Raw genomic sequence first — 144179 nt, forward strand, 5'->3', positions numbered from 1 at the left:
TTCTAATGAAATGGCCACTTGAATCCAAGCTGGTAACTGCTTTAGCACTACTGTACAGAAACGCCACACTACAGGACCATGCAAGGCCTTCACCTACCATGAACACATCCTGCTGCCTGTCCACAGCTACAGCATATGCTCCAAAAAGCCCCAAATAGATCTGGTGCTTCTTGGAGCCCAGTACCGACTATGAAGCTTCAAAGCTTTTCCTCTCACAGAAAATTTTACTGGGGAAAAAAAAAAAAAAACTCAAGTCTAGCTATGATCCAATTCTCTCACAAGAAGATGAGGACTACCTGAATAGAATCAACCCCTACAGAAAGAGAGTAAAACATATTTGAGACAGAATTTAGTCATAGGCACTGATATCAAGAAAAATGCCACTGATAAAATAGTTAAGAAGAAAAGCTCATCAGGTAATGAAGGAAATCATGTGAAACTCTTTTCTAAATCCAAGCCAGTGGTCATTTCTGTGGCATCTTACAGTCATGTGTCCTCATATGACCATCCCAGGACTGTGCCATTTGATTCAGGTACATCTGGATACTCTCTAGCACACACAACAGATGCCCTCAACAGTTCGAGGAGACACCGGCGCTGCTCAGAGCCCAACATTCATGACCAACACTGCAAACTGAGCCATCTTGGGGAGATATATTCAAAGAAACAACATAAAACCAGCCATGAAGCCGATCACTTGGACAGAGAAGATGACTATCTCAAACGGCACAAGTCTTTGCTAATGGAGGGGCAAAAGCTCATCAATCAGAGTTTGGTCATGGGCATCGAGGTGGGCAAGAGTAGTGCCATAAACCAAAACACTGAGAAATTTTTACCCTCAAGCTTAAAAACTTGCCCAAGCACTAGCTCCTCCAGTTTGTCCTCCCCAGGCACTTCCCCATCTGGCTCATCAGTGAGCTCCCAAGACAGTGCTTTTTCCCAGATTTCTGAACACTTTGTGTTTACGCCCCCTGATACTTCCTCACCAATCGATTGCACTTTTCAGGCTCAACGAAAACAGGAGGAACTTTCTTCTGACCTTAGCAGTTCCAGCCTCATTTCTGGAATGCCTGGTCCTTCATCTGGACAGACCAGCAACCACTTGGTTCATACAGATAAAGATACTGTAGAGTGTCCCTCACACTCTGTAACTCTTCACCCCATCACATGGTTGAGAAACAGCATGGCCAGTCTAAGGAAATGGTCTCTCAGAAAGAAACCAAGGGCATATTGACCAGAGGAAAAGAAAATAGGTTCTCTAAAAAGACTCACATAGCAGTCTCCACATTCTTCTGGTGTTCCAGAAGCCAAGTTACTGCAAGAGAAAAAGGAAGATATGCCCTTACTGGCAGCTGAAGGACTTGAAGCTGTGCAAGAAGCTCAGTGCAGTAGCTGTTATCCTAGCCAGGACTCAGAGAAACACTTTTGCTCCGCACTCAACCTAGTGGCAGACAGCCTGAAGCTTTGTATGCAGTCATACGAAGAGAGAGTCGTAGGAAGTGCTCTTCGGACGCTCTGCCTTGTGTGAAATCCTCACCCTGCCTTAGACTGAGTAATGTGTCCAGCTCAGACTCAGGGCCTATGGTCGTTTGTGATGTTGGGAACAAACATGCAACTAAAGACAGTTAACCACAATAAGAATCCAATGCCTACAAGAATAGAAATCAAGCTACTTGTGGACATAAAGACAGTAATTAGTATGACCCCATTGTACAAAATACCTAGGATGGATAGCATAAAGATAATCATCGCTAATACATAGGACGACAAAAGAATTCTCATTATAGAGGCCATTTGGCAAAAAGTTTAGACTAACACTTTCTTCTGAGATAGACTTTTTCAAAGCTACTTTTTGCTTTTGGAATTAGGTTTATATAATTCTCTATAAGAGCAGTCAAGGGAGTTAGGTGTTGAATTCATATATTCACTTTTGGCCATTGAAAACAATGACTAAAGAGTTTTTCTCTCTTTTTACTGTTCTAGTGAATCATATAAACCTAATTCTGGAAAGAAATAAAAAAAAGCAGCTTTAGAAAAGCCCATTCCAGAGGAAAAGGCCAGTTTTAGTCTAAACTTTTTGCCAAATGGTCTCCATAAAGAGAATGTTTTTGTTGTCCTAAGTGTTAGTGATGATTATCTTTATGCTATCCTTTCCAGGCATTTTATACAACAAGGTCATAACAATTACTGTCTTTATGTCCATGATTAGCTCAGTTTCTGTTCTTGTAGACGTCGAATTCTTATTGTGGTTAAATGTCTTTGGTTGAATGTTTGTCCCCAACATCACAAACTACCATAGGCCCACAAACTAGTTTATTCAAAATTATTTTTCTGAGCCACCATGAAACTTCATGTCAAATGTTATTTCCCTGTTGTTCTAAAGGTTGCATTCTTCAGTTAGAGAGAAAAAAATGTTTTCTGTAAGATCTAAGAAGTCCTTTCAGTATTAGCTATAGGTGCTACCTACCTCTAGGGTACATGGCCGTGTTTGCCCTAAGCATTACAACTAGCTTGTAGAACTCTGAGTCCAAAGAACTCCTTCATGATATTAACCATCTCAGTCACAGATGTGAAGTAGACTTTCTCTTATAACCAACCACTCCTGTATTTTGATTCCTAAGTTTCCATATGCATCTTTTGCAGTATAATATACAAAGGCCAGGGATTCCCCTTACCCTTAAGGCAATACTACTGTCAGCACTGAAAGATGTGAATGAAGCTCTAGTGATTTGGAGTGTCTTTCCGGAAGAAATTTCTTCTCTACTTAACAAAATAACATTCTAGCCTTTTTTTCCACATTAATGAGTCAAAAATCACCAAAAAAAAAAAAAAGGAAAAAAAAGAAAAAAAACACCCAACCAATTTGAAGCACAGAAGAAAATGGATGTTGCAGTTCTGAAATAACCATTCCAGTGTTCTGTGTTCCCTTAGATACTCCTGTAATACTTAATGTGAATAATTTGTTAATATTGCTGTGAAGTATTACACGATATTATTTGAACACAGAGTACATGTCACTTTATTATACTCTGTTAATCTATATTAGATTGATGCTTTATCTAAAAAGCTTTGAGTCTGTATAATATGTCCTGACAAATTTTACCACCATATGTTATGTAATACATGTGTATTTTTGTACTTGCAGAAACTGCTGCTAACTTTTAAATTGTTTGGTTATCAAGGCACTGATAATAAATATATATAAAATCACCCTGTCTATGAAATAAAATACCACCCTCCAGAGTTAACAGTCTCATTGGAGCAATATTTCCCTTTGTAGAATTGTTTCGGTTAATGATCTCAGTGTCTGCTTAACATTTGAAATTAAATAAAATGTAATTAATGTACAATTGGAACTTGGAGTGTGTAGTCATAGGCCACAGTCTATCTTTCTAGAAAAAGTTTTTTGCTTTTATGTTTTTCTCATCTTACTATTTACCAAACAAGCCATGCCGTAGATACAGTCATCATTTTTTTAGGTATTATTTTTATTGTGCTTGTATATTCTCCTATCAAAAGAACCATCAACTAAGTTTAATTGATTCTATGACATTTCCTTACCTAAATTTGAACCATTCTGACTAGAGTACCCTGTTGACTTCAGATATATACCCAGACATCAATACTTCTCAGGTCATATAAACTTATTAAATATTACTGGTTTTTCTTGAATATTGCATCTTTGCCTACTCAGAGTTCATTGAGGTTCACTCAATGTATGTTTAACCACTATTTCAAAGAGATTCAAAAATATATACCACCTTAGTATGGAAAAATTGTTTTCATTGAGCAATGAAAACCACAACCTCAGTATTAGAAAGATCATTGATTGGATTGGGCAGTATACACATACACTGATGTAAATTTCTCTATATATTTTACAGAAATACGGAGATCATTTTAATTTTTAAAAAAGTTATGAATAAAAATATTGGATTCAAGAAATTATCTAACAGTGTGGTTTTTTGTTTTGTTTTGTTTTGTTTTACTTTACATGATATGACAGTGAATTGAAAAGATCTAGTGTTTCCTAGGGCTAATGGTATATTTGTTTGTTGAAAAGAATCTCTAAGAATATTATGTATCTTTATCCAAATTATGGTGGTAAGCTTTGGACTTAGCTTTTCCTACTGGTCATGTTTTACTGACTTGAGAGGAAGTATTTGTAAACTGCTTATTTCAATACAGAGAAAAAAGCATTAATAAAGTTTACTGAAGTGTTAACTTTCTTTAATATCTCTTTTGATTATGAGGATATCTTATAAGCTAAATTTTCTGCTGAAAAAAAGAATATTATTGAGTTCTGTACTGTTTGCCCCAATCATGAGTCAGACTCTGTTTCAGAGTCATTTGTGAGTATAAATCCTTCATTTGTATTTGTTTGTTTTGTTTCATTTTTAATGTAATGAATTTCTTGAGCTTCTGTTCTGCATAATGTCATCAGATGAGTGATAAAATTGGCAGAAGGCTCTGGGGTAGAGTTTGGAAAATTTCATTTTGAAAACCCAAGGAAATACAGTAGATATTGGATATATATTGTCCCTTAATTTGTATGGTGTGTTTTCTGATCGTGCTGGGCCACCAGAGCGCACCTGCCTCTTTTAGATAGTTCACTGTTTTTCTAAGCTATTTCATTTGTTAAGGCAAAGCAAATGTTTTGTGGAGTTTGATTTTTCATGGTAACATGCGTTAAGAATTTGGCACACATTAAGATTTAAATGCTTGTCCTTTTCATCTAGGTTGATTTTACATTACAATAGCTTAGGTTTAATTTTCAAACTTCTCCTTACAGTCTCTTGATCTGCTATGAGGAGTGAATAGATTGGCTAAAAACCTGTATTTGTGAGGTAGGCCTATTATATTGGTCAAATAAAATGGATGCTGTAAAGAAATATTCCTTGTCTGCCGGGTCACAGGGCCTTTGATATGTATGGCCTAAAATTCAAGAGAAAAACAGTTTATATCTTTGCCCAAGCATTGGAATGACTGAGAAACAGAGAATCATGAAAACACATGAGCACAGAGAAGCTTATTGCTTAAAGGCACAGGAAATGAATAGAGGGGGAGGAAAGCCAATAATGAGCTAATTCAAGCAAGAAACAAAATCACAAGGAGGTCAGTGCAATTCGAAAAGATAGCTCAGAGGAGATGGAGGTGTTACAATGATATAAATGCTACTCAGGCAGTTTAATTTTTATTGTCAGGTACTGTTCTAGACGCAGAGATACAAGGTGAAAAAAGACAGATCATTTCTGTCTTCAGGGACTTTGAACAACTCAGGGAAAAAATGGACAGTATAAAGGAAAGGGAACAGTAACGTTTATTGGGCACTTATTATTGCCTGCATGCACTGAGGATCAATACATTACATATGTATTTTTACACTAAATGACACAACAGCCCTACACAGTGGATACATTCAGCTAGAACCACATGTGACCCCAGCCTCTTTTTTTAACCCTTTCACCTTAAAATAGGAATTATAATAACACTTCCTCCATGATAAAGCAGACGCAAGTTATATATACGGAAATTGAATCCACACCTAACAAGTTACTGTGTCTCCGCTAGGTATCTCCAATTTTAGAAAATCATTCAGTATCAGAAAAAAATTCAGAAAGCTATAATAATTGTAAAAATAATTGGGCTGAAAATTTTGTCCAGACAGAATGGTACAGACTTGTGTCTCCCTGCTACTCCCCACTAAGTATAACAATACAATTAAGTATAATCATAAATCCTCAAAGTAATGTAAATGACAAGAAGAAGAATGCTAAGAAGTGATAAAAAGTAAGGCAAATTGATTCAGAATCCCAGGACTGGAGAAACAACACAGTAGCAAAGCATTTTACTTCTCACCCTATAGAAGGTGACCTGCGCCTGACCTTTCACAACCTAGCAACAGAAGGACACTCATTCCTACCCAGTGCATTTTGAATCCCTCTGACACTGTTGGGATAAGCTAGTTACCACCAGCAAGAGGGATAGATGAGTGCCCCTCTAACAAGTGGACAAGAGGAGAATTGTTCTTTCCTGCTAGGCCTGAGATTCCCATCCCCCACTGGGAGATAGTCAAGTGACCAAGCAATAAAAGAAAAAGGGACTCAACCACAATGAGCAGCTCAATCTGGGAAGTATCTTTGCCCTAGCAAGCCTAAGTCTCCCTTCTCACAACCAAAGACACTGGAATAGCCAGATATCTTGGACAGGAGGGATCCCACTGCAAAAAGCACCCAGACAGGGCAGTCTCAGTCTATAGGATGAAGAGGTCTCTCTAGCAGAGATCAGATGAAAATTGCACCACAAAACCTCTAAAATTAAACTCATTGGGCCCACAAGCCCCCAATACAGGAAAGAACCTGTGTGCTAAAGCTAAACAAGGTGAATACTTACTAAAATAAAAGATTTAAATAAGACCCAGAGTCTCCTAACAGAATAGACAAAATGTCCAGGATACAACTGAAAATCATCTGTCACACCAAGAACCAGGAAAATCACAACTTAGATGAGAAAACACAACTGACACATCGAAAAGATTTTAAAACAGTCATCTTAAAAATATGTCAACAACCAAATATAAATTATCTTGAAACACATGCAAAAAAAAAAGTCTCAGCAAAGAAATAGAAGTTATACAAAAAAAAATGAAAATTATAGAACTGAGAAATACAATAACAAATTTAAAAACTCATTGTGTGGAGTCAATAGCAGAGTGGAGATGACAGAGGATAGAATCAAGGAACGTGAGAACAAATAGAATCTACACAGTCTGAACACAGAAAAGAGACCAAAAAAAAAGCAAACAGAGCCTCAGTGACCTGTGGTACAATAACAAGTGTTTTAACTTCATAGAATTTCCAGAAGGTGAGAGAGAGGGCATGGCTGAAAGAGTATTCAGAGAAACAATGGCTAAAAAGTCTCAAATTTAATGAAAGACATAAATCTATACATTTAAGAAGGTAAGTGAAACCCAAACTGGATTAACACATGATAATTAAATGTTTGGAAACTAAAGACAAAAATAAATTTGAAATCAGAAATGACACATTACATATAAAGGCACACCAATTTACATGATTGGATCTATCATCTGAAATTATGGAGGCCAGAAGAAAGTGGCACACTTCCCAAATGCTAAAAGAACTGTCAACCCAGAATGTTCTGTCCAATGAAACTATCCATAAAAGAAGGGGAAATAAGGAAATTCTCAGATGAAGGAAAACTTTTAAAAATGTGTCACTTGCACACATATGCTTGATGACTGGCTAAAGGAAGTTCTATAAACAGAAATTAAAAGCCAAAAGAAGAAAATTTGGAGCATTGGGAAGGAGAAGGGACAACAGGAAGTAGAAGTAGTAATACATAATGATATATAATATTTCTCATGAGTTTTATTAGTCATCTTTGATTCTTGAAACAGAAAGGCTAACACCATTTGATACTCAAGAAAATGAGATTTCAAAGTGGGAAAAATAAAGGACCCTAAATGGAAGTGGAATTTTCACAGGTAAGTGTTGAAATGTTGATACCAGTAGAATGTGATATGCTACATATGTATATTATAATACTCAGCAACTATAGACATTGTATATTTAGAAAGTACATCTCTCTTAAACACCATAAGTAAGTCAAGATGGAACTCTAGAGAAATGTTTAAACTACAGGAAGACAAAAGAGAGAGAGCATCAAAAACCAGAGAAAACAAACAGAAAACAAATAATAAATGGCATAATTAAGCTCTAACATATTAAGAATTACCTTAAATATAAATGATCTACATACACCAATCAAAAAACAAAGATTGATAGTGGATTTAAAAAAATCCTACTTGATGATATCCTATCTACAAGAGACACTTTAAATTCAATGATATAAGTTGGTTGAAAGTGAAAGGATAAAAAAGATATATCATGCTAACATTTATCAAAAGAAAGGAGTGGCTATATTAAAAATGAATATGGTAAACTTCAGAGCAAAGAAAATTACCACAGACAGAAAGGAACAATAAAAGACTCAATCCACCAAGAAGACATAACAATTCTAAGTGTTTATGCAAAAGCAACAATGTTTCACAATGTAAAGTAAAAAAACAAAAAATGACAACTGAAAGGAGAAATAAGAAAAATCAGCATTATAATCGAAGAATTTACACTCCTCTCTTAATAATTGATAGAACTCATCTGAAACCTTGCAATGATGTAGAATATAACATCATGAACTAAAAGGATATGATTGTCATTTATGGAACGCTTCATTCCCCCCAATAATAGAAATAAACATATTCTTTTCAATTGCCCATGGAACATAAACCAAGATAGACCATATCCTGGGCTATGAAACAAACAGCATTTTAAAAGAATTGAAATCATATAGAGTATGTTTTCTGACCATAATGCAATGAAACTAGAAATCAATAACAGAGAGATAATGAAAATTTCAAACCCTCGGAAACCAAACAAACACTTTTAAATTCCCTTGGACAAAGAGAAAGTTCGAAAGAAAATGTTTTTAAATCCTAGAAATAAAAAATAAATAAATCAAAATATGTGGGATACTGCTAAAAGTGTTGAGAGAAAAAATTATAACAATGCTTACCTTTAAAAAGAAGATCTGAAATCAGTATGCTCCCTACCTCAAGAAACTAGAAAAAGAACAACCAAATAAACCCAAAGCAAGCAAGCAGAAGGAAGGAAAAAGAGCAGAAATCTATAAACTTGAATATTGGCAAACAGTAGAGAAAATAATACAAAAATTTGGTTCATTGAAGAAAAGAATAAAATTGATAATCCTCTATCAAGTCTGATGGCAAAAAAAAAAAAAAGCCCACAAATCACCAATATCGGGAATAAAACAGGATATCATTATGTTGCAGAAAAGACTCAAAATCAGACCTGCAAGAAACCCAGACCATTCAGAGAGTTGGAAAACTCAGGTTTATTATGCCTGGGGTCCCAGAGGAGCTAGCACTCTGAAGATCTGGGCCTGGAGCTCAGTTGCAACATTCCTTATATAGACACTTTTTGTCACAGGCTGATTGGTTAATTTGTCCTCAGACCATTACAAAGGGCAGGAGTTGCTATGGGTTACCAGCAATTACAAAGTGTTAAAAAGCAGGGGATTTGCTAGGGAGTACAAAGGGTTACATTTTTTGCTTAGACAGATCAAACAAAAGGAAAGGCGAGTCTTTAGTCAATTTTGAGTATGGCCCAATGCAGCAAGCATATTTACAGAAACAGAACAGAGAGCTGATTAGCCTTTTGAATGAAAATTCCTCTTCAATTATAGATCCTGCAGCCATTAAGAGGATAATAAGAGAACACTACAAATAATTTTTACACTCATACTTTGACAACTTACAAGAGTGGAACGATTCATCCAAAACCATAATTACCAAACTTCAACCAAGGTGAAAGAGAAAATCAGAACAGTCCTATAATCAATCATTAAATAAATTTAAATCACAATTTAAGAGCTCTCAAAGAAAAATTTCTAGGCTTAAATGGTTTCCCTGGAGAATTCTAATATTTTTAAAAAAACATTAACACCAATTTTTCACAATGTCTTCCAGAAAATATGAAGAAGGAAACACTTCCAATGCATTTTATTAGGCCAAGATTTCCCTGATGAGAAAAGCAAACAAAGAAAGCACAAAAACAGAAAAAAATGACTCTCATGAACTTAGATGCTGGAATTCTCAACAACAACAAAAAATTTAGGAAACTGAATCTGACAATTATAAAAACATTTACACAATATAACCAAGTTGAAGTATTTTCCAGGTATGCAGGGTGGTTAAACATTTGCAGATTACATGATTGTTTACATAGAAAATCTCAGGGAATGTAAAAAAAAAAAAAAAAAAAAACTCTTAGAACCAAAAACTAAGTTAAGTATGATTAAAGGATACAAGATCAACACACAAAAGTCATTTATACTTGTTTATATGCTATAAACATGAAGACGATAAAATAAAAAACAATATCCTTTATAACTACTCCAAAGAAAATGAAATGCTTAGATATAAATCTAACAAAATATGCATAGGATATTTATTCTCAAAAATTTTTCTGATGAAAGAAATTAAATAAGACCTAAATAAATTTGGAGATATGCAGTGTTCATAAACTGAAAGACTCAGCATAGTAAAGATGTTAACTCTTCCCAAACTGACATAGGTTTAATTTAATTCCAACCAAAATCTCAGAAAGGATATTTTAGACATAGACAAGTTTCTTCTAAAAATGTATGGAAAGGTACAGGCCATAGAATAGCAAACCAATCTTGACAAAGAAGAATAAAATATTAATCCAATATTAAGACTTACTATATAATTACAGCAGTCAAAGTAGTATGGGATTGGGGAAGAAGTAAACACATAGGTCAATCCAGTGAAATAGAGAACCCAGAAGTAGACACACACAAATATGGTCAACTGATTTTTTGACAAAGGTGCAAAAGGAATTCAATGGATGTAGGACAACCTTTTATACAAATAGCGCTGGAGTACTTGAATAGCTAAAGGCAAAAATAGAACCTCAACCTAAACCTCATACATTACACAAAGATGAATTTTTCAAAATGCATGTAAATGTTAAACTATAATGTAAAATGTAAATTATCTTAACAATGTTAAAATGTAAATTTTAAACTATAAAATCTTTAGGAAAAAAGTAGGTGAAGATCTTTAGGATCTAAGACTAAGCATAAATTTCTTAGATTTGACACTAAATGCATGATTTATAAAAGGAAAATATGATAAACTGGACCTCATCAGAACTAAAATGTTTTTCTCTGTTAAAGGACATGTGAAGAGGATGTAAAGCTACGGACTGGGAAAAAATATTCGCAAGCCATCTATTTGACGAAGGACTTGTATCTAGCATATATATAAAAAACTCAAAACTCAACAGTAAGGTTTTTTAAAAAAAATAGTCTAGTCTGCCACATTAGGTGTTTCGAAGTCATTGCTTCTACTGTCCAGCAAAAAAAAAGCTGAACAAACGAAATCAACCGCCCAGATCCATCGAAGAACAGAGGTCACAGGGAAAACTGCTGCCCCTAAAATTACACAATTGGATACAGAGTATCATAGTTTACCAGAGCAGAAGCCCAGAAGCAGAAACGTCTGTGGGAATAAGTCTTGGAGAGTAAAACAAACTGTAACTGAGGGATTGCTGGAGGCTCAGTGTGGACAAGTTTGAGAGTTCAAAGCTCTAATGTGCCCAGTCTTAGGGAGCTACCACGCTTTGGTGAGTGTTACCTCCAGTAGCCCTACCAGGTTCTCACAGTGATGGTTACAAAAAGATCCCCTCATGTTTCCAGCAAGGAGTGAAAAGTAGTCATTTTGAAATATGCCCAGAGCATTCTGTTTTTAACAAAGAGAACTACTTACCAGAACATAACCCACGGGGGGTGGGGGGATTATGCTCAACTCCAGCCCACTCTAGCCTTCCTGTCACACCTGCAGGAGAGAAAAACAAAAACAGAAACAGAAACCTAGTCATTGGAAATGTTTTCGTGTGTTTTCCCCTCAAGATGTTGGGGATCAGAAATATAGAAACATTGTCTTTTATCCTCATTTATAAAACTAACATATCTGCTTTACTTAAAAGACAGAAAACAATTATTAACTCATTCAATAAATGTGCATTGAAATGCACCAGGTGCTGTCCTGGCTGGGCACAGCTGTGACAAGCCCTGCGCCAGGGAAAACTGCACCAATGGGGTTTACTGTCTAATGAGGAAGACAGTAAATAAGACAAATAAGAAAATGTTTAGTGTACAAGAATACCTCGTTTTATTGCACTTCCCTTTATTGTGCTTTCACGATGTTGAGTTCTTACAAATTGAAGGCAAGACTCTCCACCAGCAAAAAGATTATGACTCGTTATATTGTGATATATGCTTTATTGTGGTGGTCTGGAACTGAACCTGCATGTCTCTGAGGTATGCTTGTATTAGATGACGACAAGTGAAAAGGAGAAAAATAAACCAGGAAAGGGAGATGGAAGTGGCAGGAACAGAAGGGCGAGGCTACAATTTTTGATCAGGTGTCCAGAGAAGCCTCTCTGAGAAGGTACACTTGAGTAAAGAGTTGAAGGAAGTGAGAGGAGGAAGGCAGTGAGCTTTGCGGGTATCTAGGGCAAGAGCATTCCTGGCAATGTGATGAAAGAAAAAACTGTCAAAAAGTTGAAAACACTTATATGTGAGCAAGTGAGGGAGAATTAACTTGATGTCTTAGGGATTTTGCGGTCTGTTTTCCTTCTGTTGTCTCTAGGTTTTGTCAAAAGATTAAGAATCTTGTCTAGAATCACAGCCATTTGATTTAACCTAAGAAATCACAGGCCAACCTCAAACGACCCTCAAAGAGACCACATCTGGCACAAGTTCCACAGTTAGGAGGTGGCAGGGCATTTCCCAGTGCTCTCTCCATGGACCACACTCACCCTGGCATTTGCCTGCCTGAGAGGCTGGTCATTCAAGGCTTGCTTAGAACCCACAACTGGGTTAAGCCTAATCCAGGCTGTGACACAGAGACGAGCTTCATGAAGACATTTCTCAAATGCCCAACACTCTTAGCTGAGGATCTGTTCCTGTTCAGCTCTGGCTTCTCATCTCCTCATCTGCAAGCACAGGGCCCTGTTCCTTTGGCTTCCTTCCCTCTGCAATGCTTTCCATTCAGGGCCACCCACTGATGCCATACATATCCTCAGAGCCGTGGCAGTGGAGAAAACAACACTTGGTCCGTTAAAAGTGCGGCACACAAAAACAGTTCCCAGTCAGTCGGCTCAGTTATATTTGACCCAATGAATGTAGAAAATGAGGTATTACTAGGACAGAGAAAAGGAAAGAAATACCTGGTCTGTCTGGAAACAGGAATGACTGCAAGGCTTTCTGCTGTGGGCCGCTACCTCGCAATGACTACAGTGACAGGAATCTTCTCCTAATTTATTCCTATTACTTTTCTGTTTCAGGTGAAAACAGGATAAGATAGTAATTTTCAGTCCTGCCTAGTTACACATAGTTGTCAATAATTATTCCAGAAATTACAATTATTGAATTGTTTTTCATTTCCAATGCTATTTTGCAAATCTTTTTAATACAATCCTGATATTTAAGACAATGGAGAAATTACTACAATGAGCTAAAATGGGCTTAGTTCTTTTAAAGGTTGACATATTTTTCATAGTATTTTTTTATTTTTCAATTATAGTTGGCATACAATATTATATTAGTTTCAGGTGTACAACATAGTGATTAGACATCTATATATCAAACAAAGTGATCACCCCAATGTCAGAGGAGCTGGTTTCAGTCAAAACAGCTCTTGGTGCCATGCGGTACCAATGCAAACAACTGGTTGGTTAAGTGTTATGTAGACAAAACAACTGAAGGATTGAGTTTTCACCTTCCACCCCGCTCACGTTGGCATCAGTCTAGGTAGTGCCTGCCAAGTATGTGCACAGGTTGGGGCCCTGCACGTGTTGCTGTTTGTGGTGCTGACAGCAGTCCCCATGTCCCCCCTCTTCTGGTGGTCTGAGGTGCTTGGTTTGGAGGGTTGGGGCAACAGAAGGGAGCTAAGTTTGAGCTGATAACTAGCCTGAGGGTTGAGTGTGTCTGTTCTCTAACCTGAAAGAGTCTCAGATGTTTCCCAAGTGGGATTTACAGGGACTCTGAAGTTCACCCCAGCCTGTGCCTTTGTGTGACTGACCAGACTACAACAAAGGCTTTCTTGGAATCTGAGGTTAAGAAAGATGAAGGGCCAATGCAGCCTGTCTGTCTGCAATGGGCATATTGCATGATCATAGCTCTCTCTGATCTTTCTTTTGCATGCTCTTCTTTTCTCCCTGTCTTCCTTTCAGCTATGTAATGTGACACCCAGCCACAGGCTTCTTATCTTTGCTGCCTCCCCCCACCTAGAATTCTCCTCTCTCAGATCCAGGCAAAGAACAGAGACCACTCCTGCTTTGAAGCCTTAAGGATCATGTCATTTCCCTTAACATAGTCTGTTTGCTAGACTCATTCAATGATGCCGTTGCCAGGCAGGGACTATAAATTGCCCCTTCAACCTCCTGCTTCCATTGCCTCGTGTCCCATTTATAAGGTGTCTTGCTCAGGCGGGCCACCATGCCCTTGTAGGCCCCATCTCGAAGTGTGGGCAGGGCCTGTATTAGAACATTTGGTCTGGAGTTTTTCAGCTCCTCCATAAATTCAGAAGATATGAAAAACAAAACTGATGACTTTCTTAGACAGTTTTTATACTTTATAACCTTCTTCTAGAAGAGGATAACAAAGAGCCCTGTGCTATCAGGCCAAGCCCAAAAGAGACATATTCTGTCTGTGGGGAAGCTACTGGGGTTACCACAGTCTGGGGGGCCCCTCAGATGTGGCCATGGATGGCTGCATGATGAGCTACAGTATGTATGGCCCAGCTTGACACTTCTGGGTCTAAGGAGGCTTAAGCTACAGGCTCAACGGGGAGGGGGGGGCATAATAAGAGTAGGTGTTTCCCAAGTATTCCAAGCTCAAAAAATAGATCATTTCCATCACAAATAGACAATTTACTTCATAAAGAGATTCCTAGCCTGCTTCCTTTGCTCCTTCCAAGAAGGGGAACTGTGCTTTGAAGCAAGAAAAAGAAAAAGCTTTCCACATAACTCTCCTCAAAGAGATTGACTGCAATGAGCAGGAACTCCCCATTAGGGATCCCCAACTGCTTGGGCCTCTCAGAAGAAAGAATGAAAATACCCACATAATAGTCAGCATTAAAAAAGCCAAATATAAAACTGCACAGGCTAATGACTATCAGAACCATTCTTTACTTTCAGTTGTTACTCGTAAATTTAATCTGTTAACAAGTGGGAAAATAAGGGCCGTCTCTTGACACAATAAACTATTTACGATTCCATAAGTGAAGCTTTTAAGGTTTTTTGCTTTGTTTTTGGTGGTGTTGTTGTTGTTGTTTGCTAAAAATGTATGTTAAAAATTGGGATGTGCAGGGAGAAAATAATGAAAGAAGCCATTAAGGTAAAAAAGCAAAATAATTTGGAAGCTTGCTGAGGGATTTATTCTGTGGGAATCCTCATCAGAGGATGTGAACCTCTCAGACTCTCATATGACCCTCTCACTGCACAGAGCTCAGTGCCCAAAACACAGTCCCATGGAACTAATACACTACCAGGACTTCTGGAAACACAAACAGGCAATAAGATGGATCTGAATTTTGCAATCTTTTCTTTCTGCCCGCCCTCCAAAAGATGCTCTTGAGCAAGAGGTGCTCAGAAGTGAGGGTTGGGAGAAGAGGAAGGATGAGGTAACACAAGCAGGATAATGAATTACTGTAGGGCTGATGATAATAATAGTGGTAGTTATTGACGTTGTAATACTTATGATTACTTGAATACCTTATGGCTTTCAGAGTTTATTCAAATCCCAGTATTCAAAGCACATTATGATGTCCTGAGCAAGAATGATTACCTCCATTTAGCAAATGAATAAATTGGTTACTCACTTAGTAAATGGCTTAGTCAAAACTTAAATCAAGATCTCCTGACAACTTTTCACTAACTTTATGCCTTTTTAAAGCACCAAGCTACAGAATTTTTGCACATTTAAAAGGTGAAGCATCTTCCACTCCCACCCTATTCTCAATTATCCCAGATTCTTTTGGGGCTTCTGGATCTATGTCTCATGGCTGAAAATAGCCACTCACATAAAAATTAGAACTCCCAGCACTAACAATAAAAGAAAAAAAGTTAATGGCATCAAAATTAAACACTTCTCCTCATCAAAAGACACCTTTAAGAAAATAAATAGATATTCCACAAACTGGGGGAAAATATACACAGCACATATCTGACAAATCCAGAATATATAAAGAAACTCTACAAATTAGGCATAAAAAGACAAACAATCCAATTTACAAAATGAGCAAAAAACATGAAAAGATACTTCACCAAGGAGATATACACATGGCCAAGAAGCATGTGGGAAAGTGCTCGACACTAGTCATAAGAAAATGCAAACGAAAACCACAATGAGACAGTACTGCATTCTCACTAGGACAGCTAAGATTTAAAAGACTGGCATCATTAAAGGATATGGAAAACTGGAACTCACATACATTGCTGGGGGTATACATAAAACGGCACAACCACTTTGGAAACTGTCAGTTGCTTATAAAGTTAAGCATATGTACTCTCCAGATACTTACCTAACAGGAGTGAAAAACACATGTCCATACAAAGACTTACACATGAATACTCATTGCAGCTTTTATTTATAATAGCCAAAACCATTAAAAAGTGCAAGTGTTCACGGAGAGGAGAATGGATAAATAAATTATGACATATTCATGAAATGGAATACTATTCAGTACTAAAGAGAAATAAACTACTGACTCCTACAGCAGCATGGTAGAAAAACGCATTCTATTGAGCAAAATAAGACAAGCACCAAAGAGTGCTTACTGTATGATTCCACAGAACATATAAATTTGTAGTGACAGAAGTCAGAAAGTAGTTAGGAAGGTGGTAGAATTGATTGGGGGGCACAGGGGAGACTTGGGGGATAGTGGAAATATTATATCTCTTATTTTGAGCAGTGCACACACCAGAATGGGTGACTAAAACTGTCAAAACTCTTCTAACTGAACTCTTAAGATCTACATATTTTACTGTATGTTAATTATATCTCAATAAATTATTTTAAAAATGGGCCCTGCTGGGTTAGCTTATGGTTGGATTATGGTGCTGCCCTTTGGAGCCCAGTTTCTTTCTCTCTGACATATGAGCTAATGAACTCCCCAAAAAGCCTGGGCCTAAGGGGTGATGGTAATGAAGAGTTCCAACAAACAATTTCAACCAAAAGTCCTTTCTGCATGGTGGTGCTGAAGAGGCTGCTTCTCTCTGCACCCACCCCAGGGGTAAACCAACCCCTTATTTATTATCTTCATCTGTTAAAACTCAGAGGGAGAAGACCAGAGGCACTGGCCAGTCACCTCCCACTGTTGTCCAAAAAGGAATGAAGCACAACCCTCTGCAAAGTATGACTAGTTTAACAGGCCAAGGGTCACCAATCATGCTTGGCACAGAGGTGCCCATTGTTGGCATAGAAGTCAACTCCAATGACAGCCTCACTCCTAATTTTAGGAGTTACCGGTCCTCACACAGAGATCATTTTAAAATTTTAGGCAAAGGTGGCAAAAACAGGGTTTTAGGCCATACCAATACATTCCTAGACCACAGATGCCTGGCTTTTTAGGGGAGGCATAGTCTGATGATATCTAAACAACCCCTGGGGCCAGGGAATTCCATCCCAGGGAGACCAGGATGTCACAGGGGTTGGAAACCAGTCATATGAGGGATAGTCACAAGAATCATGTGCCTTTACCCGGAAGGGAGTGTCTGTGGGGAGACACCACAAACGTTCAAATACTTGATGTGCTATCTAACTAGGGAAGAAACAGGCTTTATTTTATTTTACCCAAACTGCAGAACTTCAACCAATGTATAGAAGTCACAAGAAATTGGATGTTAATGCAACATAAAAGGGACCTTTGTAACAAGCAAAGCTGCTTAGCATTCCATTCACATATCCAGCTATTCAACCAATAATTTGTGAATACCTACAATGTTGTGCCCACACCAGGATGGAACAATTGCAGACTTGGCCCTGAAGGATGTTCACAAGATCTTTCAAGATGTGATTATAAATAACCTAGATACAAGGGAGACAAGATGTGATTATAAATAACCTAGATACAAGGCAGCAAGAAACAAGTACAAGTGCTCATCAGGAGAGTGAGAGATTACTCTCAGCTAGGTTCTCCATGATGCTCACCAGTCATTTTGCTCCTTCTCATTTATTTGTTCATCCATTAAACAAATATTAATGGAGGCCTACTATGTGTCAAGCACTGTTCTAAATGCCAGGGATATAGAGTGAATAAGAGATAATCCCTTGTCTGTATGGATTTTATATCTTACTGAGGAAAAACAGCCAAAAAGCAAACATATTTATAGTGTATGAGTTGGTGGCTTGTATTATAGAGAAATAGGATTGCTCTGGATCTTTATCACTCTCTTCAAGCAACTACACAAGCCCTCATCTCTTGCTTTCAACTGCAATAACCTCCTACCTTATTGAGAAAATTGTTGCCTCAGTCCCCCTCCTCTGCACATTTTAGCCTTCATCATCTCTCCTTCCCATTCTTACCCAATTACTTTCTGATTCTTCCTCCATGACTGAACTCTCCACTTATGCTCTGTCCCTTTCTCAGGGATCCTGTTCCATCAACTCTGTCCGCCCATATGCTCCCCATCTTTTCTCTCCTAGTTTATTAGTTTGTCTTCAACTCACAGACTTGTTGATTTCTCACAGTCCTAAAACAAAATTCCTTGGCTACCCCCAAGATGGCAAGTAGGCGTTAGTTAGGAGTTAGCTTGGATCAATTGCTAGCAGCTTCCTGAGCACAGTGGCAAGAGGGAGTTCCCAGGATCATGTATGGACTCATAGAAAACATATATGTGTGTTGTTATGGGTGTCCACAGTCACAGAAAGTACCAGGTGTTATGGGGCTCTTGATGAATGCCTGCAGATCCTGTCCACTGTGACTTTCTCTCTCTCTCAGACTTTGTTACCAAACTTCTTAAAGGCTCACACTATACTTTTTGCCTCCACTGTTTCACCTCTCCTTTATTCCTCACCTGCCCCATCATGCTTCTGTCCACTGACCTGCTACTGAAAAGATCATGCACAACGATTACCTAATTGCCTGCACAATGGCTTTGCCCTTCTTTGTGTTCGATGTCTTGGTAGCATTAAATGTTGGTGTTCTCCAAGGTTATGTCCTTAGTCCTCTGCTCAACTTTCTGTCAATCTTGGACAATTTCTTGGACAATCTCATCCATCGCACAGATACAAATATAACTTGTTCTTTGATAGCTTCTCCATTCAGTCTCCTGCCCAGTTGCTAAGTATTAGGAATGAGGGGATGGTTTTGGTTATAAAGGGGTGACACAAGGGAGTCTTGTGGTGGTGATGGCACAGTTGAGTATTTTGTGATGATGGTTACTCAAGACTGCACATGTGATAAAATTGCATATTGCTACAGAGAGAGAGATTAGTGTATGTAAATTGGTGAAATCTGAATAAGCTCAGTGGATTGTACCAATGTCAGTTTCTTGGTTTTGTTATTGTGCTGTGGTTTAATATCTCACACAAGCATAGTTTATTGAGGGAGACTGGGGGAAGGGTACATGGGACTTCCCTGTACCTTTGTTTGCAACCTCCTGGGAATCTATAATTATTTCAAAATTAAAAGTTAAAAACAAATTAGATAAATAATTACCAAAAAAAGTAAAAAACACACACACACACACACACAAGTAAACATTCAATGGCTTCCAATTTTTTACGAAACAAAATACAAACTCGTTTGCTTAATATCCAGGGCCCTTAACAATATCCCATTGTTCTTCCTCTAGGCCTTTTATTATTTATTCCATAACTATTGGTAACTCAAAATGGGCTGACACAGTGAAAACACAGTGATGAACAAAGTAAGTTTCCTGCCCTCAGAAACTTACAACCTTTGAGGAAAACAGCAGAGTAAACAAGCAATTTCAATGAAGATGGCCAAGTGCCCCAACTAGGAAGTACAGTACAGAAGGCTGTCTAAGCAGTCTCCTCGTTATTCCTTTTCACTTGCTCGTTCCTTTGCCCAAAATGCTCTTCCCCGCGCTAGTGAACTTTCACTGTCAACACTCATATAAAATCTACCCATTTATTCATTCAAGAAACATTTTACTGAGTGCCAACTCTGTGCCAAATCTTGTTCTAAGCCTTAGGGTTTAGGGCTATGCTGTAGACAACACAGCACAGCTTGTGTCCCCTTGCAGCTGACATTAGTGGGAGACAGACATTAAAGAGCCAAACTTTAAGCTGATTCAAGCTGGACTGGTCAGGGAAGTTCTCACTAATCAGGTGATATTTAAACTAATACCTAAATTGTAAGAAAAAGTGAAGAAGAGTATTGTAAATAAAGGAAAACTGATACAAAGTCTTAAGAAGGGAAACATTTGGCCCCTTTAAGGAACAGAAAGATTAGTGTAGTGTAGCAAAGGAGAGGCAAGTAATGAAGTTAAAGGTCAGAAAGGTGAGCAAGGGCCATTTCAAAGGGCTTTTTAAGTCAGGGTGATGAGTTTGGATTTTATTTCAAGTACAATCACAAGGTTATGAAGGATTTTAAATAGAGGAGAAATATAGCTGATGGAACTTGAAAATGATCCTTCTGACTGTTATGTGGAGAAGGAATTGTAAGGTTGAGGTTGGGCAAGAGAAGAATTAGAGAGACAAGTTCAGAGACAAGAGATGATGGGTTCTTTGTGGCCCTGCAGGTCCTTGATCACACTGCTGATATCTCATTTGTCAGTTGGTTTAGGGTCTGTGGATTATATACCTGCCTTCCTGAGGAGACAGTAGCTGCCTAGGTCAGTTGTTTCTTAAATAAAATTGAATTAAATAGTTATGTCTGGAAAAAAAGTGGATCTAGGAACACTCTAGAGAACAAATGGCATTAAGTCGATCGTGAAGGATGGGTAAAATTTGGACATATAGGAATGGGAAGAAATAGCTTCTAGATGGAGGGAACAACATGATGAAAGAAACAATGATAGGAAAGCAATGTGGGTGGGGGAAGGGCGGGATATGGTCATGTAGCAATCAGCCTGGAGGAATGGCTGGTGAATGGAAACAGGAGAAATAAATCGGGAAAATCAGAAATATAGGTTGAGATAAAATTACGGATATTCTTGAAGGTTGAACCAAGGAACTGGTCTTAAATTTTGAGGACAAAGGTGGAGCTATTTAATGTTACCGAGTAGAGGAAAGATAATGTTTTTGAATTCTGTCTCAGAAAAAAAAATAAAAATAAAACTGAAAGCCACTGGAATGGGAAGGGATAGGAGATGGGGAAAGAGTTTTTGGAGAATAGAGAGTAGTTTTCGAGGTAATAAGAGTTACCTTGCCCAACCTTTGTTCTTCTCCCCCTGAGGCAATTGATTATCTCTGAAATTTCTCACACTATCACTTCCGGTTTTCGTCAGTTTATGACTTTATAAGGTCATCACAGTTTATGCATTCCCTGAAAGCACAGGTAGAGTAGGTGAAGATTGATTCCAGAGAAGCATGAACTGTTATATTCCTTCAGTTTCCAACTTTCCTTCATCTTTACCTGAGTAAAGTTGAAGAGGGTTAATAAAGAGGGTTAGTAAAGATCTAACCTGAAAACTGTGGACCCAGGGACTGGGAAGGCCTGAGAGGCAAGATGGGGATGCAGAGCTGGTTCACTACTAGTCTGGGCATTTGTTTTTCCGCTTGCATTTCCTTCCAAGAGTGCAAATGTGTTTTCTTCTCTTGGTCTACATTTTGCCACGTTTCCCAGCTCATTCCACTGGACTGGGTTACCAGCTGGGTTGGGTTGTTTTTCCCTGAATGTTTCCAGCTGTTTCACTCCTTGCTTTCTGCTTACGTGCACTTTCTCGGTCGTGGGGTTCTTTTCTCCTGTGATGCTATTCCCAGCACCAGTTGTGAATACAGCTCTAATTTAGCTTCTTCCCTGCCCTCCCCTGCCTACCATTTTCTACTATTACCTATTTCTATTTATGTTTCACTAATCTAAACAAGTGGAAAGGAACTAAAATTCAATATTTATTCAGCACTTGTTACAGACCAGACACAGTGCTAAACAATTTATATATGTAATATCTAATCCAATCTGTAAAGTAAGTATTATTTTTGTTCCCACTTACTAGATGAGAAAACTGATGTTCAGGGAGTTTATGCAACTTGCTTGTGATTGTAAAGCTGAAAACCAGGATTTCACCCAGATCATTGCAACCCCAAAAGTCATGTACAGCACCAAGTACGTTAATAACTGAAGTATATTTTCTTTTTTAAAAAAACTCATATGAATGGTTTCATATCAGAAGCACCTTTTACAACTTGCTTTTTTTCACTCGACATTATATATTTGATGTTTATCCATGCCGATAAATTTTACCTACTTATTTTAATTACAATGTTTCATTTTATGAATATTCTACATCCATGGATGTTTAAGTCATTTTCAATATTTTGATATTACAATGTGTAGTATTTACTCTACGTTCATGTAAGAGACTTTCTTTAGGGCAGAGAGCCTCAAACTTTTTGTCACCAGTGACCAGAACTTTTATAAAATCTAATGCTTGATGATCCAAGGTGGAGCAGAGGCAATAGTGCTAGCACTGAGGAGCAGTTGCAAATACAGATGAAGCTTTGGTGGCTTGCCCGCTGCTCACTTCCTGCTATGTGGCCTGGTTCCTAACAGGCCACATACTGGTGCCAGTCCATGGCCAGGGAATTGGGGACCCATGATTTAAGGTACATATCTAGAAATGAGATTTCTCAGTTGTAGGAAATGGGTTTTTCCATCTTTAACTCTATCTAAATTACCTATAATTTCTCTTTAAAGTGGTAGAATCAGTTTATACTCCTACCAGTATCCCACATTCTCACTATCACTTGACATTTATCAAATTCAGAAGCAAATATGGCAAAATCTGGATGGTAGGTATGTGGCTATGTTGTGTTATTATTACATATATATGTACATATACATATATATATATATACACTCCTCCATATATTTGAAATACTCCATAATTTAAATTAAAGTGTTAGTATGATTGCCTACTTTTATCAGTGGCTTGGATGAAGACTTAGAACTCTTACTGATGGCACCTGCACATAATGTCACCAGGCTATCATCCAAAAGACCCTAATGTTTCTCAATACTTAAATGATGTCACAAGCTATCCTTGCTTACAAGAAATGAAAAGGATTCCTGAGTGCAAAGACCAAGGTTCCAAATGCAAAACAGAATCATGTGCAAAAAGGGCCAAGTGCAACAGAATAACTACACATGACTAAATCACTTCATAACACAGTCTGTAAATACAGAAGTCTCCTCTCCAGTAGGGGAGAAGGTGCCTTTAGAGCATGAGCTCACATATCTTCATTCCTTGATTAAAGAATAAAATTTCTGCTGTGCTTCACCAAACTCAGTCTCATCTTTTGGCATGAAGGGTACTGGGCAGAAGGACCTTGATTTAGTTCCCTGATCAAAAAAAGGTCAGTAAGAATAACACAACACTTAGATGAGCAAGCTATGGTGAATGTTAATATGATATTGTGATTTATAATAAATATGTATTTGGTCTTCTACCCTGTTCTTGGCATAGATCTCCTAAAACCCTAAGTGATGAGAACAATAAAAGTATATTTTATTACGTTAAAGAGGTGACTTTTGGACAGCACCTAAGAATGGGAGTTAGTTGCCAGGAGAATTGACCATGTGATTAGAGGGTTGGGGAAGAGAGAGGTGCTGAAAGGTGAATCAGTTTCTAATGTCCAACGATTTAATTAATCATGCCCACGTAAGCTTCCATTGAACCCAATGAACCTAAAGGACGGGGTTCAGAGAGCTTCCGGGTTGGCGAACACATAGAGGCACTGGGAGAGGGTGTGGAAGCTCCACTCCGTTTTCCCATGCCTGGCCCTGTGCATCTCTTCCCTGTGTCTGTTCCTGAGTTACATCCTTTTATTTTAAAAAACTGGTGATCTAGTAAATAAAATGTTTCTCAGAGTTGTGTGAACTGCTCTAGCAAATCCGAGGAGGGTGTCAATGGGAACCTCTGATTTATAACCAGTTGGTCAGAAGCACAATAACAACCTGGACTTGTGACTGGAGTCTGAGTGTGGCGGGATTGGGGCGGGGGGGAGGGGAGAGGGGAGGCACTCTTGTAGTACTGAGCCCTTAACGAAAGGAATCTGATGCTATCTCTGGGCAGATAGTGTCAGAATTGAATTGAATTCTTGGACATCAGCAGGGTATCTGAGAATTACTCACTGGTGTGGGGAAATACCATACCTCCTACACACAAATTTAGATTTTGGGTCCCAGAACACCCCCAATGAATCCAGGCATCCAGATTAAAAATAACTTCAACAGAAATTGACCACACCAACAAAAATTAAGTTTAATGGAGATTGGTTAAAAGTTAAAAATAAAAGATCACTTTCACGAGCACAGGATCCTGTTAGAGCTTAGCAACAGCTTCGAGATAAAGTCAGTGGGAGTGTGGGTTTAAGGATGAGTTTGGATGACCAGAATATTAATGTGGGCCATCAATGGGATATCTGTTCATAATACAGAGGTGAATGATACCTGTACCCATCAGCATTCTTTGGTGGCAAACAACAGAAACTGACTTTGTCTAACTTATGCAGGCAAAGAAATTTATTGGAAAATCATCCCTACTCAGAAAGTTGGCAGGAAGGCTATAGAGTCAGGTTCATAAATAAGCAAAACCTGGAGGACCTATAAAATAGGAACCACAACAGAGATCTTATAGCAGGAATGGCAAGGTTTGAACTCCCTCAGTAAACAGAGGTCCAAGTCCAGAGCAAGAGAAATATTATGCCTAGCAGGTTCTACCCTGGCCAGGTCAGGCTTTAACTGAAGTGTTCACTTCTCACCTTGCTTTTAAAAGGAACACAACCTGTTCAAAAAGGAACATGCTTAGAAGAGGCACCTCTGAGAAACTTGGCTTTCACAGGAGACTGTCTGAAAGCTACTGCTAGGGGCACTCAGGAAAATAGACCTGCCTCTTGTTATCCCATAGAACAGAATTGGGGGGGGGGGGGCAATAAATAAACACTGTAGAAGTTTTAAGGAGACAGATTTGAAATCAATATGACCAGGGATTTTGCAATAAATAGAACTATTCAACAACAGATTTAACAGGTTTCCATGGTGGTGAGCTTGCTGACCACTGCAACTGTTTGTAGAAAGACTGAATTCCCTCTAACAGGATATGGGAGGGGAATCTTGCAATAATAGGAAATAGATTAGATCATCTATAGGGTCACTCAACTCCTTGATTTGAAATTATCTTCTATAAGTCACCTATTTGAGTTTTCTGTTACATGCATCTAAACATGAAACTTAAAGAATTACAAATTCTAATCACAAATAATTAAAAACACTCTTGAAAATCCCTTAGGACAACACCATATCGGAGACCGCTTCTCTCAGCAAGTCCAGTAGAGCCGCTGTTCCTCCATGGTTATAATGCATCTGTTTCTTCAGTCGAGTATAAAATGGAGTAGATATGTCACATTTTAAAAAAAACATACACAAAAAGAAATGCAAAAACAAAAAAAATGTTTCAACAGCAAAATAACAAAACACTACCTCTATGTAAGGTTTATAAAAATTTAGGCCAGCTGAAAAGAGGTCACATTCTAATTTCCCTTTTATGCTCATTAGGTCTGAAACCACTGAATGGATTGGCAAAGAGAATGGCCCAGATCATTTAAATGTGTGTGTGTGTGTGTGTGTGTGTGTGTGTGTTTGCATGTGCATGCACACACAGGCATCTTTCTCTCTTTCTCTTTCATGTAAGAAATTGTTGCATTTCCATACATTAAACGTGTGTTTGATGATATTTCATTCTTTTTGAAAGTCATTTACTCATTAAGTCAACGAGTTGTTGTTTTTTTTTTTAATCCCCAGACAAATCTCTTTTTAATATTCATTTTTCATAGGTACTCAGTAGCTATATATATTTTTAAATGACTCCTAGTCACTGGGCTAGGAGGCTTACAGCTGAGGCCCTGGCCACAGTGCTGAGCTGGGAAGGTGAAAAATCTCCTTTCCAGGAAAGTTATCTAAAAGTTAAGTGTGACCACAGCACAAAAAGATGAGTATGAAAAGCAATTCCCATCATCAGATCAACATTAAAGTTCTGCTTAGGACCCGGACAAGGAGGAAAGGGAAGCTGAGAACTCCAAGAACAGACCAGGAAAAGGCCTCATTATGGGAAGAGGCAACAGATGGGTCAGGCACCACACAGTGGTCCCAAGGCTGTATATTCCTGCGGGCTGGTGGCAAAGATTTTGCAGTAAAAGCCACGCCAAACACCATTCTCTGAATTAACCTTGGCCTACAGTAACAAAAATAATGATGATACAAACTTCATTTTTCTCAGAGTCTATTATGTGGCATGCACTGAGTTAGGTGCTTTACAAACATCATCTTTATTCCTCAGGACAGAACTGGAACCTAATTTGCAGGTAAGAAAACAAGGCTAAGCCAAAAGACACAAGTGCTTTTCAAGGCCTTACTGTGTTCTGTCACAGGGCCAACCTCAATATTAATGGGAAGAGAAGTACACTCTGCTCTCAGCCAGAGGCACAGAATTGCAGGACAGGGGGTGTGGATGTATAATCCTTTTAAAGGGGAATAAAGACTTGAAATTATTACTCTCATCTAACACATTTCTCACAAAAAATAAAAACAGTATTATAGCCAGTTAAAAACTCCCATTTAAGAAACCTTGCTCTAACCTGAGGTGCCACCTAATACTAAGGTGATATAGAAGTAATTAGTGTGCCCCAAAATAAAGATGACTAGTCTTCACTGTGTCCCCTGAGAGGGCAGAATGCTAGTTTATGTAACTGGCATCTTTTTTGAAAAATTTGTTTTGCTAATAAAAGCAGTTTATTTCTCCACAGAGAAGAAAATATTGAAACATGTAAGACCTGAACACATCACCAGTGGCATTTCCCTTTGGTTGCCTGCTCCAACCAAATATCTTGTTTTAACTCCCTTTTCCAATATACTTAGTTGTACCAACAGACACAATTTTTGAAAACTACTGATTGAACATACTTCAAAACAGCTGTGAAGCTGTTCAAGTGAAGCGATACGTATAAAGTATTTAGCAGGGCGCCAGGCCCGGTTTACAAACTCAATACCTGAGAACAGATCGCTGCAGTTATTCCTGTCCCATCCCTAACAGCACCAGCAGTGCAGGGCCTGTGGTTATACTCAATAAACACTCGAATCGACCTTATCACCAACTGCATGTTCATGACCTCATTCTTCCCGTCTCTACCCAAGAGGATATTAAGAGGCCAGTACTGTCGTCCAGCCGGAGCTGGGAGGCGGGGTGGGGGTGAGGGGGAATGGGAGGAGTCAGAGGGCAGCTGCAGAAGGAGGGTGTAACCCACTGAAACTCTGGATAACAAAGTCAATCACAAATGCCTGGGGAATTACTCACTTTTACTTTCTCTTTGCCTTTGATTGACCTCATAAACAGAGAAAAGGAAAAGTTAACTTCATCTTACTTATTTGTCAAACACTACTAAATGTTACTAGTTACCAAGCCAGGAAAAGAAAAGAGGCCATTATGATGTCGGATGAACAGAATCCAACCTTTATCCTTGTGTTGTTCACAGGCTAGTGGGGGAGATCAACCCTCAACAGTTAAACCATAAACAGCCTCAACAGAGGTAAGAAGAGGTACTCTGGAGGCCCAGGTAACATATGCTTTGACTGTACTAGTTTCTCAAAAAATAGAAATTGAAAGCATTGTTCAGGATTAGCATATCATTATACATTGTTTTTAAAGCAAATCAGTGTTGAATGAATAATTGCTCTCTTGGGAGCCTCTATATGTCTTGGTCTTGCTCTGGTGACTACAAATTCTAGGCTATCCATTCCCACATGGGGGACTTGGTTAATGTTTGCTGCCGAGCTGAAGGAGCCTTCATGAAGTAGCATCCATTCTACCGAATGCTGGTGCCCACACAGATTATCCCCAGACACAAATTTAAATGATTTTGTCAGCTGCAGAGCCTAAAAGGGGTCATGGTGCTTCTCTCTGACTTCTCCTTTCCACCTACGCCATATTTGGCCCAGGCTTTGTCCCTGAATCATACTCCTCTCCGGTTTCTCTGTTATGGGTGACTTCTCTTCACTTTCTTATTTCCCCTTTTTAAAGAGAGGGACTACATTATGCTCCAGGCAGCTCACAGAGCCAACAGGAGTTGGCTGCCCTTTCCCAGAGCACTGAACATCTTGAAGATATTTGTAATTTTACTTGCAACTGGAGGATATAATTCATTGCTTGCTGAATCAAAGTCCACCAGCTGCCAGAGGATTCCTGAGACAATTTGTATGATACTTAAAAGTAAAAACAAAATGAAATGGTTCTACTCTCATCCTACTCTTCCTCACATACTCACAACAGAGTCAAGGGCTCTTGTTCTCAAACAGAAAAAGCCACACCACCTCTTGCTTGCCCCTGCCTCCCACCTCTTCATTTCAAGGAGAGAAGGTTTGACTCATATTTGGGATATACAAACTTCATGAATGCAAATTATGCCCAGGCGGACTGCAAGGTTGAGAGCAAATTACTGTCAGCTACAAGGAACTTGAGGGATAGAAGAAATCCTAGCCAAGGAGAGGGATACGGGCTTGCACTCTTATGCAATTAATCATCTGCAAATGCAAAGAGATGGCCCTGGAAGATTAGGTGAGTCTCATCAGCTTACTACATCTCTGCTTTTTAGCTAGAGCCATAGGGTCAGAGCAATCTGACCAAGCCCTCCCCCTCACCTGGACCTTGGGGGACAGGGAAAAATCGGATTGCTGTCAAGAGAGATAGGGAAACGAGAATGTCTTCCTTGTCCAATCAGCATTGGCAGGCACTGTCCCAGGCACAGGGATTCTGGCCTCGACATCCCCCATGGTCTCTACATGCAGAATGTCAGTATCTAATGGATCATTCAATGGTAATAATTGCTGCCGTCGATTGAAGGCTAACTATGTGTCCTGAACTTTATTAACCCTACATAGAGACAATCTTATTTATCCTGACTGCACCCCGGTGAGGCCAAGCACCATGCTTATCCAACTCTAAGCCAGTGGTCTTAACCCTCAAGCTCTGGGACCATTTTAGGTGGGACAAGTGGAGTGACCCCTCCTGACCTTGTGGTAAGTCATTACAGAGTTTTAGTGGATGCCACACAGCCTCTTTCTCTGATCATACAAGGTCTGCTGAAGCCCAACACAGAAACTCAAGCTGTCAATGGCTCATGGGGCTTTTCTCAACCAATTAATGACATATCATTCCTGCTTAACACCAAAAATCATAGTAGGAAGGAAGGGTACCTGACGGAAAAATCAATGCATACATGCATGGTGTCCATTCAATGCTTTTTGGGACTTTGCCCAAGTCATTTAACTTCCATGAGCTGCCTCGTAAAGGGAAATGGGCTCTGCTCATGTCTGCCAAAGCCACTGGCAGGATTTCTACATCAAGGCCCCTTGGAAAACATGATCTAATTGGATGATTCAAATGGACTTCCCAAATGCATTACAGATCATTGTTAGGAAATGCCAAGCAGTGTCTGAGGGTTCAACTAGCCCCAAAAGTTACTCTCTAGGCTGGTGAGTAAACCATGGTTATATCACTTTGGGCTCCTGGCCACTTGGCTGCAATGCTAGAATTGCTTCAGGCTTGCTTCATTTCAAGTCGGTTTGACCGCAATCATATTAAATATTAAATCATCTAGTTAGTGGCACTTGCATGGAAGAACACTATGTCAAGTGTTAGCTATCCTTCCTTTTGTTACTATCCATAACAATTTCCTAAGCATCTAGAAAGTTCCAACTTCGAGCCCAAGGCCTAAAAGAAATTATATCTAGTCTAAAGAAACTCTGTCCCACTTTTACTGGAAATAAAAACTCAGCCCCCAGACACAAACACTGTATTTCTTCATGCTCTTGGCAAGCTACAGGCACCAGGACAAATGTAGGCCTTCTGCTCAGAAGGAGATGGCTGCTCTTCAGTGCTAGGACTCAGTCTCCTTGCTTCTTTGCCCCATTCATCACAACTGTAATTCCTGGCCCTGAATCCTCTCTTCAGGCCCTCAATCTCTCCTTTTCTGCAACTTTTCAGCACTGCTTCTGCCTCACCCAGACTGTGGTTTTCTAACTATGGGTCATCCCCTTAGCCCAGGAATCCAACACAGCCTCACCAGTAGAGGTACGAACTGACATCATGACCCTCTCCTGGCATGCAAAGAGGAGTACACAACATCACCTATATACAGTCATCTTGCCAAAAGATTTCGCCAGTTTCACATAATGAGGAAGCAATTAAGCAAATCTAGAATATGGGACTTTCTGAGAGATGACTGGCTTGGACTCTGCAAAAGTGTCAGTGTCGTTTAAAAAAGGGGGTGGAAAACTGTTTTAGATTAAAAGAGATTAAAAGAAAAAAAAACATAACGAAATGCAGTGGGTGGAAAAACCCTGACTGGATTCTTGTTCCCCAGAAACAGCTCTTAAAATTCTTGAGAAAGATAGGAAATGTTTGAATATAAACTTTAGGTGATATTTGATGAAGGTTAGTTTTCCTGAGTGTCATAATGGTAATGTAGTTATGTTGGAGAATATTTTTACTCTTAAGAGATGCATTCAAGAGTGAAGAGACATGGTGTTGGCAGTTTTCAAAAATGCATACAATCAATCCTCATTATTCACAGATTTCATATTTCCAATTTGCTTACTTGCTAAAATTTATTTGTAACCCCAAAATCAATACTTATGGTGCTTTCATGGTCACTTACAGACATGCACACCCAATGGGCACATTACCAGCTGAGGTCAAATAAGGTAATACTCTGTCTTCTCATTTTACTTGTTTTATACCATAAACAAGTGTCCCTTTCATAGTCTACTAATGCCATGTTTTTCACATGTTTGTGTTTTTTTCTTTGGCATTTTCACCATTTAAAGTGGCCCCAAGCACATTGTTAAAGTGTTCCTAAGCACGAGAACACTGTGGTGTGCCTCGTGGAGAGAATCCATGTGTTCGGTAAGCTTCGTTCAGGCATGACCTATAGTGATGTTGGCCATGAGCTCAATGTGAATGAATCAGCAACATACATTAAATAAGATGTCTTTAAAAAGGAACATACATAAAATAAAGATAATTAAAATGTGACCAGAGGCTCACAGTAACCTAACCTTGTATTCCTTCTAGGAGTGTCAGTTTGGTATTTGCTAATTTAGTGTTTGCTATAGAATACAACTATTGTGAATAATGAAAATTGATTGTGTATACGTGTAGACATATATGCACATATACACATGGACATATATACACATATTTATGTGTGTTATATTTACACAGAGACTGCACTGATGTGGCAAAATGTTAACTAGATGAAGAGAATACAGATATTTATCATCCTAGTATTTTCTTATCCTGTGGATTTAACTTTTTCAAAATAAAATGTTGGGGAAAAAAACATACATGAACTGGCTTGTGACCCGTTAATGGTCATAAAATTAATTTAGAGAGTGTAACCAGCATTTTCATAATGAAAAAGATGGAATGGAATAGAGTAGAATAGAGAATGAATATATCTATCTATCTATCTATCTATCTATCTATCTATCTCAGTGCCTTGCATTCATTTTTTGTGAAATTTGTTTCATATAGGATGTCGATGTGTCTTTGCTGGGTTATAAAGAAAATGTTTTTCTTATTATGGGTTATGGTTCAAAAAATTTGCAAGCCACAGGCCTATAGAACCAAAGACATCCACCTGGTACCCCGTTTTTGCTTCTTTTCTGCAAAGCATTTCTGTGCCAGGGTCCAGCCCTGCCTTCAGAAGTCCTTTTTCCCAGGCTGGTCCACTGTAGGCTGCAGCTCCCCAGCTCCGCTCTTATGCCACCCATTATCCTCGACTTTTCCATCACTCCACCCGCTTCCCACATGCTCCTTCCAGGCCATCTGAATCACACTGCAGTTTCCCCAATATGATCCCCTTGGCTGCGATACCTTTCTCTCTAGGCCTACGCAAAGGTATGACTTGTCTATTATCAAGCCCTTGGACTTGTCTCTGATCAGTGCACCATTGAGGTGAAGGAGACGGGGGGCGGGGTCTATGAGAGCAAAGGGGAAACACTTGGATAGAAGGAGAGAGCGGCAAAGGTTTCCAGGAGGAGTGCTACCTCAGAGATTAGAAATTTCTTTTCCTAAGTGATTAGCAGAGTTCTGTATGGAAAATAGAAATGTTTTATAATGTTTGGGAGAATAAACAGGAATTGACATAGCAAAGAGTTATAAGGACGAGAGCATGCAAGGTAGCAGGAATCGCTAGAACAACACAGCTATGTGATGAAAGAAAGCAGCAGCAAGAAGTGAGTTTGAAAAAGTGGGATAATCCAAGAATCAGAAATGTGAGTAAGATCCCCTTCCTGATGTCACAAAGAACACTTCAAAAGGATACTGTGGCTTCTTCGTTGTTACAGAAGCCATGGAGAATAGAATAGAAACTACATGCTGAGTGGCTTTTGTATCCTAACAGATACTCAGAGCCCTGAGGAAATAGAAGATGCTAATTAAGGAAATAGTTTCTTTCTCATTTTAGCTTAAGGTCAGACTAGCCAGCTTTCCTATAAAGTGCCCATTCTTGAGAGGGGTGTTTTCATTAACTATTAGTCTCAAAAAAATAATAATAAAATAAAAAATAAGTAAGCCTGCAGCTACAAAGAAAACTGAACATGAAGGACACATTCAGGAATACCAGTCACACCTCTTCACTGTCCAACGCAGCTCTGTCAACAGCATCTCCCATCCTTTAGCAGAGGCCTGGGATGCTTTCCAGCCTAAACAGCTCGGATAGGGGAAGACACGTGGAGAGGAGGGAAGTGAGCTCCTCTCGGTAAGGAAGATAAGATTTCCAAGAGGTAGAGGGAGCTTCTCAGGGAACCAGCTTGAGAAAGGAAGGACAGGGATGAGGGCTGGGAGGACCGGCCTTAGAATGGTCTGATTCCTCTTGTGCTTTCCCTTTATGTAAATGGATTTCACAATCCTAAGGGTGACTAGAAGCAAGCTAATCATAAGATGAACCACTCTTGCCCAGGCAGGAGTTTGTTACATATCCCTGAGTCCACATAGCTTTATTTACATGGATTCTATTTGTAATGGCTCAGTATCCTTACAACACTGTTCTCTATCTTGTCCAGCACGGTGTTTTGTTACAACTCAATCTCGGAAAACTCAGCATTTGGCTGCTTCCAGGAGAGGGAGGAACAAATGAGGTTCCCAACAGGCAGCAAATATTTGGTATTCGCGGATTAAAAATAGCTATTAGTGATTTGCTTGAGTGGATTCCGAAAGGCCTAAGTGCATGGGAAACTGATGTCAGGGTTCTCTAGCCTCTGAATGACAGCCCTTGTTTATTTAATATTCACTTTTTGAAAACCTGCTGCAATTTTGGGTACCCCACTAAGCGTGGTGCCTGAGAAATCTCTGCCCTACCTGCTGGTTCTCTTTCAGTCCCATTTACCATTGACTGCCTACCATTTATAACCCCTCTAGGTTGAAGTCTCAAACTGATGTCCTATGAGACAGATCGAGCAATTGCATTTGGCCTGCATATTATTGGCTAGCACAGTTGCATTGCTATAGTTTTTAAATCTTGGATTATCTGTTGTATCTAAAATTTAGGAAACTCTACCATCTTCTGGTTACCTATCGTTGCATAACAAACCACCCGAACTTAATGGCATAAAACACAATCATTTGTCATGCTCATGCAGGTCAAGAATTTAGACAAGGCACAGCTGAAAAGGTAGGGGGTAACTGGTCTCTGCCTCCTTAACTCTGGGGCCTCAGCAGGGAGGACTTAAAAGGTCTGGGTGACTTGAAGAGCTTGTGCCTGCTCAGAGTAATCCTATTACTCTCATTCCCAAGGATTAGACTAGGTAAGCCCCATCTTGTTTAAAATGTACATATTAAAAAGTAATATTTATTTAATAAAAGATCTAAAATTTTACATCTTAAATGGTGAGTGCATAAAATGACGGCAACTACAGAGGCTTATAAATGATTCCATTCACCTCAAGAAGAGAAATTGGTGAAAACCCATCTTTTTGCCTTCATAGTGGTATATTCTGAGATTTGCTTGACAAATCACCTCAGATCAACTCTAAGCTCCTGGCCTACACATAGGAAACAGAAGATTTCCTGCCATTCTAAAAGTATTTCACACCTCTCCTGGGCCTGGTTCTCCTGCTCAATTTCCCCTGGTTGTTGATTACATTTTTCTGCACGTTTTTATCAACTGCCTGCCATTTATAATTCCTCTATAATTCCCCTGCCTCCCCCAGCACAGCCTCTCTTTGACTCTCTGTTTGTAGCAAGGGCCTGTTTTACACACAGACCTCATGCAAGCTCCCAGAGACTCCTATACATGAGGTGACTTCTGTATGGCCACATGGCTATTTAGAAAAGTGCTCAATCAAATCACCTGAATCTGGACCCCTCAGATAAAGATGGGTGTTGATGGAGAGGTAGAGGTCATATATATGTATATATGGGTATTTATGTATGTATGTGTATGTATATGTATGTACATGCATGTATGTGAATATATATATATATGTACACGCCTATAGGCATATCCTTTTTTATAGTTACCATTTATTAAACATTTCCCAAGTGCTAGATCTTAATTAAATGTTCATAATATCACCATGAGGTTGTTATTATTCTTACTTTACAGCTGGAGAAACTGAAGTTCAGAGAAGTTAAATGACTTACCCAAAGTCACGCAACTGGTAAATAGTTGAGCCAGAATTAGAATTCAGGCCTAGGTGTCCTAAAGACTAGCTCTTCACCATCAAGAAACCCTTTCCAATTCAGGAATGAAGTCATGTTGGAAATGCAGTCTGCTGCTGGAGAACTTCCTCTTTCAATAGAAATGTGGTCATTATTATGATTTCTGGGAGTTCTTTGCAATGGAGAAGGGAGCAGTTAGACACGGGTGAATAGAGACACCCCTGTCTTTGCGAGCTGAGAGCAGTTTGGTTCAGGTCATGTGCGAGGAACAGAGAGCACAGGTGTGGGGATCAGGATCTAGGAGAGGCTGACCAGAGCTCTGAGAGTGGGATTGGGGCAGCAAAGAGCAAAACCCAGCAGAGGCATCACAGGGGTCTCATAGGATGGAGCTCAGAGGCCCATGATAACATGTAAGCAGCTAAGAGCCATACAGGCACCAAAAGGTTCTCTCTTCTCCCTTTGTTATCTGACCAACAATATCTTATAAATAGTGGTTGACTAGTAGGAGGAAGTTAAGCCATCAAAAGTTACTTGCAAGGTTTCATTAATATGAAGTACCGGAATATTTTGTAAGTAATTTTTTTAATGCTCTGTGTGTAGGCATCAGTGTCCCAAATTTATCTCCGAGGAAACAGGCTTAGAGAAGCTAAGAAACTTATTTATAGGTAGCAGAGAGAAACCACCTTCTTTCCCTTACACTACACAGTATGGACATAACATTTATCACCTGTGTATCTGAGCATAATAGTAAGCGTTCTGTAAGTTGCTGACATGTCACCAGTCTGAGTTACATTCCTCATTGAAAAAAAGTTTGCTTTCGCGTTAGGGAAAATGATTCTATGTTTTGAGTCCTCCCCCTTTTTTTCTCTATAGAGCTCTGTCTTCTGACTTTCTGTGCAGATCTGCAGCATTACACATGCAGCTACCTGCCTGCACGGGCCAAGCACTGTGCTTCATCTCCCATCCAAATGCACCAGGCTCCAGTGAGCCAGCCTCTGTCAGGCCCGGCGGTTGATAGATTGGTCTTTTTGCTGGAGTTGTACCAAGAATTTCTCTATCCCTCTTTGCCAGAATGCGTGTTTCCAATTATGTAAAACTCTTTGGGAGACATTAACTTCTTTTTGAATTGGTTAAATAAAAATGTGGTGTTTGGGAAGGCACCACCCTTGCTGCATGTGTGAGTCCCAGAGGAGTGAAGCAAGGGCAGCCTAGCCGACAACACCCGCTAGTCTCTCCAAGCCAGCAGTGGCATCGCATACAATGTGTTTCCCTTTTTATGCCAAATTTTCTCCTGTTTGCAAGATAGGGGTGTCTGCTGTGGAGAAATGGGTCTCTGAGGTCAGTGTCTTGGGCAAGTAGCTGGAGGCAAGAGGGTAGATGTAACCCACATGCTTACCTTTGCTTTTCTAAGGCAACATGGAAGTCAGACTCTGGATCGGTAGCACAAGGAGGTGCAGGCCTTAATAGCAAGTATCCTGGGAAGGCATGTCCTTTCCCTCTCCCCCTCCCAGAGTCCTGGCCCTTCTCTCCCCCTCCGAAGGCTGCCTCTTTCAAGCCTTTGGTTGCATGTGCTCAGAAACCTGTCTATTCCCTCCCTTTCTCTCTGCTGCCTCCCTGCTTTCCTCCCCTCCCATCACATGCACTCATGTTGGCACTGAGATTTCCACTAAAACACGAAGCATGGAGGGTTTGAGAAGCCAGAGAGGATGTCTTCCACCCTTTGCTGTCCCACAGACTCCTTCCAGCCAATGGCCTCATCTCCTCCAGGCTCACTTCAGTTTCATGTAGGCCAAGGCCCAAAGTGTTGATGCTACATCCGCAGTAGAGTTAATTCTGGATCATCCTCCCTCCCACTGATGGTTTCCTGCTAAGAAAATCTTTCATACCATTGCCTAACAGACTGGAACTGGAACTCCATCCCTTGCCCACCCTCTCCCAGTCAGCCAGTTGTTGCTGAAATGGGGAGCACCCACCATGTAAATGATCATCCAAGGAGGAGAGGGAAAGGGTGGTGATTGGGAAAGGCTTCAGCAAGCCTCTGGTGCTTGCACTGCATTTTAAAATATATTTCAAGTTTTCCTTTCAAAACTTTAGGGTGTCTTTGAGGGGGTGAGTGGAAGGAGTAAGAAAGGACTCTCCAAGCAGGAAGGGTGAGAAAGGCACTAGGCAGAGATATAACTTCACAGCCTAATCCAGAAACAGTAGAATAGCATGGAGCTCATCATGGCCAAATTTTAATTTTAGGATGTGAATGAGGTATGGATCAAAGGTGAGGCTGCAGAGGAAGGCAGGAGCCTTTCATCAAGGTTCCTGTGCAGTGGCAAGGATCTGAGACTCAATCTTATAGTTTAAAGGTATCACTGAGAAATTTTAATAAGGAGAGAGATGTATTTCCTAAAGATCATTATGGGAATGTATGGAGAAAGACAATTGGAAGCAGAGAAACCCTTGAGAAACTTGTGTAGTGATAGTCCAAGGACGAGATAAGGATCACCAGAAGCAAGGCAAGGGCAGCATAAATGGAAAAGTGAAAACCAACCAAGAAATTTTATTTAATGTACAGGATGTATAAGACATAGTGACTGGGTCATTGGTTTAGAGGCAGGCACAGGGTAACACCCTGGTGTCCTGGCTTAGCACTGAATGGTTGATGGCTCCATTAATTCATGGAAGTAGGGAATCCTAGAAAAGGAGAGGTCTTGGAGAGCCCATGGACATGTGGAGTTGGAGGTGCCTGTAGGACATGCAAGTAAAGATGTCCAGTTGGCAACTGGCTTTTCCAGTCTGGAGTTCAGTAAAAGGGTCCTTCCCGGGTAGAGGTCCATGTGTTGACTCCTAGATCACGGAATCCTAACCTGATCCTCTTTCCACCCACTTCTAACTGCTGTCATCCCCCAACCCCAATATGCCCTTGTTCCCAGCCAATTGGGATGGTTTTGGGAATCATGTGGGGAATAGACCTTTCAATGCCTAGAAATCACTTATTCGCCCCATACCAGTTATCTGCCAGCCATCTAACAGGCAGAAACACCTATTAAACTCTTGGGTGTCTTCACCAGTGAGTGGTAGGATTTTATGCAGCCACAACAAATCTGGAATGAGAGAGCTATGGGTTTTTGATGGTGGTGGGTGGGTTTTTTTGTGGGGGGATGGGTACCTTCTTGAACTTTGTATGTTACATGACCTGAAGCAGAGAGAAAATTATGTGCAAAGCTCAGGAGACTAGAAAGAAATTAGCACATCTGGGAACTGCAAATAGATATGTGTGGGGTATGTGTAGGGAGGTGGAACAGGAAGATAGATAGGAACCAAATCTCTCAAGGTCTTATAAATCATATTAAAGAGTTCGAAGCAGGAAACCGATATAACAAATGTATACTTTAAAAAAATGATTCTACCTGCATGGAGACCAGGACATGATTGCAGGGAGAAAGGAGCAATCACAGAACCTGGGAGTCCAGGTAAAAAGAAGCCATTGTGATAGTTCAGGCAAGAGATGATGATAGCCTGACCTAGGATCGTAGCTGTGAGGACAGACACAAATGGAGATATTTTAGAGCTTTTTAGGAAGTGGGAACTATAGTATTTGCGTAGGAAGCCTCCTAAAGCTCTAGGTCATCACTGTCATCTGTGACCTCCACTTACACTTACCTGACAGGATGCAACAGCCCCCCCACCCCGATCCCCCTACCCCCCCTCACCCTGTGTAACACTAAAATTGAATTGTTCTGTGGCTCTGAACCATGATCATATATGAGTGACAAGTCCCTCTCTCACAGTTTTTGTAATTCAGGAATTTGGGAGCAGCTCAGTTGGTCCTTCTGGCTCAGAGATTCTCAAAAGGTTTCAGGTATAATGTCAGTTGGAACAACAGTCAGCTAGAGGCTTCACTGTGACTAGAGAGTCTGCTTCCAAGGTGGCTCACCCACAAGCAGGGACTGGTTGTTCATGAGGCCTCAGTTAACCTCCCACATGGAACTCTTCACAGAGCTGCTTGAGTATGCTCACAATATGGCAACTGGCTTCCCCCAGAGTGAGTTACCCAAGAAAAGAAGGCAGAAGCCATAACCCCCTTTATTAGCTAGCCTCAGAAGTCACACACCATCACTCACACAGTATTACACTTGTCACACAGGTCAGGCTTGGTCCTCATGGCAGGAGCCTACACAAGGGCATCAACAGCACAAGTGAGAACCATTCAGGGGCACTGGTCGACCAGCTCACAAACTAGTAAATGCTTCATTCAAGACACAAGCATGGGTCTGTGGAACATCTCATTTGGCTCCCTTGAATGTGGTCAAATAAGCTTGGAAAACAAAGTTAAATGCTTTATTTACCTCCTCAAAGCCATGTATAACGATTCTCCAAGAGTAAAGTCATGTGACATTGGGACAAATTTAGAAAGTAGTGCCCAACCTGTGCTGCTGGGAGCTCTGAACAGAAGGTCTGTCTGTAGGCGGAAAGAGAAGGCGACAATGACCATTCTATAGAGAAGAGCAGGGAGAAAAATCCAGAAAAAAAAAAAAGTAAGACATCGAGCCGTAAAGATGGGGACTATCCACATAAGGCCAAATTGTGAAGGGGCTGGGTTCTGCACTGCTTGTTTGAGTACTAACCATGGCTCCAGGGTATATAGTCAAATTCAGATGAATGGTAAATGGCTTTATCCAGATACATCAAGGAAAACCATTTTTATTGTTCACTTTACTCTCTGATACCAAAGTAAGTTGATGTCTGTAATATGCAGTTAGCATAATGCAAGTTGTAATCACATGTATCTATATCTCAATGTGATTCAAGGTAAATATTTTGGACTCTAATGATCTTAGAGTAATGATTCATCACCTGGCTACAAAGTAAAATCACCTGGAAAAGCTTTAAAACCATAGTCATACTTGGGCTCTACTCCAAATCAACTAAATCAGAAATCTAGGATGTAAGGCTTGGGGACCAATAGTTTTTAAAAGCTCCTCTAATTTGTTGAACACTGTTCTGTTTCTCTTGTTCTAGCATTCCCTCTCTCTCTGTCTCTGTCTCTGTCTCTCTTTTTCTCTGTCTCTCTGTCTTTCTCTCTCTCTCTCTCCCTACATCCACCCCCAGGCAAATATCCAACTTCAGAATTATCTTAAAATCATTTTTTTTTTTCCTTCACAGGGCCTGGCATAACACTGGTACAGGCTGGTGCACAGGTCACATTAGTTGATCTGAGCTGAAGGTATTTCTCAAGGAAACCACTGCTCCTGACATCTCTCTGGTTCAGTCCAACAAAACACACTCCTACTGATAGTTTGAGACCCTGAATGGACAAAGGGCATGATTCTTTTTTTGTAACATTTGAGTGCTTCTGGATAAGTTTTTCCATGGTATTGCTTGTCGACTCCATGTACCTTAAGATTTAAGCTGACACTCAGCAAATCTTTCTCAGATTTTGAAACAAACAAACAAAAAAACCCTTTTCTCAGGGCATCTGAAGTCAGTGGAGACTCTGCCTTGTCAAACACCAGAGACAAAAATTTCAAAGAGGGAAACACAGTCTCCATTATGTCACATGTACTTTCTATTATTTTTAAAGCATTGATCATCTCAGAAGAAAATATAAGAAAATGGTGTTTTTATTTTAATCTTTGGGATAGAATTAAGTTAAAACTAAGCCTAGGGGAAGATAAATATTGGTTTGAAAAATGGATGTTAGGCATTCATAAAATCCAAATTAATATTTATCAGGCAGGACATACAGGAAACAAGGCTGGGAGAGACTTATCTCTGCATAAGTTTTTATACTTATTGGCATGTGAACCATGTGTATATCTCAATTATTAAAAAATAAAATAAAAATAAATAAAACATAATCAACTATATTGTATATAAATGAAAAAATGACATTAGATTAATGAATTGATTGCTTTGTTCTATTAGTATTTATTTTGCTTTTCAAATTTAAAGTAATTGGAAACTAATCTCTTCCACACTGCTGAAAGAGCTCACTGAATCACAAATTTTATGCCTTTTTCCTCTTAAACTAAGTAGGTTTTTTTTTATCACATTTTCTACCAAGGCCTCTTTGTTGACTTCCTGGGACACTCCATGGAATGCAGAACTCTATGAGGCCTGATGCCCAAGAGATGGGCCAGAGAGATGGTAACAAGCTAGAAAAAATAGGAAAAACTTCAGAGTCAGATGGAAGAAACTTAGGAGTGGACAAAGAAATATACCGGATTGGAAAAAGATCAGGCTGCGATTTTCCTACCTAACTGGCTTGCCTATGCAGCAGATCTGGCCCATAGGGCGGAACAATCTTTAAGAGACTCAGAGAAGCCAACACAGTGGAGTACAATTGCTTGGAGGCAGCTAACATGAGCAGAGCATGGACCAGCCTCTCACAGACAAGTATAATTGCAGCCTCCAACCACCACCTGTCTCTTTTACCTGCTTCCTGAAACATCGTATTCCTTCACCTGGGAACTAAGCCTTCTTTCCAGGATGAATGACAGAGAGGAAGCATGACCATGGACTGACCTTCGATGGCATCACACTACAGCTTGTGTGGCAGGTATCAGGCCCTTTAAGGAGCAGGACTGAGGGAGCAGAGAAACTAAAGGAACTGTGGAGAAAGCAAGTCCAAACTGAGACCTGGGAAAAAGGTGGGCTGTGGCTTCCAGGGACCATGCTAGGAATGAAGCTCTTGGCCTGAGTATGCCCAAGGTTATCAGGAGATGGGACCAAAGGTACCACTTCTATGCTTCACTCAGAAGTTTAAACACGTCAGGGATGGTGGGCACATAACTTGGATACATGGAATCTCAGCTCTGAATGCACACAGATTGGCAGAGAAGCAGAGGCTCTCGATCAACTCTTAGGGGGCCTTCTTTCCATCTTGAGGGTCCATGGAGGGAGCTCTGTGGCTGCTGCTGCCCATGGGCACAGTCTGAAGTGACAAGCTCTGGAGCCAGCCTTCCTGGATCCAAATCCCTGTGCTTTTGCTTCCCAACCTGTGATTATGTCAGTCAGAGCTCAACTGTTCAGCAGTGACCAAGTCTGGGTAAGTTCAGCCCCCCAAAAATTTATTAGATGGGTGTTGGGTCATGACTAGGGAACCAGGACAAAAGCCAGGATGACCCCAATACCTGTCATCTTGTCCCAGAGCTGCTGCTGGAGAGAATCCACTCCCATATCTGCATGCTTTCCTCCATATGCTGTGAGAAAGAGGAGACTGAGACTGAGGGCTACAAAATCCCAAAGCATATTTACTTTAGTGACATTGAATAAGCTACTTTATCTTAGCCTCAGTTTACTGGTTTGTAAAATGGGAATATCATTAGTACTTACCACAAGAGGTTGTGCTGGGGAATCAATAAAATAAGGGAGAGCAGATGTTTAAGCCAGTGCTTGGCCGGTAGTTGGTGCTTGATACATCTCAGCTACTGTTCTCTCCCTTTCTCAGAGAACACACTTTGTCCAGCTAGAGGCGCTGTTTCCTTGCAGGCTCTGAAGGGTCTGCGTTGTTACAGGGCAACCTGGCTCATTCTGACCACTTCTGGTGCATGAACAGAATCTGTAGGCACCACTCCCACTGGGTCCCTTCCCAGTAGGGTTAGGGACCCCTGCTCTCAGGAAGCCACTCTCACCATCCCTGCCCTCTCCCTCAGGACACCACAAAGGAGGCCACACATTCCTAGGAAAACTTTTGGTTTTAACAAAAACATTTCTTCCCGACAATTGTATTTTAAGTGTATTGATCCCCTGTTGCCAGAAGGAATAGAAAACATGATTTACATCTGTCACTCACAATCTGTCTCTTCACACACATAGGACTGTAAATATTCCCCAGCCTCACCCCTGCTCCACCACCTGTGACTTCTGCTGACTCTAAGCAGAGTGAGCAAATCTCCTTAGCTGTTTCTCAGAGGTGTCATTTCTTAACTTCATAATTCAGTTAGCAGCTTGAAAATCATTTATCCAAAGAGTACACATTAACTTGTGCTCTGCCCCCAACACACACACACACACGCACGCATGTCTGCTTACTCCCAGTACTTCGTGTCAAACCATTACCCTCTGTCTCATAGAAGCTGACTCTCAGAAAGCATCAATCTTCAATGTGTCCTGTAGCTGCCTCAATCAAACTCTCAACACTCCTGCCTCACCAATCTCAAACAACAAATTCCAGTATCTCGGAGATTATTCTACTTCCTTGCAAAAAAAGACCTCTCAACCTCCTCTAGAGGTGTGCACACGCTTCATGCACACGCTTATGCGCACACACACACATACACACAATGTGAGGTGCCCATGACCCCCTTCACTCACTGCCTGTGAAATATGCAGTGCCATATTGCTTGTCTTCAGAGTACTGACATACTAGTTTATTTAAGCAGTTTCTGGATTGAATCAGGGTTCATGCAGCTGTTTGTTTGGTAAAAAGAGTGTTAGAATTCTAGCCACAGCAGCAAAGAGGGTACTGAATTTTCAGGCTTTCTATAGAAGCAAATCCAGTCTACCAATTTTGACTTCATAAAACTTGTCTCTGTCCCCTAGCCTTTCTCCCTTCTGGTCCATTCTTTCATTTCGCAGTGAAAATGAGCTGTCTACACTAAATCCAATAGCATCAACCTCCCACCTCCTTCCCACATACCCATACCAACGCTCTGGTTTCCCAGACTGTCCCAGAATAAAGTTCGACTTTCCTGTCACGACTTACAAAGGCCATTGTTATCTGGCTCCTCCCCAGCCCCTCTCACCTCCAGTTCACCCAGCAGCACTCGTCGAGCCCTCCTCTGCTCAGGACTGCTTCCCCAGCCCCTCAAGCCTGGGCTTGTGTCCCTCCTACGTGCTCACCTCAATCAAAACACAACTTAAAGCAAGTACTGTGTCCTTCTTAGCTGCCCCTCCAGCTCAGTGCTGATCTAAACAGGCTCTCAATAATTATGGATTGAATTAATGTCTGTGGATGAAACAAAAGGATAGGGAGGGGCCTCACTGAATTGAAAGATGGCTTAACCAAAGCCTGGAGGCTGGGTTCCCAGGAACAGCAGGGCAAACCCATTTGAGAACTAGTTATTTACGGGACATGGATATTATGAGGAAGGAAGCCAGTAATAAGTGAAATGAATTCGTTATAAGGAGAAAATAATGCAAATTGGAATCAATTTAATCAATTCATTCATTCATTCAGCAAGCATTGACAGAGGAGCCGCAGTATGCCTACCACTACACTAGGTCCTAGGGGTAAAGGAGAATAATAAACAGTCCTTGCCCTTGAGGACCTCAGAATTTAGCAGGAGGAGACACATGTTTACAAAAGTTAATAATAACAATCAAAATAAATAACACTAACAACAATAACAACTACCTTTGTTGAGCATCCCTGACATTCTGAATCCTGTTCTAGGCATTTTACAGATATTTGGTCTCATTTTCATCTTACCACATGATGGTAAGATGAAAATGAGAAGGTGGAGAAAGAGAAAAGGCCTTCAAGTGGGGGCTGCAGTGAGAGCCAAGACTGGGTGCTGGGCAGGGCCAAGTGCCCCCCAGCTTCAGTTGCACCCCCCTCAGGCAGCCTTGCGACGGCCAGTGTGGCCTTCATGCAGCGGGACCTGGGGCCTAAGCCAATCAATCTTGCAGTGCAGGCAGTCGCACTGGGGTCTCCGCAGAGCCTGTAATTAATCTGGTTGGAAACAGAACTCACTTTTACACCTCTTCACATCACTCCCCATAGACCGGGCTTGAGCACAAAGTGAGAAAACATGAGTTGATCACAGCTGTGAAACCGTGGTAATTAGCGCAAAGTACTGAAACCCTCACTTCTGTGGCTGGAACCCCTGGCTTCCTGACCACAAGTGATTAATAATACAAATACCTATGCCACAGTCTTCCACCTCAGTGTCCGAGCCCTGCAGCAGCCCCCCACTTTCCTCCTGCCTAGTGATCTGTCAGCTCAAGCATTATAATGGCCTTTGGAGTCAGTAAATGGAAGGGCTCTGCTAAAAGCTTCTGCCGCTACAACCAGAGGCCAAATGATCATCAATGGAGTGAAGTACAGCATCTTAGGGCTCACAGCATGATCCCTGAGGCTATAGACTTGAAGTCAGGTCCGTCGGGTTCAAATCCCAGCACCTACTTACTGTGTAACCCGGGGCAAGTGACTCATCTCCCTGAGCCTCTGTTTTCTCATCTATGGCATGGAAATAACAATACTATGGAACTGTTTCTCAAACTCTCTAAAGTAAAGGACCAGCTTTCAGTGTTTGCTTCTTGTTTTTATCTTTCAAATCTAGACTTATATTTTTGTAAAATACAATAAAAATAAAATGCTTGAACAATGATCTCATGCTTAGAAGTTGCACCAATGTCAAATTGCTATAAAAATGTTTAAGTACTTATTGCCAATTTCTATACTTATTGTCATGGACAGATCATGGATCAACCCTGATCTATAGATCACACTCTGAGAATCATAGTGTGTGGCTCAGAGCAAAGGTGAGCAAGTTTTAGCTGCTACGATTATGAGTCCCCTATACACACCAAGGTTCAGACTCACCATTGCACACACAGTGTTGGTCAACTACAGAGACACTTCTGGACTTTGTAAAGTTTCATCAAGCAAATACACTGGGAGAGAGAAAAATAGTCTTCTAAGTAATATTTTTATTTGTTTATTCATTTACTCTTCATTGGCAGGGTTCAGACTAAACATAATTATTGAAATTTATTGGCATTTCTGTTTAGAAATGTTTAAGTTCTACATTTTTAGTGGTCATCTTAAGAGACTCATTTCCTTTCCTGAGGCCCCCTGCATAACAAGGCTGAGTCAGCTCTAGGTGGGTTTCTATGGGCCTGTTATGTTGGCCTGACTCTCTCCAGGGATTAAAGCCTCCTGAGGGTTACAGAAATAAACCAGACAGCCTCTATATATGGGCCTCTGGTTTGTTTACTTTCTCAAAGCAGGCTGGGATCCATTAGTGCAAAACCCTGATGGCCTCAAACTCAAATTTTTACACATCCTATTGTCTTAAACTTAGCCCAATTAAGCAGATTATGAGCCTTTTAGAGTCAGCCTGCTTTGCATACCTTGTGAAACTGCCCATCTACTAGCCATGGATCCTGTGGCGATAAAGAGCCCCAGCCACTGCTGCTCTTCTGTGTTCTCTGATCCAGAGACGCCTGGCCTTACTGCTGAGTGGCATTACCTAGACTCATAAGTCCCCTCTTTGACCTTGTCAAAGAGGGGTAATTTCCTTGCCCTATTTTCCTCCTGAGTGGTGACCCCCATGCTGTAGCTCCTAGATAGTCTCATGCTGTGAGGGACTTTCCTCCCATGCAAACCTGTTAAAACAGAACCCAAATAAAGCTTGTGTGTGCTGCTGCCATCTCATGGTCATACCTTTTTCCCTGATGAGCCCCTAAATTCCTCAAACCCCATTCATGGAGGGGACTGTTAGGTTTTTTGTTCTTTGAACTTTGACATACAGTGCCCAAGGTAGTAGTATGTAAGGCTGGCCCTGCGCACAGCTGTGGCAGAAGGGAAACTCTGTTGATTGCACCTTCCTATTGCAAAAGGCTAGAATATAAGTCAGCAAATCTGCCTTCAAATTCTTACTCTGTCTTACCAGCTACGTCACCATGATCACGCTGTGTCCTTTCTGTGCTTTGGCTTCCTTGGAGAAAGGAGGGTTGTAACATTTACCTTACAGATTTTCATGAGAATTAAATGAATTAATGCATATGATGTGTATAACACAGTGGTGGATAAATAGTAAAGACTCAATAAATGGTCACCATCATCAATATTATCATTGTAATTTCTCCTTCCGTAAGCAGTGCCTCAACCTCCAGACCTAGCCAGCTCTTCGGACTGTCTCCATCCCTAATATACTTCTTCATTTATTTGTTCACTCTTTCAAAAAACAACTAAGCACATATATGTACCTGGCTGTGCTCTCTGCTAGGGAGACAAAGATAAATTTGATTTGGTCAAATGAGAAGCTCACTACTAGTCAAGGAGACAAAAGCCAGCAAACCATGGCAATGGAGTCTGAGTAGGACAGCAAGAGAGGCAAGCACAGAAGAGGTCACTCAGAGAGAAGAGTGACAGCCACTGTTGGGGGTAGAGGAATAAGAAGTAGGGAAGAGTAGAGTTGGACCATTCCTGGCCCAGCAACTATCTCAGGCAAAACCACAGAGGTGGGAGCAGAGAGTAATTTGATCACCCGCACCTGTGACTTAAGGGCTGGGGAGAAAGGGAACCAGTTCAGTTGAGGGTGGGAGGGAGGGTATGAAAAGTATTGTATGTCTTTTCCAGGAGCTTCCACTTTATCCTACAGGGCAGAAAGCCATTGATCAATTTTAGGCAGGGAAGAACTTAAAGGTGTATGTGTCGGTTTATGGTTTATGCTGCCATCGTACCTGATAATTGCCTCACAGCTGCTCATTTGTTTGACTGATACCTGTAATTATCTTGCTAAACAGAAAATAGGTTTGAGTCAGCTTTGGTAACTCCCTTGCCAATCATTTCTTTTGGCCTTAAGTAAGCAGAGAAGCAGCGTGATGAGGGGAGGCTGTACGAGCAGGGTTTTAAAGCTTGTGCTTTAGAGTTAGACTTCTTACCAGATAAATGTCCTTATCAACTTGTACTCATTAAATGCTAGATTTTTTCTTTTAAATATATTACTACATTGGGTGTATAAATTGGGACAGTCCCTTATTTGTCAAAATGAAGATTATGATATGTCATAACCTCAATTAAAAGTTTATATATACTTCAGATAAAATAATTTATGCAGTGCCTGACACATAGTAAGCATTCATTCAATATTAAATAAATCTAATTTAAAAATAAATACTAATAAACAAATTCAGCAAAGTTGCAGTATAAAAAACAAATTCAGCAAAGTTGCAGTATAAAAAAAAACCAACAGAAGTCATTTACATTTCTATATTTTAGTAAAGGACAATGTGAAAGAAAATTAAGAAAACAGTTCCATTTACAATAGCATTAAAAAGAAGAAAATACTTAGGAATTCATTTAACCAAGGAGGTAAAAAAAAACCTGAACACCGAAAACTGCAAAACTTTGCCAAAAGAAACTAAAGAAGACAAATAAATAAGACATTCTGTCCAGTGTTCATGGACTGGAAAACTTAATATTGTTAAGAGTCAACACTATCCAAAGTGACCTGCAATTCAATGCACTCCCTATCAAAATCACAAAGATTTTTTTTCTTTTTTATTTTTTGCAAAAAACTACATCCTAAAATTTATATGGAATTTCATGACCTCAAAGAGTCAAAGTAATCTTGAAAGAGAAGAACAAGTTTGAAGGATTCACACTTCTTGGTTTAAATTTTACTACAAACCTACAGTAATCAAAACAGTATGGCACTGGCATAAAGACAGTCATATAGACCATTGAAGTAGACTTGAGAGGTCAGAAGTAAACTCTCACATATATAGTCAAATAATTTTTGATAGGAGTCCCAAGATTATTAAATGAAGAAAATACACTCTTTTCAACAAATAATACTGGAAATATTGGATACCCACATGCAAAAGAAATAACATTGGATCTTTACCTAACATCATATGCAAAAATTGATTCAAACCAGATAAAAAACCTAAAAGTAAGAGCATTAAAATTATGAAACTCTTAGAAGAAAATGTAGACAAAAAGTTTTATGACATTGGATTTGGCAATGGTTTCTTAGATGTGACATCAAAGGCACAGGCAGCAAAAGAAAAAAGACAAACTGGACTATATCAAAATTAAAAATTTTGTGCATCAAAGGACACTATCAACAGAACAAAAAGGCAATCTACAGACTGTGAGAAAATACTTGCTAATTATATATCTGATAAAAGATTAATATCCATAATGTATAAAGAACTCCTAAATTTTGCATGGTAGATATTTTTTCCATTGTTTACTTTTAATCTAACTGTGCCTTTACATTTAAAGTATACCATTTATAAATAACTTACAGTAGTCTTGTTTTTTGAAAAAAATCCTGATAATCTCTGTCTTTTAATCAGAGTGTTTAATCCATCCATAATTTTAGTGGGTTGAATAGTGTTCCTGCAAAATTCATATCCACCCAGAACCTCAGAGTGAACATTAAGAATTACTAGTAGTAACCACTAGAAGCTAGGAGAGAGGCCTAGAACAGATTCTTTCTTTCTCAGAGTCCCCAGAAGGAACCAATGCTTTCCAGCACCTTGATTCTGCACTTCTGGCCAACAGAACTATAAGAAAATAAATTTCTATTATTTTTAGCCATATAATTTTTGGTAATTTGTTATGCTAGTGCGAGGAAACTAATACAATATTTATTGAAATCATTGTTACAGTGAAGTTTGTGTCTATAATTTTACTTTTTGCTTCTATATTTCCTATTTGTTCTTTATTTCTGTTTTCTCTTTTCCTGACATTTTTAGTTTTAATTAATATAGTCTTAGTATTCCATTTTTTTCTTCTGTTGGCTTTTTTTTTTAAATCTATGTGCCTTTGTTATATATATTTAAGCAGCTGCTCTACAGATTAAAATGTGGCTTCTCAATTTATCACAGTCTATCCAGAATTAATATTATATCACTTCATATATAATAACTAAATCTTACAACAATATTATTTCAGCAACTCCCCTCTTCTCTGTTGTGCCACCAGTTTCTCTGCATTTTCCTCTCCCCAAGCCTCCCATTTTCTCTCCCCATTCTTTTTTTTCCACCTTTCCCAGTGCCAGATGATCTAATGATAAGGCCAGGTTTTAGACTTATCTAACAGACTTGAGCATACTGGTTAATGTTGGATGTTTCTATGAAGTAACTTAGAATTTATTGAAGAATTAATCTGGGGCGCGGGGGAAGTGGCGTAGATGATAGAGGCTCTGTTCATCCCTCTGGTGATCAAATCAAAGTTGTGATGGAAACAAGGAGCAGTAACAAGGAAAAAATTGCCTGGGATCTAGAGGAACAACCCATACAACTAAGGAGAAATCCAAGAAATCACCCTGCAACGGCAGAAGGTAGGAGGGGCAAGGACGTGGGCTGCCTGGTCCTGAGCAGCTGAGTGAGATGGAGGCTGTGGCAGTGGCAGTGGCAGCGTCAGAAGGCTTTTAAAGGGGCTGTGACTGCTAGTGGCTTTTGTGGTGATAGACCTGCTCGCCCTGAGCACCAGTGCTGATGTGGCTGTGCGCTGGGGGCACCAGGGATTTACAGGGAGACATTGTTGGAGTGAGGACCAACGTGAGACTCGCTCTGTACAGAGATGCCCGGCAGTATCCATTATTCCCTGTTGAGCCCTCCCCACTTCCAGTCCACTGGACATAGCACCACCATAGCCAAGACATCATCAAACTGGATAACAGAGGTCGCTCAGCCCAGAGGATTTCCTCAAACCCTGCCTCCCCCAACTTGTGGCTCCACCCGAGCCACATCCTGGTATAGCCTCAGCAAGACAGGTGCTCCTTGCTGAGCAGCACCTAGACTCACACTGGAGCCAGCTGGACTCAGTTTCTGGTATAGCCTTTTGAGGCAACTATAAGCACAGCACCTGTGGATTGCTTGCTGAATCTTAACATGTGGCCCCAGAGGGGTAGAGGCTTGGGCTTAGGTTCGCCTGCAGCTGAACCCCTCTCTGGACTGTGCCACTGACACCTACTTCACAAATCCACACTAATAAGACCAGGAGACTTAGAAGCTTTGCTTAGTACGTAGAAACAGACATGGAAAGGCAGCCAAAATAGGAAGACAAAGAAGCAGAAATCATATGCAAGAACAGAACAGAGATCCAGATATAATGGAGTCGAGTAATCTAACAGATGCAGAGTTCAAAACATTGGTTATAAAGATGCTCAATGAACTTTTGGGGAGTGTAGAGAACTTCAACAAAGAGATAAAAAACATAAAAATGGAAATGGAAATTATAAAAGTGATCTAGTGTGAAATGAAGAACATATTATCTGATATGAGAAGTATATTAAATAGAGTAAACAAAAGAATAAACAAAGTGAATAAAGAAGAGGATCAAATGCCCTATCTAAAGGACAGGAAAATCAATCAGAACACTCAATCAGAATAGCAAGAAAAAATGATGCCAAGACTATAAAAATAATTTAAGAAGTATATGGAACACTATTAAGTCTCCAAATATTCATCTGATCAGCGTAACTGAAGAAAATCAAGATGTTGAACAGCTATTTGAAGAAATAATGATGGAAAACTTCCCTAACCTGGGGAAGGAAATGGACATAAAACCCCAGGAAGCTCAGAGAATTCCAAAAATCCGGGATCCAAAGAGGCCCACACCAAGACATATCATAATTAAAATACCAAAGTTAATACAAGGAAAGAATATTAAAAGCAACAAGAGAAAAATAGATGGTTTACTTATAAGAGAAAACCCATACGACTGGCAGCTGATTTCTCAAAAGAAACTATGCAGGACAGAAGCACTTGCCAAAAAATATTCGACAGAATGAAGACCCAGGATCTACAACCAAGAATAATTTATCCGGCAAAGCTATCATTTAGAATTGAAGGACAGATAGTTTCCCAAACAAAAATAAGCTAAAGGAATTTATCACCATTAAGCCAGTATTACAGGAAATGATGCAGGAACTTCTTTAAGGCAAAAAAAAAAAAAAAAAAAATATATCAAAAATAGGAATAAAGAATGGTAACAACTACATTCCTATCAATAAGTACCTCAAGTGGAAAAGAATTAAGTGCTCCAACCAAAAGATAGAGTGGCTGAAAGGATCAGAAAACAAGACCCCTACATATGAAAAGGGAGGAGATGGAAAAAGATGTTGCTTTGATGGCCCTAGAAGATATTTAAGTCAGACAGAGAAAGATAAACACTATATGATTTCACTTATATGCATAATCTAAGAAATTAAAAAAAACTAATCAAAAACGTAATCACAAATATGCTAGACAATTTGGTGTCAGCCTGAGGGGAGAGGGGTTAGGGGGCTGAAAGAATGGAGTAAAGGGCTAAAGAAGTACAAATTAGTAGCTGATGGTCACAAGGAATGGGGAGCACAGCATAGAGAATGAAAATAGCATTAATACGTTGGCTAGGTGGAGGGGCAGGGGAGGGAGGGAGCAATTGGGGGGATCGTTTTTATGAATGTACTGTACACTTGAAACTTAAAAAATAGTGATAAATAAATAAATAAATATTTTCCAAAAAATAAATAATAAATTTAAAAATCCTAATAAAGAATATATATAATCCTAAAAAGAAAAGAATTAATCTGTTTAGAGAAAAGTATGCTCATGGCAGAGTCACCAGAACTCAAACTGATAGAACTTGGAACTACTAGAAGAAACAGTCAAACCTGGACCACAAGGACAGAAAAGAGTGTAAGTGTAGCCTACTGAGGAGTAAGTGCTGGAAGCTGGAGCTGGAGGCCGACTAGGCGTAATGACACAGAGCCCCCTGGGCCTCCCCCATAAGAAGCTTGGATTTTATTATCATTGAGATTTTTAAACCCACTAATGGAAATTAAGAGGTATGACATCATTACTGTTCAAAAAGATCACTCTGACTGAGCTGTGAGGAGTCTGGCTTGTAACAGAGTAAAAATGGAAGCAGAGAGGCCAGTTAAGAGGCTGTTGCCCTCATCCAGAAAGAGCTGAAGAGAAAGGCTGATTTCTCTGAACTTCCCTGAAAGCAAATGGTTTTAAAACTCCATTTCTCTGAATCGGTATGTGTGTTTAATAAGGGAGCAGTCTCAGACCATGAGATGAAAGAAATGGCCTGTCTGCAGCACAGCTGCAGAGTCAGCTGTCAGATGTAATAAATTGTATTTACCTGAACAGCCAAAGGAAAGTGGCTGGTTGGAAGTAGCGATTAGCTACTTAGAAAGGCTTATTCTCTCCACCCTATGACCCCTCCAGTTGACTTGGGCATGGTTAAAGTGGATGAGAGTAAATATTATGCCTTCTATTGGTTGCCTTGGCAATAGCTTCTTCCAGCTTTTCTAAAGTTGAGTGACTCCTGTTCCAAGTTGGAAAAGCAATCCTTTAAGTGTTTGGCTAAGATGCAAACAGTTACCAAAGCACTGGGACAGCTTTAATGATTGTTTGAAGGAAAAACCTGCCTCTTTGAAGATTTGCTGACCTCTTTTCCAAATGTCAAAAACAGTAGCCCCAGGCATTTCCCCCTTCGGGAACACTTTTCAAAGGGCCTCACTCCCAGGTAGAAGCTGAAGGGCAGAGGAAGTGTGGAGTGAATGAGTCAGCCTACTCACCCCAAGGATTAGGGGATGTAGTAATCTATCTGACAGAAACTGTCCTGCCATTCTCCACTTCCAGACTCTGCTTCCATAGTATACCTATCCACAGAAGTGATCTGTGAGTCTGGATGATCCCCCACTGTATCTCAGAGCCAGAGGCATGGGCAGTATGCTTCATACCAACCATCAGAAGTGGGCAGAGCTGGTTCCTTGCTTCTTGTAAGCATAGGATGTGGTAAGACAGACCAGCACCAGGTACAAATCATTGAGAACCTACTATGATGCAATACTTAATATGGAATGTGCTGAGATCAAGTGGTTAACAAAATTATGTCTGCTTCCCTAGAGCTTACTTTCCACTGGAGGACCCGTAGAGAGACAGTGACCCAGAAACAAATGATCTTGCGCCAGCTCCTATTCTTCGTATCACTCCTCTCTGCAGATGGAGTCGCCATACCATGCTCTTCTCTGACTCAGTTGGGGCAGGGTGGAGTTTTCACCTGACCCTCACGTGCCTAAACACTGATGGACCATTGCCTTGAGTAAACTGCCCAGAACCAGAAAGCCACTATCCACCTGATTTTCAGCCTCTCTTTTACTGTGTCTCCCTGCTGAATTTAATCTCCAGAGTGCCAACAGTAGACCAGCTTCCCTCCCAGTTTTCCAAGCCCTTTGGCCTACCTGGTTGCCACGGGGACTAATCCAGTGTGTCCACCTCCACACCTCCATCCCCTCATTACTGTTTCTCCCTGGTTGGGATGAAGTTCAGGCCTCAGCATGCTTCCTGCCTGAGCCTACATTAAAATAGTTCTGTCTCTTCAATATGGTTGATTCACACTAGGCCATATATTTCTTTTCCCTTTCCCCTGGTTGTCAAAAAAAAAAAAAAATTAATTTGACTAGGATTTTCTTTCTCAACAATATTTTCTCTCTAAATAAAATCTAACCATCATCTCCCAGGCAGTGGATTTCAAATTTAACTACACATTAGAATCACCTGAGAAATATTATAAAAACACTGAGGCTTCTACCCTACCTCAGACTTGTTAATTTAGAATCAGCCTTACTGAAAGCTCCGCAGGAAATCTAATGTGCAGCAAAGCTTGAGAACCACTTCCCAAGGAGACTGTGTCACAGTTGAGATAAGTGAGGGTGAGGACCGGCAGGATACTGGACCAGGGACAATCCCTGGATTACCAATGTAGATAAGGACAGTCAACGGGCCAAAAATTAGTAGCGAAATCAACCAGAGCCTGATTGTCTGACAGAAAACATGCACAGCTTTGCTCTGCTACTCATTTCTTTTGGTAAAGATTTGCAGAAATCCAAGTCTGAGAAATAACTGAGTTCATACTTGCAAGTCCTAGCAGAAAACAGAGCTGGGCCAGTGTCCACATGGACCAAGAAGCTCTAGAAGGTACATACAGATACAAGGAAGAGGGAAGGAAAATCTCTCCATCCCTCTCCATTTCCCCAAACTCCACCAGCCTGGAGAGCAGTGGGGTTCCCAGCTGTTACAGTGGTTTCACTTTAAATCTGAACTTTAGAGGTGTATGACCTCAGAGGTCATGTGGCTCAATCATTCTCACAACTGGCTGCACATTAAATAATTTTAAAAACCAAAAGAGAAAAATTTCCAATTTCCACCCCCAGATCAACTGAAATAAAAACTCGAGTGAAGCCCAAGCAACTGTGCTTTTAAAAGGTGCTCAGGTGACTCTAATGTGAGAAGCCCTTCTCATCCAACCCTCTCAACTAGATGAGAAAAACCACAGCCCAGTGGATTAGACAATGAAAGGCATTCAACCAGTTATATCAGCCATTCTGGAAGAAATCAAATCAGATCCAAATCATGCACAATACACCAAAATGAATTCCAGAAACTTAAATGTAAAAAAAAAAAAACTCACTCCTTACAAAATATAGAGAAAAAATACGTGAATATTTATCTGTTAAAATGTTATAAAGAAATGCTCAATTACTTTAATTAGAAAAAGAAATGTGTTTTCAAGCCACATTGAGATGTTTCTTTCCATATAATATATAAATAGGATTTTTAAATGATGACCGTTAAATGGTGTGGGTAAGACAATCTCACACTATATTTCTCTTCTTTTGTGAATTGTCAGTTCATGTTCTTTCATACATTGTTGGGGGGGGGGGGGAATATTCATTGTTAAGCCCTTTCAGAGAAATTTGAAAATGGCTATCAAAAACTTTGAAAATATTTTAACAAGAGAACGTTCTATTAGGTTTCTCCACAGAAATGCAATTGATAAAATGTGTATCTATATCTATCTATATCTATATCTGTATCTATCTAGTAAATATTTATTTTAATGAATTGGTTCATGCAATTATGAAGACTGGTAAATCTAAAATCTATACAGCAGTCCTGCAGTCTGGAGACCTAGTGATGCTGGTAGTTCGTATATGCCAAAGAGAAATCGTAAAATGCTTCCTTTAAGTGAAAAGGTGAGTACAATACAATAAGGTATTCTGAGAGAAACCGTGTAGTTGTGGCCAAGTGGTTAAGGCAATGGACTAGATATTTTGAGAGAGACAGAGAGACCACATTCACATAACTTTTATCACAGGATATGTAATAAATATTCTATTTTCTTATTTGTTATTGTTGTTAATCTCTTACTGTGCATAATTTATAAATGAAACTTTATCATAGATGAGAATATAAAGGAAAAACAGTATATACAGAGCTCGGTATTATCTGTGATTTTGGGCATCCACTGGGGGTCTTGGAATATATCCCCTGTGGGTGAGCAGAGACAACTGTAATTCCTCTTAAGGGAAGAATTATCTGAACTTAGAAAAGTGATTTTAAGTCCTAGAATAATAACAACTAGCATGTATTGAATACTGACTATATGCTAAATATTATTCAAAGTGTTCTACAGTTACTAACTTATTTGGCTCTCACAGCAAATCTTATAGGAAGCATATGTACTACTGATTTCATTGCCATTTTTTTAAGTAAGGAAACAGGTATAGGGATGGTGAGTAACTCGCTGAAGCTCCTGGCTGGGAAATGGCAGAGCAGAGCTTGTGAATCCATTCACTTTGGCTCCAGAACTTGGGATCTGAACCACCAAGTTCTGAATAAATGATAAGCAAAGGGCTGAGATCTGAGCTAGAGCTACAGTTCAGAGTTTAGGGATGAGGGCAGAAATGCTCAGCACCAGACAAGGAAAGAAATTTACTGTTGGAGCAGGAGAAGGTGGGTGGGGAGAGAGAATGGAGGGGAGGAGAGAAGAGTCAAAGAATGATGTGGGAAAGACCAAGAGAAGAGCTCCCCCGTGGTGGGGGGCCTAAAATAGGACTTTGGAGAGCAGAAACATCTACACTGGGTTTTCAACAATAGCTTTATTGAGGTATAATTGACAAACTGAACATATTTAAAATATACTATCTGATAAGTTGAAACCTTCATCCCAGTCAAGACAGTGAATAAAGTCATTACCCACAAAGTGTCCTTATACCACTTTATAATTCCTGGGTTCCCACCCAGGAAACCACCAATCTTAGTCACTACAAATTAGTTTGCATTTTCTAGAATTTCATGTAAATGAAATATGTACTGTTTTTCTGTCTGGTGTCCTTCACTCTGTATTTTAAGGTTCATTCCTGTTTTAGTGTGTGTCAATAGTTTACTCCTTTTCATTTCTGAGAAGCATTCCATTGTATCAATATATCAAATGTGTTTATCCATTCACCTGTCGATGGACATTTAGGGTGCTTCCAGTTTGTGGCTATCACAAATAAAGCTGCTCTGAACAGTTCTGTTGTCTCTGTATGGAAAAAGCGCTCTCATTCCACTAGGAGTGGCTGGGTTATATTTTAGGTTTATGTTTAACTTTTTAAGAAGTTATTTTCCAAAATGTTTGTAGCAGAAATGTATGAGATTTCTCATTCCTCCACATCCTTGCTAACACTTGTATCAACCGTTTTAATTTTTAACATTCTAAAGAAATGTAGAAATGTTTCATTGTGCTTTTAATTAGTATTTCTCTAATAATAAATTATATTCAACATTTTTTCATGGACTTATTTATCATACATGTATCTTCCTTGGTGAAGTGCCCATTAAAATATTTCCCTGCTTTTCTTATTGGATTTAATTATTCAATTTTGAGTTATTTGTGTATTTGGTCATAAGTCCTTTATCGGATATGTCATATGCAGATATTTACTTCCAGTCTGTGGCTTGACTATTCATTCTTTCAACAGTGTCTTTTGAAGCAAAATTTCTTAAGTTTGATGGAGTCCAATTTATTTTATTTTTTTCTATAATGGACCGTGCTTTTGGCATCAGAGCTAAAATTTTTTTTTTTAACTTAGTCACAAAGATATTACCTTTTCTTCTAGAAGTTTTATACTTCTAGGTGTTATATTTAGATCTATAATCAATTTTGAGTTCATTTTTGCACACGGGGCAAGTATGGATCAGTGATCATATTTTGCATATGGATACCTAACATTTCAGCACCGTTTGCTGAATAACCATCTTTCTTCTGCTGAATTGCCACTGTACTTTTGTCAAAATCATTTGACCATCATGTATATGTGAATCTATCTCTAAACTCTCTATTCTGTTTCATTGACCCATATAACTATCTTTATAGCAATATCAGAATGTCTTGACTACTGTATTTTATAAAACATCTTGAAGTATAAGTCTTCAAACTTTGTTCTTATTCTTGAAAATGTTTTGGCTACTCTAGGTCCTTTGCATTTCCATATGCATGTTAGAATCGCCTTGTCAATTTCTACTGAACAAAAAAACCTCTTGAAATTTTAATGGATAGTGTGTTGAATTCACAGATCAGTTCGGGGAAACTTGGCATTTTAAAAATATTGAATCTTCCAATCCACAAAATTGGTCTCTCTCTCCAAAAAAGTGAATTTTTTAAATGTTATTTGGTGTGTGCTAACTTCAGTATCCAGTTCTTTAGTAAAGTCATAGAGTTACAAATATATGCTTATAAACTTCTTTGTGGGGTTTATATGTCTATGTGTGTGTTTGGAAACTGTTGAAAGGGCCGAGTTTCAAGTTTTAATCAACATAGTAAGGGCCAAAGTAACATGTGCGAAACCAAGAACATAGGGCTATGGAAGGGCGAGTCCCTAAGAATTGGTAGAAATTTGACCGTGGACCTCCACAGGCAGTAAAACTGATATTATGTTATGTTAATGTTATGGAAAGATATTCCTGAAATTTCGGGTCCAAAAGTGCTTCTGGTAACATCTAGGTCACAGGCTGAAAACCCCTTCCAGGAAAAATAAAGGCCCCTCACCCTCCCACCTTAGATATGGCCCACTCCCACCAGAGGAATAAAAGAAAAAGGTCGGCCTTAGCACTTTGAAAAAATCTGTTCACCAACACCCCCCCATGACATGAGGCTCTATAGCATTGGATTGCAACTCATTTTCCTAGCAACTAATAACACGTGTGCACTCAGCCACCCTATAATCATTTGAAAGGTCACTGAGTTAGATAAGCGTTTTTCGTCCTCTGTATTTCTTCCATTCCTCATTTTTTTCCTTTTTAAATTTCAGTCTCCTTTTGATAAATTGATAAATGTAAAAGTCTTTCTTACATCTCCCTAACCACCCTCCCTCCAAGATTCTGCTATGCCCTCTAGAATGGGCTCCTCTCACTTAACTTCTCACTTACCATCCACACAAAGTTGAGGCATTTGGTTGAAAGTTCACCCATCTCTACTTGCTTCTTAATCTTTAGAAAAGACTGTTGACTTCTGAGAGTTGCTATTATCTTTCCCTGTCTGTACTGTTTTATGTGGCCAGTCTCAACCCCACAATCTCTCAATTGGCCAGGGTAAAGTCTGAGATTGTCCTTAGGACAAGGATTCTATTTTATTTTCAGTAGTTCCTTTGCTAGCTGAGAACTTTCTGCAGCTACCACCTTTCTTGTGTTCATTAGGATTTGAGTAACGGAATGACAAGATGCATCCTCCAGCTGGGACTTGGAATCCAACCTCAACAGAGGAGTGAAGTGAGCATATACACCACAGCCTCCAAAAAGAGAACTATCTTAGCTTATTTTCATGATCCCTTCCTTTTAGGAATGATTTTGGTTACTTGCAAAGGGAAAGCATTCTTCTTGCCCTGAGCCTTGTACAGAATAGCATTCCTTTAGGACAAGGGCCCTGGTGTTCCCTCAAAGTCCTCTCAGGATCTTGTTCAGGAGGAACTGATAACCTACAGAATTAGGAAGTTGCAGCTTGACTATATTTCCTTTTTATACAAGGATTGCTCTTTGGAGCAGTGGTGAGCCAATCTATTTAGAGCTAACTGCTTAAGTAGCAAAGTGGGAAAAAGAAAAGAAACTCTAATCAACACATTATCTAAAGGAAGGAAAATACTCAGGACAGTTTTCTGCTCACCAGAGAATTCAGGTTATTTTAGAATCCTCTCGGACTTGAAATGTGAAGAACTTTTGACAAGTTAGCCAAAATGATAGCCTGGTGTGACAAGACCAAGTGATAATTTAGTCAAAATGGTTGTGCATTTTTTGTTTTGTTTTGTAGGGTTGTTGTTGTTTTTGTTTTTTGCTGTTCTGCTTAAAAGCTCATTGTTACTTTAAGGAAACCAGTTCTAAAGAGGTCTCAGTGGCCCTGAAACAGTCCCCACAAGAGCATCCTGGTTTTTTTCTAAGCAATTGTGGCAGTATGCTATGTTGGACAGTTCTAGGTCTGGAAACAGGTTTATACAGGGAGAGTCTGGCTTGGCTGTGGCCCGGAGCAGTCACCCCAGGCATCCTTATCCAATTTATTTGCACAAGGAAGAAAGAGGCAAAAGACATAATTTCCTATTATGCTGTCAGACAGATGGCCTTCTCAATTGGCGAACAGGGTGCTTAGCTTCATTCTTCCTCTCACTCTAGCTCTGCCTGCACCCTAAACAGTATGAGCTCAACAGTGGGCTGGGCAAGGTGGTTCAGAAGTTGAAAAATAAGACTGGTGGTAACAGGCAAGGTGTTCAACTGTGTTCCCTGTCCAGAACCAAGATTGTTACTTGGAGAAATTCCAGATGTGGAGAAACTACCAAAATGTTATAAAATACATTGACAGATGAAGTGATAATCTGACTATGGGTTTTGCTTGAAAATAACCAGGTATGTGGGTGGGAAAGGGGAACAAGGGTGGGGGAGGGGTGAGGTCATAGATGAAACAGTGATCACTAGTCGTTGATACTTGATAAAACTGGGTGATGGGTATATGAGGGTAATATTCTTATAGGATGAGTGTGTGGCTCATGCAAGCTAATGGATGTAAAGTACTGAGCATATAGTAAGTACTCAATAAATAGTTGCTATTTTCCCCACTTTACACTTGAAGGTCAGAAGTTAAGTAACTTGCCTGAGGTCACAATTCTAGAAAGCTGTAGAGCTAGGCCTCTACACACCTCTGTCAAAAGCTCATACTCTCAGATACTCTCCTATTTAATATATACTGTACCAAGGGCCTAGCAGAGCACTGTTGACACGAACTTCAATTAACCACTAGGTGACACCCACTGTATTAAGTACTTTGTATCAATTACTATAATTATTACAACAGCCCTATGATATAAATACTACTAGTATAACCATTTTATAAATAAGGGGACTGAAGGCATAGATGATATGCACATTCTGCTCAAGAAAGAGGTATGTAGGAGTGCAACCAGGAGTGGGACCCTGGCACTCTGACTATAGACTCTGCCCTCCTAACCATGGTGCCCTCCTCGCCGAGTCAGTGCTAGCTCTGGGTTACGCTGTGTGCAGAGCCTTTTAAGGGGAGGGTATATTATGTATGGAGATGGCTCTGGTGAACCTTGGGCTTCCTTCGAAAACTACCAACAAAAACTGAGTCAACAATCAGCACTTATTCTCTTCTCAAAACTTTTCTTACCCCATCACTTAGGCAACTTTCCCTAACATTCTCCTCCTTATATGTCTCTCCTTCCTCTACCTTTTTTCAGTTTTCGTGCTTTTCTCGCAGTTGACTCTCCTTGCAAAGTTGCATTTGCTTAATTCTCCCTCCACTAAGAGCCCTGAATGGGCCCGAGCCTAGTTACAAAGTCAAATTTCTTAACGATTCATTCAGCGAACATTTGAGTCACTGACACAGGACAAGGTGTGAGGGGTTACAGAGATGAAGGACCTGGCTCTCAAGGAGCTCACAGTCTAGTGTCTGCAGAGTTATTAAGTGCCTGCCACGTGCCAGGTCCTCTTACAGGACTTTGGGATGGAGCATACATGAATGTAAAACAGGCAAGTTCCCTTGCATTCAAATTGACAAGTATAAGGTAGAGCTGAAATAAAGAAAGCGGGACATGGGATAGTGACAGGTAAACCAGTAACTTAAATAAACTGATAGGTGCTGTTCCTGTGTTTGGAGCAAGAGCAGAGCACTCAGAAATACAAGGAAGGGATACCTGAATTGAATCTTAAAGCACAGGAAACCTTGTAAGGAAGGTGCAGAGCCACAAGCAAAGGCCTGGAGTCATGCAACAAGGTGGTACATATGGGTGTGATATTTGAAACCAAAAGTCTGAGCAAACAAAGATGAAACTTCAGCGAAGTCATAGAAAGCCTTGTGTGTAGTTAATTCTAAGGGGCCTGGTCTCTATCCTGTTGGCCTGTATTTCCTAAATTTGCCTGATAAGGATCACCCAAGGTGCTCGTTAAAAACTGTTTTCCAAGTTCTAACCCATGCCTGCTGCATCACTCTTCAGAAGAAAGGGTTTGAATAAGCCCTTTTAACAAGCCCTTAGGTGTTTTTAATGAACAGACAAGTTTGGGAACAGCCTAGAGGTGATGTAGAGCAATTGGAACTACTTCTAGACCAGGTCTTACCTGAATTTGAGTATCCCCATCCCTCTCCTTGGAGAACTCACTGAACCTCCACGAAGTGTCTTTCAGTGGCGGTTGGTATGCTGACCTGGCCTTCGGACTTCCAGACTCATGAACTAATAAGGCTGTGCGTGACCTTTGCTACCAGAAGCATTGCTACAGATTAGTATATTTCTACAGGCAGAAATCAAACAATGGACATGGAAGAAAAGGCATATATTTTGTTTCTCTTTTTCACTCTTTTTTCTTCTCTATTAGATTATAAGAACTTGTGTTTGCAGCATGCACTAGATGTGGGCATACTGAACACTGCAATGATAAAAGAGGTAGAAAGAAGAGAGGCTGAATCCTAGACTATAGGTTACAGTGGTGAATAGAAATTTTTATGGGTCAGAAAATGTAGCCATTTTGGCACCTGTATTAGAACATGTTTTGATGAAGAGACAAACAATATCTCCTCCTCCTAGCATTCTCAGGAGTGCTGGCAAAAGCTTCCTCAGAGAGAGTAAGTGGTGAGTGATTTGACAATACAGATTCTATACATGCTTCATGTAAGTGGTCTAGGGATTAGGTTTCATAATACCAAGTTAGGGTTGCTAAAGCTTCCCATGATGGAAAAATGCTCTCAATATTCAGTATCTTGGCTTCGAACTGTTCAGAAAGGATTAGTGAGAAATTCTATTGCAATTCATGGTTGATACAAAGAAAAGATGGGGGGAGGAGGGAGGAAAGAAAAGAGAGAGACAATGCCAAAAAATGAAAACTCATTTTAGCTCTTCTATTAAAGCCAGATGTATTTTAAGCCCTGTTTCTAGGCAACTGCATAATGGTAATATTCTCAAATCCTTTCTTTTTAAAGACCCACAACTGTCAGAGTAAGTAAAGGTCAGAATAAAATAATAAGGATGACATATGAGAGGCAGGATCACTCCAGCATCACTTGGGAAGCAGTGACATTTTGCATTCATTTTCAGAAACTCTTAAGATCTTCCTTGGGGCACTGAGCTATGGCCCTTTGACAAGACTGACACAATCAAACTTGATCGTGACATTGACATTTAATCTAACCATTCTATCATCACACCTCTCAAATCATCCACTGGGGATTGATGATGCTCCAGTGTGCATAACCCTCCACTGGTTGAGGTAGAATCAATAAAGAACTTTCTAACTGGAAATTGCCTTTAAAGACCAGTCCAACAGGCTCAATATACAGATAAGTAAACTGAAGCCAGAGGCAGGAGGGGAAAATAAGGAGAGAAGGAAACTAAAATCTATGAGCATGTGGATATGCTTACTTTAGGTTCTCTAAAGGTGGAGAGGTCTTCTACCTAGTGTTGACTTTGTTATTGTGTGCATGACCCTGGGACAAAGAAAATTAACATTTACTGAGCTGCTTAAGTACTTTGCTAGGCCCTTTTTTACCATTCCATTTTCACAATTATTGTATAGGGCTTATAGGTATCATTTCTGTAAGGAAGAAGTCAGGGCTTACAATGGTTGTCTTCCTGGCTCCCCAACTTAATGTATATTTGACCTCAAAGGTTTAGTCCTCACCTGCAAAATAATGATAATTTTCTGACCACACACCTTGCAAGGTACTTTATAAGATTAAATGAGGTAGTTTATGTGAACACCTAGTACAGAAAGCCACACATGTATACGTCAGAGCATCACACCGCTTTCATTAAAACCTTCTAGCAGCTTCCATCCCACAGGAATAAAGCCATGTCCTTGCTGTGGCCTAAGGGGCCTGCCTGCACCATCTAGAGATTCCTCTTTTCCACTCATTGACCTTTCTGACCACCCTCCTAGTCCACCCTGGCCCATCTGCTCCATAGGCCCTGTCTACCCTGAGACGATTTCCACCACAGAGGGCACTGTTTAAAATTGTAGCTCCTTACTTTCCCCAGCTCAACACCAATATCCCTCCTTTCTGCTTTATTACTCTCCAAAGCACTTATCACTGTTTAAAATACACTGTATTTTCATGTGTTTTCTATTTTCCCCAACTGGAAAGGAAGCTGTGAGGACAGGGATTTAATTGTTTTCTTTAGTGCTTGCTGAATCCCCAGCACTGAGGTGTTCAATGAATATTCATTAAATGAATAAATGGATATTATCTTCCTTCCTTCCTTCTTCATCCAAGTTCACACATCTTATTAGATCAGAAGTCTCTGCCCTTCCAAAACATAAAAAAAGACAAGAAAAAAAATTTAGCTGAAAGTAACTATGAAACATATTATAGGGCTCTAAGGCAACTCTTTGTCACACTATAACTCCTGAGTTTGGGATATATAGGACTTTATATGTTTACTTCCCGCCCCCACCCACCCCTAATGTTCACATGGTTTGTCCCCCTAGCATGAAGGCACCCATGTCCTGCTTTCCAATATTTTAGTACAAGCATCTATTGACTAGTGTGTATCAGGCACCACGCTCTGGGCAATATAATACAAAAGGTGTGCTTATGGCTTAGTAGCAGCAACACCAACAGCCAATCTCAATACACTATAATACAGTAAATGCTAAAATGAAACTATATCCTGGGAAGGCCTAGAAAGGTGACATTTAGTGCCAGCTAGTTCATAAAAGACTTCCCAGAGACATCTAAAAGAGCATCAAGAGTTAGCCTCGCTCAGAAGGAGCAAGAGGTGCTCCCGGAATCAGTCTGAGCAAATGCAGTGTTATGAAACTATACAATATTTGCAGGGAACTGCAGGGGTTCTGTGTGACAACAGCATAACATGAGAGGTTCAGGGTCTCTTATGTAGTGTATGAAGGGGCTTGGACTTCAATTGCAGAATGTGAAATGATCCACTTACTAGATTGATCATTCTAATAGAAGGTAGTTTTAATCCAGGTTTATCAAAGGTTTCTTAAGTCTATTAAAGTAAGACCTGGTAAGATCTTGGATGATGCACCTGGCCCTATTCACATGGTGACCAGAGAGAATACATACCCATCAGAAACCTACTGAGCCTACAGGTCACCTTAGAACCAAGCAGACAGCCTTGACGGGCCAGGTGATCTACTGCAATCTATAGTCAACCTACAGGCTTACCCCAGGTCTGCCCTGCCTCCTAAGACCAGAGAATCTCTTAGCAGATGAATCAATTCTGAGGTTTCCTAAAAATCAAATTCACTGAAAGAGACCCATGTTGACATTTCAGAGGTTTCTGAGTATAATGAAAGTCTTAATTAGGGCTCAATTGACCCACTTCACAGGGATTCTTTAAACCAGATATTGCAAGGTGGCAGCCTGCTATATCCGTTATGGCTGTTTGATTCAACCCATGTATTAAAAACAAAGTAAAACAACTTAAAAATCCTTGCACAAACATAACAATTATATTTCACAGGCAAATTTGGGTCCTACTTTCTCTTGAAAAAATAATCTGAAAATATTGGCCTGCGATCCCATTTGGCAACAGTTGGATGGAATGACATAGCAGCAGCTGCCACCCTCCTGTCCTCCTCTGCCCCGAGGGGACATGATCTCATTTGTCAGACCCTACATGGGACCTTGCAGATGACCCCCAAGTCTTCAGAAACTGACCCTAAACATTCCTAGATGTCTCCTCCTTCCTTAAGATCTCCAGTTTGGGTTTATCAGGTCATCAAATTGAAAAGATCTCTAAAATCCTAATGAGTCCTACTAATAAACTCTCTTCTGCAAGTTTCTTGGTGCTAGTATTTGGTTGAATGGGAAGACAACTTGGAAAAGGAGGATGTAATAGGCACTACACTACACAAATGGAGGACAGAGACAAGGGTAGGGTCAGGTGAGAAGGGACAGGCAAGCTGCCCCAGAGAATCAGAGGACCTGAAGGAGCTGGGTCAACATAAAAAGGAAAGACATAAAAAAGGGCTCAACGGGACAGAGGAGGAGCTAGAACAGAATTAGTCTTTGCAGGACCTGTGAGTGCCAAAGGATAGGAAGGGATTCTTCTTTTCAAGCCTCATGCACAAATGTTTAAAAGAAAAACATTAATAGCCATGCTCTTTTAAGTTTTATTACTAATTAGAAGTTAACATGCTTGGGAGTTTTGAATGAGGTGTTAAGTGAAAAGTATGTTAACTTGGGCAAGGATGAGCTTTTTCCAGTTCAAAATTAATGCTCCTACAAAAAAAATAAGACTAATGGAATGTTTCACCCAGATGGTTTGGCTCTTTGATATCTACAAACATTTTGAAAACACTTATAATATTTTCAACTTTTCTGTGCAGTTGCATTAGGTGATGACTGTTGGCTTACTTATTTCCTGTTTAGTTTTTCCTTTGCTCTCTCTCCAAACAACTTTTGGTTTGGAAGGCTATAGTCCACCCACAAAATTAGACTTGTGGCAGTAAAAAAAGTTGTGTAATAGTGGAGACACAAGTGCCAACAGGTGGTTTCATAATCTAATGCCTGGTGATAAGTTCTGTCATCCTGATACTCAGCATGAATTCTGAGCTTGATGACAGCTATTTTGAGGTATGCGTTTTAAGCACATCGAGATGAGGCTCTGACCTCCAAAAGACGGGGTTTCACTGGGCCTATGGTAGAACTCCAAGACTGCATGATTACTGCACAAATGTGACCAGCCATAGGCTGAGAACTGGTGCAACGCTTGGAAAATGTTTTTGTCCCAGGTGGAGGAAGAAAAAAGCAGGAAAGTCAGCTTCCTGGGACCACCCTCCTTTTGTCCTCTACAATAAAAGATACCTCCCTCCATACCGTAAGGTGTGATCACTCATCAGTGCACTCCAGGACACACAAGTATAAAGAAGCTGGTAGAAGTGGATGCCAAGTCAAAGTATGTCCACTTCACTGCCCTATATATAAATGCTTTGTTTAGTAAATTCTGGCAGCCTTCTTAAAAGAAATATTTTGTCCCTCTGAAGAGTTTGACTGTCTGCCAAAAGTAATAGATTAAAAAACACTTGAAAGTTTGCCTCCTTATCGCCATGACAAGAATTATAACCAAGACTTTAACCTCAGAAGCTCCTTTCTGCTTTTGGTTGGTTTAGCAGACTCATTTAATATAATTATACTTGTTTAATCCAAAACTCTAACTTGAGATTTTCTCCTCTGAGCTCCAGCTATTTTATCCTAGAAACCTTTCAGGGCACCGTGGTGGAAAAAGGAGATTTTTTTCATAGGCGCTTCATTCAACAAATTCAACTAATACTGATTAAACACCTCGTATGTGCCAGATCTCCTCAAGGGCTTTGGAATATAACAATGTATGAGACTGAAAAAGAAAAAAAAAAAGATATGGAGTTGTTACTTTTGATTCCATAATTCAAATCTGATCTTAGATAGACCACATCCCTTGAAATCACTATATACATGAGAATCTTATTGGCAATTTCATTTGGTGATATAGGACACAGCTCAAAACTGAGCAAGCAGCTAGAGCATGTACCTCCTCATTACAGAATTATGTTAAATGGAACCCTTCTGGGATTATTACATTTTCCCCAAAGTGTTTGAGCTTCTGTGTCAAATAATGGTTTATCTATTGTACAAGGTCTATCCAATGATCAAAAAATTAGATTGTACTGTCAAGAAATGTGTAAAAAAATATTTTTTTAGCATGATTGAAAAAGTATATTTAAAACTCTTATGTACGCCTCAATTTAGTGAGTACAGTGCAAGCTGATCATGGTAGAGTACTTTTATCCCTTTCAAAACAGGTTTCTATACAGCAATTTGTTTTGGAGTATTACAAGGAACTGTGTGGCTTTAAATAATTGATGTTGCTCTAAAAAGTAAACAATTCATATTTCTGTTCCAGCAATAGGTAACTTCCCTTCTTTTAGTTCACTGACAGTATCACTTTTTTTTTCTTTCACTAAAAAGGCAACAGGTTATTTCTGGCCCCCACACACAGCTGTACTCTGGCACTTGCTTCCTTTTGTAGTTATCATAGCCTAGAAATTTTCAACTCATAACCACTCCTTGAGGATTTAACATGTGATTATCAACGGAATATTCTTCTAACATAAAATATAATAAAGTACTTCCATTCTTAGTGCATTCATCAGATGGGCAGTTAAGCTTTAAATTAATCCTTTTATATACCTGCTTTTTAAAAATAATATTCTAAATGTAAAAGTCAAAGAATCAAGTTGCAGTTTCAATTCATACATCACAGGAATTCTACCTATGCTTTAATACCTAAGGTCTAGACCAACAGTCGCATAATGCTTTGAAGTTAAAAGTGTTCACACACACCTTTTAAATAATTATAAAACTGTCCAGTGGATATTATTGTATGGGTGAGAAAACAGTTTGGTTGAGGTGTGGTATAATTATCTCCACCTAACAGGTAATTAACCAGAGGCTGACCAGGGTTGTGATACCGCAAGATAAAACATACATGAAGAGGCATCACAACCAGGCCTCAAGCAGTTATCGTATAATTTTTTATAAATTATAAAGAACTCTCAAATATGTAGTGAGCATGCGTCAAAGATGTATTTAACTCATTAACAAGGGGACAAAAGGAAAGACAAAGTTGGTTCAAAGTACATGAGAAACACGCACAGTGAGAAAAAAGAATGCTATAGTTAAGACTATATAGATACAAAACTAGATAATGCCCCACAAGGCAAGAAAACCATAACTCCTGCAATTGCCATTTCTACCAAACAGAAATCCTTTGCAACTTATCAATCATCTTCTAAGTTTACACCTAACTTTAGAAGGACTGGGTCCTACTCAATAAGTAACAAGTCAAAGTTACCGTCCTTGGAGCGGCAAGCTTTTACTGTATAAGGGCCAAATAGCAAATATTTCAGGCATTACAGGCCATTTGGTCTCTCACATGACCACTCAACTCTGCTGCTATAGCTTGAAAGCAGCCATAGGCAGTAAGTAACGAATGAACATGACTGTGTTCCCGTAAAACTTTATTTACATAAAGCAGGTGGTGGGCAAGATTTGACCCACAGGACATAACTTGCCAACTCCTCAGACCTAGAACATCAGATGATCCCTTAGGTGAGATAATCCTCAAGTACAACTTTGAAGAGACCCACAATAACCTTTTTATTTCCAAGTTTCAGATAATTTTTTAAACAGTCCCCAGGCCTTCAAACAATAAATCCCATGCTTCTCGCCAACCTCACCACCACCGCCCCTCCTAAGAGTTTACTCTGCTATCTGAGGTGCATTCAGCCTTTGGACTTCAATTAAAAACAAATTAAGAATCCATGAAAGAGAACATTAAAACGAAACTACTAATAAGAGGGTTTCTCAATATTTCTGTCTTTGGCTTATAGGTTTGAGAAAATATTCTGTGAACTACCTATCCCTTTTCCACTGCCTTGAGGAATCTTCATCAGGACCAATGGGAAGCCCTACGCCGAGGAGAAATCACAGAGGGCTATCAGAAATACATAATGCCAGATCCTTTCAAGATGAAGAAGCACACTTTCGGAGGCACGGTCAAGGGAATGGAGTCCATGTACCACCCATAGGATGTCAGCACTCAGATATCAAGTTCCAACAACCTGCAAGATCTAAGATCAGAAGAAGGACCTGCATTCAGCTCACTGAAAAACTGTTTCATCTATCTTTTTTAAAAATGACAAACTGAATAGTTTTTTAAAATATAGTAGAAATTACTTGATCTCTCAGGAAAATATTCCTATGTATCCTGGCTCCTGTTAGGTTGGAGTTAAGAGGCAGGCTCAGAACACAGGCCTATACTGAGCCTATCTCATGTCGTCTTATCCATAACAGGTGACAGCCACAGAGCAAAATGCTAGAAACATATTCCTTACAAGACCAGGTTCTAATTAATTCAAATATGAACTGTAGGCTAAACACCATGATATACACTGTAGTTACAAAGTTGAACACAACTTAGTCCTCACTCTTAATAAGCTTAATCTATCAAGGAAAAAAATGTAGTGAATGCCAACTGTGCTTTATATAATGTTAAATAACTATAACACACATGTAGCAAATGCTATAAAGGGCAATCTGAAGCAAAGTACTGGGAAATATGAATGAGTGATAAAGACTATTGGGGTAAATCAAGCTGAATGTTAATGATTTCAGAAACAGCTAGTAGACAAAGGGAGCCAGAAAGGCACAATGGCTCTGCTTAATTTTATATTATTATCAAGTCTAAAAATTAAATGACAAATAATACATCCAGATAAGATAAACAAATGAGAGTCAAAAAGAAAAAGAACTAAGATGTTGATTAGACAATTTATTACTAACACCTTTTGCAGCAGTACTGCCTCTCTGTAAAGGTCTTTCCCATCAACTTCTCTCCTGAGTTGCTTCTGGTAGATTTAAACTATCTCTTAACTCCCAGTTTCTGTTCTGTTACAGCCACATTTATTTGTGTCTGCAAGTGATCATGCTTTCCTCCTTCCAGCTGGTTTTCTAATGTTTCAGTTTCTAGAAACATATAAACAGAAAAAAAAAATCTGATAAAAATGTTATGTGATGTGTTGACACATTAGAAGAACCCTGTTGTTGCTTAACTAAGATCTTATTTCTATTTTTAAATATTTCTCTAATAGGAAACAAAGTTTATATGTAATGTTTGAATGTCTTTGAATGGTTTACACTTAAAATAAAGTTTCATATACTGTTTTTAGAAATGTACATACAACACATAATTTCTATTTTTTAATTTATAAAGTGGTTAAGTTATCCTATAAATAAGAGAGCCATCTAACAAATTCTGATCCAAATCGTGGTTTACCACAAAATTTCAGGTAGTTTCAGGGAAGGAAACACCATTAAGAGTTGTAAAAAGGAAGAAAAAGAAAACGTGGGAAAACATAATAAATCTAAGTTTTCCTTAGAAAACAATCTTTCAAGTGACATGTAATTGTTCTAAGAAATGCTGAATAACCACTATAGAAACAACATGGATTACCATCTGATACTTAATAGTCATAAAGAAAACAAGAAAACTATCCTTTAAGATGAAAATTAGATAATATTTTCACAGTGAAAGTTAGGCAAAAGATTTTGGAAAATCTTAGATTGGTTCACCTAAAAAACTAATCCAGAAGTTATGAATTATTTATGTAATTATAGGTTGATTTTATCTGTGAAAACCACATACAGTATTTAGTAATAGCACATAACCAAAAATTATATACTTTATCAAAAGAAGATGCTTTTCTTGAAGGCAAAATGACAGAGAAATGTAAATTAAAATTACATAACATTGAAGGGGAGCCCATCATTATTGCTTAATTTAAATCAAGTGACAAGAAGAAAACTGTTGGAAGTTACAGAATAAAACGAATGAACCATCATCATAATAAAAAAGACATGAAAATCTTTCAAACACAAGAGTAAATATATCCCTTCTTAAAAAGTTCAGAAAACTGTTAATAGGCCAATTTTCAAAGGTAATAATGTGGCAGTAAGCTAACCTGAAAATTATGGTTACCGTGGTGGTTTTAAAACATGCGTGCAAGTTCTGACACCCCTCGCGTCAAACGATGGGGCAGGCTTAGCTCCTCATTTCTAAGTGAAAAAGTCAGAAGTGATACTGTGTGACTTCCATGAGTAGGTCATCAAAAGGATATGGTTCCTGCCTGACATGCAAGCTTTCTCAGGGTGCTGGCTCTTAGAACCCAGCTACCACATTGTGAAGAAACCCAGGTCACATGGAGAGGCCGCGTGAGAGTGTTCCAGTCAAAAGCTTCTGGTAGACCTTCAGCTGACACCAGCATCAATGTGCCAGTACATGATAGAACCATCAGTTTTCAGATGATTGCTGCAACTGGCCTTTAAGTCTTGTAGCTCAGGTCCCAGACACCGTGGAGTGGTGATGAGCCATCCCTGCTCTGCACTCTGTGAACTCCTGACCCATAGAAACTGTCTGAGACAATAAAAGATTATTGTTGTTTCAAGCCACTAATTTTGGGGCAATTTGTTTTTCAGCAACAGATAACAAATACTGTTACCTAGAATGTACACCCTATTAAACGTCAAAGAATTTGTTTTTCAAACTTAAAAAAGAATCTTTATACAAACCGATTATAGGATATATCCTCCATTTAATAAGTTTAGTAGGTTTAAGTAATAACATTAAACTTCAATCAATGTGAACTTTTCTAACTTGAAATCTGAGACAATTAGACTCTAAATTTTAGAGTGTTTAGACTGAATGTCATCATAAAGTTGTGGAAAAGAAAGTGTAGGTAACCTACAAAAATATACAGGAGAATATTGATGCTAATTAAGAGAACGAATTGTTTTAAAGTACTTTAAAGTAAAGCGCCCTCCACATAAAAGGCACTTGAGAGTTATTAAATGTCAAATGAGTATCAGCCCTAAATTCTTCCCAATCACTTTTTACATATTAATTAGTTTAAAAGTATTCTATTTGGCAAATTCGTCAGTTTAGTTCAAGCAAATTATTTGTGCATTCATGTATTTTATCTTTTCCTTATAAAAGGTGAGCTCCCTAAGAGCAATCCTTATCTCGTTCATCTCTGTATTCCCCAATGAACATAACACAAAGTTGTAGGTCAAATACTATACTTAATAAATATTTGTGCGAATGATCATACTGCATAGATGTACCTGAAGCTAACTCAAGGGTCTTACAGTTCACTTTTTCTTTTTTCTAATTTGTTCTGCCCTTCCCCACGATTAGGCCAACCTAGCTGATGTTTTATTATACTTCCAAGAGCATACTGCATACCTTTTATTATCATTTACCAATTTATTCAGAGTAAAGAAAAAGACACAAATGTTTGCCGTGCGGAACTGGACATCTGTGATGCTCAAGCCATTCCCTCATCTCCGGGACTATGCCCGCTGCCAAGCTTGCTGCACATCGTGCAGCTCCGTTCTTGTGGGAGGGAAGGGGATGGCACCCTCGCCTGGCTGTGCAATGTGAAAGACTGTTCATTTCCTTCTGCAGCTCAGGACAGAGAACACCTAATCTGTAAGATTTCCATTCTGTTACAGGCAGAGATTTATATATTAGCATTATTTTTAAAAGTTATAAAGACAAATCATTCTGCCTAAGATAGAAAGTATTGAATTAAGACATCTAATTTTTTATTCTTCCAGTTTAGTCAGAACTGAGACCAAACTTCTTTGAGTATTATATTGCCTGTGCTCACACTTATACTTTTCACTAAATAAAAATCACGAAATAATTATTTGTAAGGTAGTAACTCTGAAATTAAGCAGTTAAAAAGAAATTATTTTTCCATAAGCATTCACATTTAATTACTACCCTAAATTAAGGTATTCATAATTTGTCCAGTTTCAACCTGAACATATAATTTATAGTAACAAAATGTGCTTCCAATACAGATTTTCTAATTCACTGCATGGTCCTAGATAAGCCATTCTGGATCTCTGCCTTCATCTACATATTATAGGGATAATAAAACATTTTTAAATCTACATTATAGGCAAATAGGCATTAAGATTTATTTGAAAACATTCTGCTAACATTGCTAAACAAACATAAGGTAAAACATGTTATGATTTTTCATATTAACTATTTTCTAATATTTAATTCGTTTTTTAAATTAACAAAAATAAAGATTGCATACTTTCGGAGCTACAAAATTCATTAGTTATACAAGGTGAATTAAGTAGTAAAGCTAGTCATGATAGTAAACCCATTCATATATGTTCTCAATTACATTCAGAAATAATAATTATAAAAATAGGTAAAATTTTGTGAAAATATTCCTATTTACTCTGCCTTAGGAGTTCTTGCCCACATCAATGGACTGTCTGACATCGGCCATGGCATCAGGTACTTGAACAGTCATATTGTCCATAAATTTTGTAAGACAGATTTGGCAGCCCAACCGAGATCTGTATAAAAAAAGAAGGAGGTATAGTTTAGTATTAAGTATATAATATTCACAAAATAACGCAGTTGTTTAGGACATTTTCTTACCCAAAGCATTTAGGAATTTATTTACCTTTTAAATTTCCATTAAGTAGAAAAGATACATCAAGTTCTTAGCTAGAGGGTAAAAAATTATAAACATGAAAAAAGGCCTAGTGAGCCAAAGCTTCATTTTAGTCCTTAGCTTCTATCACTGTTTCACCAGAATGACTGCTTTTTCGTGAAAGGGCTGACAAACAATGAAATAATCGAAAGCACAACAGTGGAGAAGAGAACTGAAGTTTTAGCAATGGCAAGAAAATGATTAATCAATTCCCAGATAATTATAACCATACAGATTTTTTTTAAAGCCACACTTTTAAAACTCTTTAAATTAAAAAAAAAAAATTGGAATATAGATATGTCATCAATTATCAGATGCCTATTTTCCCTCACATTTTTAACATCTCTGAAATCAAGATACATCTTAAAATAAACTGCATCATAAAATCAATGAAGGTAGCAGTTATATTAGAGCTGCAAACTTGGTTACAATATTCATATAGATGTCTCTTCAAATGAGTTATGAGAAGTTAATACTCCATGTGTTGAGTCAAAATAAGTCCAAAAATATTACAAAACAAAAAATTAAGAATACGGAAACAAAGCAGCATGTAAACTTGATATTTGTAAATATAATTCCATTTTCTATTTTTTTTTTCAGAATTACCAATCTTATTTATATTTTCCTTTTTTAACAGTCATGTATAAATATATGTGTAGGTAATTCAAAATAGCTCTTTCCCTATGCACAAAAAAGGTTAGGTGATAAGATAACTTTGTGCCATATTTTTATTAGCAGTGCTTTTTTCTTAGTGGCATATAAAAATAAACGTTAATCTTACCATCAAACTGTCTTCAATCTGATGGAATGTAACATGAAGATCTTGACTTCATTAACATAATCATCAAGGATTTACTGAGCATAAAGGCACGGCACTAAATGTCAGTGGGGTTACAAAAGAAAGCAACTTACTTCAATCCTTCTGAACACCTTTACATGCTGGGCACCAGGGATGCAATAAAGAAGGGTAGCAGGGGATTAGAGCCTTAGAGCCAAACAAAGCAGTGGTCCAGAATCCAGCCTGAACATGGTGTGTTCACAGGCAACTTTCTTAACCCCTAACCCTTCAACGCTAGTTTCCTAACCTCATCCCATGGACGTATAATAAGCAGGTTCCTCACTGGACTGCTGTCAAGAATTAGTTGCTAATATCGGTATTAAGGAGATATGAGACACATTCACAGACAATGAATATGTGAGCTTATGACAAATGTCACAGAGAGAGAAAGCCAAAAGGTCTAAGGAGAAAGCACTTTTGTCCAGGGAAGGTGGTGTTTAGATAGGCACTAAACGATGGTTAGGACTGGCTATTTAATAAAGATAAAGGAGAAAGGCATTTGAGGCAAAGATAATGGGATTAGAGACATGTTTGAGGCAATATGGCTTTTAGCTTCGCTGCTGTGCTAGATGGGCTAGGAAGATGGCCAGCCCACAAACAGCTCTGAACACCAATGAAGGAGTTCAGGTTTTAACTGATGAGCAGTGAGGAACTACTGGGAAGTTTTAACTAAGGGAGTAAGTATAATCATTGAAAATATTGACTGATAACAGAAAAAAAATCCTCTCCCACCAATGGCTCCTATTTGTTGAATTAGAAATAGCCTTGACACAATATTCAAATATGCATTAAGCTCTATAACAGAAAATGAGGCAAGCCAATTTAGACCAATTCATTAGCACTGTGGTGAGCCCTAGAGACAGCTGGTTATTCTTGGTGTCCATATAAAGGTAAGTAGAATAATGATGGTCTTTAAGGAATTTTTACTTTAGTAAGAGAAACAGAGATGGAAAAAGGTGTCAGTGAAACAGGGCAGAATACAGTAAGTGTAGTAACAAAAGAACAAAAAGTGTTATGGGAACATGAAGAGGGGTGGCACTGAGAGCCTCCGCTGGCTCTATGACCCTAGAAGACAAGGAAGTGGCACTCTGTGGCCGTTTTCTCACTCTCCCAATTCTCTACCTCCTTAAAGATCTCTGGCTTTAAGGTCTACCCCAGTGTACAAAGTGTCTTACACCTCTAGAGAAGGAGACAGACAGCAACTCTTCCTTGATCTCACTATTCGTCCCACGAAATTCTGACACTTGTGCAAACCTTGAAGATATTTTCTCCAGTCACCCTTGTCATATATACCTGACAATGAAAATACACTGGGTGTTCTGTTTACTTTACTTCTAAGGTTTGTTTTCAATTCAGAGAAACAGCTTGAAATAGAAAAAGAGAAAAAAAAAATCAAGGCTTTGGGGCCAAACACATATGATTCAATCAGGAATCTGTCATTCTGTAGCTGTGTAGCCTTGAGCAAAGTTCTAATAACTAAACCTTGTTTTCCCATCTACAAAATAGTAATAATACTGCCTAACAGTTACAGTTAGAAATCATCTTTTTTAAGTGCTTATGCATTATAGTTTTGACATGAATTTACATGATTATAGTTATAATGTTAACAACTCTTATTTAATACGTGCTTTCTCCACCAGGCACAGCTCTAAGAGCCTCACACAAAAACCCTACGAAATAACTACTATCATCATGTTCATTTTACAAATATAGAAACTGAGGCCTCTGGTAGATTATTCATGGCAACTGGTGGCAGCAAGCAATAACAATCATCAAATACAGATTCACGGACAATTCTTGAGTATCTCTTTCTACCAACCATTAATTCCACAAATAGTCGGTGATGTCCTATTGTAAATCGGGCACTGGAGATACAATGATAAAATAAGATATGGCTTCTGCTCTAAATAACCAGTACAGTAAGTGCCTTATGAACCTATGTTCCAAAAATCCATCAATAATCAAGGTTAAGAAAATCCTATAATAAACATTAAAATGATGTTTTATCTTAGAAGTTAAAGATATTTTTATAGCATTTAACTTTAAAATAAATGTAGAAACTAAAAGACTGAATGTCCTTGTTTCTCTCTTCTTTTTTTGGAACTGCAAGGTACCCTAAAATAGTAGTTTACATGACATTTTTACCTTTGAACAAAATTATTTTCATTCCAAATATGTCAAATTGTTTTAAAAATACTACCTGTGAAAAGCGTTATCCTCTTTCCCCACAAAGCATTTCTACTAAGTCTGTATACTTAACACCAGTTATAAAATGGCATTAAAGCTAGTCTTTGCTCTCCATTATCTTCTTCTAGAACTTATGAATTTTATCATCAAAGTTCTTATCTAGTGCACATTTACATTAGGTCTTTTGTATATTTTTACATTTGTTTATCTTTCTTTTTTACACTCAGAAAAGTTACTTATGTGGAACAGACAAGGCTCGAATAAATAACACATAAGACATCACAGAGTCCCTCTCTGAAACCCACTCAGTTGCTGCTCCCCCTCCACATGCCCACTGCGGTCTGAGCGGAGCCCTTTCCCAGCTCACAGTGTTAATTTCCTGGCTTTGAAAGTCTTCTCAGACTGAACTCCAGAAGGCACAGGGAGTCTGATTCATTTGTGAACCCAGTGCCCTGTACAGGATATTCAGTGAGTACTGAACAAAGGTAAATAAGCCTCTTTGGACCTTAAACAACCATTTACTTTGTTCTTCCATCCCTGTGTAAAAGCATATCTCTTCTAACTGTAGTTCTCTAATTTCCTTTTTCTTTTCACTTAGAATATTATCTGTTCCATGCACCTATAAATTTTACCTAAATAAAAAGGCAAGAAGTTACCTATGATTTACCCTTCCCATTGGGAGGAAGACAATTCTCAGAACCAAATCAAATCATTAAATGTATTCTGTGTATTAATTATCCTTTATGAAAACAACATGTTGATAGAGATAGTAGCACCTGAAGATGTGAGGGGGGACAAGTAGATGGCAGCCATACTCTGCTTTGCTTGGGAGTCTAAGGAGATAATATTTTCCCAGTTTCTCTTCCCAGGGTATCGGTCTCACCTCCACCAAGAGGGACATGAACTACAAAAGGAATAAAATTATTCTTCATCTCTAAATAAATACCAATGACCTAAACATTTTTGTGAGGATAAGACAGTTTATTTTTAGATAAGACAGTTTATGTTAAGTGTCTAACAAAATTATAGTTACATAATATACATGAATTAAAGCTATTATTATTTTTAATTTTTAAAAAATTTATTTTTCACTAGGGTCGCCAAATTACATTTAAACACCAAAGCCAACCTTATATAAGACTTCATTATCTTGTCCCTTGAATCAGTAAATCACTAGCTACTTTCCCTTACTCCAACCAAGACTAGATAATTTTAAAAAATAAGACATCGTCTGATATCATTTACTTTAGATCGGCGATCCCCAACCTTTTCGGCACTAGGGACTGGTGCTCCTATGAGAATCTAATGCCTGATGATCTGAGGTGGAGCTGAGGCAGTAAGGCTAGCACTAGGTAGCAGCTGCAAATACAGATGAAGCTTTGGTGGCTCATCAGCGGCTCACCTCCTGCTGTGCGGCCCAGTTCCTGACAGGCCACAGATTAGTACTGGTCCACAGCCTGGGGGTTGGGGACCCCTGCTTACCACTTTTAAGAGTAATCCTACCTATTAATTAATGATAATCTAATTTACGTTACTACACACTTAGAAGTAGATCTATTCACTTTAATATAATTGCTATTCTATGTAAGTTTCTTTAAAAATTCTGTTTTCCAAGGTAGGTAAACTTCCCATTATAATTATCAAATGATAGTTTCCATTGTTCAATTATCAAATCTGTCCTTCAGTAATGTCATAAAAAGCATTAAATTTAATCCTAACTCATTAAAGTGTGAAAAATATTAATTCCTAGCATAAAAATAGACTAAAGATTTATTAGAATTTAGAACTTAGACTTCCAAGATCTCCAATTAATTTTTTTATTTTTTACTTTTGTAAAAAGGAAAGTTTTATAAGGGCTAACCTTAAACAGAATAGTGAAAACAAAGAGAAATGTCTCATATTTGATATTCAAAATTTCTGTTACCTATGCTGGGAGAACACTACATGCATAGGTCTGGTCTTAAATAGACATGAACCAATAAAACCTTTATCCTCCCAGATTATTAGTATAACTGAAGTAGTCCTAAAATCTTACCTGTCTGTTAGCCCATACGCCAAATCAAGCATGTCACTCTCCTCATCAGTGATTGCTTCTAATTTCTCATACATGTGTTTTTCAAAGATGAGGTGACAGGTAGAGCAAGCCAAGGTTCCTTCACATGCACCTACAAAAGCAACAAACACTTAACATACTCCCTTCTATGTTAAACACAATTCAAACCAGGTTTGAATTAATTTAATTATTTCTGAATTTAGAATCAGCATTTGCCTAAATAAGATTTCCAAATAATAATGAGAATTAGGGACACTCTCCCTCCCCCACCACCTCCCTGCCACACACAAATATGAAATCACTTACACGTATTACTTCAAAAAGATTCTGGAGAGCACAACACAATTTATGAAGCCTTATGGTGTGTAAGAGAAATTAGAGACCAATCAAACCTACATCTAAATATATAAAAACATATAATATATACATACGCATATATATAATGCACAAATATATACACACGCCAGTTGGTTATTGGAATGAGTACCTTACTTTTCTATTTTTTGTACAAATTTGAAATATTCGCACAAAAAGATTAAATGGATACATTTTACTTAAAACGAGGGTGGCTTCCTCTGCTTAAAAAAAAATATATTCAAGTTCAAAAACTCATCCAGTGAAAGGAGAATCAGTGTAGTGCGACCTGGAGGTAACACACAGGTTCCAGCTCTAGATGGACCTACCACACCTTCTGCTGAGTCCTGGGCAAGCCTGTCAAGGACTTCAGTTTTCTTCTCATCTATATAATGAGATCAAAGTAGATGATCTCATAAGGGCCTGTTGGCTCTAATATTTTAACACTCCATGGAGAAAAATTACCATTCTCAATGGATTTATTCATTAGTATTCTATAAATATATACTCATCTTGATTTCTATTTTTATCTTATCAATACCTAATGCAGACAAACTCAAAATGAAAAGGACAAATCCCTCTGGAGATCCTGTGGGACAAAAATCAGGAAATCTAGCCTCCTTTTGTCTTCAGAATGTAAGTAAAACGAATCTTACAAAATATCCCGAGTGACTTTAATTTATAAAGCTTATACTTCCCTTTAGATTTGTTATTAAAAAACAAATCCCAAGGACTGCCAGCCATGTGTAATGGAAGATGCAGGAAAACAAAACTCAGTCTAGGGCAGGATGAGATGTGTGGGGACTACAGAGGCAGCAGACAGAGCATAGAGAGAGCCTCCCATGCCCTAAGGACTTGAACTTGTTCTATAAGCCCATTATCCTCCACCTGTTTCCCGACACACTGGATGGGTAACGCATATGCTCAGGTGACCATCTTTCATAGTGGATTGTCACAGAGATGATATTGGCCAGGGGGTTATGGACACTTGTCACTCCACCTCTCTCTCCAAGACCCAGCCCATAGAGAGATGGTGGTTGTGAACCTCTACTACAGGTTCCAAGAAGTTGCTAAAGAATTTTGAGCAGGAAAGTGACATCCATATTTTATTTTGGAGAGCTCTCACTAATGGCTGTGTGTAAAGAATGAATTTGAGATGAACAAAGAAGCAAAAGCCAAGAGATTTCACCAGGGGTAGGGGGAAAAGAGGGAAGGAAGGGTCAGAGTAGAGAGAGCTAAGGAGAGAGCCCCCTCCTAGAAAGTCAAAATGTCTCAGATGGTAAAGAACCAGAAAAGTAAGTCAGAAAAGCCCAGGGAAGAAGAGAGTGCACACAACATGGTCTCGATCAACTTGGAATAGAAAGAAAAGTTCGTGTGCCAATAAATCCCTCCAGAAAAATTTAGGACAATCCTTTTTGTACCACCACCCGGTCAGATGAAATTAAGAGTTATCATCCATGTTCCAGCTCTTCATATGCTTTAAACTCTCTCTTCCCTAGGACACTTCAATTCTTTTGCTTTCTCTTAAAGATTTTATTTTCATTCTCTAATATAATTTTTAATCCCTTCGAAGGAACCTTGCCAATTGTTTCCACATCTTGCTTAAGTGTCCTTGACTATCTTTTTATGTTCTTACTTGTCATCTCTATATTCTCTTTGGTGAAGTTTCTGTTCATATCTTTTACTCATTTTTTAACTGATTGTTGTCTTACTGTTGAGTTTTGAGAGTTCCTTACATGTTAGGGATATAAGTCCTTTAATGAAGATGTGCTTTGCAAATATTTTTCTCTCACTCTGTAGCTTATCTTTTGATTCTCTTAACAGTATCACTGGTAGAGCAAAAATGTTAGATTTTGATGGAAGTCATAAATTATAATTTTTTTCTTTCATAGATTGTGCTTTTAGCATCATGTCTAAGAATTTTTTGCCTACCTCAAGGTTCAAAGATTTTCTCCCAAGCTTTCTTTTAAAAGTTTCAGTTTTATGTTTTATATTTAGATCTAAGTCATTTTTGATTTAAGTTTTATATAAAGCACAAAGTTTAGGTCGAGATTTTTTCTCTGTACAGTTGTCCAGTTCTTTCAACATTATATCCTTTGTTGAAAAGAGTAGCCTTTCTTCATTAACTGCCTTTGTACCCTTACCACAGCCAAGAAGTAGAAACAACCCAAATATCCATCAGGTGATGAATATATAATAAAATGTAGTATGTCCATAAAATGAAATATTATTTAGCCATAAAAAGGAATGAAGTACTGACACATGCTTCAACATAAACCTTAAAAATATTGTACTAACTAGAAGCAGCAAGTTATAAAAGACCACACACAATGATACCATTTACATGTAGTATCCGGAATAGGCAAATCTATAGATATAAAAAGTAAGTGGTTGTTTAGGGGTAGGGAAATGGGGCATTGAGGAGTGATAGCCAAAGGTACAGGATTTCCATTTGGGGTGATGAAAATGTTTTAAAGCTAATTGTGGTGAGGGAGCGAACGGCAGCAAGATGGCCAAAAAAGATGTTCCTCAATCATATTCTACTCTCAACCACAATCTGGCATCCATCTTCAGACAAAAGTGCCTTTGTAGCAGCCGTGGGATCCAGGCAGAAGACTAAAACTCCTGTGCGGTCCAAGAATGAGAGTCATTTTGAGAAGACACTGTCAAAGAGACTGATTTCTCTCTCACCTCATCCAGAGTAGTGAGTTGTGAACTGAGTGACTGGGTGGCAGAGTGGCTGGCACATCAGCAGCCAGGGTTTGGAAAGTATAGAAGGGACATGGATCTTACTAACCATGTCACAGAAACTAATGGGAGGCCCTCTCCTGAGTGCTTAGAATGCCTCACCCACAGATTCACTCAGCTGGCCCACAGGCACCCCAGCATTCTGCACATCTACTCACACATCCCCCCACCCAGTGATCAACTCCTTGTGCATGCTCCTATGACAACAGTGAGCTTAGGCAGACAGCTAGTAAGCATGCACAGAAAGCCAGCACAGATCTGTAGGCCTAAAAGAGACTACCCTTAGGAAAGTAAAGGGGAGGTTCTCAGCACACAGTGTGGCTCCGTAGAATTGAGAGAAGGCATATAAGCTTAAGAATTCCACAACGGGAGAGAGACTGTGTGGAGCAGGTGAATCCACTGAAGGCCAAAGAGAACCTCAGAATCCCTAGCAGGGCTGAGGAAAGGTATTTCTATGCTGAAGTCAGTCAGTAAGGACTGCAAGAGGTGACTGCTACTTCAAATGGAAAGCCAGCAACACAAGGCTTCAAGGAACATGAAAAATAAAAGAAACATGATACCACCAAGGGAACATAACAATTTTCTAGTAATCACCCCCAAAGACATGAAGATCTGCTATTTACTCAATAAAGAATTCAAAATAACTGTTTTAAAGCTTAGTACGCTCCAAAAAGAAACCAGACAATTAAATGAAATTAGGAAAACAATGCATGAACAAAACAAGTTTAACAAAGAGCTAGAAATTGAAAAAGAGAACCAATGAGTAAGATGAAAAAAATGCAATAGAAACCATCGACATCAGAACAGATCAAGCAGAAGAATCTGTGAATTAGAAGACAGGGTCTTTGAAGTTATTCAGTCAGAGACCCCCAAAAGAAAAGTTAAGAAAGCCTATGTGATCTATGATACCAGAATAAATCTGTGAATTATTGGAGTCCTGGAGGGAGAACAGAGGGAAAAGGAGGCAAATAGCTTATTTAAGCGAATAAGGGCTGACAACTTCCTAAATCTAGAAGAGATTTGGATGTCCAATTTCATGAAGCACATAGGTTCCTCAAACAAGCTCGACCTAAAACTATCAAAAATCAAAGACAAGGGAGAATCTTAAAAGCAGCAAGAAAAAAAACTTATAATTTACAAGGAAACCTCATAAAATTGCAACTGGTTTTCTCAGGAAAAACCTTATAGGTCAGGAGATAGTGAGATTAACTTTTTGACATGCTGATATTAAAAAACAAACAAACAGCAACAAAAAAACTGCCAACCAAGAATACTCTTTCCAGCAAAGTTGTCCTTCAGAAATGAGAGATAAAAACTTTTCCAGACGAAATCAGAAGGGGTTCTTCACCCCTAGACCTATCTTATAAGAAATACTAAAAGGAATTCTTGAAGCTAAAATGAAGATACTACTTAGTGACATAAAAACACATAAAAACATACAACACACTGGTAAAGTAAGTATACAGTCAAATTTAGAATACTCCAGTCCTGTAATATGGTGGTGTATTAACCACTTAATTCTAGTATAAAAGCTAAAGAACAAAAGTATTAAAAAATAGTTATAGCTACAATAATGTGTTAATGAATATAGTATAAAATGAGGTAAACTGTGACATCAAAAACTAAAAAGGGGAAGCATAAAAGAGTATAATTTTTTGGTATATGATCAAAGTTAAGTTGTTATCAGCATATAATAGACAGTAATAACTATAAGGTGTTTGCTGTAAGCCTCATGGTAACCACACAGCAAAAACCTACAGTAGATACACAAAAGATAAGGGACTCTCTAGAGCATACCACTATGTAAAACTATCAGTTCACAAAGGAAGAAGACAGCAAGAAAGGATTAAAGAAATATGGGAAGTACAGAACAGCCAGGAAACAATGAACAGGTTGGCATTAATAAAGTTTTACCTATCATAATTACACTAAATATAAATGGATTAAACTCTCGAATCAAAAGGCATAGTACAAGTGAATGGATAAAAACACAAGACCCTGGGAGGGAGGAGGCAGACGAATGAAAAGGGATCAAGTATGTGGTAACAGAGAGAAATCTAACTATGGGAGGTGAACATACAATGTAAATATATATATGCCTGTTAAAATGTACAGCTGAAACTTACTGGATTTCGTTAACCAATGCCACTATAAAAATTAATTGATTGATTAAAAATACTTAGGACCAATAGTATAAAACTTGATCTTATGTTGAAATAAATAATAAAAATATAACAACAACAACAACAAAACCACAAGGCCCAACAATATGCTGTCTACAAGAGACTCACTTCAGCTTCAAGGACACACAATCTCAAAGTGAAGGAATGGAAAAAGATATTCCATGCAAGTGGAAACCAAAAGAGCTGAGTTAGATACACTTCTGTCAGACAAAACATTTTAATTCAGAACCTGTAAAGTGTGATTAAGAAGGCAATTACAAAATGATAACGGAGTTAACTCATAAGATATAACAATCTTAAATATATATGCACCAAACATGAATGCATATATTAAGCAAAAATATTAAGCAAATAGTCACAGATCTGAAGGGAAAAATAAACAATACAATATTAGAGGACTTCACTATCCCAATTTCAACAATGGATAGAAAACCAACTGAAAAACACTGTTGTTTTTTATTCTTATCACATACACAGGGAACTCTATAGAACAAGCAGTAGGAGGCAATTTATTAAAGGAAAAAGGATACAAAGCAACAGCCACTACTGTCTATCTAAAACTGACAGCTAATCAGAATATGAGTACACAAATATAATGACACATATGGAGAGATGAGGTTTCAAGTATAAAACGTATGCTTATATACAGCCCCAAAGCAATATTGGTGACTGTCAGCTTTTAGTGCTTTATAAATGGTTGGTTATGTAAGAGTATGTTAATGGGGAAATATGTGTGTATACATTAGTATGTATATATGTATATCTATGTGTTTATATATAAAGAGATACATGATACACTACACACATATAAGCATAAAGTGATTTCATTTCATGAGGGATGTATTCAAAGATTTTGAAAATTGTTTCATAATTTGAGTTCTTTTCTCAATGAAACAAAACAAAGAGATAGGTTCTTAGAGTTTATAACTATGATCTCCATATCATATTTTTGTTTTAAAACATACTTAGGTAGAACAAACATTTGAAGTAAAACTTTTTACATTACTATATCTGCCACCTTTAAAATAATTAAAAATACCACATGCCTTAACACAGACGATAATCTTACTTAAAGACACATTACAGCCATTCCGATTTGGCCCCTGGTGCCAGCATTTTATCCATCACTCACACAACGATCTTCAAGAACTTACAGATTGTATGTGTTATTGCTTTTATTTTGTTGGCATTCTGGCTAACAACTGAGTTCTTTCTGCTACGTTAACAATAATACTATCATAACAGGTTTTTGGCTTTCTTCATAGCATTTTGCCACATCTAACTTCTAACTTCCAAAATAACTCTTTTTCAGATATATTTTTCAGCATTAGAATGTAATGAATGATTGGCAGAAAATGTTATAGGCTTTAAAAATAATATTAAATTATAATCAGTTTAAACTACCAACACTAGAGTTGACAAAACCATATAGACACTCAGATGTCTGTAAATAGCACAGGTCATGTGATACTAACAAAAGATGGCAGAATGGTACCAACTTGAGCTGCCATACCAAATGTTAACAAGTCATATAGCCTGCCAACTTGAAGTACTAGATTCTCGACCAAAGTTTTGGGTTTCTATAGTACTGATATTGCCAGAGTAAGAACCTTAATATTAATCTGCACAATTTCAAATTTGTGTTATTTAAAAATTACATTAAGAATACATAAGGTATGGTTACTGACAGGTTTCAAGGTATATAATGAATAAAACTCTGGATTGAGGTTTTTTTGTTTTTGTTTTTTTTTTAAAAAAAAGGACTAGTGTTAAGCTTTTGTACAAATACTCAAATTCTTGCCGTAAGTTAATTCCCAGAGAAAGTTAGATATTTGCAGACTATTGTTTCTTTCCTTTCATATAATTTGAGTGTTTGTCAAATGTAAAGGACTGTTCCATGTGTCAGTATGCATGTGCGTGTATGAGTATCATATTAAGATCGTTTTGTCCATCTATTATGATACTGACAAGACAGATGACCCATCCCCATACCTAATCCCTTTCTCAAACAAAACATCTATTGGATAGCTATGTGGAAATATTATAAACTAAAATGTGAACCTGTATTAATAACTACATATAAATATAAAATCTAATTTTCTAAAATAAAGTTTGATCTAGCATAGCCAAAAATACATTGTACCAATAGGGAATCAATATACACGAAAGGAATAAATATAAATTTACATGACCGTTATCAGGATTTCCCAATTTGAATAATTTCCCTCAAAACCGACATATGAAGTATATAACAGAAAAAAAACAAAGTCTGAGATTATAATAAACTAGGTAAATCTGATCAGAGGCGTAACTGCCCCCTAGTGACAGAATATTATAATACACTCTAAAAATAGATCATACAAAAGATCTACATTAATATAGAAGTTGGAAATAAGAATGCTTAAAATTTACATTGCTTCCAAAATTTACAATTATTCCTTTTTCCTTCATTTGTTCATTCATTTATTACTTTACTTTATATACAATAAGGAATAAAACAGGAATGATTTTATCCTTCATTGCAGTCTCTTGAAAGATACACAAGTAAACAAAGAAATATATAATTAACAGATTATGATAAATGCTATGAAAGAAATGAACAGGATGTTGTAATGGAGAATAATAAATTTGGGGTAATAAGAGACACTCTATTTTGGATTAGGTGGCTGGGCAAAGCCTTGCTAAGGAAGTACATATACACTAAGACTAGGCAGATGAAAGTCCTGTATATAGGATTTTCAGGATGGACATGGATCGGGGTGGAAGTGCACCAGGCAGCAAAAAATGTAGTGTACAAACTCTCAAAGGTAAAAATTCTTGATCTCCTTTCATCTTAATTCTAGAAACTGGCTTAGGCTTAACTCTATCTTTTGTGAACCTATAGTTTAGCTTATCTCAAGTTTATATTCATATGCCCAAATTCTGGACGTTAGGATCCTTGATCTTTAAAGCTTGTCTTATAAGTCTAAACCACAGTTTTTAGTGGTTTGATAAGATGTTGGCATTAACTTTTCTGTATTTTTGGTGTACTAAGGATAAAAAGATTGTGTTAGTGGTTATCTCTGTATAAGATAATGGGAAGTCTTTTCTAATGTATTTTCTAAATTTACTATAATAAACAGTGAACCTGTATTAATAACTACATTAACGATAATAGTTAATGTTTAAGTAACTGTCTTCACAGCCACTGTAGTTATGAGGCCGCAGGGTTTTTAAGGCTTTTGTAACTGGGGGTAGGAGAATGAGAGTAGGCCAAGTTAAAATACCACATCCTATTGTTGTTCTTAGCAAGGTAGGTATTGTACTAAGCACTTTATTTCCAATATCCCATTTCATCTTTAAACCCATGAGGTTAGAGTTATCATAATCCTATTTTACAGAAGAAGAAAACAGAGGCATAAAGATGTTAAAGTAGCTTGCTCCAGGTCTCATGGCTAGTAAGTGACAGTGTTGGTTTTGGAACCACAATCTGTATGATTCCAGTCTATTCCTCATTATGCTATGTACTACTTTTCATTTGTGAAAGAATAATTAAGAGAAACTAAGTTTAGTTAAAAGTATAGCTAAATATGAACTCATGAGGGAAATCAAGTACAAATTTTATAGAATATGTACTGTATATAAATTATCAATGAGTTCTTTCACTAAATAAGTCATTCTTAACCATGGTATATATGTGAATCATTTGGGGCATTTTATTTTAAAAACTTACCTGCAAAACTTCCCACAGATGATGTCTGCACTTTTAAAAGTCCTGCAGATTCTAACTCATTCCCAGACAAGAACCACTTCATTAGAATAAAAACTCCTTAAAATTGGTACTATATAAACTATTTAATCACCTAATTCCTATAACAGTTTACACAGGAAAGATACTTCTTAGAGAAAATGGCACAAAGGAAAAAACAGAAGCTTAAGAATTAGAGAGACTTAGGTTTGAATCTTAGCCCTCTCACTTGCTACATATACGACTCGGGAAAATTAACTTCTCTGAATGTTAGTTTCTTCATCTATAAAATGGAAATTTTTTTTTAAAAATCTACCTCTTAGAATTGTTGCAATCATAGATAATGCATGCAGGAATGTAGTAAGTGCTCAACTGGTAGTTGTTACAATTAATCCCAAAATTGCCAAAACAGATATTAGATTTGGAAATTCAACAAAAATATTGAGTGCCAACCTAGGACAAAGTATACTCTGTGAAGTTACCCAAGTGATAATAGTCTTTCAAGAGCTCATGATCTAATAAGGGAGAGGAGCATGCTCTCTAAAAAGGGAAATTGTAATAAGCATTAACACAGAGAGGTATATTTCATATATCATGAGAAAATGGAGGAGAATTCTGATGTAGAAATGGTTCTTAAAAGTGCAATATGAACTGTGTCTTAAAAGAAGCATATGTTCCTTGGACCTTATTCCAAACCAAAGGTTCGTAAACTTTAACATGCATCGAACTCACACAGAGGGTTTGTTAAAACACACATTGCTGAACCCTACCCCAGACTTTCTGATTCAGGAGATCTGGAGTGGAGCCTGAAAGCCTGCATTTCCCAAGTGACATTGATGCTAATGGTTAAGAGAACCCTCTTGAAGAACTATCACTCTAGACAGAGAGTGCTTGAGCAAAACTGACAAGTGAGATACAGGGTTATCCCTGAGCTGTATAATATGGGCTTTGTGTGAGTGGTTAAGGAATATGGTTTGAAGACTAGAAGAAACTTAATAAAAACACTTCCTTCTCTAATAAGAGGTAGATAAATTACCCTTCCTAGGAAGGTGATCTAACATTCAGAATTAAGTTAAAACTATTTAACTACCCCTCGTGATAGGAAATTATCTCTAACTTGTTATCTTTCAACACCACTTGCTGTTCCCAGCTTTGCATCACACAGGTAAACATTAAGGTAATGAGGCAACAGTAGATTTGGGGGCAAAAGAATAACTAAATGTAAAAATATTAGAAACAGTGTCACTCTTATTCTTTATAAATGAGAATATAATACCAATACACCTTGAATCTTAATACTTTATTTAGTATGCTATAGGTTAAAATTCTTCAAAAACACAGAGTTGAAACCTATTCAATAGTGGCACTTAGAAATTTCGAAGAATCTTCCATACTCACCAAAACCATCAATATCTAGATTATTTTCAACCACAACATCTAGCAGAGAGTCACCAACATTTCCTTTGGCTGTTAATGTTTCACCATCGCGGTTTAAAAAGTGGACTGTTATTTTATCTTCTGAGCTGGAAAAGGAAGCAGAGTTATATTATTTTCAGCTATTTCAAAAGATACTTTAAAATAATTGGTTTAATAACATGTTGCGAGGTTAAAGAAATGGTGTGTGTGCACATGCACGTGCAAATATACTCTTTTATAGTATTTTCTTTTCTTTCCAAATTTCATTTGGGAAGAAGACACCACAAATCAAGGGCATGTCCATCTGCCTACCTACCAGTAGAGCTCTAGCACTTTAAAGGAAATGGCAACTGTACTATGCTGTAAAGTCCAGCACAGGGAATATAGTCAATGGTATGGTAATAACTATGTGCAGTGTTGGCTGGGTACTAGGCTTATGGGGGGCGGGGGGGGGGGGGAGTCACTTCATAAGTTATACAAATGTCTAACCACTATGCTGTACACCTGAAACTAATATAACATTAAATGTCAACTGTAACTGAAAAAAAAATTTTAATTAAAAAAAGGAAATAACTACAACACTAGCAATGCCATGTGTCTATGGACATCATGTACGTCCTTAGCACTCACAGTCACAGGGTTACAGTCATACAAAAACATTCAGCAATCATTATCACTCATGAAGTCTGTTTTACTCTCGTAGCTCTGAAAAACAATGTTTCTATGAATGTATCCTGAAAAACTAGGCCATGGTTGGAGTGAGCTTTAGAAAAGCAAATCATTCTGCTATCAACAAGGCAATTGTGCAAGTGTCTGATAAGTCCTGTTATTGACAGGCACCAGTTTGAGTACTTGAACATATTATTTTGGTATACTTTATACGGTCAAAAATCAAAGTGACCAGAAAAGGTTTTTTCTTTGTTTGAATCTGAGGGAAGATAAATATACCCCTCCTCATGTGTTCCTCTATAGGATATTATATTATCTATCAGCTAACTGATCTAAATTTCTTTCCCTTCTCACAAGCATCACACAAATTTGGGAAAAGAAATTATACTAGTGACTAGATCCCTATTCTCCACCACTGGTCATTGTAATTTTTACCTCACAATTGAAAAGATGTACTTCAGCATAAAATAATTAGTTGTAATTTTCACTACTGCCAGTAGCTAGTAGTCCGTCAAAGAAAACTTTGTTAATATCAGTAAAATTTAGAATTAAATAAGTCCAGAGCTATAAATATCTTGCAAATTGTCAAATGAATTATCTCATTTTACAAATAAAGCAACTAAAGCCCCTATCAGATAATGGCCTCCCTAATATTGCAAAACTGAAAAAAAAAAAAATCCATTAAATAAAATTTATCAAAAGTGTGTGAAAGTCCCTCAAAGAACCTTTCCTCTCCAACTTCTTTTCATAGTAAAAAAAAAAAAAAAAGCTTTAAAACAAGTATTTTGAATATTATTCATGATTTTCAAGGTAGAATGGCTGAGAATGAAGATACTCTGGAGGCAGGGAGACCAATTTGTAAGTTATTAAAAGAGCATAAACTAAGCGAGGATGTAGGAAATATTGACTTAAGAAATATTCAGGAGATAGAATTAAAAAGTTTGGGAGATCATCAGTATAAAACAGATTGAGAGAAAGGGAAAAAATGTTGACATTTCCAGCTCAGGCAATTAGGGGATGTAATTTAACACAGGATTAACAGAGAAGGAGTTTTAGGAAAGATAGAAATGAGTTTGAGATTAGACCTGTTTCATTTAATAGAAAAAAAGTATGTGAATGTCCAGCAATCAGATGGAAATATGAGTCTGAACCCAGCAGAGCTCTCGAGAGATTTGATATCAACAAACACCTGGTAGATAAAGCTACAAGAAGTAGAACAGAAAGAATTCTATCATTTATACTGAATGGAATAAAGGCTTTAGGGTTGCTGTTCTTCTAAAGCACTTTAGAGCTACATTACAGTAAAAGAATTCGAACTCTTTTACATCAGACCCCTCTTATGCAGGAATAGTTAACAATGTATGCAAAATATGTAACACAGAGTAGAGCTCAACAAACACTGATTAATAACTTTTGTTCAAAGTGCCAGTCCTTTTGTTGCTAAGAATCTGAACTGCTGCTATGTATCTCACCAGGGTACAGTTCCAAAAACAAAAACAAAAACAAAAAACTGCAGAGTAAAAGTAATAAGTTTACCAAAGGACAGGAGAGCAAGCAGAAATGAGAGAAGCAGCATAATTCTGTAGATGAAAATGTACGGAATGTAACAATCGGAAGATGATTCTAGCCCTGGTTCTGACATATACTCATTAAATGACCTTGGGAAGCCATTTACTTACTTCCTTACGTGTAAAATGCAAATAACAGTGATTTTCCCCAAGCAGCTGAGAGAATTAAGAGGGAAAGTTTGTGAAAACTCTTTATTCCTTAAGGCATTATACACATGTACTTTACCCAAGTAATTCGCCCATTCACTATTAACAACTGGTATTGGTGGGTTTTGCAGATTTTTCTACCTCCAATTCTACTAACTTGCAAAAAGTTTTTAGCTGTTCCCAAGAAGGATAAGATTTCATGTTCTGGGAAGTAAATATGATACTTCCAAATCTACTATCAATTTATCAGCCAACAGCTCGAAAAACTATGTTCTTCACTTGTCACCCTTCATTCGTAGCCATCTATTCTGCTCAAACACAGCAGATATTTTAACAAATCTGTCAAAGGTTTCTGTGCTAAAGTTCTTAACAGAATTCTAACAGGGGAGTTACAGCTGCTGATGCCTACCCTTTCACCATATAAAGTAGCCAGGGATGGTTGGTCCAAGAAAAGGGCCCAATCTAGGGATCCCGATTCCTATAGCCACCTTAACTTTTTCAAATAACCCTATGAGCTAAAGAATTATCAACTACTATAGTGCTCAAAAGAAAAAAAAAAAAAAGACGTGAATTTTAGTCCTACTTAAGCTACTTAATATGGAATTTTTATTCCCATTTATCTACCCTTACCCCATCTATCTCACAGGATTTTAAGTCCAGTGAAATGATATATAAAAAGCTCTTTGCAACTTGAATCATTACAAAATATAAAGTATTTTGTCAGTGTATTTTGTAGTTAAGGGAGTTTTTTTTGACTCTCAATTACTGATAGCTTATCTACATGTTAAATTTCAAATCAGAACTGTAGCTTCTAGACTGTTGGGTCCAATCAACCTCCGTACGTTCTATACCTGCAATGTCCAATACAGTAGCTACTAGTTACTGAGTATTTGAAATGTGGCCAGTGCAACTGAGAAACTGCCTCTTTACTTTTAACTGTAATTACCTTAAACTTAAATAACCACATGTAGTTAGTGGTGACTGGACTGAGCAGCTAAAAATTCAGATATAAGAGATGGGTAATCTAGTTGTAGCTCCAAAGATGTGATAGGAAGCACAAGGCCATCAAGAGAAACTGTGCCAATGAAGAGGAAAGCAGGATTGTGAGGGAATAAGACAAACATGTTTCCCTTTAAAACAACTTGATAATACCCAAATCCAAACAATAAATTTAGGTAAAATAATTTCGATTTACAAAAGCATTTATGTTCCTTTAAATACTAGTTACACGAATATGTTAACTGCCTGTCCCAATTTAAACACAATTTTTCAAGAAAGCATCTAGTAGAAAACAAGGCTTCCACTTAGAGGGATGTCAAAAGCAGGAAAATGTAAAGAAAATAGCAACAAACAGGGACAAATCAGGCTTGCCTTTTCCATTATTCCCCTCAGAGTTAATACAACAAATTTATTGAGCAACCACTAGATAATAAGATTAAGGGGAAAAAATAGGACTAAGTCCTACACCCTATTCTAAAGTACCTCATCAAGAATACAAATCCAACAGTTTCTCCCTCCAGTTCTTGCTTCCTACTACATGCCAGCAGTGGACTAGAGCGCAGTTCAGATAATAATCCTGTGAGGCCTTTACTATTGTCGCCTGCATTTACAAATGGGGAAACAGGTTTATAGAGATTGAAGAAGTTAGTAAATGCCAAAGTCCAGTTTAAAACCCAGCTTTGCCTCTCCAATACAGGGGCTTTAACCCTACATAAACTGGAAGAGAGCATACAGGGAGGCATAGAGCACAGAGTGGGTGTATTCTAAATGGACATTTCGCTGGCAAAGAATTGAAGAAAGAATTACCTAATACAGCAAGAGAAAGGCCTGGTTTGAAAATGAATGATTGATAGATAGATAGATAGATAGATAGATAGATAAAAACAACTTGCTGGCCGGGATCACAAAGGAGTGCATCTTATGAAGGTCACCGCAAGTTCCAGGCAAAGGGTAGATCCGAGCCAAGGCAAAGGGTAGATCCGAGCCAAACATATGGACAACCAGCGGCAGCAAAGTACCTCGCTTTCCTCACGGAACAAGAGGCTCTCGGTAAGCGAGATTGGGGATCCCGGGTCTCCGTTTCCCACCAGGCGTCGGTGCTTCCGCAAAGTAGCTCTGCGGCTTGGCATTACGGAGACCAGAGCCAGCACCGAACGTCAGGAGAGGGCCGCGAGGATCGCCGCGGAGGACGGGCGACAGGCGGGCAATCTGGGTGTGTGCGGGAAACGGGAAAGTCCGAGAAAAGCCCGCGGAGCGAGAAATCGGGACCTGGGATCGGGACAACCCCCGGGCAGGGGCACGTAGCCCTGGACGAGGGACCCCTACCCGCACGCGCGCATGCCCGCGCCTCACCTGCTTCGCGCCTGCGCCGACAAGCTCAGTGTCCGGCCCGGCACGGCGCTCCCGCCTCGCTCCCGGCTTCCCGGGAGGCCGCCGGCTCCCGCGCGAGCTCCGGCGAGAAGCAGCCACCGACTGGCCGCGCCGCCGAGGGCCGCGGAGGAGGCGCGCAGGAGCCGGGCGCCCCCTGCGGCGGCCATAGCCGGGGTTCGGGTAACAACCGGATGCGACGCAGGCCGCACTGCTGCGGCCGCGAGAGGCTCCCCGAGCGCGGGCGGGCAGCGGCGCGGGCGCCCGACACCGGCGGGTCACTGCGAGGGTCCTGCGGGGCTGAGGGCCGAGGACTTCCGCTCCGCGCGCGCACTGACGGTTCCACGCGTCCTCCCCGTGACCTATAAATCCTTTAGCGCCCCAAGCGCAGCCCCTCCCCCTGCAGGTCCCCACGCCTCCCGGAAGGATTTTTTAGGAGGCGGAGCTAAGCGCTTTGGTTTTCTGCGTACTGACGCGGTTTTGTCTTAACCGTGATACTTTGTCAGATCGCTATGGTTGCCACGCAGGAACAATGAAAAGTGTAAGATAGCTGAACGTCGGACGGAAAGGTACAGTAACACAACCGCCAGTTAACTAAGCCATTTTCTTCTGTGCCGCCCTGCCCTCTTCCTCCCCGTTAAAAACAAAAAAACAAACAAAAAAAAAACGCGGTTGATTCTGTCATCAGAGTTCGAACTAGAGTGAAAGGGAATTCTGGGCGTTATCAAACAATAATAATAGGAAACTTCAGCAATTTCAGAATGCCAGTAGGCATGATATGCAGAAAAAGAATTATGACTATAAAGTTATAAATGACCATAATGAATAAACGTAAATACTGGAGAAGGCAGGTGATAATCTTAGTTCCATATGTAAAATAAATGTCTGAGTACTTGAAACCCATGAGACTTAAAAGGAAAATTTTGATGAACTGAGATTTTTAGAACACTTCTACAAAAACCAGAAGACTGAATTTTAAAATACTTCATTGTGGTGAAAAGAGCACGGCTCTGAGGTCAGAAATTGATGTTCAGATCCAAGGTCTACCACTTTTGAGCTCCAAGACCTTGAATAAATTATTCTCTTAGAGGATGAGAGTTTTCATAACACTTTCAGGGATAAGATGTTCCATCCCTCAGGGCCATTCTGAGGGTTAGACAAACTAACACACCGCACAATGGGCATAGTGCGTCACAATGATCGATAACTTCCTGGGCCTGCCTTCCTAAAGTTACTCTTGAAGTCTAAAGGCCAAAGTCAAATAGATACTGCAAATAGGCTAAACACAAGAAAATATGCTTTTTAGAACAATAAAGAATAGACCTGAGAAAAGTTTCTCCAGACATTGTCTGGTGGACATCGATGGCAGACAGACGGCAGTCATTCAGCTCCTGCATTGTTTCAATCTGGCAATAAACAAAGACGGTCAAGTTGGAAAGGACACAACAAACCCTGGCAAGTAATTCCAAAAAAGAGGTTGTAAAAGAACAGTTAATTTTTTTAAAGGCTCAATCTCCAAAGTCAGGTGAATTAATTGTAGGAAGAAAACTGGAAAAAAAAAAAATGCAGATATTCCCTCTCAGCCCACCTATAGCAATCCGGCTTCAAATGGGTTGTGGCACTTATAGCTGAACATGTTAACTTAACAGCTTTTTGCTTTGTAGGGTAGTCGTTTGTACACATAGTTTGTCTTAGTAGCCTCCGTACTACCAGGCACAGGGCCTTGAGCATATCAAATGTTCAATAAGTATTTGTGAATAAATAAATGTCATGTAACCTCCATTAGTAATCATCAGAATTCATGAAACATGAACAAGGAAATTAAAGACAGGGAAAATGGTATCAAGATTTTCAAAGTCAGATAAAGTTAATTCTGAAGATTACAAGCATCAATATTCAGCAGTATTCTAGAGGGGTTCATGAACACAGATAAAAAAGCAATATGGAATTATTAAGGACAAGTTTTACTTATATATTTCTCTGTCTTACAAAACTCCCACCCCTCCATTTTTCACTCCTGTTAAAATCCACCCACATTTTAAAACACCTCAAATTATCTTTCCCACAGTTGTTTATTCTTGTAAAACTTGTAGTATCTGTTGTTTCAAGTTGGATAATGTTCATGAAAGTGTTTTGTAAACTGTGAAATGTCATAAAAATTCAGATTCAGTGTTTTCTGAGCACCTACTCAGCTTCACGGTACCATATGCTCCATCACACATACTTTGTGTAGCTCCTCTAGACTGAAGTTCCCAAGAGCAGGGATGCTCTCTATTCATCTTCATATTCCTAGCACCTGGCATAGTGCCTGGCACATAGCAGCCATTTAGTAATATCTTTGTTAAAAACTGTCTTAGGAACTTTCACAATTTTTATTTCATTATATCACAGCATCTCTGTAAAGAAGATATGCCTATAATCAATAAATGCCTTTAATCAATAAGTATTTATTGACATTAGCAGTATGTAAATCACTATGCTGCTGAAGACACAGCAGTGAATAAAACAATCCCTGTCCTCTTATTTTTAGATAAAGAAACTGAGGTACACAGTAGTTGTGACTTTCTTAGAATCCTACTGCTAATAAGTTGCAAACCCAAAGTGTAAATCTAGGTCTTCCTGGTCCCAAGTCCAAGGCAGAAGCACAGGAAATTATCATTTTATTATTCTTATTATACAGATGATCCCTGACTTATGATGGTTCGAGTTAAGATTTTTCAACTTTACGATGGTGGAAAAGTGATGTACTTCGATAGAAACTGACTAGGCTAAACTTTGATGGTAGGTTAAGTGCATTTCTAATTTACAATATCTTCGACTTATTTATGGGCTTATCAGGATGTAACCTCATCTTAAGTTGAGAAGCATCTGTATTTTATTATCTATTTATTATTAATATAATTTTACTATTATATATTATTGATGTATATTTATGTATCATATTTTTCAACTCTAATTCAATAGTAGATGCCTAAGATTCTACATGATCCACATACAGGCATAACTCGGAGATATTTTCGTTCAGTTCCACACCACCATCATAAAGTGAATATCACAATAAAATGAGTCATAATCTTCTTGTTGGTACAAGGTCTTGTCTTCAGTTTGTAAAAAACAACATTTGTAAAGCACAATAAAGTGAAACAATAAAATGAGGTATGCCTATAATTTAGGGATAAGGTCAGAAATTATTATTATCTAAATTTTTAAAAAGGAGCACAAAATTAAACCTAAGTGTATTTCACCTCAAGAAATCACTCACTCTACCCCCCAGGATTTGTTAATATGGCTGATAATATTGGTGAGTTTCCTAAGGTTAAATTAATTACATAACATATAAATAAATTACTATTTTTGTACCAATCGATCTTCCTGCCTGCACTCTTATCTCACTCTAAGGCAAACTCCATACTGCCCATAGGCTGATTCTATTAAAATACTGATATGATCATGTTCCTTTCTTCATGAAAATACCTGAATGACATTCCATCATCATTATGTGATATTCCATTACCATTGGAATGACAAGGGAATAGAATTCTATCACCATTTATTAATGGAATAAAACAAACTGCTCAGTTGGACACACAACACCCCTTCAGCTCTTCACTGCCCACCCAACATCTATCCTGCCTCATGCCAGCATTGGTCTTGCCTCATGCCTTTCTTCACTGCAGATTTTGTACTCCACTACCTGCACCTGGCTAATGCATGGCCAGCCTCCAGAATTCAGTTCAGTCCTTTTCAGGAACTATTCTCTGACAAATGCAACTTTTATTAACCTTACACACTATAAATCCCTCTATTTAGTTTACAATTAAACGTCATATGCAAATAAGAAGTTGAATCAAGTGGCTTGCTAAGTTTCAAGTCCCATTTAAGATTTCGGGTACTTTTTTAAACTTATTAACATAACTCTCAAATGTTAGTAGTTGGTTGCCTATTTTGTGATATTATCCTCTCCTGGTTAATAGTTCACTTGGGGGGGTGCAAATGCTGTTGTTCTAATTGTATTTCTTTCTTCTTTGATTACCTAGACTATTTGAATAAAGATAGGCTTACCCTCATCTTCTCTTCCAATGTCCAGAAGTGGAGCCTGTATAGGAAAGGCAAGATAAATACTTATTTCCCTATATTTATCTATTATACTTACAGTTTTATTCTTGCTTTGTGTTTATTCCAAAGCTGATTTAAAAAGTTATAATTTTCTAGAAAATGGTATAGTTCACCTAAATTTTCTAAATCTATTAGCATAAAAGTATTCCTAGCATTTATTTTTTAAAAATCTCTGATACATATATAACTATATTGCTTTTTATATTTTTTATATTCTTTCTCTATCTTCTCTCTTTTTCTTTGAGTAGTCTTGCCCAAAATTTATTTTATTAGTCATTTTCAACTTTGGACATTAATCTGTACTGTATCTTTGATTTCTAATTTTATTTACTTATCTTTATAATTTCCTTAATTCTAAGTTCTTTGGATTTAGTTTTTCTAACTTCCTGATCTAGATAGTTAGCTCATTAATTTTTAATTTTGCTTTTTAAGAAAAAGAATTTAAATTTCTCTAAGTATTTAAATTCTTTCTAAGTAGTATGTTTGACTGTTTCCAGAGTTTGAAATGCAATATTTTTTTTATCGTTCAGTTTAAATATTTGCAAATTTCCACTCTGTCCTTTCATAGGGAGCCATTTGGAAGTGCGTTTTGATTAAGGTTTCAAGACTTTCTTCAACATATGAAATTATTTACTAACAAAAAAACAAATATAATAACAGCTATCATTTATGGGGTGCTTACTCTATGCTAAGCACTCTTCTAAGTGCTTTACATGTTTTGACTTTCTTAAAGGTGAGTATTAGTGTTATTATCATTTTATTGATGAATAAACTGAGGGACAGTTTATGTTTAAATAAAATAAAGTTTGGGGTGTTATCAAAAGAAATTATACTAGGTGGCTTTTAGTATAGTAGTTTTTATAATATGCAAACATAGGAGGTACAATATATATTATGTATTATATTCTACAAAAAATGAATTTATTCACCTTTAAAGGTGAGAGGAAAAATAAAATGAAATCTACATGTTTCCATTTCTTTACATCTAAGAGAAATGCTGTTGGTGTGTGTGTGCGTGTGTGTGTGTATGAGAGAGAGAGAGAGAGAGAGAGAATTTAATTGACTTGATATCAAAATGGATTTCCTCCAGTTCTGTTTTTCATCTTGTTTGTATCATTGTTACAGTATGATTCTGTTCAAGACATTAGATGTGTATGAATTTGTTCTTGGAAGTATTAACATGCAGGCCAAACTAAAGCTTAAAAATAAAGAAATTTTAGTTAACAACTCCATGGAAGAGCTCAAGGCCGGTCTTCAGGAATGCAGCATTTGATCTTTCTGGATTAAGATTGAGTAATCAGAGAGCAATGGCCAAATTTTCTTTAACTTAGTTGACATAAAGCTTTGAGTTACAAAAAAATAGATATATATTGTTTTGCTCCAATGTCCATTGTTGTTTGTAGGAGTTTCTGGGTATTAGTCTATTGCCAAGATTCAGACTTAGGGTTTGCTTTAAAAATCTGTTTCTATCAAAATTTTCCTAAAATTATAACCATTTCAACATCTCAACTTTTTTTGGAAAACTTCATCTCCATGTAAATTAAAATCATCCTGCATACCATTTCCCTACAAGATTATTAAAAATCCAGTGTTTAACTGCTATGGGGAAGCAGGCATTCTGAAATATTTCTAGTTGGTGTGTAAAATAGTCCAACTTCTACAGAGGACAATAAAATAATATTTATAAAAATTACAAATTTATTTACCCTTTAACCCAAGAATCTCACTTCTGAGAATTAATCCTGCAGATACAGACAGCTATGGATGGTACAAAATGGTATGTGTAGTGTTATTTGCAGCATTGTTTATAATAGCAAAATATGAGAAATGCCCTTCAAATGTCCTTCACTAGAAGATTAGTTAAACTATGTGACAGTAGCTCCCCCTTATCTGCAGCTTCACTTTTTGTGTTTTCAGTTATTTGTGGTCAGTGAAAGTCCAAACATATTAAATTGAAAATTCTAGAAATAAACAATTCATAAGTTTTAAATCATGCTCTCTGAGTAGCATGACAAAATCTCACTCGTTCCCACTCTGTCTCACCTGGGACATGAATCATTCCCCCAAAGTACAAAAGTAGTGATGCTGACAATTCAGATATGTTAAAGAGAAGCCGTAAAGTACTTCCTTTAAGTGAAAAAGCATGTCTATATAGGGGAAAAAAACATAGTATATATAGCATCTGGTAATATCCATGGTTTCAGACTTCCACTGGGGGTCTTGGAACATATCCCCTACTGAAATTGATTAACATGCAGCTGAAAAATAAAAGAAAGGAAAAATCTTTGTGTACTGATAGAGGGTAATTTCCAAGATATATTGTTAAGAGAAAAAGGCAAAGTATATAACATTGATAATAATGTATCATCTTTTCTGTAAGAAAGGGGAAAAATAAGAATATTTATACTCCTATTGCTTAAATGTGACAGATAAATATTGGAAAGATAAATAAGAAAGAAATGAAGCCTGAGGAACAGGGTAGATGGATGGGTCAGGACAGGAGCAAAACTCAGTGTATTGACGTGATAGTATTTTGATTTTTGGACAATGTAAATGTACTACCTACTCAAAACAAAACAAAATAAGTAAAACTTTTGAAAGTAAAAAGATTCCTTTTTCTATTGTTCACAGATTTTTCTAAGCATGTTATACTTTTCGATAATGTTATATACGAACTCAAGACATTTAGCAAGGAGGGAGCAACAGTAGAAATGCAACAGTGTCCTATAAGAGAGAGCTTAGAGTAAGTATATAAAAGAGAGCTAGATCTGAAAGATCACAAAATGACAAAATGGCATAAGTTTCTAGCTAGAAGGATCTAAGTGATACTTAATCATTTTTATAGATTTTTATAGATTAAGAAAACTGAGGCCCAAAAAGTCACTTTGACACACAGAAATCAGAACTAGAATTCCAGGACCCCTGATTAATTATCTCATTCTCAATGTTTATTTCTTTACATCTTGAGGCTTTCCATTGATTAATGATACGCTTCTAATGAAATACAAATAAGACCTATAAAGTGCTTTAAGCATTTTAACATACATTAACTACTTTATCTTATTATATTATCATGATAATGTAGTATACTGTAATAGCTAAGGTCATGAACTTTGGAGTTAAGACTTTGAATCTCTGCTGTGTGATCTTGACAAATTACTTAACTTCTCAAGACTGTTTCTTTATCAATAGATTGGAACTATAACAGGCCCCACTTCAAAGGAATGATGTGAAGAATAAATGAAATAATGCACCTTAAGGAATTAGCCTGGCACCTAATATGTGTTCCCTGAATATTATTATTGTTACTGCTTTTATTTTACAGATGAAAAGCTGAGGGTCAGGAGAACGGTTGAGTAACTTGCCGAAGGACACATAATTTACAAGTGGCGGATCAAAAATTCAATTTAGGTTTTCTCACTTTAAAATCTCATACTCTTTCCACTCTGTATAATTTATAGATTCAATGCACTTGGTTTTCCCTTAACAATTAGAGTTTAACTCATTATAGTAGTTTTTCTACTTTGGCTTGCAGTTTGGTCAATATGAGCCCTTTTACAGAAAAGAAAAGAAAATAGCTCAATATGTTTGGATAGCAGAAAAGAAAATAATCTCTTGTATTCAATCAGGTTTTATTTTGCCATTGTTAAAGAATCTAACAATTTTAAATAAATATTAATTATTTCATATGTGCTAACATTATCTTCCCTGACATCTAATTGGTGATTAAAAAAAAAAAGTTTTCTTTATATAAAGAAACCAATTTCATTTACATAAGATTAAATATATGTAATATAATTTATAAAATTATTTATATGTAAATGATTTGATTATATATTTTAACAGTATATGTATTGTATAATTAAATTATATACAATTTTTATAAAATTGTATAATACATTTATATATCATATATAAGTATATGTTATAAATAATAATTATATAACTTATCACATAAATGGGATATAATGTATTATTTATACATAAGTATATAATATATAGTTTAGATATAAATGTTTACATGTCTACAAATCATCTTAAAATGGTTGTGCAGCAATTCAATAAAATATCTTTGAATTATAAAAGTATGAAGGAAAAATGTAAATTGTAGTAAAGGAGGTACTGTCATCTTAACCTATGTTTAATAGCTTTTCCTTCAGGACTTTGCAAAGCTTTCTCAGTAAACATACATTGTAAAGTATTCTCTGGCTTGGTCTCTGAGTGTGTACTGTATAAAGAATAAAAAATCAACCAGTTTATTGTGTATGTGTAAATAGCCTGGTCATCGGACCATTTTTAGCCATAGTCACATCTAGCGCCACTTTACATAGGAGACTTAGAGTGTGATTTGTAAGTATGATCTGTAAAATAACTGAGAAAAATTCCAATGTATACCTGTGTAAATAGATTTGTTAACTGAAATATACTTAAAGAAAAGATAAAATCTGTAAATAAACTGATTCATAAATTTAAAATTTCTTCATTTTTTTAATTGAGATATAATTGACATATAGCATTATATTAGTTTCAGGTGTACAACATAATGATTCTGCATTTGTATGTATTGTGAAATGATCACTGCAATAACTCTTGTTAACAGCCATCAACACACATAAGTACAAAAATTTTATGTGCCTGTCTATATACTATACTCATATATACATAGAAAAAAATATTTTTATATAATTATAAACAACTTCAATAGGCCATCAACAAGTAAATAAATAACCAAAGTGTGTATGTCCATACAATAGAGTGTTAAGTCAGCAACTAAAAAAAGGAATGATCTGCTGATAAACACAACAATAGGGATGAATCTCAAGAGAAAGAAGATGGACACAAAAGATTGCTTATCATGTGAGTCCATGATATTAAGTGTAGAACTGGCCAAATCAATAGGATAGAAATCTGATCAGTGGTTGCATGGGGTTGGGGATGAGGTAGCACTGCCAGTAAGAATTGTGAGGGAACTTTCTGGGGTGATGGAAATATTCTATATTCTGATTGTAGTGATGGTTCCTAGAGTATGAGGACTTACAGGAACTTTAATATAATTTGTGGCCCAACAGTTAACACTTTTGCAATTTGAACTCCGAGGCTGCTTACAGAGTGTGATTCTGCTCCTTAGACTTGTACCTGCCTGCAGAACAAAGTCTTTCTGTGCTGTTTCATTTCTTTTAATACGTAACCTAAAGCTTTTGTTCTATAATCCTAAACTGGAACTAAGACTTTAACAAATGCCTAATCATATATTATTACCCATTGTTCGTACCTCACAGCCCACCTTCCTGACTACTGAGACAGCCAAACTTGGAATCTTCTAGTTGCCCCCTCCAATCAGAGACAAATGATGTAAGTTTGTAGTCTTGTTTCCCCTAGTAACCCATCTCTTTGATCATCAACTCCTTGCACTTTCACCTTTAAAAACCTTACTCTATCCCCCCACTTCAGAACATGTCTTCATTTCATACCTAGGACTACATCCCTGATTTGCAATAAAACTCTCTTTTAATTTCTCCCAGAATTTTTGTTAACAGGTGTATACATTCATTAAAACTCATAGAAGAGTACACTTAAAATGTGAGTATTTTATTGTACGTAAATTATGTCTCTGTGAAGTTACTTTAAAAACACATTCCCCTTAAAGTACAGCTTAGGGAATATGGTCAATAATATTGTAATAACCTTGTATGGTGTCAGATGGGCACTAGACGTATTCGGGTTATATAAATGTCTAATCATTATGTCATACAACTGAAACTAATATAATATTGTATGTCAAATGTAATTTAAAATATAAATAAATAAATCTGCTAGCATCTCAAAATGAAACAGAAGATTTTTCTTTTATAGATAGGGTAAGAAAGAGGCAAGCCGAGATAAGAAGAATCTGTGGCGGAGAAGCTGGGCAAGCAGGGGAATGATCGTGAGGTCTAACAGGACAGTGCCCATTAGGCTCAGCTGCGAATTGGACAGCTTCCATATTTGTGCTTGCTCAGGCTTGGGGGCAGAGTTCAGGATCCTGTAGGAAAGAGAGAAGCCTGGCTAAAGTTTGACTAACACGCATTTTGTTCCAAATTAATAGGTGTTTATGAGGCAAAGAATGGGAATTTGGAGAATCTGTGCCTGACCTTTCTATAGGTAAACAAGAGGGGCATCTGTGAGTCCTATCTAAGGCATATGTGGAGGGGGTTTCTTTACCATAAGCTGTTTTACAGAACACAAAAAAAGAGAATTTCTTAACCTTCGCTGTTTACCAGGGTCACAGGGCTCAGGTAAAACTCATTATCAGCTGGGACCATTTGTGGACAAATTGCCTATATCCACTGAAATAAATATCACTTCTGTCATATAAGGTCACGAATATATTTCACTTGACCTGAACTCTATCATGCCTCTGTAATCTGATTTCTAAGGATTTTCGTTCTTACAAATTTATTTTTGTAGGAACTCTAAAATCATTTTATCAAGTTTTAAAATGAATGCTACCCTCCAAAAAAACCAACAAAACTATTATGATTCTTATTTAAATTGTATGATATTAATATAATAGTTTTGGGAGACTTGGTGCTTTTTATTATAAGTGGCTTTGTATTTAGGGATTTAATGTTTCTCTATTTGATTATGTCTTGTATTATATGCTGAAGTGACATTTTTTAGTCTTCTTGTAAGTTCATCTTTTTGTAAAATGTATTGTTAGATATTTATAATATTTTTGTTATGATTGTTAAGACTTATTTTTGCTAATCCTATCTGCTTACTGCTTGCTCGTAGAAGAAGAAAGCACATATTTTTATATGTTGTATTCAGTTCCTTATCAAAACTACCTACCAATTCTGGTAGCATCTTAGTATAGTCTCTTAGGTTTTCTAATTGTACAGTCATATCAGATATAGATCATATTCTCTCTTTTATCCAATATTTGATGTGATTACTGCTTCTCTTTTCACTGTATTAGCTGTCCTAGACAGTAGCCACTAAGCTTATGTGGCTATTTAAATTGAAATTTATTTGAGCTAAAAATTTTTAATCAGTTTCTTAGTCACCTAGTCACATTTCAAGTGCTCAATAACCACATGTTCTTAGTGGCTACTGTATTGGACAGCACTAAATATAAAACATTTATGTCATTGGAAAGTTCAACATGGAAAGTCATGTTGAACAATACTGAGGTAGAACTTTCAAAATAATATTAAATAATAAATATAATAGAGAGCATTCTTATCTTGTTGCTAATTTTAATGAAAATGATTTAAACATTTTACCATTTAGTTTCCTGGCAATTTTTGGAAAATGGTTTTGTCAATTTTAAGTAGTGTGAATGAAAAAGCAGTTTCTCTGGAAAGTAACTTCACAGGGTGATCTGATCATAAATTCCTAACTGGGCAGATCATACCCCTGGCATATAACTTCTTTTCAAAAAGGCTATCTTTGCATTGAACAAGCCCTGTCCATTATTTCTGTGCATGTGAGTTAACACACCTTTGAAATGCCCCCTTTCAGACTCCTCCTTCTAATAATACCATCCCCAAGAAAGTACCTGTAATATGACCCTCTCATGACCACTTTCAAGAGTTTAACTATTCTGTAATCCAATCCGCACCTTGCTTTCTCCCACCTTTGTGTAATTTCCTACTCTCCCTCCTAAATCTCAAATGTGTAAAGGAAACTGCAAGCTATTATTTTCAGAAGCATATATCTTAGTCCATTGAGATCTTGCTTCAGGTGTATCCTCTTTTTGGCTCAAGTAAATTTTTATAAAAATTCTGTATGGGTTTAAATGTTTTTACATCGGCAGTAGTTTCCTTCTTTTGCTATTCTAAATTTTATTATTAATACGAACTCTACTGAGTTGTGTCATATGCTTTTCATATTAATTAATAGCATTGTGTGGCTTTTCTAAAGCATTGGTACAATGAATTTTGAGTATTAAATCATTCTATCACTCCTAGAAAATAAAAACCACATCTTCCTGAAAAGAGTTATGCATACTGTTTCCTATTTCTCTCTTTAAACCATTAAAGTCAGACTTCCACTTTATCACTTCACTGAAAATCCCTGAGTCAAAGTCATCAATGACTTCCACATGGCTAAATGTTACGGTCCGTTTTCAATCCTTTTACTTAATCCATCATCAGCATTTGTTGTGTCAGTTACTCTTACATTCTACAAATGCTTCCTTCTCTTGTCTTCAAGGACACATTTCTTAGTTCTGCTCCCTTTCAGTCTCCTTTGTTGGTTTGTCCTCATGTCCCCAACTGTAAATGTTGGTGTGCCCCAGGGATCAGTCTTCAAACCTTCTATTTTTCTATTTCTGCTCTGGGAGCTCACACACATTCATGGCTTTAAAATATATTTATATACCTGTATGTTGCTGAAGCATAAATCTATATCTCTAGTCTGTAGATAAAAACAGGGACATACACAAGTTCAGTAACTGAAAGTAATCTAACTGGGCAAGTCATGGTGGGTAATCACACTCTGATCTATAACTTCTTTAGTAAAAGGTTTTTAAGCAAGCCCTGGGTCCGTTATTCTTGTGCATTTAGGTTAACATACCTTCAAAATGCCAGAAGTAACCCTCTTTTCCAGACCCCTCAGAATCACCCTCAAGAGAGCACATAATCTTGTTAACTATCCTGTAATCCAATCATAGAGATTTCCCTGCCTTGCTGTCTCCCTTGCTCACGTAATATTCCTTACATTTCCTTCTTAGTTCCAAATGTAATTGCTCACGTAATATTCCTTACATTTCCTTCTTAGTTCCAAATGTAAAGAAGAAACTGCAAAACTTTCATTGTCTGGAGCATTTGAGATCTTGCTTCCTGCTGCATTGTCACTTTGGCTCAAATAAACTCATAAAAGTTCTCTACAGGTTTGGGCGTTTTTCACCATGACAAGCTTGAATTCCAAAACCGATTTTCAACTACCTACTCAACATCTCCACTTGAATGTCTAATAGCCTTCTCAAATTAACATGCTAAATAGAATTATGATTTTCAAATCAACCTCCGCCCCTGGGCCTTTCTTTTTCCAAGGCCGTCTTTGCACAGCTAATTGTGACTCTCTCCTTGTTTTTCCCATGCTAAAAATCTTACAGTCATCCTTGAGGCCTTGCTTTCTCATCCTATATCCAATCAATCCATCAGCAAATCCTATCAGTTCTATCTTTAGGTTATATTAAAATTAGGCCAATTCTTACCCTCCATCTGCTATTACCCTGGTAGCCAGCCACCATTATTTCTTGCCTAGATTATTGCAATAGCCTCTTATTGTATTGCCAGGGCCCAAGGTAGGCCACCCCAAGATATCCCACAATAGTATATTAATTATTTCAAATTAAAATCATTTGAGAGGCAGCTGTGACTCTTCTCTCTCTCTCTAAATGTGGGAAATGTATCTCCCATGAGGTAAGTGACCTCCCTGATCCTGAGGCTTGAGAGACAAACATCGCAAGAGTTATAAAATCAAGAGTCAAAAAGGCCTGTATAAACAAACCTCGTAACTTCTTTACTTAATTACCTAAGGGCAAAAAAATTCTGCTTGGATTCCTTTCTTCCTTTTCCTTTTTTATTTATTATGGTAACTGTCATGGAGCGTTCAAATCTGAGACCCACTGAGCCAATTGATATTAATTTATGAGCCTTTATTAGCCAGCCAGCAACTGACTCTCTCCACCATGCAGGGTCAGAGGATCAGTCCCGAGCTTCCAGAGGAGGCAGTTTATAAAGCCTTGAACCACTCTGGTTAACATAAAGCAAGCAGATTACAGAAGCAGAAGTTGGCCCTTAGCATATCTTTAAACAGATTACCACACCCTGGTTAACAGAATCAGAGTAAATCCTTAATGCCGACTTACTGGAAAATTTTCCACCCTTAATAATAACATTGATTAACAAAATCCTATAAGTTTCAAGTGTACAATTCAACAGTAAGTCATATATATATATATAAAATCCACCTCCCCACTCTACCTTCTGGCAACCACTAGTCTACTGTCCATGTCCTTGAGTCTCTGTTAGTCATGTTTGTTGCTTTTAGATTTATATCCTACATATAATTGATACCATGTGATTTTTCAACTTTTTCTGTCTGGCTTATTTCACTTAACGTCATTCTCTCAGGATCCATCCATGTTGCAAATGGCAGTATTTCATCTCTTGTTATAGCTGAGTAATATTCCATTGTATGTATGTATCACATCTTCTTTATCCAACTATATATTGTAGGGCACTTCCATGTCCTGGCCACTGTGAATAACGCTGGTATGAACATTGGTGTGCATTTATCTTTTCAGATAAATTTTTTCAAGTCTTTTGGGTAAATATCCAGTAGAGGGATTGCTGGATTTTATGGTAGATCAATTCTTAGTTTTTTTTTGAGAAAACTCCATACTGTTTTCCATAGTGATTGTACCAATTTGCAGTCCCACCAGCAGTGTATGAGGGTTCCTTTTTCTCTACATTCTCTCCAGCACTTGTTATTACTTGTCCTGTTGATAACAGCCATTATAACCAGATTCCTTTGTAACAAGTACAAACATTTTTTGTCCTATCAATTTCTCACAAATTTATTTTCTCTTTGTCTGAAAAGTTTTAAAAGTTGCCTGGTTTGATCATTTCTTTGAGCCTCATTTTATGATCTAAGCTATAATCTAAGCATCATACTGTGATTCTCCTGTGTACATGATTAAATTGTTTTTTCTTATTAATGTAGTCTTGTGCCTATTTTATTATTTTATTATTTGTCCAGCCATAAGAACTAAAGAAGGGTAGAAGGAGAGACCTCTCTTAACCAACAATTTCACTCTGGTTTTGCATTTGCTCTTCCTATAGACTCTTCTCAACACGAATTTGATTTAAAAATGTAAGTCATATAATGTCATGTCTCTGCTCAAAATACTCAAGTGGCTTCCCATCTCATTCAATGCAGAAGTATAATCTTTACAATGGCTTACAAAACCCTACATGATCTTCTCCCTTCTGCCTCTGATCTTACTTCTTACCACTCACCTGTCCCTTTCCAGCCATATTGACCTATTATCTCAGGGCCTTTTCATTTGCTGTTCCTTCTGCCTAAAATGTTTCTTACCCTAAAAATGAAAGGCCAAAGTGAGAGCCAACAAGCATTTATTGAGATCCAAAAAAAAAAAAAAAAAAAAAATAGCTATTCGGGAAGCACCATTTCAGGCAGAAATCCAAATGGTGTTCCTATTAGGAGACAAATGCAAGGGGTATTTATGAGAAAGAGAAGGGAACAATTACATCAATAGAAGAAAGGCATTTCTATAGGTGCAGATAACATAACACAGTGACACTGTTTTTGATCCTCAGTCTGAAACTCATCAGTCCAATATCATCAGTCCAATAGTCATATTTGCAGTCATATAATCCTTACAAACAGTTCTTTGAGACATAGTGTTTCTTTAGGCCCACTCCAAGGTTATTTGTACTGTTTTAACATTCCAAAGTTTGAAGTGTTAGACTCTCAAGGCTGTTCCTTCAGGATGGCAGCCCCAAGTAAATTTTTAAAGCGGCTCCCTTTATGTTATTTTTTTACATGCTTTCCTCCCAGATTACCACATGCCTCACTGCCTCACTTTCTTTAGGTGTCTTTTCAAATGTCACTTTTTTAGTAAGGCCTTTACAAATTGTGAAATAATGAGTGTCTATTCCCCACCCCATATCCTTTTCCTTGCTTTATTGTTCTCACTAGCACTTATCACCATTTTACATACATCATATTTACTTATTTAATGTGTTTCTATATCCATCATTCCCTACCTCCTAGTATATACTCCTCAGGAGGGTAGCGATTTTAATATACTCCCAATAAGAGTATATTAAATACTCTTATTTTAAATAAATCAGTATTTTGCCCATAGTAGGCAGTTAATAAATATTAATTGAAAGAATTAATAAACCAGAGATACTCATCCCTGGACTTGAGAGTAGAAGGAAAGTGAAACAGCCAGATATGCAATTCCAAGCATTAGAAATATGTAGATAATCTGGTGGACCAGATTTCCCTGAGATAAGAAGGTAAATGGACTGGAAAGCTACGTATACAATTTGTCCACTTAGAACCCAAGACCAAGAATAGTCCTTGTGATTCTAATAGAGGTAACAATAATCAATGGAAGGTCCAGAAAGGCAACTTTTACATATTGAAAACGGTAATTGAGAATCAGTGAAAATGAATAGGAGGCTCCAGCTCCCACAAACCTTCACTAGCCAAAGTAATTACTAAGAACCCCAGAGCTTTCCTTCAAGAAAGAAAATGTGTCTAGGAGGTATGATCAAAAATTACTTAAATTCTTTGTGTCCAGGAGTAAAGCTTGACAGAGTCAAAATTAAATATAATGTTAAGAGAAGATTTATTAGATTTCCATATAATTTGAAGATTGTAAAAAAGCCATAATGGAGAGCTTTAGGCAGCATTGGTCATTTTCACCCAATAGATGGAGCCAGAGTAGAAGGGAAACAATCTGGCAGATTGCAAAATCACTCAAAGAGGGATTCAACTGAGAATTCACTGTGAATTCCAGCTCATGAGAGTCCAACAGGCATTCAGTCCAACAGGCACCCCAGTCGATTGGGGTGGAGGAAGGGAAAGGCAACTGAAATGATCTCATAAAGTATATAGCAGGGCAAAGCAATATATAATGGAAAGAAAACAAATCTGATTTTAATCTGAATGCCAAGGTTTGCTTTTGCAAATGTGCAAGACTTCGAACTTTTGGAACCTGGTGGGATAAAGGTAGATTTGTGACACTCTTTGGATTAGAAATAAGACATTAATAATTATATTAAAATTATAAGGCTAAACATTGTATTAAAATTAAAGCCATATGGCTGTGGTTTTATGGTGAATACGTGTGTTAGGAGAGAAGGGGGTAAATGTATAAAAAAACAAGGCTTGTAATTCCCCCAGATAACTTTAACTGATTAATAATCAGATACATGAGTAATTAGTTTCTGCAAAATTTGATCATCGTGACGCTAATAAAATTTATTTAATTATATATGTTGGATTACACTTGGTAGATGTGCTTAGTGCTCTACTACTTTTAAAGTACTCTGCCTAACATCATCATCAGGGTAACCCTCAAAAGCAGAAATTGATGATTAGTCCAAAATGAATGGTGGTTCCTGTCCCCTTGATTCTTTGAAAAGGTTTTGTGGATTTGACTGGATAAGGATACCTTTTAAAAGAAAGAATAGCTGTGCTTTAAAGAGTGAAATGACATAGTATAGAGTAGGTGAAGAGAGAGTGGCAGGAAGGGGAACTGAGGTTAAGTGGGCTTCGACCCATAAGGCTGCCCTTCTCTTACCCAGCTGGTGGGGGCAGGCAGAGATTCTTCTGTTCCATCCCCTCTCTTCATGAACCGGGAATGAGATGAGTGGAAGAAAGAAGGACCAAGGAAATCTCAGAAGACTGAGTTTTCTGTAAATTCAAGGACTTCGATAAAGTTAAACAGAGACCAGTCAATGAGATTGCATGCTATTCTTCCACTACACTGCATGGATGCAGATGCTCCAGGAGTAGGGTGGACAGTTGGATTCAACAAGGTGGGAGTACGGCCAAGTGAATATAAAGTATTAGGAGGTGAAGAAAGGAGTTTAGGGTGTATTCAAGGAGGCAATTATGATGGTTACCACTGTATTTAAGTTGCATAAAGAGGTTGATGAGGATGAAAAGTCATAGGCACCATCTGAGGCTATTCTCCGGGGCCAGAGTCATAGGAGGACACATGCCACAAGAAGACTTGGAGGAACTTTGCACTTCTGGCCTCTGGCAGTGGGTAGAATCCAATTTCTCTCTAAGCCAGTGACCCAATTGCCTCTGCCTTAAACAGCTCTTAGCACTGCTGTCTCATTCTTATCCTTCAGGCTGTGATGAAGCCTTTTGTGTTTTCCCCAGCTACAATAGATCTTCCATGCTGTTCCAGGTCACATACCCTGTTTATTTCCTTTGAGGACTAATCAGCACCTGTAGTTCTTTAATTGATTTGTTTATCTGTATCTGCTCCTTCTACTAGACTATAAGCTCCATAAGGGCAGAGATCTTATCTGTCATGTTGACCACAGTATCCTCAGCACATGGCAGATAGTCTAGCACATGGTAAACATTCAAAAAATATTTTTTCAATGAAGCGATTGATAATCTGGGCTGTTCGAAGTGCCAGAAACTATCCCAAGGTTTTCACATATATTTTCTTTTGTATCTCTCATGAGATAAATGTTTACTATGAAAAAGATAAAGCTTAAGAAGGTGATATAATTTGTCCAAGTTCACATAACAAAGTTGAGAATTGAAATCAAGTCTTTCTGATTCTAAAATTACTGCTCTCACCTTAACAACTTTGTACACAAATAAACATTTTGTAAACCAAGTAATATGGCATTGTACTAAGGTTTTCACAAGAAAGCTGTGGGGAAAAAAGTAGGAAATGCATGAAAAGTATCTGTGGCCCTAACTCTTGTTACTGCTCATATGTTTGCTCATGTGCCAGGCATTCAATATATTTCAAAGTTAAATGTGTTTCTGATATTGTGTCCAATTTCAAAGAAGAAGACACAAGATATTTCTTTTAAAATCCACTACCTCTTCTCTTCATACCCTCCTCTACTCCTTTTTTTTTTCACAGTTCATATTTCCTTTCAACTTAACCATCTCCTTTCCTTGCTCTTTAGGCACACTCAAAACAAAAATAATTATAACTGAGTTATTATACTGTTAGAAAAAGGAAGATCTGGTATTAGACAAGTATAAGACAGTCAAAGTATAAGATAAACAAGGAGGGACACTTAGAAGGTATAACAAGCAATGAAAGAGAATACACAAAAATATAGATGATCCATAAAGAAAGATCTAGAATCCAAGAGATATATCTGTCTATGTGACTGAGAGACAAGCATTCAGGAACGGAGAACAAAACTATATGATAATGACCCATATATAAAATAAATAGTATTGTGAAATTGAGAAACAGCTTGTTACATTGGTACTTGGGACAAAAATGTCATTCAAATTCTGACATTCTTTAAATAATATAAAATTCACAATTGAGACTAAAACTAACAAGCAAATAGAAATGAAAGATCTTGCTTGAAATCTCAAATTTTCAGAAATAACATTCTTCTATTTGCATCTCCTAGCACTGCTGCAAAGAGTGACTCATACATACAAAGTCCAGAAAGGAACTAAATTACAGTGCTTTAAAGCAAAACAATTACCCTGGCATACTCTAAACGTCCCTCAAATAATTGAAAAAAAGCTGAACTAGAAAAATTTTTATTCACAGCCTGCACAGAAACTCTCATGGAGACAATTGGCTGTTTGCCTAGGGACATGCATGAAATGGGGTGAAAACTTAAATATTTTGCACTTTTTCAGGTTCAGTTGAGGAGCAGTCAGGCTTGTGATCCCTGGGAGGTCTGACTAGAGACCTAGCTTGCTTTGTTTTCATAGTATCCACTGCATGCACTGCAATGACAGGCTTGTAGGCCTCAAAGTTTGTCATTCCTTATAAGACCAGAGGAATGTAAGGGTACCATTACTACCCTACACATTTCTCTTACTGTTGTTTGTCTGTAGGAATAATGCTAATGCCCATAATATTGCATTCTGCCGCCTATGGCTGGGTGTTCTCATTAGATGAGGCACAACTTTGAAGAAGGGGCTTTCTGTTCTCCATGCAGAGGTGGGCATGTCATTCACACTCTCCAGAATCCAAAGTGAGCAAAGGAAATGTCTCCAAAATTATACTTATTTTTTCACTTTCTTTTATAAAAATATTTTTGTACTTATTATAGGAAAATGTGGTTTTAATTTTTTTCTTTTAGGAGTTAGTTACCTTTGTTTCATCTTTATGGGGAAAAGATAAACTATTTCATAATTAGTGTATGAGATGATAAGGAAGCTCTGTTCCAAAACAGATCCCAACTGAATCAAATATTTAAAAGTATAAAAGAAAATCTAAAAATACTAGAAGAAAATATAGATAGGACTCCCATTAAATATGGTAGATTGACCATACTCTTTTATCTTCTCTCTCTGTAGTAGGCTAAAGAATTGCTCCCCAAAATATATCCATGTCTTAATCCCTGGAACTCATGAATGTTATTTTATATGACAAAGACTTTGCAGATGAGATTAAGTTAAGGCCCTTGAAATCGTGATATTATCCTGGATTCTCTGAATGGGCCCTAAATGCAACACTAAGCATCTTTATAGAAAAGAAAGAAGGAGATGTGACACAGACAGAAAAGAAGCCCATGTGTCACAGAGGAGATATGGGAGTAATATAGCCACAAGCCAAGGAATGCTGGCAGCCAACAGACGCTGAAAGATGTAAGGAACAGACTATCCCCTAAAGTCTACATGGGGAATGTGGCCCTGCCAACACCTTGACTTCAGTCCAGTGAAACTGATTTCAGACTTCTGGCCTCCAGAAATGTTTGAAAATACATACAATTTGTCATAGCATCCCCAGGAAACCGATATACTCCAAATCTACCCAAACCCTACCAAATTAACAGTTAAGGTGGGGAACCGATATAACTCATAAATTTGAAAAGAACAGCAAAAAAAGGATTTTTATAAATTCTGAGAAGACGCACAATGATTGAATGGGAGACAACTTACTACAGTTAAGAAAATTGCAACCTGAGAGCTTTGAGTAAGGGATGCGAACAAGACATAAGTCTTTTTCTCCCAGAAAGGTCAGACTCCGGATCACCAAGGTCCAAGCAGAGGCAGGAGCGAGGAGCGGGGCTGAAACAGGATGTAAAGTGAAAGTAGGAACACAGACAGTCATTGGCACTGGTCTGCCAAGTTCTAGGTGTTTCCCTGTTTCTTACCCCTACACCCAGTCTATTTCCTTGATCCTACCACCATGTGAGCCAACACATCAGTTCTACTCACATTCCTTCCACTTGTTTTTTTCTAGAAGCAAAGGAGCTGGGAAAGGCCACACAGTGCCAGGCACGGTCTTCCCTGCAAATACTCTGCACAGTGGGAGATAGACAAGAATTTTGATGGCCCAATAGCAGTCTCCACCACACTCTCTAAGGGACTTCGTTCTAACATTTCAGAACACTGGGAGTAAAGAGAAGATCTTAAAAGCTTCCAGAACGAAAAACCAGATCACATAATGGATTAAGAATCAGCAATCTGACTGGCATTAGACCTTTCAACGGCAATACAGAATGATAGAAAATAATATATAGCAATGCCCTCAAGATTCTGATAGGAAATATCTTGTAACTGAAAAGTTCATATCCAATCAAACTCCCAACAAGCGTAAAGAGACATTTTCAGACAAGCGGAATCTCAATTTGCCTACCACAGTCAGTAGGAAGCTACCAAAGAGCACGATTCAACACACTGTTGAGTAAACAGCAAAGACATGGAATCCAGAAAGACAAAAACAAACAAACAACAAACAAACAGAGATGCACTCAGGAGAGGGGCAAAGGAGGAGTCCTAGGATGCCAGACATCCATCATGCCTGGCAAGCAACCATTCTAAGAACAGAGGCCTGTGGAAGAGTGAAAGGGAAACATCTAAGGAGGAAAATAGACCTGGTAGATTGTTTAGTGTGTTTGAGAATTTGGGAGGAAGTTGTCACTAAGAATTTGCTAAATATGTTGAATCATTTGGAAAAAATATTGTAATGACATGTGGAAAACTGAGCAATTTGGGCAGGGGTGAGAGAGATTAGCAATTATTAATGCCAGGAAAAGCAGAAGGTTATACAGGAAGAAGGTATGATTATAATATACCATTTGGTTTAGTGGTGAATAATACCTGATGGCCACGTAAACACTGACTTTTGACTTAACTAGACATTTGATATAATTTCATTGGGAAAAAGAAGGAGGGAAGTGGAGAGGGCTAGAGTCAGATAAGAAATCAAAAACTTTGACAATTTCCTTTCCAGGATTGTAGCTTATATATACTTTTGACACATGTACAAAGATTTATATACAAAGAGCACCACATCACTGAACTAGAAATAGCAAAAACAGAAACGACTTAAAAATCCATTAGTTGGATACTGATTAAACATATCGTGATTAAATGGAGTGTGATGCAAGCACTAAAAGAAAAAAAAGCAAACCCAATAATTGCTGACATGAATTATCTCCAGAGAGTAGGAACAAAAACACTCAAACAAAAACAAAATGGAAAATAGTGGGTTCAATATACTACCGCTTGAGATCAACGTAGGGGGAATAAATGTATGTATCAATATGTACTCTCATCCACAAACATTGATCCTTGTGTATGTATAGACCATCTCTGGAGAGATTTACAAGAAGCTGATAATAGTAATTGATTCTATGGAGGAAAACTGGTCAGGAGGGCGGGATAAGTAGGATACCTACTTTCCACTATATACCATTTTGTCATTTAAATTTTTATGCTAGTAAATTCATTACTCATTCAAATAAATAATATTTTTTTAATAGAGGGGAAAAACCAAACTGGCAAAAGGAAGAAATTTTTTAAAATATTAGCCCTCTAAATATCTCAGCTTAATACATCAAACATCTTAATATATCTTTTTTTTTTTTTTTGTATTTTTCCTCTAGGTGACAGCAATTGCTATTTATTTATTTATGTATTTATTTGTTTGTTTGTTTGTTTATTCCGAGACCCATCTGACTTTGAGAATCAGTTCAAAAGTAGTTTGGATGTCATATTTTTTCTTTTCATAAGAAAAAAGGTCTTAAAATGTTTAAGTATGTGTTTATAAAATGCACGGCCCAGAAATGTTCCTGAATATCCTTAAGTAGAGGAAAAAACAAAGCAGATTACACATTTGAGGGTATGTAAAACGGACTAGGAAGATATTCATCAAAATGTTGACAGTGATTTGGGTGGTAAACAATAGGTGAATTTGTTTTCCTCTTCGTGCCTTTCCAAACTTTCTACAATAAACATGGTATTTTTAAAAACCTTATTTATTCTGCAGTCCTGATCATTGCCACCATAGCCTTCACAGGCCCTGGATAATTGAAGATGGTATGGGCTTAAATGTTTTCTGGCACCCCCAAATTTCCAATATCACCATGCCTTTTAATTTCTTCACTGCGGAAAGAAAGTAATGATAGAAACTTTAGGCTTATAACAAAACCATTGAGGGAGAGATTTGAGGGTAAAAATCTTTTTAATATTCCTCAAATCCAGAAGCTCGTTTTCTATGAGGTTAATAAAGTTTATACTTCAGTAGTGCACACACACACACACCCATACCGCAATTGCACTGAACTCTTTCAAAAGATACTTCATTTTGAATTCATAATTTTGTATTCTTTCACTTATAGTTACCATAAATCATTTAGTTACAGAACCTACCTAATTGAAATCCACCATTGTCAAAGCACACCAGAATACTCTGTGATAGCTTTTTAAGTATCCTTGTGCCAGACAGTCTAATCTATCCTTTGAAGGGAATGAGGGGGGATACCTATAGGGCTCCTCACTAAACTGGGAGGCCACTCCACACACACTCTTGCACTCCTGTTGCTGAGCACATATCTGGCACATTTCAGGTATTCAAAGATCATTTGTAGCACTGTGGAATGGAAGTGAATTTTCATGGATAGGTACAAGCCTTTCTAATCACTTCCTTGTTGATGGAGTATTTGAGGGGTAGTCCTTATAGAGCTGCTTCTGTGGCTAATAGAAAAGTGTTCCTATCTCAAATAAACAGGGATACAGAAATGACTCCTCAACCCCAGAGGAGCCCTTGGGACTGGTGAGCGGATCCTGCTGTGGTGGTGGTGGCTGCACAACTATGAAAATGTTTGTAATGCCACTTAATTGTACACTTAATGGTTAAAATGATAAATTTCATGTTATACATTTTTAACTACAATAAAAAAAAGAACAGATGCTAAAAGACTATCCAGATGGACCAAGAAAGTAATAAATATTTTTCTATATTTTACTAATATTTTAATGAGAAGTTTTGAGACATCTCTGAAAGATAGAAAGCAGATGGATGGACTGATAAAAAAAAAAAAAAAAAGTGTAGCAAAGACTGCAGGCATAAGAAATGAGCATGTGTTTTCCCAGAGAGTCCCCAGAAGGGAGCCCATACTCAGTCGATAATACAGTGATGGGCTGTGGGGCCATCATCAGTGGCCTCATTAAAGAACTGAATTCTAGGGACAGCTGGGCCCCTTTTCTTTGACCTGTGTAAACAGAGCTTGGCAGCTGAAACTTTTGCCCTCAGGCTAAAACCAGAGCATTGCCCTCTAGAAAGCAAGCTATCACCTCCGAGAGGGTTCCTGGTGAAAATTTTGTGGCCTAAGAGGAGATATTAAAGAAATTCTGAATCTCTGCAATAAATTCAGAGGAGAAATAATTTAAAATGCACCTCCGCCCCCTTCACCTGGAAACCTCTAGGTTTCCCTGCATGCTTACTTGCTTTTTGCCCTCAGGAAACTATAGGGAAGCCTCCCTATCCACAAGCCCCACCTACTTATACAAAAACTGTCATTCATTTCATTCAAGGGAAAAAGCTTCTTGGAGAAACAAATTACACAATTGAAGAGGAAAACTATACAGGCTACCTATACTAAATTAAAGTGTTTGTTTAGTTCTTCATTCATATAAATCAACTGTAGAGAACACCAAACTTGTGAGAAAAACAATATGAAAGGTGAAGCCTTAGAAAAATAAATTAACTGAGGCTGAAGGAAAAAGATAATCCAAGCAGTTAAAGGGAATTTTAATAACAACCCAATAACACACGCACAAATCATTCGCATTCCTAACACATTAGCTAATTAAGAAAATTAATATTTAAAACAATTTTGGTAAGAGCAATAAAAATGCTAATTAGTATCATCAGAAGAATTTATAACCACCTCATTCTTAAGACAATCATAGTTTGTGATGAAAAGTAACAAAGAACATGAAAGAGTTCTTGGAAAAAAAATAAAAATTTCAATGGAATAGCTAAATAATAACAGACACAATAGAAGATCGGTTGGTTACCTGGAAGATAAAATAAAGGCAGTAAAATGACAGAAAGTATGAGAGAAAAATAAGACACATGAACGTTAGCACTAGGAAATCTAATATTTATCTAAAGCAAACTGTTTATTGAGCTGGGGAATGCTGTGGCACAGAGCATGTGTCAGAAAGCTTCTCTTCCTAGCTCTGTCCCTGACTAGCCTTGTAACCTGAGGCCACCATTTAATCTTTAGTTCCTTCATTTGTAGAGTGTGAATAACATCACTCTCCTCACTATTTTATATCGCCCCTCTGAGGATCAAAAAGGATAAATCAAATACAAGTGCTAGGGGAGTACAATGTAGTACTATTTGGATGATGAATTTCGGAGTTGAAAAGAACTTAAAACTTATCTAGTCAAATTTCTTCAATTTCAGTTTATTTTTTTTCTAGTACTTGCTTAGAGCCCCTCAATATAATATTATTAATAATCTTATAATCAAAATGGATTTAAAATTGTTTACTTCTGAAATATGTCCTCTTCTAAAATGATAAGGAATCATAGGCTATTAATGCTGCAAGGGGTTTTGCCAGTCATCTCATCTAATCCCCTGTTTTAAACACGAAGCAATATCACACAAAGAGGGTGGCTGGCCTGAGATAAACACAGGACAATGAATTCAGACCTTGGATTAGAACCCAGGTCTCCAGACTCCTAGTCACACAATCCTTTCCCATGTCACTGCTGAAGCAAGAAAAGAATGGCCATATATAGATTATCGCAGTTATTAAAGGTATATACTGCCCTGACAAGAGTATGCTAATTATTTCTAACCATTTTTGTAATATCGAAAAATTTTTCTTTTCTCAAAAAATAATTAAATGATCATATTAAAAATTTGAAAATGAATGAAAATTGTTACTAAAAAAGAAAACAGTAATTATGCTGAAAACTAATTTATGACACAGACTTAAACCTATTCTCTAAATAAACTAAGATTGTATCAGAATAGTTTGGCTAAATCTTTAGTGTCAGAACAATTAGGCGTTTAATAGTCAAATTAATAATCAATATTTCAGTAAAACTTTATCTCATTTAGTCTTTCATACAAACCCTTGGAAGAGAGGCAGAAGCGAGTAAATGGTTAGGAACACAGGATTTAAGTCAAGACATGAGTTCAAATTCCAGCTCTGCCATTTACTAGATGTGTAAATTTTGAGAATGTATCCAACCTCCCTAAGCCTCAGTTTTCTCATCTGTATAATGGGAATAATAATAACGATTATTTCATAGGGTCGTTGTAAGGATTAAAAAGTAATCCATGTAATTCAATAAATAGGACCAGTCATTATCATCACTTGGGATTTGTACAGAGAAAATCAGAGCTCATAGGAATTATTTGCTCAAGATTGCTCAGCTCACAAGTGTTTTTGAGAGAAAATTAAAATCTGTCTTCTGACTCTTCTTTCCACCTTACTGCACAGCCTCCCTTCTCAGCACTTCATTCTCTCATTTTTATATGAAATCTCCTCCTCCTCCCCACTACCCAGCTTTGCTAAAAGCTCCAGCTCTTTCTACAACCAAAAGAGAGATTTTCTTCCTAAGTAGGATGGCTCTTTCAGTCAATTTCAGATGATCTGGCCTCTAAGAGTTTGCATCTCTTTTGGCCTGCCAAAGGGAATCACTTGACTCTTTCGAGTTCAGAGCCCCCATGTGCTGGGGAGCAGAGGGGGGTTGGCCATTTATCTGTGTCACACAATCCTCGGATTGTACTCTTACCCATCCTTACTGCCCCTGACCTTGTGTCCTAGGCGGAGGCACATAGCCTTCACTCCCTTCCCATACCTCAGCTTCTCCTGCTGGGATTATCCTTTTTCACCCTTGTATTTGAGCGCTGGCCCTTCAGCATTCAAATACCACTCAAGCCCTCTTGATTCTTCTCTGAGGGTCATTTCATTATGCAAATATGACTCTCCCTAGCCAAGAGGTTGGGAGACCTGATCTTTTTATTTTGTGTCTCTCAGAGCCCAGCATGAGCTGACATATCACTAGCATTCCATAAATGTTTTTTGGAAGAAAGTAGAAAGGAAGAAGGATTAAAGGAGTGAACGGGAAGATGAAGGAAAGAAAAGGAGGATAAGGAAGAGAGAGGGAGGAACCAGTGGCCTTATTGGTCACTCTAGAGTTCCCGAAACAGTTATAAACAATGAGGTCACCTCCCTAGTTCCCAAATCATTTAACAATGTTTATACATTTATTTTTTTATCTACCTATCTATATCTGAAAGTATTGATAATAGGGAAATCATTTTTTATTTTAGTCCTGGAAATCACGTTTTAAAAATTATGAGAGAGAGAGAGAATGTGTGTGTGTGTGTGCGCACGCGCGTGTGTGTTCCTGAGTTGGGCTGGGACTCTGAGAGTTGAATTGAAAACAGGAATGGAGTCCAATAGTAGGTCATGAAGATTAAAAGCCCTAAATTATTTTGTAACCCTGGGTAAGTCACACTCCTAGAACAGTTAAAATGGAAGTAATTTTTAAGGATGTCACTCTTACAAGAGCAATAACGATAATGTATCTTAAACAGTCACTTTTAAAAGGACTCATGAATTTTCACAATGCCTATTGATCATTTGAGTTTTCTCTTTTGTTCTTTCTTCCCTGCCTCAACTAATACCAGTAGTATTCATGACTTTTGGCGAGACAACCATTCATTTCCACAGAAATAATTCTATTTCTGAAGTGGTTTTAGAATCTGTTTCAGGAACCCCTACAGTTCCCACTGTGACTCTCTTAGTCTTTAAATAATGCTTGCTTCGATGCAATAGCCTCCTAACAGTTATGTCTATCTCTTTAACAATCATTCCCCATTATGTCTTCTCCATCTTTGGAATTTAAATAAATTCAGACTGCCCACTTCGTGAATCTCTGAGAGTACATAAAAAAGCTCGGCTTCGACTGCAGCTATCTTGGATGTATCCTTCAACATTCTCTGGTCCAAACCCTTGGCTCTATATTCCAGTTTCTAATACCAGTCTCAGAGTCTTCTGCGTTGATTACCTGGATGAACATGCTTCTCATTCACTCTGCATTCCCTTTGACCTAACATCATGTTTATATATAAACTCCTCATATCTGCAACTGTGAATAACAAGTATTGTCATTGCCCTTTTCTGTCTATGATTGACTCATTCTAGCCCACCAGACTACTCATCATGAAAATGAGACCAGGCATAGTCTGTCATTAAAGTGTTGTTCCAAAACTCAAATTGTAATGTGGCACTCTCTGATTCCAAGGCCAACAATAAAATGTCAGTGTAGTTGTTCAAGATTTTATGACTTGGCTGGGTATGAAGCACAAAGGATCTTTGGCAACAGAAAGCTGGTGAGGAGGAAAACAGAAGCCAGCTCTTTGGGAACACCCACTACTGGAACAGATTGTGAACTGACCAAGCTTCAAAAGCAGATCCTGGAGAAGGTTATCAGGTGAGGCAAAAACAAGAGGTCTCAACAATCTCAGCTACCAATTCAGAAGTTGGTGGGGTGGCGGTGGGGACTTTAACCAGGCTGGCAGCATATTATACTCTTCGAATTTTTACCTCACAAAGCATACATGTAAATCCTTGCTGAAGACTCCATTTATTCCTCAACAAATAGTTAGGCACCAACTGTACACCAGGCATTGTGCTGGGCACTCCTGGGTGCACAACGGAAAAGGAAAACAGGCATGGTGATTTCCTTGGCAAGCTTTGTTAAACAACTTGGCATAAACCACTCTTCTTTATTGTCTTGTCAATATTAGAATTGCTTTTGGACCAGTAGATGTGGCTTCTAGCCAGTGCATTTATGCAAACAATTCTCAGATGTGGCCAAGATAACATTATAGCTTCCATTCCTGCTTGGAATAATGACGCAATTTTTCAATAAAAGACATCCTTCATAGACAAATAACAAAAATACACATTGGTGGTCTCTGAGTGTTTTGAATTTTCAAGGAGTTTTTTTTCAACTAGCCATCCCTCTATATTCAATTTTAAAGAAATCCAAACCAGGGCTCTTAAATAGTTAATTATCACAACAGAGTTTTCAATAATACATCCATGTATTTATGCTAATTTATGTCAAGAGTACTTGGTGATCTAACATGAAATGATTACATTTTATTGAACTTGGTTCTCACAGTAGGATTGGTAACAACAACAACAAAATGGTCACTTAACAAGACACTAGTTCCTATCACTAAACATCAGTTTCCAGTGAGAAAGAAAGCTTACAGAAATAAAGAGACATGTCATATTCTTGGCTTTGAAGACACATTTGTTGTAAAGATGTCAGTTTTTAATAAAACTAACCCAGAAATTTATTACAGCCCAATGAAATTCTAATGAAATCTTTTTGGAACTTGGAAAAATAATTTTAAAATTTAGAAGAATAAAAATATGCAAAAATAACCAGAAAGATCCTAATATAGAAGAATCTTATTTAAACTGCAGTATTTACTGCTGAGCCACTTCTACAGGAATAGACAGATGATGAATAAAGCAAAATATTAAGTACAGAAGTAGATCCTAATATGAATGGATTCGATTATATAATAATGTGGTAAAAAGAAATGTGTTATTCAGATAACTGTCTAGTCATTTAGAAAAAGAAGAAAGCTGGATCCTCTACCTTGAACTTCCAGACAGAATAAAGATTTGTTTTTTTTTTTAATAATAAAGTATTAAAAACTTTTAGATGAATGTAGGTGGTGGAATGCTTGAAATCTGCCAAGGGAGAGACTCCCCACTGAGACTTTATTAGTGGTCTTGGTGTGACAGGGTACCCTGCCTCTGACTTCAGGAGCTAGAGATCAGTCCTCCTCCAGCCCACATATATGACCTGTGGGGAACATTCTACAACTTTCTGACTAAAGAAGAAAGTATTCAAATCTGGTTTTCAAATGGCTCTTCCCCAATATACAGACACTAGCACAATTAGGGCTACTGCTGCACGTTCTGCCCACTTTGCGGTGGCCTTGAAGGGCTATTGGGAAGGAACATCCTCCTAGGGTTATAACTTGAAGCAGTACACCTCATTGTCCACCTTCCTGGAAGGTGCAATGGCCTTAGGATTTAAGATTCAAAGAAAAAAGGCTTCAGTCAAGAGACATATTAAAAATTCCACTGAATTGGAAAATGAAACTCTTACCTTGCCATTTCTTGGAAAACAGAAAGGAAAGTTCGAGTGTAGGCTGGGTGGTTAATTCTGATTATGAAGGGAAGAAGAGTTATTGTAGCACAATGGGGCAGAGAGGTGACCCCCAAATACACCTTCTCACACTCCATGGCCAAAGTTAAAATTCAGTAGGGGATGCTAGTAACACCACAAAAGCAAGGCAACTAAGGGCTCAGATTTCTTGGAAATAGAAGTTCAGGTCACCTCAACAAGAACCCCAACCAACTAAAGAACAAGTGGAGGGCAAATAATTGGCTTTGTAGTTTCAAGATAGTATAAATAAATGTATTTTGGCTTATGAAACCTATGAAGCAAGCTGACTAACACATCACCATATTCCCATTTTAAGTACAAAGTCTGTTCAAGTTTCAGAGAAGAAGATACTTACCATATAGGATTCAGCCTAAAAGCCCTCTCCGAAGCTCCGTGAGTATCTGCCCAATAGAACTTATCACTTCCTCTTTTTTTCTGTAAGGGTGTCTTTAATACTTTATTGGCATTGCAGGTTTACATGTTTGTCTCTGTTTAACCAGATTTACCTGCCAGTGTTAGAGGCAGGTTGAGAATGAATAGACTTTCAGCCATAGACTTTAAATGAAACAAATATTCCTCTAGGTTTGCTCTACCTAAATGACTAAAGTTTATATTCACAAGTACATAGAAAGAGCCAGCCTTAATTCTATCCTCTAAAACATATAAAATAGAATTATTTTTCAGACTCAATATTTAAGAGGGGAGAGGATAGTTCAGCTTTTAGGCCTGTGGATCCTGAAAAGATCTTGATAACAACCATCAGCCTAGACCCCAGTCCTGTGACTCTCCTTTCCCTTTTCTGTTCAAAGGGCGAGAGGAAGTTGTTTGGGCATACCATACTAGTCTTTAGCACATTTTTCAGGATTGGAAGTTCCAGTGATATTAAGGCTTAGAAGAATTCAGTACTATTGCAGTATGTTGCAATTTGCATTTTGGTTATAAACCAGTCACTCACCAACTGAGTTCTTCCTTCCCCTAACAGTTTCCCTCAGTGGGATAATTTGCTCTGTGAACACATTGTATATTAATAAAATGGGAAATTCTGGGAAATTTTCATTTCTCTTTTTTTTTTCTCTAAGATACTTTTCCAAGAGGCCCATTTTTATTCACCGTCACTGTCAGAAGCATATTTAACATGACAAGAGTCTTGTGACCTCTCCAAATGGTCCCTATTTCCTCCTGAGTATATTTTTAGTCATCTTCATATCTGGTTGGCCTGTCTAATTTTAATCATGATTCCACAGGGCATGCGGCTACTCACACCTAGATTTCTACTCTGTATAGTTACTTATCAAGCCAGATTAAAAAAAAAAATTTTTTTTTTTTAAGCATGGCAACACTTGGTTGACCTCACATATTGCAAGGACCTTGTCAGCTTACAATCCCTTATTTTTTTATTTTTTATGTCGATAGCACCTGGTCTTCCTAGGTGGTCTCCTATCTAAGTACTAACCAGACCCAACCCTGCTTAGCTTCCCAAACCAGATTTTAAATCCACAAACACAGAACAAATTAGGAAGCTAAATTACAGTTTTGGGATAGCAGAGGCTATTTTATGCACTAAAGCAGTAACTTACCAAACATTTCTTAATCTGAGAAAAAAATTGCTGAATTTTTCATGGTATTTAATTTGGTTCTAGGAAGTGAAGCAAAGGGAGGATCTGAGCTAATGTGAACAAATGACTAATCTTAGATCTTACCTATCCTAAAATCAATACTGTGGCCTAACCGAGTGAATATGTACAGGAAATGTGCTTAAAGATACAGGCCTTGCTCAGTGCACACTGTAATGCTTTATTTTTCTCTCTTAGGAAAATAATCTAAGGAAAAATTAATCCTTCCCTCTTTTTCTCCCTCAAAGGTAATTCTTTACTTTCCACACCAAGTAATAGTTAAAACATGCACATATTTTAAAGTCCCATGTTACCTAATATTAGGTATATCATGTACATGTTTACATTGTAGTCTTGAAAAACACACACATTTTAAACTTAGTCAATATTTATCATAATAAAAGAATGGTTCTTCAATGGCTTTATAAAATACTGCATCCCATTCCATTATGATTGCTGCTAAATCCTCGAACACTACAAACTCAAGGAAATTCACAACAGTCAATTTCTTTGAAATAATCTGAACAAAATAGAATATTCCACAAATATTTATGGAACATTTACTATGTGCCAGGCACTGTTCCAAACAATGTTAATAAAATAGTGACTAAAAGAGACATCATTTTTACTTTCATGAAATTTAAAATCTAGCTGGGGAGATTGATATAATAGATCTTCAATAATAAATGTCTAGTCATACTCTGAGGATTTTGATCCTAAGAAAATACCGAATCCATTAAGGTAAAGTTGCCATTGACCTTCATATGTCTAAATCTAATAGTCAATTTTCAGTCAATCTTAGCCTCTCAAAAGTTATTTGATACAATTGATCACACCCTCTTTTTCTAAACATTTCTCCAATTGAGAAATTTATGACTCTTAAGTTTATGACTCTCAAATTTATTTATGATTCCTAAATTCATGTTTCAAGCCCCAGCCATTTTTCTAAATTTGATACTTCTATATCTCTCGGCCTAATTAACATCCCCCTGTTAGATTAACTTTTAATCTATATTACAATTTTACTACCTCCCACCACTTTTATGACTGTTATCTTAGTTCAAGACACTGTTTTCTATCATCATCTCTAAGCGAGGATCTGAGCTAATGTGATTCTCAGCTAATGTGATTAGTAGATTCCCAACTGATCTCTTAGATTCCACTCTTTTGTTCTATTCTCTATACAGCAGTCAGAGAGACTTTTTAAAAACTTAAGTCCAAATATGTCATTTCTTTGTGTATATTTTTTCAATGGCTCCACATCATACTTATAGTAAAATCCTTACCATGACATATAAGGCTCTACGTGGTCTGGTTGTTGTCTGACTCTCTGCTCAGCTTCCCCACTACTTTTCTTGTTATTTTTTGAGTTTTCTCTGTATATTGCCACTTTGAAGCTTTGGCATTTGTGCTTTTCCTGCCTAGAATGTTGCTGTTCTGGATGTTATGATGGCCCTTTCTTCGTTCATTCATGTCTCTGTTCAAATGTCAACTTTCAGAGAGGACTCCCCTTACTACTAAATTAAACTATGAGAACAGCACTTCCTCTTTACCTCTTTATCTTCTTGGTCTGCTTTATTCACTTTCTAGTTCTTATCACCCCCTGACATTGTGTGTGTTTATTTGTTTATTGTATGTCTCTTCTATAAAGATGTAAGATTCAAGAGTTTGGGAACTTTTATCTCATTCACTCTTGGATCCCCAATGCTGTTAACAATGAGTGCCTGGCACATTGTAGATACTCATCAACTATAGTTTGCGTAAATAAATATGATAGTCAAAAAGAAATTATAAGGGATTATAAAATATATATGGACGTAACTTTGAGGTATTAGTGAAGATGGTGAAGGAAGTACACATGCATTCTGGTTAACATCTAGAAATAGAAAAGGCAGCCATACAAATGCAAACAACAGTTTTCTAACACTCTCACTGCAGTGGTACAACCCTCTGCCTGAGCTGACCCATTAGTGATAAGCATAAAAGCTCTATTGAAGAAAAATGTTTTCATGTATGGTTTGGTTTTACTTTTTCCCAGAGAAATGTGAGAAGCAATATCTCGTTTATCTGTGTAATAGATCTGTTAGGTAGTTTGACATGAGAGATGAAAGGAGAAGGAAAAAGAAAGGAATAATATGTGTTTTGTCTTAGGCAATAAAACAGAGAGAAGTCTTGTGACATACCCAGCATGATAGTGGTAGAGCTAGACATGTAATTGATCCTCTTGTTACTGATCTCTGCTACCAAGACTTGAGATTGGAAGAGAAAAGAGAAGTTTGTGCATATCTATCCAGAGGGGAATATATTTTCTGTTAATATCTTCTCAATACAAACCACCACTTACATTTCACGTCTCGACTCCCTTAAGGTCTGCAGTATAGGAAATAGGAAAGAGTAGGAGGATGAAGTTGGTGCTCTGTAAATATTTGTGGAATGGATAAATTAATTGGTAAAAATAAAAGGGACAAGAGAGAAAGTTTTGTTGTGTGTATGTATTCACATACACGAGTACAGTTCCTAATGATTTGGGCCTATATGAAGAAAAGAAATTTAATTGATAGCATAAAAAGAATCATAACTTATGGAACTGGAATATGGAATTAAATCAAGAATTTTATCTCCATTTTTCTGGCCTCTGTGTTTTCACTTTGTGACCTCTCAACTACCAGATAGCTTTTATTTATGTAAAAGTAACTTTTCTTCAAAATTATGAACTATATCGATCAAGTACATCTTTATTGATATATCAGATTTATGTAATTTATGTTTTCCCACTTCTTTACAAGTATATGGTAAGATTGAAATAATAGTAACAACGAATATCAATTTGACTGGCCCTTGGAATTTCTTAATCCCATCCAACTAGGTGTAGGCAGTCCACAGACGATATTCTTCGATATTCTCACAAATGTGATGCCTGTGGCTACAGCACAGCATGTGACATTTCTTCCTGTTCTGCTCCTGACATGGGCCTCGTGGGTACTAGGACCTCAGGCTGTGATTTTCTGTATGCTTCTCTGTGTCAATGTCTCTGTGATTCTTTCCCATTTCACTTGCAACATTTCAAACACTTGTCCTCTGGCCGCTTCCTCCCCATTTCTGATGTACAGCATGCTCTAGTCTTTCTTTTCTGTGACCTATTGAAGTACAGCTAGCTATTCTTATCCGTATGTCTGGACACACATTCATGTAACAACCTGCTATGACCCAAGTGCCAGAATATTGTTTTCGAGAAATTAACACTGCCTTGTGTCTTACTCATCAGGAAAAAATGAGAGGTTTTGGAAAATAACATTAACTGGCTGCTAAAAAGCCATTCCCAAACCTCTTTTTTATGCTTCCCACTATAAGCCTGAAAATCAGGTAACTTGCTTTTCCATTTTTCTTTGCATCTAGAGATGGCCCTGGGAACCAGTGCTGGCCCATGGGACATAACTGAGGCCTGCTGGTCAAGAGGGAGGGGGTTCTAAGAAAAATTCTGCTTTCCTGAAAAAAGAAAACAGATAAGACTGGTGTTGCTTCTTCCCTTCTATCCCCTCTTCCTCTCTTGCATGCAGAATTGATAACTGAATCTGCAGAGCCATCTTGTAACCATGAGAAAAAGATTAGGAGAACCACAGACACATCAACCCTGACATCACTGACTTGGAGAATCAAGGGCAGAATTTAACTTCTTATTAAGTGAGAAAATTAAACCTGTTCCTGTTTGAGGAACTGTAGGTTTATTATTTGTAGATGAATGCAAGTCTAACTGATACACAGATACTGCCACACCTCTACACTATAGCCTTCTTTAAAGAGAGAACCCAGAGCTTTAAAAGTCGAAGTCTAGGACTTCTTAGTTATCATGGTAAAGCTAAGATGTTTTTATTTTTTAAAGTAGGCTATTTGGAGAATAGAGATGAATTATTCGGAAAAGGGAGAGGTCCAATCTGGGGGAAGGGAGAGACTGAGAAGGATAAGAAACTATTAGATTCTACAAATAGTGGGGACTTGAGTTGCTCCTACACACTGAGGAGTAGTACCTCAGATGGGTGTTCCCTGTATCACCAAGTGCTGTAGCCCTGAAAGCAGAGATAGCAGAGTTCTTTGTAGCAGAGTCTGTGGTCAGTAGAGAAGACTGGTGTAAAGGGTATTTCTCTTCCTGCCTAATGCTTGGAGACAACGAAGAAGCAACTGAAAATGTCATCATATAGTAGCAGAAAGAATATAGCTCTATGTAGACTAAAGACCAGGCTTCCTGTCAACCCACAGGCTCTGATATTTTTGTTCAATCTAATTGTGGGTGAAGAGATGGCAATAATGCCTGACATTGGACATTTTGTCTACCCTAATAGAAGATTAAGTTAGATCTAATTTTTTAACCTGTCTCTTTCTTTATGTTTAAAGTGAGTTTCTTGTAGACAGTATATTGTTGGGTATTGTTTTTTATCCAAACAACAATTTTGTTGTTCAATTGGTGTGTTTAGGTCATTTGCATTTAATGTAATTATCTACATGGTTAGATTAAAATCTACCATCTTGTAGCTGTTTTCTTTTTTCCATCTCTTTCTGCCTTCTTTTAGATTATTTGAGTATTTTTTACCCCATTTTATCTCCGCTACTGGCTTACTATTTAAACTTCATTTTCAAAAAATTTTAGTGTTTACCTCAGGGTTTAAAATATGCATCTTTAATTCAACATAGTTTACTTTCAAATAACATTATAGTAGTACTTCACATGTAGATAAAGGCCTTATCACAGTATATTTCCAGCTCTCCCTTTCTATTCGTTTGTGCTGTGGTTATCATATATTATACTTTTACATATGCTATAAAAATAAAACATATTGAAACAACTGATTTTTGTTTTAGATAATTGGTTATCTTTTAGATCAGTTAAAATAATTTTATATTTACCTTTATTTATGCCAGAGCTCTTCATTTCTTTTTGCAAATCCAAGTATAGCATATTTCCTTTTAAAGTTAATAAAAGTATTTTCCTAAAATTATAAAAATAAAACTATTATGTCATCCAAGAGACTGTCAAGATTCACAGAAGATAAGGATTGATGCAAAGGTTCTCTTTTTCAATGTGATTCTGTTGCAGAAACAAGATCGGCGAGAAACCAAGCAGCACTTGGGGAGTTGGAGAACTCAAGTTTATTATGCTGGTGGTCCCAGAAGAGCTAGCGCTCTGAAAATTTAGGCCCCAAGCTCAGGGTAACTTTGCGTTTATAGGGCTTAACAAGTAAAGGCAATACATCTGTTCTTAACAAGCAAAGGCAATACATCTGTTCTTAACAAGCAAAGGCAATACATCTGTTATCTAGACAGAACAATCAAAGAGGAGGGTGAGTCTTTAGTTAATTTCGAGATCACTCTGCCCTTCAGCCTATGGAGCAAGCAAAACAAAGAGCTTATTACAACATTAGCCATTGGAGTGGAAAATTTCTCTTTGATTCAATTAAATGACTTTCTGCATAGTTGACCATTTTTCTTCTTTAGGAGAAGTTTTTTGTGTTTTCATACTAGTATATATGATCATGACATTTATAGTCAAGTAGTTATATAAAGTTCAAATTTTAACTCTTTTGGACTGTACATCATCATTACTACCACTAACTGAATATAAAATTGATTTAAAACATGTTGTTTAACTGTATTGATTAGATTTTCATGTGTGGCCTATTTATATGTTGATACCAAATTCCATAAAAATAGGCTAGGTATTAAACTAAAAGTCAGTTAAATAAGGCAGAAGCATTTTAAGTGTCCTGAAAGCATAGGATCTACTGTTAGACATTTAGCAACTGAGATATTTCAATATTATTTCCAAATTTATGGCATTTGTTTTTTTTAAAAAAAGTACAATATGAACAAAACAAAATGGTGCTTCTAAAAGAGACCCCAAGGTATATCATGATCGGTCTCCGTGTTCCTCAATACTCTGGCAGATGGCAGATTCATTTCTTTAGAATATATTTGAAATACAAAGTAAACAGTTCCTTACAGACCTCATTTATAATGGTATAATATTTACAAACACATATTTCACATTCTTTGGCATTTATTTGTTTTTCTGTATGTCTCCATATAGCTCATCAGTCTTACTTCACAGGTAATAAAAATCAGAAAAAGTATTTATGTGCTTTTAAATATCCATATCATGAGTTAATGGCCCCATAAGCTGCCAAGACTTAAGTGAATTTCTTTTTGTTGTTGTTGTCATTTCAATTTGAGAGGATTTGTGTCAATGGGGCCAGATTCATATATAAAATTCTTATAAGTCTATGTTCCAAGTTTTACCTTTGAGTTTAGTCATCAGTCTTATTCAACCTTGCTTCTAAAAATATCTTAGTCAGTTCACGCTGCTAATACAGAATGCCATAGACTAGGTGGCTTATAAACAACAGAAATTTAATTTTTTCAGTTCTGGAGGCTGGAAACCTAAGATCAGGTTGCCAATACAGTTGGGTTCTAGAAAGAGCCCTTTTCTGGATTGCAGACAGCTGCCTTCTCACTGTGTCATCATATGGTAGAGAGCAGAGAGAGGAAGCAAGCTCCCCTATGAGTCTTGTAAGGAAACTAATAACATTCAAAAGAGCTCTACGCTCATGAGCTTATTTATTTTTACCTCCCAAAGGCCCTACTTCCTAGTATTGTTAACTCAGGGGGCAGGGTTTCAATGTATAAATTTGGGGGGGGTACAAACATTCAGTCCATAACAACAACAACAACAACAACAGCAACAACTGAAATTCTATAGGTAGGAGCTCAGGAGGCAAGTAACTTGTTTCTGTCTAACAAAGATTAGCAATGCTGTAACACTACCCAAAGAACAGCTATAATCTAAACAAGTAACAGGCCTGCATGTCACGTGCATAAGAACATTTCCAGCTGTTTTTTTTCCATCCCACCTTGGGAGGGGGACACACCACCTCTACCACTAGGTGTTTAAATGAGGAGGCTCACTAGGGTATGAGAATGCTATAGGGCCAGCTGATCACAGCAAAGAGCAAGCAGAGGGAGGACTGGGGAGGATATTGGAGCACTGCATGGTTAGTGGCAAGCAGCTCTGTATTCAGTCTGCTTTCACAAGCTGAAAGTGTTCTCTTTCCTCACCTTTCCAAACCTATTTTCTACACTTTATCCCCTGCCTTCCCCAGCTAGTCTTATGCATGTCTTCCGCAGCCTCCTTCTTTGAGCTTTTGTTTCTGCTAACCAAGTAGGTAACTCATGACTATCACAGTGCTATGAGGAAGAGAAATAGTGTCCCCCCAGTACCACTGCGAGAACGGAAGGGAAGGAAAAAAAAAAAAACGGAAAGAAGCAGATTATTTCCTGGAGGTATTAAATCCCTTACCCTGTCATGTTCATATATGATCCTCAGGATCAAATTTTTAAGACATGCACTGTGATATATATAAAACCTCATGCCTGGATCTTTATCTTCCCTTCCTGTTGCTTCCTCTATCTGCCTCTTTAACATACTTAAGTCTGTTGGTTTAAAGAATAACAACAACAGAACACTCTTGATTCTGCATCTCTCTCAAGTTACTTTCTTACCCTATTTTTTCCCTTTAGTGCTAAGTCTCTTGAAATAGTCTCTATATCAGTGGTCTTTAAACTGGGGTACAGGTACTCCTATAAGTATGCCAAGACTTTACAGATCACACATAATAAATCCACTCCATCTTTTCTATCTCTCTAAACCTAGGGGTTCCTTCCTCCATGTCATGCCAGGAAAACTCTAAACCTCAATCTTATTGTCATAGGTCACCAGTCAGTCCAAGTTTCAGTAAATCTATCAAGTAAGCTACTAAGAGGCACCTACAGCTACACATTAAATCAGGAATCTTTAGTAAGTACACCTGCCTTAGTCCAATACCTTTTAACTCCATTTCCATACATATTCCCCAGTTTATGGTGATATATCGTCACGAAGTCTTATAATTCTTTTGGTGTATAATCTGTTATCTCCCACACAGTTGTTGTTGCCCTCTGAAGCATGATGAGATTTGAACATAGTTATGAGTCTAATGAAAATGGAGAGTGAGTGTAGTGGGTCTTGACAAGAAAGAACATCCCTTTGTAAGATATACACCTGAAGTGAGATTATCACAGTTAGACTAGTCATCTCAGACATAAGTAAGGAAGCTAATGCCACTGGGAAGGGAGACTTAGAGTGTCTCAGGGGTCTGAGAGTCTCAGTTTCATTTAAGTCCAACTAGAGGTTTTCATCTCAAGCTTTAGGATGCCAACATAATGTCCCAAACAAAGCCCTAAATTTCACATGAGATATTTGGTGAGGCTGTGACTTCAGCTGGTGTTGTAATTCTGCAGCCACATAGTTTCGAGTTTGATTTTCGACAACATTGACTTTGTAACTGCAAGAAATGAGATTCTTTTAAGGATGTCATAGTTTATGGTTCTAAGACCATGGTTTTAACTAAGAATTATTGGACCTGAGGTTGTCATTTTCTTTCTGTAAGCTCTCCAATGCACACAGAGGGGTCTATAATGGCCAAATATGGCTGCTGCAGGGGCTCTCACAACACTTATTTAATTGGCATTTAATTAACCATAGATGATAACTAAACATAGTGTTGCCTCATTCCCTAGGTTACTAGCATCTCATTTCCCATTGGCAAGAAGCTCAATACTACACTCAACCCCCAAAATCCATCTTTTCAGGTCTCTCTCCTGGGACTACTTCAGATATGAATTTTAGAGCAGTCAGAGTTCACTCAGGAGACGAAATCACACTAGTAATTAGAACAGGGAAAATTTAAAATAAAGAACTGTTAACTAATAAAAGGTAATTAACTACTAAAATGGATAAAAGGGAACTCTAAAATATTCATAAGTGGTGAGTGCAAAAAAGGAGCTACTGCCTGTAAGCTAAGGATGAATGAACAGTGTAGAAACAAGGGACTTCTTAGGAAAGCAAATCAGATCTGTTCAAGGAGGGCATGGCTACCACAGAAATACTCAACCTGCCCATGGTGAATAAACTTGTCAGAGGGTTTGTGTCAAAGCTGGTCTGCAGAAGTGGCTCATCATTTTGTCTTGTAGAAACAAGACAAAAAGGTGGGTTCAGAGCTGAGAGATGAATGATAACTAGTACTTTAAAATATAAATATATTCATATATTTATTCCTCTTTCTAGATTTGCTACAAAATAGGTCATAACAACCTTTTGCTATATTATCTGAAATCTAAAAATTCAGATCAATCAGTACAAATGACAAAACAATCGCATAATATAGTTCTATGCAAGAGTGACCATCCACCAGCACCTAGTAATTAGTATCTTTCCTCGTTATTCTTTTCCTTAAAAAAACTGAGAGTTAGATGCTGAAAACTGGAACCTGGAGAAGAGATATGTCCACTATAAGGAGAAAAAAGATTTTATATGTAAAATAGGCATGAGGAAACAGTGTTTATAATCAGTATTGTTGTTTCAACTAGTTAATATTCCTCCTTTCAAAAGCCGGAGCCTAAATCCCTTCTCGCCATTGTAGGCTTGACTTGTCCTTTTTTCAAACTAGAATACAATAGAAGCCATAATGTATGGCTTCCCACACAAAGTTACAGAAGGCATTGCCACTTCTGTATTCTGGATCACTCTCTCTGAGGGAGTGGCTGTCAGGAGGACACTTACCTTTGGAAGGTTTCCATGAGAGAAACTGAGGCCTCCAGACAACAACCAACACCAACTTGTAACCATGAGGGTCAGTCACCTCAGAAGCAAATCCTCCAGTCCCCATCAAGCCTTCAGATGGCTGCAGCCCCTGATTTAATCTTTATTGCAGCCTTATGACAGACCCTGAGCCAGAACCACCCTGAATTCCTGACCCACAGAAACTGTGATGATAGTAAATATTCATTGTTATTTTAAGCCACTAAATTGTGAGGTAATTTGTTATATAGCCATAGATAATTAATACAAGTAAATATTGTAGAGCCACAAGGACATTTCATTCTATGAGAGTCAGCTTACTATACAGGTGTAAGAATGGGTCACATAATCAACATGTTACCCAAAACAGAAAACACAATGTAACCAACACTCATACACACTCCGTTTCCCTTCTGTTTGAAATTGTTCATGGTGATATGTTATGTTTTATCATGTGTGGTTCAAATACTGACATAGTAAGAGCAAAAATTATTCTGTAATAAATTGAACTACTTTTCACTTCATGACTATTCAGGAAGAATGCTTTTTTGTGTGCTATTTAAAAGACACTTTTGTTTCATATCAGTTTTCATTTTCTATTTGGGAATGTTCTCAAATGTGGGATAAGCTAACCACTGCAGCAATGAGAATGTGAAGTAAATGCTCAGTTCTTTCTATTTCCTCCCCCTCTCCAAGATGACATGTGGCTTATTACATCCCAGCCTTAAGCCTTTTACATTAATTTTGGGACTGAGTTCCTTGATGTGCAATGGGAAAGGATTGGCAGTCTCTGGATGAGGGTAGAAAAGAAGGGGAGAAAGTGATATTTCTTCCTGAGAGAGAAAAGGATCAGAATTTGTCCATAGGGTTGTCTGGAGAGTGGCTGGCTCTAAATTAATGACCCAAAGTTATCAGCTGCCTGGACACTGGCTCTTTTCTAAAGATCTTAAATGTCGCCAGTACGGCACTCCCCAATCTGGCTCACTGTGGCCCCATTATTTTCTGATAGGCTTTTTTTCCTCTCTTGATTTTATCGTGGTCAAAAATATGTGGCACAGACCATGACAACCCTTAGCTACTTGGATGTGAGTCTCAATCACGATTTCCTGCCAGCACTGGCCATTATAAACAAATATGCATATATACGTTTTTAATACACGACTTGATTTGTATTCCTAACTTTAAAAATTTCATTTTCAAGAGCAAGACTAAGTAAACCCATTCTAAAATCCCCAGCTGAGACTAACACATATATAGGAAGGATTAGGGTTAGAGTTAACCAATTATTCTGGAGTCAGAATATGGTGGTGGCACACATGTGTCTGTATTAGGCACAGTGTATGGCATGAGCCAGAGAACATGTTCTGAAGAGTTGGAGCTTTGGGTGATTGCACAAGAAGATAGTATAAGGCTAGATCTGGTCCACTTCATTCACTGTGGAATTTATCAGTGACACAGAAAAAAGAATGTCAGAGTATTAGAGAACATGGAAGAAACCAGCCTCTCCTGAGCCTTTAGCCCCTGCTCACAGTGTATTCAATCCCATCAACATTCTTTCTAGTTATCTATTTGTGCCTGGCCTAAAGTGGACAGCAATTCCAATTCCATCCATGAAAGTTTAGAATGGGGACCAGTCTTTCAGAATAGCCAGGAAAGGAAACCCAAAGGCTGGAGCTGTGGTTCTTATTTCTAGTAAATGGTTTCTCATTCCTGCTCATTTGCTAATTCCCTTGGGCCACAGAAAAGGCCATTCATATATAAACACCCTAGAGATGACCAGACTATTTACAGTGAAGTTTGCGAAGAGCTCAGTTGACAACTTACAACCATGAAAAACAGCTACGCCTGAAGTGAACTTTCTTCCTAGTTGAAGCTACATTCCCCTTGGGATATAAGAGAAACTATCTCATTGTTTGTGTATTATGAAAAATTTATCTGCTATCTCTAGTTGCTACGGTCACTGAAACTTTTTTTTTTGTCATGTCCTTCTAATCAATGGCTGCTGCCTTTCTCATCACCAATAAGGCCTGTTGTCCTTGGGCTGCAGCCATCTTGGCTGTTATTGCCATTGGATTGACCATGAGCAGATACTACATCACCATCCGTCGCCTATACTACTACTGTCTTTATCACTCCTACCTCAATAGCCATTGACTCTATTGTGGTCACATCTACTACCATCTCCTCAGTTGTCATTTCTGCTAACACCTTCTTCAGCATCATCTTTGCTGCAGCAGCCACAATCCCAGACATTTGTTGGCCCATCATCATCCTGTGCTGTCATCGCCACAGTCTTCACTTCCTGTTGTCTATTTTTCTCCTGAATAACAGAAGAGTAGAATGACCTCTATGTCCCTTTCCCAATAAGAAGACGAGGCTATTCAAGTATGAGGGGTTTTCTTTCACTGTGTGGTTTTATTTCTACATACAGAATGGATTATTTAATAAAAGTCCATTACATACTGAAAACTCTTAGATCACAAGGCAGCTTGGAATAATAATTCTCATAAAAATGATCTATACTGCAAAGTCAAATTATCCATTATGTTCTTCTGATGCACTGGCTCTCTCCAGCTAACAAAATTTGAAGCAGCCTGTGCCGACGATGGAAGTATGAATCTGCCAACATTGGGCTGCTGCAGACCCAGTCTTGGTAAATGATGTATCTTCACTACAGTCTTTTGAGGGGTGAGAGAGACTGAACAACTCTCCAGGGCCCAGGCTTCGGTCATCACTAAAGTGAATAATTTTTTTGCATTAAAATTTAAGTACAATCTTAGAAGCATCTTAATCTTAGAAAAATAACTTTTTGGACCAAAAAAAAAAAAAAGAAAAGAAAAGAAATAGCCAATCGGAAAATATTCATGTAGGGGTAGGACTTATCAATAGACAGACCTCAAAATCAATTATTTGAGTAAGGTGTGGCTGTTTCTTTGAGCAACATTCATATACTAGCATTTAAAAGTCCTTTGTCTGGGGCTGGTCAGTTTCATAAGAAAGAAATTCTCCTATTTGAGGTCTAAGGGTATAATATAAGCTTGCTTCTCAGAACTTCAGGAGAGCCCACTAATTATTACTATGACTTTGATTCGACACTCCTCAAATTTGCCTTTTTCTGTGGCTCACCACCACGTTCATCTGCGTCTAATGTCCCAGAGTCCAAAGCCTCTTGGTTCAATTTCATTAGTGTGAATTTTGCTCCAGTTTCTGCAGCGGTGAAAGAAAAAGTCCTATGGTAGGGGAGGAGATCCCAGGGTACAAATTGCTCCTTTAAACCTGTTTTTAGCCCTGTTTTTAGCCCAACTCTATATCCCTGCCTTCAAAGATTGCTGAAGACTACATTCTTGAATCTTTCCGGAACTCAAGGGCAGAAACTACTTCGCTTCTTGTTATCTTCTTCCTGTAGGCACTTAGATGATTTTAGTGAGTTTTGAGGAGAAAAGAGAAGTCTTTCTTTTGTTCACTTTATCATATTTAACAAAAATCCCTGTTATTTTTTTTCCTGTCCTTCACTTTTTAAAATTTCATCTTTAGTCAATCAAATATTTATTCTGGTGTGTGAAGGGAGATGAGGATATAAGATGAATCTCACTCTGTGGTAGAACTATTCAAAGATTCGTTATTTATTGAACATCCTTTCCTTCCCTCTTATTTGTGGCACACAAGGGAGTAGAGTATATACTTTACTTTCAGGAATCAGAAATGGTATAATAAAATTTATAACATTTTCCCTGGGTCTTAAATGATCAAGCAAGTAGAAATGTGTGGAGGAAAATTATTGAGGCATAGAAAATGTTGTTGGGAACTGTATGAAGATAGAAAAATAGATGAGAAATAAAAAAAATGAGGTTGCTCAGAAGACACTGGGCTAGATCTTAAAGGACATTTTACATCATGTAAAAAAGTTAAGCTTTATGTATAGGGCCACCAGATTATAGCACGATAAGCCTAACGTGTTAAGGAATACATACAAACCATCTTATTAACAATTGATTAAGTGGCTTCATGGTAGTTCCCTTTTCACTTATGTTTGGAAGATAATTTATTCAGCTTTTCCTCTCCCAAGCACATTTCTTTATGATTCCATCAGTGCCTTATGTCTCTATGGATTTTACTTCTTTTTACATCTGAATGTGACACTGCTGAAGTTACTCAACTCTAATATGCTAAATAAACTCTTTATACATCTTTGGATGACTGGAAAACAATACATATGGACAAAGGGGTCCTAAGGGAACTCAGTAGAAAGTAAATGCCAAGAGACACTTGACAACTGCCTAAGCTTTGAATGTACTACTCAACTACTGAACAAATGGATCCGCAAAAAGTCTTACAGGCTTGGGGTGTTTGAAAACAACCTCTGTCCAAATTGTTGGCTGACTACTAAGCATGCAGATACAAAAGTAAAGCCTAGAAAGTTAGGCTGAAAGAAACAAAAATTAAAATTAAAATCTAAGCAGACATATCAGCAGCTGCACACCTGGGGAAGACAAAATCTGCAGTTCAAGTTCAGGAGAGGTACAAGAAAAACCCTCAGAATTCATAGTTGCTGTGACATATGTCTAAGATGTCCAGCTTTCTAAAAGATTATTAGTTATGCAAAGAAACAAGAAAGTGTGACACATACCTGGGAGCAAAAAGCAGTCAGTAGAAACTGACTTTTCACGAGCTCAGATGTAGGCTTTATCAGGAAAAGACTTCAAAGTAGCTATTATAAATAAGTTCAAATAGTTAAAAGAAATATTATGACAATGATTCAATAAATTGAGGAGAAATAGAAACCGCGCACACATACACATGGAGATTTAGAGTTGAAAAGTACCACATTAAATTTTTTTTAAAAAAATCACTGTATAGGCTTATCAGCAGATTTGAGATAGCAGAAAGAGGTATCAATGAACCCAAAATAGAGCAATAGAAATTGTTCAACCTGGAAAATGGAGTGAAAAAAGGATTGAGGAAAAATGAACAGAGCTTTAGAGACCTGTGAGGCAACATCAAACATATAATAGGAATCCCAGAAAGAGAGAAGAGATAGAATGGATCAGAAAAACATATTCAAAAAAATATGGCCAAAAATTTCTCAAATTTGATGAAAAACATAAATCTACAGGTCCAAAAAGCTTGAATAATTCTAAGCAAAGTGAACATAAAGGTATCTACACCTAGACAGAGATAAAATCTTGAAATGAGGAAGAAAAATATATAAAACTTTTCTCTTTGGTTTTTTCTAGGTGTGAATATCTTTGTGACACACTTTAGATTCAAAGACTCAAATCAGTCCCAGAAGCGGGGTTATTAGGTCTTTTATAACAGATGTGCTTGGAAAATTGTACATCAACATTTTCATCAGGGTTTTGGGTGATAAAATAGCCCAGCAATTACACAACTGGCTGACACTAAGCAGCAGACTAAGCTAAAGCCATGTTAAATGGAATCTGAGTTCACAATGACCTTATTAAATGGGAAAACTAGTCATAAGCAGAAATAATTTTGGTGGGTACTTTCCTAAAGAGGTGAACACTAGCACAATTCCTAATGTGGCAGACGTGTTGGGTGGTTCCTGGGCCTTACAACAGAAACACAGTTGTTCAGCATTTCAAATAATTACCCTTTCTCACAGTGCATCTTGTTCATTGGCCTAACTCAGCTATTACTGCAGGGAGCACTGGAATTATCCTTAACTAATATCTAAATTTTAGTTCCAGTTCTACTGTTAAAACCACTACATCAATCATTATTTTTAAAAATAGTATCCATCCCAGAGACCTGTACAATGGTGATAATGGTGGCTAACATTTACTGAGAACCTACAATATACCACGCCCTGTTCCATATGCTTTATAGGTATTAACTAATTTAACTGTCACAATAGCTATAAAAGTAGTATCTATTATTTCTCCTCATATTCAAGACAGGGAGACTTAGGCACAAAGTGGGTAGTAATTTGACAATAGTTAACTAGCTAATAAGCAGCAAAGCTAAGATTCAAGCCCAACAACCTGCCTCCAGAGCCTACGTGCTTGACTGCTGTGTAATCCAGCCTCTAGAAACTTGGTTGTTTGGTGTGAAAAGTATAGCCAGAACTCCAGAAGTGTTTGTTCAGGGTTTTTAAATCTTTTCAGAAAAGAAGCTTGGACTTGGAAAAACTAAAAACCATGGGAAAACATTCCTCCTTTTTCATTGATTGTGAGCAGGTCTGTACATGTATGTGTGCATGTGCATTTGTGTGTGTGTGTGTTTAAGCCATCTAACTAAAGCAGTCAAATCCAGCAAGCCTGCTCCCACGAAGGAGGGCGATCCCTGAGTGATGAATTGCCTCAGAGAATCCGGTGAAAATTAGTGTTAACAGTAAATGAATTACAAAGTGTGTGGGATCAAAATATGTTGTTCTCTCTGCATGATAGCTGAGCTGAGAACTGGAGACCATCCTCGAATAAGAAATTGGATTTTCCAAATGAGAGTGTATGTTTTCAAACAGGAATAGAGGTGTCTGCTTCTCATCATTTGAGGGAGACAAGCTCTAGTGGACAGTGGCCACCAAAGCCACATGAGAAAAGCCCAGATGTTGGCCTAGAAGAACATGAACAAACTGTTTACCCAAGAGTAAACCCAGTCCTAATAACCCATTTGAGACAAATCAACCAGCAGAGGGAAGGGATTAGAAAAAAAGTAAGATTTCCGTGGGCCAGAGCTGTAAAGACTAACTGGAGTGCCAGTGCTAAATACAAATGCCCAAAGATCAGGGGCAGAATGCTTGCAGATCAGGGAGGGAAATGCTTTTTCTATGTAGAAAAACAAAGAAACAAAGCTGAGCCAAAAGAGGCAGGGGACTGTATGGAGGAAAATGAGTTGAGCCACAAGCTGGAACTGACAATCAGAAGGCCGATTTCAGAGAATAGACACAGAACCAAGTTCTAGAAAGAAAGAAAAATCCTCTCTGAAATTCCACCAAAGATAATTTGTTCCAAAGTAGCGTTGAGCCAGAAATCCAAGGAGTTCAATCAGGCCTCCACCCTATCAGGCCAGACAGTGTGGAGGCCAGGAAAAAGAATTGGAGCTGGGTAAACTCTACAAACTGTGCCAATCTAACCAGGCTACAGCTGGACCTCGGTGAGATTAGGATACAAAATCTGGGTTTTGTAAACTTATCCATTTCTCTGCTCTCATATTTGCTTTCTTTTCCTTCAGTTTTTTCTTTTTCTTTTTCTTTTTTTTAAATTCCAACCAAACCCCAGCTGTACCAAGAGGAAAGCTGACTTCCCACACCCAAATCAAGATAAATGATGGGAATGCTCCAGAGGCAGTGGCAGTAGGGCCAGGGTATTTGAGGTGGAGAGAAAAGTAAGGAAGTAGATGGAGAAGAATTCTGAACAGTAAGACACACAGATATCTTCCTTCGTAGGGATTTTACCTTTTCTTTGTGCTTTTCTTTAGTTTGTCCTTGCACAGTGGCCTTGGATGTGAGGAAAAAGAAGCCTTGTGACTTCCCCTTGTCAGGACAGGAAGAACAAATAAAGGATTGCCACTGTGGAATTGTGGAATGTTTATTATTCTAAAGAAAAGCATTTGTCTATTCTCACAGGGAAATTTTGTTATCTTATCTTAGACTGGCCCCTAAAATAAGTAGTCTTTGGTACCTTTATTTTTTTCCAGTTTTATGGAGATATAATTGACATATAACATTGTGTAAGTTTAAGGTGTACAATGTGATGATTTGACATTTGCATATATTGCAAAATGATTACTACAAAAAGGTTAGTGTCTTTAACGTAAGGGAAAACCAGAAGCACAAGAAGGTTAGGTGACCTGTCTGTGGGCACCCATCCAGGGGCAGTGGCTAAGTTCAAAAGCAACCTCCATAACTGCTCAGACTGTTAACATGATCATGAAATTAAACCCTCTTACCTGATTCCAACCACAATTTCTGTTCTGTCCTTTCCCCCTCCGCTCATCTCAGGGAGTGGGATTTTGGAGGCTACAGCCTTTAGTAGAGAGCATCAGAGTTTAGTCCCAAAGATGGGAAATAGAATTCATTGACAAACATTGCCGTGAATTCCTAGTGTGCTTAAGAGCTTTGAGAAAGCCAGAAAAAGTTGATATGACCCAGTTTGCCTTCCAATTTATCTTGTCTTGCTAACAGAGTTCTTGGATACTCTTGTCGGGCACAAAACTGCTTTTATAACTCTGAAACTTCCATGATGTTGAGAGACTTTTAAAAAGTCTATTCCTAGCTTTTGAAAAAATACATTCTTTTCCTTTGTGCTAAGATTTTATATATTGTCTTTCCCTAATATCTTTTGTATAATCTAAGCACATGAAGTATGACATTAACAAAATTCATTATTATTTTGATACTAATACGTAAATAATTTACAATCCTACTTTCTGTCTTTTTCTTCCTAACTTTCTATTTTAATGCTCACTTTTCAAAATAACTTTCCAAAGTGAATGTAGGAACTCAATGTCTTTGTCTTCCTATTTTCGTTGTTCTTCTTTGCAGTCTAGTATAATATACTCATGCTCCCAAACCAAAACACAAGTATAAGTTTATGTAGGATAGTTTCTGAGCTGATACTATCATTGTTTTATAAACTCACATTTAGAGATGTGTAAAAATTCAGTTAACAGGTTTAGAGTCTAACTGGTAAATCGGTTCCTATTCCTAAAAAGCACAGAACTGGAAGATTTTGTG

At 37.8% G+C, this 144179-nt stretch overlaps 2 protein-coding genes and 1 long non-coding RNA gene across 7 annotated transcripts in view; 2 read left to right on the forward strand and 1 right to left on the reverse strand.

Annotated features, from left to right (window-relative positions):
• Nucleotides 1-1629, forward strand: part of ARHGAP20 (Rho GTPase activating protein 20) — a 4955-nt gene extending 3326 nt beyond the window's left edge. The window contains 3 exon segments of the mRNA XM_036221557.1: nt 1-300; nt 303-1499; nt 1502-1629. The exon segment at nt 1-300 is cut by the window's left edge and continues 11 nt beyond it. Coding sequence (XP_036077450.1) covers nt 1-300; nt 303-1499; nt 1502-1629 — 1625 coding nt within the window.
• Nucleotides 1630-54940: 53311 nt separating this feature from the next.
• Nucleotides 54941-94203, reverse strand: FDX1 (ferredoxin 1). Of its 5 annotated transcripts, XR_004950818.1 has the most exons (6): nt 93850-94203; nt 89096-89220; nt 78668-78797; nt 73347-73467; nt 69873-70053; nt 54941-63828 (listed from the first exon to the last, which is right to left on the reverse strand). XR_004950818.1 is itself a non-coding variant. In XM_016121119.2 (5 exons), exons 1-4 carry the CDS (start codon nt 94032-94034, stop codon nt 73353-73355), a joined length of 555 nt encoding a protein of 184 aa, XP_015976605.1. In that variant the 5' UTR covers nt 94035-94203; the 3' UTR covers nt 54941-63828; nt 73347-73352. The 5 variants fall into 5 exon arrangements, 3 of the variants coding, with proteins under 3 accessions (XP_015976605.1, XP_036076467.1, XP_015976604.1); XM_016121119.2 differs by lacking the exon at nt 69873-70053; XM_036220574.1 differs by lacking the exon at nt 54941-63828 and having other exon boundaries at nt 68530-70053.
• Nucleotides 94204-94332: 129 nt separating this feature from the next.
• Nucleotides 94333-98126, forward strand: LOC118602814. The gene is made up of 3 exons (XR_004950820.1): nt 94333-94433; nt 96545-96645; nt 97902-98126. It is a non-coding gene; the product is annotated as an uncharacterized LOC118602814 (long non-coding RNA).
• Nucleotides 98127-144179: the final 46053 nt, after the last annotated feature.

The sequence above is a fragment of the Rousettus aegyptiacus genome, unplaced genomic scaffold (genome assembly GCF_014176215.1).
Source record: "Rousettus aegyptiacus isolate mRouAeg1 unplaced genomic scaffold, mRouAeg1.p scaffold_m13_p_5, whole genome shotgun sequence".
NCBI classification, from domain to species: domain Eukaryota; kingdom Metazoa; phylum Chordata; class Mammalia; order Chiroptera; family Pteropodidae; genus Rousettus; species Rousettus aegyptiacus.

Excerpts from the sequence above, each read along its gene's own strand:
- FDX1 (XM_016121119.2), bottom strand. The coding sequence starts at position 94,034 with ATGGCCGCCGCAGGGGGCGCCCGGCTCCTGCGCGCCTCCTCCGCGGCC. Across the intron at positions 78,798-89,095 it reads TCTAGATATTGATGGTTTTG|GTGCATGTGAAGGAACCTTG; the intron begins GTGAGTATGGAA and ends TTGCTTTTGTAG. Across the intron at positions 73,468-78,667 it reads GCGTATGGGCTAACAGACAG|ATCTCGGTTGGGCTGCCAAA; the intron begins GTAAGATTTTAG and ends TTTTTTATACAG.